The 126,712-nt window shown below is 41.0% G+C and overlaps 2 protein-coding genes across 3 annotated transcripts; both read left to right on the forward strand.

Moving 5' to 3' along the window:
- The first annotated feature begins 19,632 nt into the window (after nucleotides 1-19,632).
- Nucleotides 19,633-104,836, forward strand: fat2 (FAT atypical cadherin 2). Of its 2 annotated transcripts, none has more exons than XM_060928019.1 (24): nucleotides 19,633-19,877; nucleotides 25,399-28,692; nucleotides 31,085-31,396; nucleotides 33,151-33,209; nucleotides 36,789-37,100; nucleotides 37,288-37,498; nucleotides 42,744-42,883; nucleotides 46,434-46,709; nucleotides 48,442-48,652; nucleotides 49,491-53,534; nucleotides 56,580-56,776; nucleotides 56,948-57,101; nucleotides 57,580-57,813; nucleotides 58,707-59,096; nucleotides 73,912-74,123; nucleotides 74,575-74,712; nucleotides 76,062-76,205; nucleotides 80,845-81,042; nucleotides 81,208-81,997; nucleotides 89,271-89,425; nucleotides 98,121-98,538; nucleotides 99,917-100,067; nucleotides 100,482-100,999; nucleotides 101,159-104,836. In XM_060928019.1, exons 2-24 carry the CDS (start codon nucleotides 25,428-25,430, stop codon nucleotides 101,632-101,634), a joined length of 13,005 nt encoding a protein of 4,334 aa, XP_060784002.1. In that variant the 5' UTR covers nucleotides 19,633-19,877; nucleotides 25,399-25,427; the 3' UTR covers nucleotides 101,635-104,836. The 2 variants fall into 2 exon arrangements, with proteins under 2 accessions (XP_060784002.1, XP_060784003.1); XM_060928020.1 differs by having other exon boundaries at nucleotides 19,633-19,873.
- An 8,518-nt stretch (nucleotides 104,837-113,354) lies between these two features.
- On the forward strand, nucleotides 113,355-119,257 carry mtnr1al (melatonin receptor type 1A like). The gene is made up of 2 exons (XM_060926987.1): nucleotides 113,355-113,541; nucleotides 118,488-119,257. The coding sequence occupies exons 1-2, from the start codon at nucleotides 113,355-113,357 to the stop codon at nucleotides 119,255-119,257; spliced, it is 957 nt and encodes a 318-aa protein (XP_060782970.1).
- Nucleotides 119,258-126,712: the final 7,455 nt, after the last annotated feature.

A 126,712-nucleotide genomic window follows, 5' to 3' on the forward strand; every position in this document is an offset into this window, starting at 1 on the left:
AATTCCTGATGTTAATTAATGAAACAACCATCAGAACAATTTTTCCAGACATAGGAAATAAGTCATTTCACAGCAGGTACTTATGCAACCAGCTGTGATGCAATTTCAAACAGCATTGTCTTGCTACACATTTCTTAGTATTCAGCACTATCCTTTATGCCACTCCAAAACATTTCTCATCATCTGTTATGTCAAAATTACTTACAGTAGTTGCATTGAGTCATGGACATTTTTGAGTAACTCTTAAGGGTGGTGTTCATGAGGCCACATATGAACACATAAGCTCATAAGCTGACTTAAACTGATATACACTTAAAAACTAAAGCCTTTTCAGTAATATTCTCCATCAAATCTATATTCATAAATCATAATATTTGTGCTTATAATTCTTTAGTAAGTTCCTTGTAAACATCTTTATAAACACTAATTACGCAGTATAAAGCTTTAATAATGCTTGATGTATGTAATTCCTTTATAACATACACTCACCAGACACTTTATTAGGAACACCCATCCACCTGCTGTTTTATGCAGCTCTCTAATCAGCCAATCCCTCGACAGCAGCACAGTGCATCAAATCATGCCGATACAAATTAAGAGCTTCAGTTAATGTTCACGTCAAACATCAGAACGGGAAAAAATTGTGATCTCAAAGTGTGACTTTCACTGTGGCATGGGTGTTGGTTTGAGCCAGATGAACTGGTTTGAATATTTCACAAACTGCTGATCTCCTGGGGTTTTCACACACAACAGTCTCTAAAGTTGACACAGAATGGTGTGAAAAACAAAAAAACATTGAGTGAGCGACAGTTCTGTGGGTGGAAACGAACGCCTTGTTGATAAGAGAGGTCAGAGGAAAATGGCCAGATTGCTCAGCATGCAACAGCAGAAGACCACATTGGGTTCCAGTCCTGCAGCCAAGAACAGGAGCCTTAGAATCAAGAACAAGTTCCTATTAAAGTGGCCGATGAGTGTAAATGTCACTATTAGGTACAACAGCACATGATGCAATGTATGTTTTTTAACTGTATCCGGAATTAAGTATTTATTTATTATATTAGACAAATAAATACGTCATAAATAAATAGTGTCTTATAACTTGCTTATAACAAGGAATAATTTAATATATAATTTACTTTAAGCACCCAGTGATGGCATTTAAAATATTTGTCATTGTCAAATGTCATAATTGATAATAAATATTGCAACTGCTTTAAAGTGATTGATAAATCATTATTGATTATAATGTTTTTGCAGTATGTCACACTTTAGAACATGATTACATTGATATCTTGATAAGATATCAAGAAATTACTTTGAGCACATTCTTAGATCTTTATGAGGCATTATTTAAAGTCATGAAAGTGCTTACAAGGAATCATTTCCAATTTACAAAGAATTATAAGCATAATTATAAAGCGCCTTTTCTTTTTTTTCTTCATCAATTTTGAGGTCATGTTGAATAATACCTGACTAAAAAGTGACAAAGGGTTTTTCATGATATAGTGTTGTGTTCAGACCCGTTCCTGGCTGACTTACATTAGAATGACTGTGGCTCTGTGCACTTCTTGTACTGTATATCAGTGTTTCGTAATAGCCATGATTGGAAAAAATGAACAAAAATGAGCACTTTAAAAAGACTTCTTACTCAGTCTAACACAAAAACACACTCACTTTTTCATGATTACAAACTCACTTTATCAGGCTATAATATCACTTAGTCATTATGATGTTATAACACTGTCATAGGTTTTCACAGCAGTCTCGTCCAGGGTAAATTTTGAGTTAGGGTTTCTCTTTATGTAAAATTTCATATGTTCTCCCTGTGTCCCTCAGTTTCCCCTGGCTCCACAGTTTCCTCCCACTATCCAAAAACATGTCGATAGGTCAACTGACCACCCCAAGGTGTGTATGAATGTGTGAGTGTGTTTTCGCACTGGACTGGTGTCCAATTCAGGGCGTGTCTCTGCCTCAAGGCCTTTGTTCCTAGGATAGGCTCCTCCAAGAATCCACTGTGACTCTGACCTGGATAAAGTGGTCATTGAAGAGTAATGAACTAATGAACAACATTTTATACATTTATCCTCTTCTTCTCTCTTCTTCATACTACTATAAGGACCCAAGCAAAGGTACTTAAGTATGTCATTGTAGTATTACAGGATTGTCATATTTATCCATACACAATGCATGGACCATGATTAACTGATGTTAATACTTAATTTATCTAGAAGTTTTCTCTATTTTCTGTTTATTCGATAATGATGCTGCTGGAATTTTAATATCCCTGAGGGAACCCTCCCAAAGGGATCAAGAAAGTTTTATCTAATCTAATCTAATCTAGGGCGGCAAGGTGGTGTAGTGGTTAGCGCTGTTGCCTCACAGCAAGAAGGTCCAGGTTCGAGCCCTGTGGCCGGCGAGGGCCTTTCTGTGTGGAGTTTGCATGTTCTCCCCGTGTCCGCGTGGGTTTCCTCCGGGTGCTCCGGTTTCCCCCACAGTCCAAAGACATGCAGGTTAGGTTAACTGGTGACTCTAAATTGACCGTAGGTGTGAATGTGAGTGTGAATGGTTGTCTGTGTCTATGTGTCAGCCCTGTGATGACCTGGCGACTTGTCCAGGGTGTACCCCGCCTTTCGCCCGTAGTCAGCTGGGATAGGCTCCAGCTTGCCTGCGACCCTGTAGAACAGGATAAAGTGGTTAGAGGAAATGAGATGCGAATCTAATCTAATGCATTCATACATGAAAGTATGAAATACTTTTCAAATGATTTATTTACAGTATGATGAGAGTGAGTGTCAAAACCTTCAGCAGGTTTTCATGCTTTTGTGCCAACTTCACAAAACACTGCAGGGAATCTTCTGGAAAAGCTCACCTTTGTTCATTTTTACAAAAACATCATTCAACCAGGCACATCACATCATCACCATAATGTGTTTCTGACATGCCAGAGGCACGCTGAACTAAAGTCATAACCTTCTAAAAGAGTTCATGTGTTTGAATACAGACTGTGCCTTGTTTTATGGAGAAAACTCGACTTAGGTGTTTGAAGTAAACATTGACAAGTCTTTATGACGTGACATCTGTTGAAATAAAGCTTTTAAAAACCTTTTTATGGGGGAGTTTATCAAATGTAAAGGTTGAATATACACTCACCAGCCACTTTAAAGGAATTTGTTCTTGAGTCTAAGATTCCTGTTCTTGGCTGGCAGGACTTGAACCCAATGTGGTCTTCTGCTGTTGCATGCTGGGATGCTTTTCTGCTCATGACAGTTGTCAAGAGTTGCTATGAGTTGCTATATCCTTCCTGGCAGCTCAAAGCAATCTGGTCATTTTCCTCTGACCTCTCTTATCAACAAGGCGTTTGTTTCCACCCACAGAACTGTCGCTCACTCAATGTTTTTTTTTGTTTTTTGCACCATTCTGTGTAAACTCTAGAGACTGCTGTGTGTGGAAAACCCCAGGAGATCAGCAGTTTGTGAAATACTCAAACCACTCCATCTGGCGCAAACCAACACCCATGCCACAGTGAAAGTCACACTTTGAGATCACAATTTTTCCCGTTCTGATGTTTGAAGTGAATATTAACTGAAGCTCTTTATTTGTATCTGCATGATTTGATGCACTGTGCTGCTGTCAAGGGATCGGCTGGTTAGATAACTGCATCGAACAGCAGGTGGATGGGTGTTCCTAATAAAGTGGCCAGTGAGTGTAGATATCATGTAGTCTTTTGAACACTAACCTGTCTTTTCAACACGTTTACTCTCAAAAGATAAATTTGTATTGACAGTGTACAGTTTTTCCTAAAAAAAAGGATCAAGTTCTTTTAGATAACATTTTTATGAAAGCAAATATTGATCTCAAAGTTGCGTATTCAGTCAGCTTAAAGGGGTACCAAATATAATATATACAGTTGCTGATGTGACAAAGTAACGTATTCTTAAGTATTCTATCAAATTTATATACTAGAAAACAACGAAATATCTTGGTAATTGTAAATATAATAGTCGGTACGCTAAACGGCACAAGAGTCGCCATTTTTAAAAGACCGTGACGTCAGCCCTACCCACTGCACTAGGAGAGAAGCGTGTAATCATGGCGTCGGGCGCATCAAGTGAAAGCGACAGCTCTGTCGAATCATACGAAGAGATTCCGCAAAAGACACGTCTAAAGGATCATTATGCTTTCCATTGGTCCTGTTATTACACCCGAAAGCAACACACTGTGGCATTGTGTAGCCGATCACTTACAATTCATCCTACTTTCCGATTCACACGTGCTAGTCCCAACCTCAATGAGCCAACACAACTGCGCACATACATACGTCATGAGTGTTACACAGAGAAAATGAACGTGCATTCTGATTGGATCAAATTAATATCATGGCAGGCTGTTCAAACTGCGGAAATAGTTTGCTCAAGCTACTTTCAAAACACTATAACTTTCCAACCTTAGAACAAAAAACTTTTGTAAGTCTTGAATAAGGTTCGTTAATGTGTGTTTTATTGTTATATTTACTCTATATATTGCCCTCTGTTCCCCTTTAAAGTATACAGGTACCCTGGAAATAAAGCTTCTTTAACAGATAGAACCACAGCTCTATTATCTCATTCTCATCTCATTATCTGTAGCCGCTTTATCCTGTTCTACAGGGTCGCAGGCAAGCTGGAGCCTATCCCAGCTGACTACGGGTGAAAGGCGGGGTACACCCTGGACAAGTCGCCAGGTCATCACAGGGCTGACACATAGACACAGACAACCATTCACACACACATTCACACCTACGGTCAATTTAGAGTCACCAGTTAACCTAACCTGCATGTCTTTGGACTGTGGGGGAAACCGGAGCACCCGGAGGAAACCCACACGGACACGGGGAGAACATGCAAACTCCGCACAGAAAGGCCCTCATCGGCCACGGGGCTCGAACCCGGACCTTCTTGCTATGAGGCGACAGCGCTAACCACTACACCACCGTGCCACCCATAACTATTGATGTGTTTTAAAAATGTATTATTTGTTCGGTGGGTGTGTTAATTCTTTTCTAGGCACTGAGAAGTATTTTACATCAACTGAGGAAAACTGTATTCACTGATGACCCTATGCTTCCTTGGCATTCTCCTTGTTTCACTGCAACTTAATATCATGGCAGGCTGTTCAAACTGCGGAAATAGTTTGCTCGAGCTACTTTCAAAACACTATAACTTTCCAACCTTAGAACAAAAAACTTTTGTAAGTCTTGAATAAGGTTCGTTAATGTGTATTTTATTGTTATATTTACTCTATATATTGCCCTCTGTTCCCCTTTAAAGTATACAGGTACCCTGGAAATAAAGCTTCTTTAACTGATAGAACCACAGCTCTATTATCTCATTCTCATCTCATTATCTGTAGCCGCTTTATCCTGTTCTACAGGGTCGCAGGCAAGCTGGAGCCTATCCCAGCTGACTACGGGTGAAAGGTGGGGTACACCCTGGACAAGTCGCCAGGTCATCACAGGGCTGACACATAGACACAGACAACCATTCACACACACATTCACACCTACGGTCAATTTAGAGTCACCAGTTAACCTAACCTGCATGTCTTTGGACTGTGGGGGAAACCGGAGCACCCGGAGGAAACCCACATGGACACGGGGAGAACATGCAAACTCCGCACAGAAAGGCCCTCATCGGCCACGGGGCTCGAACCCGGACCTTCTTGCTATGAGGCAACAGCGCTAACCACTACACCACCGTGCCACCCATAACTATTGATGTGTTTTAAAAATGTATTATTTGTTCGGTGGGTGTGTTAATTCTTTTCTAGGCACTGAGAAGTATTTTACATCAACTGAGGAAAACTGTATTCACTGATGACCCTATGCTTCCTTGGCATTCTCCTTGTTTCACTGCAACTTCCATCACTCAGTTATACTTCAGTCTTTCAGGCTTATTTTTGTGAGGTGTAAACACCATCTCTAATGTGTAATTTATCTGTGTATCATTAGGGAGAACATGCCTGCCCACAGAAAAATACATTAAAAAAAGAAGTACCCTGCAAGAAAACGGTTGTTTCTATTCTGTTGATTCTGCCATGGTTGTTTCTGCCATGTTGACACCCACAGTCTACCTAGCTAGCTTATTTACATATTGCACTGGGGGGAAGGGAACTGACACAATGACAAGGATAGACACAGCAGTGGGTAGATAATTCCTTTTTAGTTGTTGGTTTTTTATTTTCAGATTCATTGAGAGATCCGTCCATTATTAACATTTTTTAAGAGAAGAATGGAAAATCTTTATGACGTTACAGTGATAGCTTTTCAGCACTGTCAAGTATTAGGACATCCATCCATTATCTGTAGCTGCTTATCCTGTACAGGGTTATAGGCAAGCTGGAGCCTATCCCAGCTATGGGCGAGAGGCGGGGTACACCCTGGACAAGTTGCCAGCTCATTGTAGGGCTGACACAAAGAGACAAACAACCATTCACACCTACGGTCAATTTAGAGCCACCAACTAACCTAACCTGCATGTCTTTGGACTGTGAGGAAAACCGGAGCACCCGGAGGAAACCCATGCAGACATGGGGAAACTGTTGATCTCCTGGGGTTTTCCACACACAACAGTCTCTAAAGTTGACACAGAATGGTGTGAAAAACAAAAAAACATTGAGCGAGCGACAGTTCTGTGGGTGGAAACATCTTGTTGATAAGAGAGGTCAGAGGAAAATGGCCAGATTGGTTCAAGCTGCCAGGAAGGATATAGTAACTCATAGCAACTCTTTGCAACTGTGGTGAGCAGAAAAGCATCTCAGCATGCAACAGCAGAAGACTACATTGGGTTCAACTCCTGCCAGCCAAGAACAGGAATCTTAGAACCAAGAACAAATTCCTTTAAAGTGATCAGTGAGTGTATATCTAGTACCCTGTGCACACTAGGGATTTTGTACCGATACGAAACTACTTTCGTACCGCAACACCTGTCCACACTAGCAACTATACCGGTACTGTAGCGGTATAACTGTATCAGTACGAAACCCACAAATGTATGGGTTTCGTACCGGTACAGTATCGGTACTGTAGCACTTCGCTGTAGTGTGGACAGATGAAGCGGCTCTGTATCGATACAAATATAATGCGCATGCCCAAAGTCACACACCTCAATCGATGTCTTCGCTGAATAAAATAGTGAAGAACGGAGATTCATTTGTTTCTTTCTCAACTGCCTCGCGCGTTTTATACGATTCGATTGAATAAATGACCACCAGAAATACAGACTGTACATTGACAACAAAAAGCACACACATGTTGTTTCATCCGTATGGAAGCAGAGAGAGGCCCTTCATATAATCCTTTTTTTATTCACCTTGTTATCCCGAGATAACGAGATAATTAATTCAGGATCTCGAGAAAACAACGCAACTATTTCGAGATCTCGAGAAAACAAAACAATTATTTCATGATCTCGAGTAAACAAAATTATTTCATGATCTCGAGTAAACAGCTGAGAAATGGTTCATTCAGGTGCGCCAAGAGACTTGTGCTATGCTGACTTTGGGGCTATTTCTCATTCTGTATAGACGCAACTTTGGTCATTAGAATGTCTGGAATAATCGATCACCTAATAAGGCAATATTTTGATGAGGGGTTGACACAGGGAGAGATTGCATTAAGTCTTTTAATAAGGGATAATTTCAAAATTAGTCCGCGGCACCTCCGCAGAAGACTGGCCCGGCTTCGTCTCTACCGACGGAGATACAGTGATCCAGCTGAGATCATGAAATAATTGTTTTGTTTTCTCGAGATCACGGAATAATTGTTTTGTTTTCTCGAGATCTCAAAATAACGGATGCCATATATTCTCGGAAGGAAGTTACTCGGTAACCACGGAAACATTTCGCGCACGCGCATTTCAACTACCGTGAAAGAAAAGCGCAAACATTTCTCGCTAGTGTGGACAGATGCACTAAACTGTACCGGTATACTTTGTATCGATACAGTTATACCACTTTCGTACCACTGGTATAAGTGTGAACACAGCATAGTCGTGCACTACTGTATCAATTAAAAAAAAAAAGGAGTGTACTGCTGGGCAGCTAATATTCCTGTTTTCCTTCTACCCAATACCCATTCCCAGAGGCGCCGCCAGAAATTTTGGGCCCCATGAAAGATTAGAATTTTGGGCCCCCCAACTTTGCCCACCCTCGTCACAATTGCACTATTGTCGTTATTTGACTTTTGATAGCCCATGGACCTTGAGTTTGTGACTTTATTACATTTTATGTATTGACCTACCAGGGACTAGATGAAAACTGGTCAGTGACTAATTCTAAAACTTAAATCTAATTTAAAATTTAAAAACTTCAATCCTAAAGCATGTATGGGTTGTATTGCTACTTACCTCCTTCTCCAAAGGGGGGTTCAGTGGTTTGGTAGGGCGGAGGTCCCCCGAGACTGAATCTGTGCATATTTAGGGCACCCCATTAGTTATGAAACTGGTTATTAGCACTAGTTATTAGCACCAGTATAACGTAATATTTCATCTTGTTTATCACACAAGTCAGTTCAGTTATTAAAATGGAAAAAATGTCACTGTACAAACTGTAAAAGTGTTCTCTTGACAGGCTAATCCAACCACGTTCATACTGTTCATTTACGGTACCATTCACTAATATTTTGAACACACGTGAGCGATAGCTACCTTTCTTTGGGAAAAACCGAGTGACCAGTTGCCTGCCTCTCCGGTCCCTCTCAGCTTTCAGCTGCCTTTCTTTATGTTTTTGACAGCCACTCTTCATATTTAGCGATCATAGACTGTACGCACTCCATTGCTGCCTGGCTGGCTGCTGCACTGCGACACAGCAGCAAGTAGCGTTGCACTGATCAGCACACAGATTTAACGCATCGCACTTCTACCAGAACTGGACCGTGCCATTTCGCAAAAGAGGGAGGGTTAAATGACAATATGTTGAAGAACTCAAGAAATAGACAACCTTGTTAAATTAGCTCATTTTACCAGATGGAATATTGCATTGTCGTTATTTCAAAAGTCTTATTAAAATCATTAAAAGCATATTATCAGCCCCTTAAAGGGCCCCATGGCAGTGCTGGGCCCCTAGAATTGTTCTAACCTTTCCCCCCCTGGCGGCGCCCATGTCCATTCCCCATTCTCTCTTTATACTGTCTCTCCAGTAGCTATCTCTGCCTTCAAATTTCAGTTCTTTTAAGTGTTTAAATTATTATTATTATTATTATTATTATTATTATTATTATTATTATTATTGCTTCTTTGTTTTGCATTACTCTGCATTCAATATGATTTTCTGATTTTATTTTGTCCAGAATGAACTAATACTTTGACAACATTGATATATGTAAAAAATGGATTTTACCAATCTGTCATCAAAGTACGTTCTTCCCTTGTTCCACCTACTCCCTTATTTTCAAGTCATCCTATGTTCACACGAGCAAGTGGCAAGGTGTTCCACTCTCTTTCAGATTGACTGATTTATTTATTTACTTATACCAGACAAGCACCAGATTTGTTTAGCACAGGTCAGCTAAGAAAACCAAAATGTTCTAGGAAGTAACATACATGTACAGGCTAGTCTAGCTGTTGAGATTGGCAGAACAAAGCTCAAGACAAATGCTCATTTTCATTTTTTGGAGCATTGGCACACTGTCACCAAAACAACCACCATATCCTGCATTGATGACATACTTTCCTGTTACATCCTTGTCAGGGACGCATCAGGACATGTTAGTGTTTATGCTACAAAAGATACGTGGTCAAATGCATCCCAGACCACCTTGGCAAGTGGTGTGAGTGATCAGATCACAATGCATCTTGGTGGTCGTTTACACTTGTATTTAGTGCTCTTCACTAGCTGGTCACCTTTTCACATTTTAAAACCAAGTGTAAACAGGGTTTCATAGTTTATCTCTTGTGTGTGTGTGTGTGTGTGTGTGTGTGTGTGTGTGTGTGTGTGTGTAACTAGACCGCTAATACTGTCACTAGTGGATGTGCACTACTCAGTATTTTTTTTTTTAAAAAAATGCATATAAGAAACAGTAGCAGCTAAACATATCTTATAAAGCTAACTAGATAAATATAAATTAAATAATACAATACTGTTTGTGGAAACCAGTTGTTTGATTTACATTTTATGTGCTAGGTTTCAACTAGTTTTTTGGCAGAGCAAAACAAGCTAACTGTACTAGTTATGTACACTCACCAGAGTCACCACCACCACCAACAAAAAATCTTGGACCAAAGTAAAGAAAACTATCAAATTGTTCAAGCTAGTCTTTAATAATCTTCAACACTGGTGTCTCTGGTGAATAGAAAAAGCTAGTTTAGTTAACTTGTTTTGCTAATCTGTTAACAAAGCTAAGAAAACAAAACAAAGCTGGAAAAAGTTGATGATCCAAGGTATAATTTTTTCTTCGATACTTCATGTCTCAGTATGCCAAGCCAAGCCAAGCCAAGAAACCTTTATTTGTCACATGTACACTCAAGCACAGACTTAAGCACACAGTGAAATTTAACCTCTGCATTTAACCCATCTGAAGCAGTGAACACACACATGCACACACAAGTGAGCAATAAGCACACACACATACCCAGAGCAGTATGTACAACCTCAATTCCAAAAAAGTTGGGACACTATGTAAAACATAAATAAAAACAGAATATGAAGACTTGCAAATCACAGAAACCCTATATTTCATTGAAAATAGTACAAAGACAACATATTAAATGTTGAAACTGAGAAATTTTATTGTTTGTTTGCTTGTTTGTTTTAAAAAAATATATGATCATTTTTGATGTCAGCAACACGTTGCAGAAGAGTTGGGACAGGGGCAACAAAAGACTGAAAAAGTTGTGTAATACTAAAAAAAACTAATTTGGTTAATTGGCAACAGGTCAGTAACATGATTGGGTATAAAAAGAGCATCCCAGAGAGGTGGAGTCTCTCAGAAGTAAAGATGAGGAGGGGTTCACCACTCTGTGAAAGACTGCGTGGGCAAACAGTGCAATAATTTAAGAATAAAGTTCCTCAATGTAAAATTGCAAAGAATTTGGGGATCACATCATCTATGGTACATAATATCATTAAATGATTCAGAGAATCTGGAGAAATCTCTGTATGCAAGAGACAAGACTGAAAACTGACACTGTATGCCTGTGATCTTCAGGCCCTCAGGCAACACTGCATTAAAAGCAGACACGTGTCTGTAGTGGAAATCACTGTATGGGCTCAGGAACACTTCAGAAAATCATCATCTATGAAAACAGTTCATTACTGCATCCACAAATGCAAGTTAAAACCAGATATAAACAATATCCAGAAACACCGCCACCTTCTCTGGGCCCGAGCTCTTTTACAATGGACTGAGGCGAAGTGGAAAATTGTCCTGAGGTCTGACTAATCAAAAGTAGAAATTCTTTTTAGAAATCATGGACACCATGTCCTCCAGGCTAAAGAGCATAGGGACCATCCGGCTTGTTATCAGTTCACAGTTCAAAAGCACAGCATCTGTGATGGTATGAGGGTGCATTAGTGCACATGACATGGGTAGCTTGTACATGTGGGAAGGCATCATTAATGCTGAATGATATATATATACACGTTTCAGAGCAATACGCTGCCATCCAGATAAAATTATATTCAGGGAAGGTTTTCCTTCTTTTAGCAAGACAATGCCAAACCGCTTTCTGCACATATTAAAACTGCATGGCTCCATAGTAAAAGAGTCCGGGTGCTAAACTGTCCTGCCTGCAGTGAAGACCTGTTTCCCATTTAAAGCATTTGGCGCATTATGAAGCGCAAAATACAACAAAGGAGACCCCGAATTGTTGAGCAACTGAAACTGTATATCAGGCAAGAATGGGACAACATTTCACTTTCAAAACTACAGAAATTGGTCTCTTCAGTTCCCAAATGTTTAGAGTGTTGTTAAAAGTAGAGGTGATGCAACACAGTCCTAAACATGCCCCGTCCCAACTTTTTTGAAATGTGTGGCTGACATTAAATTCAAAATGAGCAAATATTTAAAAAAAAAAACAATAAAATTTTTCAGTTTCAACAAGTGATATGTTGTCTTTGTACTATTTTCAATGAAATATAGGGTTTCCATGATTCGCAAATTATCGCATTCTGTTTTTATTTACAGTTTACACCATGTCCCAACTTTTTTGGAATTGGGGTTGTATTTAATGAGATTTATTCTTCCATTTTTGGATGTTAAACAGCAATTTGAAATAATTACAGGTAAGAACTGAATTTGTGATCACATGTGCCATAGGATTGGTCTGAAGAATCATTCAAGCCAGTCATTTGGTTTTGTTGATTGACCGCTTCATAATTGATTTGCAGAGAATTGAATGAGAAAATCTTCATGCTAAATGTCGTTTTTGTGATATCACTTACTTTCATCACTGAAATGGCAGCTCTGTGTCATGCATGTATGTAAAGTACTGTACTTGCCAGTCGCTTTGTTGCTTGATATTGTAAATGTAGGATCTGGTGTCGGGCGGCACAGTGGTGTAGTGGTTAGCGCTGTCGCCTCACAGCAAGAAGGTCCGGGTTCGAGCCCCGTGGCCGGCGAGGGCCTTTCTGTGCGGAGTTTGCATGTTCTCCCCGTGTCCGCGTGGGTTTCCTCCGGGTGCTCCGGTTTCCCCCACAGTCCAAAGACATGCAGGTTAGGTTAACTGGTGACTCTAAATTGACTGTAGGTGTGAATGTGAGTGTGAATGGTTATCTGTGTCTATGTGTCAGCCCTGTGATGACCTGGCGACTTGTCCAGGGTGTACCCCACCTTTCACCCGTAGTCAGCTGGGATAGGCTCCAGCTTGCCTGCGACCCTGTAGAACAGGATAAAGCAGCTAGAGATAATGAGATGAGATGAGATGAGATGAGGATCTGGTGTTATGTCTCTTGTAGGTTCCTGACTTTCTCCTCTCAACTTGTTTTGTCCAGATGCTCATAGAGAAATTCAGTTTCATAGTGTCCATCTATTCGAACTTCTAATGTGTTCCTAATGTACCAGCTGTATTTTTGGTAATTATTTGTGGTAGGTTGAATATATGTAAGATAGCCACGGGTGAGAGCAGAATTCCATTAAATGATAGTCACAAGTCAAGTGAAGATGGAAGGTATGCAGGTATGATCTTCATCTATTTAGTGAAATAAACAGAATAAATGTCTTGGCAGGTGTAACGCTGCAATTCCTTCAGCCCTTAGAGAAAATAAATTAGTTGTACAGCGTACACTCTGAATAGATATTTTCAGTCTTCTTTTCTTTGATTTTCTCCTTCTTTTCATTTTTTTTGTCATCCTCTTTCATAGTAATACATACATTCCTGTCATGGCAACACAATGCTGTTCACTGCTAGACATTTTAAATGCTGATTGCAGTTTTGGAGAAGACAAACAAGCAGCTAAGAGAGCACTGAATTCTATTTGAGATTGTCTTTGCGCTGAGTGCAACCTGGGATAAATACATTTATCAGGGATAAAATTAGCTCATATGTTTAATGTCTTTAATATTCTGTAAGCTGCTTTGCAATAATGTCTGTTGTTAAAAGCGCTATACAAATAAACTTGACTTGATTGTCTTGACACTTCTAACACATTGATAATACTGTAGTAAGTATCCAACTGTCAAGAGGGCAGTGACTTGCCTATAGTAGCCATGTGGTCAGTGATTGCTGGACACTGTTTATTTGGTGCAGACAGCTATGACCATTGAGAGTTCTCTGCTGTTACATCACTGTCTGGTTTGGGAACTGCAGTGTTGCTGAACAAAAGTCCCTGCAGTAGATAGTGAGGACAGCGGAGAGGATCACTGGGGTCCCTCTCCCACCCATCTCCCAACTTTATAAGAAGCACATCATCCACTGTGCCAACAGCATAGTGCAGAACAAGTCCCACCCATCACATGTACTGTTCTTCCTCCCGCCATCTGGCAGAAGGTACCGAAGCATCTGAACCATCACTGCCAGACACTGCAACAGCTTCTTCCCCCAGGCAGTCAGAGTCCTCAACTCACTGTTACCCCTGAAGAACTGACAGTTCAAACTGACACTACAGTTTTCTCATCCATTTATGATCCATTTGTACTACCTTTTCTATTTGCACACCCACGCACAATGTTCACTTTGCACTTGTCTTGTCTTGTTGTAATATCCTGTTAAAATGTGAACTCTTCAAACTGAACTGCATTCGCTTGTATTTTTGCACCAAAATGAACATTTGCACACACATGCACAATTGGCACGTTGTACCTGTCTTTGTCTTGTCACTTATGTCGTTTATTGTACTTAGATAGCTAGATGTTTAGATAGTTATTTATATACCTTTTTTGTAATCTTCTGTTTTCTCTATAAACACACCATAGGGAGCCTGAGCAAAACAGTATTCCAATGCACTGTATACTTATACAGGGATTTATTGACAGGAAAGCTCTCTTGAATCTTGACCATCAATTATCTGATAGACAGACATCTGAAATCCTGGTACACATCTAACTAAAACTCATAGAACTATAAGGGAAAGAGACTATTATATTATGTGTTATCTTGCATTCGCATGCACTGATCAAGGTGTGGGTGGCACGGTGGTGTAGTGGTTAGCACTGTTGCCTCAAGGAAAGAAGGTTCTGGGTTTGAGCACAATGGCTGACGGGGGCCTTTCTGTGTGGAGTTTGCATGTTCTCCCCGTGTCTGCGTGGGTTTCCTCTGGGTGCTCCGGTTTCCCCCACAGTCTAAAGACATGCAGGTTAGGTTAATTGGTGGCTCTAAATTGACCGTGAGTGTGAATGGTTGTTTGTCCCTGTGTATCACCCCTGCGATGACTTGGCGACTTGTCCAGGGTGTACCCTGCCTTTCGCCCATAGTCAGCTGTGATAGGCTCCAGCTTGCCTGCGACCCTGCACAGGATAAGCAGTTACAGATGGATGGATGATCAAGGTGTTTTCATTCTTCGGTCTTCTAAAGCTTTCTAGCTTCTAAGTGTTTCTCAAAATGAGGCTCACAAAGCATAGCCAAGGGGGTCTGTGATGTTTTCTCATCTCATTATCTGTAGCCGCTTTATCCTGTTCTACAGGGTCGCAGACAAGCTGGAGCCTATCCCAGCTGACTACGGGCGAAAGGTGGGGTACACCCTGGACAAGTCGCCAGGTCATCACAGGGCTGACACACAGACAACCATTCACACTCACGGTCAATTTAGAGTCACCAGTTAACCTAACCTGCATGTCTTTGGACTGTGGGGGAAACCGGAGCATCCGGAGGAAACCCACGCGGACACAGGGAGAACATACAAACTCCGCACAGAAAGGCCCTCGCCGGCCACGGGGCTCGAACCCGGACCTTCTTGCTGTGAGGCGACAGCGCTAACCACTACACCACCCGCCCATCTGTGATGTTTTTTTTTTAAATTTGTTAAAGTGGTGGAAATCGCAGCCCACGATTTTTAAAGCTATTATATTTATTATTACATTCCTGTAGTTATTTGTCATGGCTATGTAGGATGATGTTCTCCTAGTCATTGGCAGCTCAGTCTCGGTGGGTTCTCAGCTGGCTGAGGAGCCCAATCCTTGATTTACAGGATTTTTACAGATGCTGAAGATGGTGGTGGTGGGAAGGTGCAGGCGGTTCAGATTTTGCGCATGCTTTTTCCTTTGCCTACTCTTCTCCTCGATGTGGTTTGTCCTCTGGTTTTCAAAATTCTCAACTCTTTCTCTGATGGTTGCTCTCCAGGAACTACAGTTTCTGGCCTGGTCTTCCTAGTTGTTCCAGTCGATGCTGCAGCTTTTCAGGTTTTGTTTTCAGCAGGTCCTTGTATCATTTCTTTTGTGCTCCTCTGGACCGCTTTCCTTCTCTAAGTTGGGAGTAGAAGACCTGTTTCAGGAGTCGGCTGTCATCCATCCCACTGCAGCTGGCTTTGGATGATGATGGACACGAAGCTTGGGAGTTTAACTTCAGCTAAGACACTGACATTAGTACGGTAGCTCTCCCAGCTGAAGCGAAGGATGCTCCTCAAGCAGTGTAGGAGGAAACGCTCAAGGCCTATAGTTATTCAGCCTGGTTTGAATGGTTACTTGAATTCAATTGGTTTAATCCAAACCTTAGTAACTCAAACACAAATAGGACTATAAATAATGTAGATTTGAATGTATTCTGTGGGTGAAATGTTTCGGGAAAAAAAAAATCTATGGCTTCAGTGAACAGCCAGAAATATATATTCTACAGATTATACAGCTGGGTTGTGCTCATCAAATAAAATTGGTACTGAGTCGGTCTGGAATTTATTTTTTCTTTTTACAGTTAAAAGAGATCCTGAATACAAAAAGTTTGATAACCCATTGTTCTAAACCAAACTGGAGCTTATTTTTTATACCACTGTGTCATTTTTTATTTGCTTATTAATCATAATAATCTAGGAGAAGATCCTTCATGAGCAAGAAGAACAAATACAGTATTATATTCAGTGATGATAAATTAATAGTATTAACCTACTGGTGTGACAAATCTGATTTAAGACATAGATCATACAACCTCTAAGAACAGAAAGACTATTATTCGTGGGAAGACATGTCAGGGCATCTGACACTGAATGAGAGTGGGAGTCATTCAAACATTCAAACATTCAAGCTCCTTTTAAATCCAGAGAATGACTTCTTTTGATCACTAACAATAAGCCTCTCAGTTATACGGTGTATTAAAAATGCCGTCTTGTCAAAATAGCGTGTTTAGTGATGCATGGCCCATTTGTTAATCAACATTTGAGACTTCAAAAAAAGTAAGCTGATGCTTTAGGAGATTTAAATCAGCAAGAGGCAGCAGAGAATAAGTGAGGATACTGTTGTACTGGTATATACTTCAAATGCGATCATGAAAACAGGCGTTGATCCACTCCAAATATTTTCTTCGTTGAAAGGTATTGCTTGAACTGTGTTGCAAGTTTCTCTCTCTCTAAATTGTCGTATCATGCCCTAAGGGATGCACATTTTTCACTTTGTCTTCAAAGTGCACTTCTGCTAGGTCCACCTGCTGCCAGTGGCCCAATGCCCACCTTCTGTTGAGTCTTATTTGTGGGCCATGGATGCTTGCTTGCTGGGTCCATGTGCTCATCCATTTCTACTTCCAGTCCAAGGTAGGGTGGAATACAATGACACTATCTGTATCTATTTTGTGCTTCAGATATCCATATCTGTATCCATATTTGGATCTAAACCCCAAGTGGGTGTGGCCTAGCCCACTTGGTGTTTAAACCCAAATGCATGGCCTAATAAGGATTATTATTATTATTATTTAGGATTAAATTTGAACCCTAGCACTAAATCCCTGGAAATGCTAGAAAACCCTGGGGAAAAATATAGAGGTAGAAATATTAGCACTGTCCTATCACTGACTCAACCTCAGCTACATCACTTTTTATAGTTCTGTTTTTAAATCCTGCTTGTGCAGGTATTGTTTTTGTTTATACTGGCTTACAGTATTTTCTAATGAATACAGTTTTTTTTTCTCAAAATACCGTATAAACAAACTAGTAGTCTTATTTAAATCACCATGACCCTGACCAGGCAGTTATTACGGATGAATGTTAATGAATGTGGTCTTGGTGTGCACCACAAGTTTCAAGCTTGAAAGTAAAAGCCTCTTGTTCACAACTTGTTGGTTGGGTGGCACGGTGGTGTAGTGGTCAGCACTGTCACCTCACAATAAGAAGGTTCTGGGTTCAAGCCCAGTGGCTGATGGATGCCTTTCTGTGTGGAGTTTGCATGTTCTCCCTGTGTCTACGTGAGTTTCCTCTGGGTGCTATGGTTTACTCCACAGTCCAAAGACATGTGGTCAGGTTAACATGGGGCAGCCATGGCCAGAAGGTTGGGCTGAAGCAAGACACCTAACCCCCAACTGCTCCCTGGGCACTGTAGCATGGCTGCCCACTGCTCTGGGTATGTGTGTGCTCACTGCTCACGTGTCTGTGTGTTCACTGCTTTGTATAGGTTAAATGCTTGTGAACCTTTTGGGAAAGCTTTCTAGAAAAAATACAAACAATATATAAGTGTGTCTCCCATTCATATCTGTATATTTAACAGTTATTCTACGAAATTGAGTCATGCAGGAGCTGATAGCCGACAAGGTGTGTAGTGCTGAGTTGGCTATAAGCCATGTACGATGAGATTGAGTGGAATAACTGTTTTATTCTATTCACATTCACTGGATTTTGAGAAACAAAGCCTTTTTATTTTTTGCAAATCCGATAAATGATAGTAGCAATTTGTGAAAAATGCTATCATAATAATTCTTGAAAAATAAAAAAGATACATTCTTACCATGAAATACTTTCATTCCATGTTTTGTTGCTCTTTTTGTATTTTGGGCGGTTTTGTTTTCGAGTAGAGTTTTTATTTCAACTTTGTTTGGTTCAGCAACACGCTCCACCATTTTCTTCTACTTTAGGAGTTTTTTTGGTGGTTGGCAAACCAAGGTGCATTACCACCACTGACTGGGCTGGAGTGTGGAACAGGAGATGGGGGGGGGGGGGGCTATATTCTTTTAGCTGTTTCTGTTTCTTTTAAATACTTGATAACAAAGTGATATATGTGACTGGATGCGCGCTGCCATTTTGTCTTTCTCGACTCACAATATATGAGCTGATAGCCTAGCAGTAGAGTAGCCAACCAGAGCCTGTGATTGCTCATATCCAGTGAATGTGGATAGAATAAAACACTTTATCTGTTCATTTCAAATAATGCTTTAGTGTTTGGTTACATTCCTGCTGAATTTGGCATCATATCTGGTCTGTGATTACATAATCTCAACTTGGATAAATAAGTGGCTAAAAACTGAGACCACACAAAGGTCTGAACATCAAGTCAACACCACCCCTCACAAAGGTCTGTTGTTGACTTGATGTTCCAACTTAAAATGTCTGGAGATAAAGCTGCTAAAGGTAAAGCAGATCCTATCAGCACACTATTCTGCCTGGAGCATTCTGACTTGAGGTACAATAAACCTGAAAGTTTGCGTTATCTCTTCAGAACCTGCCCAAGTCCCACAAACCTCACTAGGCAACTAATCTAACCAGGAGTGGTAGGCTTTGTTTACACAGCATTAAAATGAAGATATTCAGCTTTAGGGTGTAAGTGGTAGCAATGGACCCAATAAAAGCTCACGTTCTAGTACCAGTTCTATTTTGTAAAATGTATTACTAGACTTACAGACTAATTCTGAAGTCATATCCATTGAAATTTTAACCAGTCATTGAAAGTCCTGAAAGCTTCTATTGGATTTCCCAAAGCAGTCTCTTGCTTTTAAGGAAATGTAAGCCCTCTGATTGTAATCTTGAGGAGCAAGGAGTAAACTTTTTAAATATGTGCATTCATTCAAGTAAAATACATAAATAAATAAAAAGCAGACCAAGAGCTTAGTCCCTGTTATCTGGATGTTACTCTATTAAAAAATGTTTTGTGTCACACGTGGCCCAAAGCTCAAATGCAGGAAGGTGCAGAGAGATAGAAAGAGAGAGAGAGAGAGAGGCAGACATGTGCCTGGGTGTCTGCTTGGGTGTTGAAGAGTGGAGGAGGGTGTGGGGTAGAGGGAGGGACAGATTGGGGAGGGATGGACGTCCTGAGGAAGAAGGTGTCTCAGTAGAACAACGCTCTTCACCACTTTTCACTTGTGTGGAAACGGATCAGCCGGTGCGAGGAACCCAACTGTTGGATTTGGTGGGATTCTTTCCACTTTATTTTAAAACTACATTATGGACAAAAGACTTGTAACACCACACTGGAATCTGAAATCAACAAAGCTTTAAGGAGTTGCAGGAAAGATTCCATGAGGAGTTTCCACTCAGGACCTCGGGTACATCTAATGTCACAGTAGGTGTGTCGTAGTGCCTTTACTTGGTTTTAACAGATTTTGTGACTGGTTGGTTCCTTTCTATGGTTAAACAAAAGACAATACTGGGATAATTGATCTGGTTTATGGTTTTGTGAAGAGAAATTCAGTGAGCAATTCATTTCAATTTGTGTGAAGTATACAGCGTGCGTGATTTCAGAATTTTGGGAGTTTTAAAAGTAAGTTTAGACACTAAAGCAATCTGAAAATAGGAAATACAAATTATATGTTACTGTTATGTAAACTTGCAGCGGTTGTAATTTTTGTAACATATGCATATGAGTTACATAATGTATGCAAAAAGAATTTACTCTGGATTAAAAGGATTTACCACATTAGTGACCGCTCAATTACTGCAAACCGATCTGTATGCAGGGTCAAGCTGACTTGAAATGCACACTGCACATAGCAGCACTGCAAATCATTTAAACATCCCACTTGTCCCTGCTTCTCTTCCAGACACATAGTTTATTTAAGCTAATATGGACCTCAGAAAAGATAAAAAGAGTTCCTGGGTTAACCAAATACTTGAAAACATATAATAATGTGGACATCTCGAGTTGTATGTAAGTCTACAATGGTTAGGGCTAGAGTAGCAGTGAAGTTAGCAGTTGTACCTTTTCTTAATACTTAATACCTCATTCATAAGAAATGGAACAAACTCCAACAACATTGCTCCAGTTTATTCAAATTTCTACACATTTCTCAGAAAAATGACAGGATGGTGTAATTAGTAAATAAAATCTTTGACTTTTTTTTTTAAATCAAATTGCTCGTCCTACGGGTAAGTGTCCTTTCTGTTTTCTGTTCCTGGTGATATTGTGACATTGTGGGGTGTGGAGAAAGGTAGTAAACCTGTGCTAGTTGCATTAAGTGGAAACAACACAATTAAGTTACTAATGAAATTGCTCTACACCCAATATGTGATGTTAAAGCTTAATCTTATGTGTTTTTTTTGGGAGTTTCTTTCTATAATTTATGATCACAGTCAGTCAGGCTGAAAATACCATTTCTAATAAGGTGTATCATGAAAATCAGGAAGAAGAACCTAGAAATAGGTCTCTGTTCTAACCACATGGCCTTCTGGTTCTCCTGCAGAACTAGCATAATATAGCATGTGGGACCTATAACATTTATTATGCATATAACATACAGTCCAAAGCTCAATCTTGAAAATATAACATATTATTATACATACAGGACACCTTTTTGATGGAATAAAAACATATATTCTATTCCCTTCTAGAGGGTTTCATTCATTTGGTTTGATAGCATGCAATATTGTTAGCATATCGCTTATCCTATGTCTATTATGTCACTCTATGGAGAATGAGCATTGAATATGGTTTACGATATTGCATGGTTGTCAAGACAACATGATGTCACACGACGGAGATGTAAAACTTCCACACTAGTGAGCGACTGTGACAATTTGTAAACAAACATGGCCACCAGGTTTGCTTCGTAAAATATGGAAGATTTTGAGAGAATTTTGAAAGAGAAAGATGCATTGAACACCCAAAAGGAATGTGTATATATAATAATAAATAATATTGGCTGGCTTTTTTCATGGTAAATCAGGTATCTTCCATTCAGCTAGCATGATATTGAACTCATCTTCAACTTGTTCAATATCATGCTAGCTAAAATGGAATATATCTGATATACCACTCAACACCAGCCAATATTATTTAATTAATATGAAGGCACAGCTTTATCTGAGAAAATAATTCCAGTACCAATCAAAAGTTTGGACACACCTTCTAATTCAATGGTTTTTCTTTATTTTTATTAATTAATAAATATAATATGTTCTTGACATAATATGGATTACTACAGTTGTGGAATAGAGCCATTTATTGTATTTATATTATCTCATCTCATTATCTCTAGCCGCTTAATCCTTCTACAGGGTCGCAGGCAAGCTGGAGCCTATCCCAGCTGACTACGGGCGAAAGGCGGGGTACACCCTGGACAAGTCGCCAGATCATCACAGGGCTGACACATAGACACAGACAACCATTCACACTCACACCTACGGTCAATTTAGAGCCACCAGTTAACCTAACCTGCATGTCTTTGGACTGTGGGGGAAACCGGAGCACCCGGAGGAAACCCACGCGGACACGGGGAGAACATGCAAACTCCACACAGAAAGGCCCTCGCCGGCCCCGGGGCTCGAACCCAGGACCTTCTTGCTGTGAGGCGACAGCGCTAACCACTACACCACCGTGCCGCCCCGTATTTATATTATTTACTATTTAATCTCAAGCACATTAACAAGCTCCCCATTGGATTGCAACCTTGTCATGGTCAAGGAGCCTGGGTGTCTCAGTGACCCCTAGAGCTATGCCAGCAGGAGATTTATCTCCTGGTAGGGCCCCCTATGTTGGACAGGTCGAAGGGTAGAGGAGAGACAAAAAGCAATCTACTGGTCCTCCAGGTTGGGGGTTGGGCACAGGGCTAACAACCCTGTCCCGCAAAACAAATATGTTACAGAAACAGCAACAGAAGGAATTGACACTACCAGGCATTGCCAGGAGTGGAGATCCTTTTTTGCTGTCCTAAATGCCAGGAGGCATAATGGGCAATAAGTAAGTAAGTACATTAACAAGGCAAGAAATTGCACTAATTAACTTTTGATGAAGCACATCTGTTATTTGAAAATCATTCCAGGTGACTACCTCAAGAAGCTGGTTAAGATAATGCCAATAGTATGTAAAGCATCATCAAGGTAAATGGTGGCTACTTTGAAGAATCCAAAATATGATGTTTCCCACATAATTCTATATGTTACTACATAGTTTTGATATCTTCTGTCTTTTGCCATCCTCATAGCTGAGGGTCAGCGATCCAGGAAGCCATCAACTAGTTTCCATGAATTGGATGATTATAGCACACCAGAGGGACACAAACCCTCATCTGGTGGTGGGCACACACACACACCTATGGGCAATTTAGAGTAGCCAATCATCCTAATCCGCATGTCTTTGGACTGTGGGTGGAAACCGGAGCACCCGGAGGAAACCCACAGAGACATGGGGAGAACATGCAAACTCTACATAGAAACACTGGGCTCCACACTGGGCTTGATCCCAGAACCTTCTTGCTATGAGGCAACAGTGCTAACCACTGCACCACCATGCCACCTGATGTCTTCAGTATTGTTCTACAATGTAGAAAATAGTCAATATGCAGAAAAAACTATGAATGAGTCGGGATGTCCAAACTTTTGACTAGTACTGTATATGCTAATGGATTTTATTTGAAACTACCATCCCACAGTTTGAAAGAAGCCATTAGTGCTAGTACCAAATGTCATTTTTGCTTTTCATCTTCTCTTATAAGTTCTTAGCCAATCTGTATATACATAGTGTAAATGGAGAAAAAGGCCTGTTAAGAATTTTAGATTGTTCTACGGTACATGTATAACCTGAAGACATGGATATATCAAAAGTAATGCTAATTTGACTTACTGGATTTGTAAATACCATCCTGGAGTTTGATAGATACTGCTAATAACATTTTTTTTTTAATCGTCACTTAAGAATTATTTTTCAATACAGTATAAGCATAGAAAAAAATCCTGCTAACAATCTGAGATTTTCTTTAGTGAATAATATGAAAACATGGCTATATCAAAAATAACTATATTTTATGCAGGAATCTATACCTACTGATATTTAACAATTATTTACTGAAGGTGAAGTGAATATCGGTGAGTAATAACCGAGATGAAGTCGAGGTTATTATTTACCGATATTCACTGAGCCTGAGGCGGATAATTGTTTTAGTATAAATATACAGGTGATTATTTTTAAAAAATTGCATAAAAATAATTTCTTTCAAACTTCAAAAGCGGCATGCAAATGTAATAACGGCATGGCACAGACTTGCGTCACTTATCGACGCTGACTCACATAAAACACTTTGTTTTGAATTAGATAAAATAAATCACAATTCCACCTTACCTTTGAATAGTTTTAGACCAAACTTTGTAGCATCTTTAGTGCTTTTAGGAACAGCATTTTCTTTCATAATTTGTAATTCTTCCTCACTTATGATGACAAAGTGCTTGGCCACCATTTTGCCGAGTTGCTCGGGGCGATTATTGAGAAATAGTCTGAATTTCTTGGCCAATCAGCGTGTACTTTTTTCTATAATCACCTTTATATTTATATTATAGATTAATCCTTAGTTTGGCCTACTCTATTTAAAACTTAAATGATGTGAGGGTCAGCCTTTTCCCCCCTCACCTACAAATGATTACCAATATGAAGGAACAAAACCAAGATCAGCACTGTGAAAATTTTTTTATTCATATCTACCACCACAGTAAAACTCGATTTATGGGTTAAAAACTGGTCTGAACATGTGGCTACAGGTAGCTGATACTGTAGACTGTGACTTGGAGTACGGACACGTGACACATCCTGTTACTAAAAGATATGCTCACTTACTTACTCACTTGCTCTCCCACTTTTATAACCTGAACTTACCCTTGGGGGGTGGTGTGTGTGTGTGTGTGTGTGTGTGTGTGTGTGTGTGTGTGTGTGTGTGTGTGACAGTTTCGCAAATACAGCCCACAGTTTATATTCCAATTATATAGGCAAAAGCAACAAAGAAACACTCAAGTGTTATCAAGCGCATGCTCAGTTTAAAACGTATTGTGAATCAGATCTCCAAAAGTAAAGCGTTTAAGATGGTATAGGATATAACTCACATGAAATGCATTGTTCACCTCATATTTTCTACAAAGTGAAAAAGAAAACTGAGAGAAAAAAATAAATGGAGGAAGAGCATTCATTATATTCTTGTAGGAGGGGATGACGGGGGGGTACCCCAAAAAACAATATGCCTATATACTTTTTTAGGACACAGTGAAATGATCAGAACTAAAGAGAGCAGACCTGTCGAGCACATGGTGTTTCATAAGTTCACACAATGAAATGTTGCTTTTGTCAAGGCATGTTAGAACAGGAGTGTGAATACCTGTCTGTGGGCTTTCACTTGGTGTGCATGCATGCATGTGTGTGTGTGTGTGTGTGTGTGTTTATATATATTACTGAGATCCAAATGTCCTTACAAGGATAGTAAAATCGAACACTTTCGACCTTGTAGGGACATTTGGATGGTCCCCACAAGGAAATTGTTAGTTTGTTTGTTTTTTAACAAAAATAAAAGAGCCTTTACGTTACTGACGTTAAGATTAGAGTTAGGTTTAGGTGCAGGCACAGCATTAATTAACTGATTTAATAATTATGTCAATGGAATGTTCTTACAAGGATAGTGAAACAAAAGTGTATGTGTGTGTGCGCTGTGAGCTGAGTATAAAATATTTCATATAAACTGAATCATTATGGTATGAGTGCATTTATACTCTAAAAACTAATCTCTAGTTTTGCGCGCACACACACACACACACACACACACACACACACACACACACACACACACACACACACACACACACACACACACGATTCACTTTTCTTGTCTTTTTCAGGTCTGAGGGTCCATGTGGAGCCACTGAGAATGGCCTTGAAATATAGGGCTAAACTGCTCAGCCTTCTCGCAGTCCTACTGCACATATCCAGGTGTCAGGGGAACCTTGAAAAAGACAGCTCTCCTCTGAGGTTCACCCATCACTTATATAATGCCACCATTAATGAGAACTCTGCCCCTCGGACCTACGTGGAGAGCCCAGTACGAATGGGCATTGTAGTTTCTGATCCTTTATGGAGCATCAAGTATAACATTGTTGCTGGCAACGAAGATGGTCTTTTCAAAGCAGAGCAGTTAACCGTTGGGGATTTCAGCTTTCTGAGGATAGCAACTGGCAGTAGCAGCTCTCTCTCTCCTGTACTGCTCAACCGAGAAGTACGAGATACCTACACGCTGACTGTTGAAGCTAAAGAGAGCACCAATACATACCAGTCCGTAACAAAAGTACTGATCCAAGTGCTTGACAGAAATGACCTGAAGCCCCTTTTCTACCCCGCTTCTTACAATGTGATAATCCGAGAGGATGCGCCGATGAAGTCAAGCGTGGTGAGAGTAAGCGCAACAGATGCTGATATTGGTAGTAATGCTGAGTTTTATTACTCCTTCACAACTACATCACATCCATTTGCCGTGGATCCTTTCACAGGCACTGTCACACTTGTTAAAAGGCTTAACTCCAATCTGAGAGACAGGTATGAGCTCACAATTTTGGCTGAAGACAGGACGAAGAAAATCTCTGGGGTCCAGAAGTTTGGAAATGTTGCGACGGTAGTTGTAAACATCGAAAAAGTCATTGACAATTTTACTCTTATCTCACCTCTCACTTCAGGGGCTCCTCAATTTGATGCTGAAAGTATAAGTGTGAATGTCAAGTTAGAGCCCCATGTGAAGGCACGAGTTGCCTCTCTGAATATAGTTGCAGGGGACTCAGAGAACGAGTTTGAGATTATTCCATCTGCCTTCCAGGGTAATGACTTTCAAGTGGTCTCAATAAAACGGATTAACTGGACAGAAAATGCACATGGAATAAATTTGTCTCTTCAAGCAAAAGACAGAAGTAATCCCCCTTTGCTGACACCAATTAAGGAAATTCATATTCCGTCCCCCCAGTTTACCTCACTGACATTTGAGCAAAGAATATATCAAGTAACCCTTAGTGAATTTGCCCCACCAAAAACCCATGTACTTAAAGTGTCTGTCCATCCGCATTTAGCAAATCTCACGTACCATATCAAAAACAACCCAGATAGCCACAAATTCAAAATTAATCCCAAAACTGGCATCATTGTCACATCTGAGCATCTTGACTTTGAAAAGAAATCTCATTATGAGTTTGATGTCACAGTCAATCCTGGTGAAACTGAAGCTCACGTCATAGTAGACATAACTGATGAGAACGACAATGCTCCTACATTTACCTCATCCTCATACCAGGCCACTGTGCAAGAAAATGTTCCGATAGGAACGAGCATCTTAAGCGTCTCTGCTATCGATGTGGACAGGGACAACAATGGTTTTGTCACCTATGCAATTGCAAACACAGCTCCATTACCTTTTGTCATAGATCCTTTAACAGGAGTGATTTCTACCTCTGAAGAGCTCGACTATGAACTAATGAAAAGGTGGTACCATCTCAGGATCTGGGCTTCTGACAGTGGAAGTCCCTTTAGCCATGTCAGTGAGTGTGCTGTGACCATCACTATGGTCAATATCAATGACAATGCTCCACTTTTTGAAAGAGAGGCATGCAATGTCTCCATACCACAAGATTTAAAAGTCGGAAAGAGCATCATTGAGATTTTTGCAGTTGATTATGATGAGCTAGAGCAAATTCATTACAGAATCCAGTCAGGAAATGAGAATAAATTATTTGAAATTGATGCTGTTACTGGCAACATCATTCTAGCTCAACCAATCCCCAATGAGGTTCTAATGACTAAACATCCTTCATTTAGCCTACAAATAAAAGCAACCGATGGAACATATACCACTGAATCCACTACCATCACTATACATATAACAGATAAAGGACACGAAGTTAGGGGACACTGTCAGGAAACTGGAGTGTCCAAGCAGCTGACTGAGAAGCTCATTGAATCAATCAAGCCTGTCCTCTCTGCCCAAGAGGAAGAGACCTTCTCTGATGTCCATATAATCAATCATCACTCACCAAAATTTGCTCTTGCTATTCCAAGCTCCGTTGATGTCAGGGAAGACTTTACTCTCAATGTGTCTATATTACACTTTACAGCCACTGATAACGACAGTGGCTTTAATGGCAGGCTTGTCTATGCAATTTCAAGTGGGAATGAAAATGGATGTTTCACAATTGATATGAACACAGGAGAACTGAAACTCATCTGTCCGTTAGACAGAGAAACCAAACCATTCTATATTCTCAACATAACTGTGTATGACTTAGGTACTCCACAAATATCTGCTTGGAAATTGCTTGCTGTCAATGTCCTGGATGTAAATGACAATCCACCATTATTTTCTCAACCAAGATATGTTCTGAGCATCCCTGAAAACACAGAGATCGACAAAACCATCTTTAAAGTGCAGGCAATGGATTCTGACCAAGATGACAATGGAGTGATCAAATATTCTTTGTTAACATTTACTAACTTGTTCAAAGTTGATGAAATCTCTGGGGACGTCAGTGTGAAAGGGAATTTGGACCGAGAGACCTTCCCCAGATATGACTTAAAGATTGAAGCCAGGGATGAAGCGAAAGAAGACCCCCAACTTATCTCAATAGCAGATTTAGTGGTTGTCCTCGAAGATATCAATGATAATCCTCCTGTGTTTGCACCTAAGGTCTACAGGATTAAAGTTCCTGAAGATGCCCCTCCAGGCACAGTGCTGTTATGGGTTGAAAGCTATGACTTAGATTTAGGGAGTGGAGGCAATGTAAGCTATAATCTGAAGAACACTGAAAGAGGCACCTTTTTATTGGACACATTCACAGGATTGCTCACGCTTGAAAAGGAATTGGACTTTGAGAGAAAACAGTTTTATAATCTAACAGTTCGTGCAGTAGACCATGGAAAACCCAGGTCCTTGTCTTCCTCATGTTTTATAGAAGTTGAAGTGCTGGATGTCAATGAAAATCTGAATAAACCATTTTTCCGCTCATTCGTACACAATGCTACAATCATGGAAGATGCCAAAATAGGCACTTCAGTCCTGACTGTAACAGCTGTGGATAAAGATCTGGGCAAAGATGGAGTCGTGAGATACCACATTCATGATGGGACAGGACTTGGAATCTTTATCATTGATGAAGAAACAGGTACACTAGATTAATACATAATGCCATATTCATAATGATCTACTGCACTTAGCTGATATATTTCACTCTATTCCTCTTATATCACAGCGATTTACCAATGATTACAATTGTTTACATTTATTAATCAACAACACATCGCATATTTTAACCATGTATAGTTACATTTATGTTATGTCACGCACACAAGACAAGTTTGTTCCTGCTGGTTGTGTTACTGAGAAATTGCAAAATGAAAGGTCGTCTGTCCTGAAGACTGACTGCATCTGAAAAATGAAAACAACAGCCTTACCACTGATTGTTATAAAGTGCTGACTCTGGACACTCCTTTCATATTACTGTTAAATATTATACAAACATCTCAAGCTTCACCATATCAATGATTATGTTTTCCAGTTATCAATGTCAGTTAGCTGTTACTATGGACACAATAACGTATGAGAAGAAGTGCATTAATATAAACTTGGGATTTGAATGACAGCCAGCACTATTGTCAGAGCTGCTGCTAATGAAAATTAATCAACAACTTCTAACCAATCAGATTCAAGAATTTAAAAGTGCTGTGGTATAAGACAGAGACTGTGATGCTGTGTGTGTGTGTGTGCATATATATATATAACAGTTATTCCATGAAATCAAGTCGTGCATGGGTTGATAGCCGACAAGACACATAGCACTGAGTTGGCTATAAGCCATGTATGAGGAGATTGAGTGGAATAACTGCTTAATTCTATCCACATTCATTGGATTTTGAGGAACAGAGCATTTTTATTTTTATTTTTTGCAAATAAATAAAAGTTGTACAAAAAATTGTGAAAAATGGTATAATAATAATTCTTAAATTATTAAGGACTACAGTTGACTTGCTAACTTTAGGACTGCAGTTGTCATGAACAGTTTTGCACTCAAGTTTCCATCAATGAAGAGTTATAACATCAACGAAACTGACTTCATGTTAAAACTGTTAATGTTATAGTCATGTTGTCTGTTGTTGTCCAAATGAGGATGGGTTCCCTTTTGAGTCTGGTTCCTCTTGAGGTTTCTTCCTCATGTCATCTGAGGGAGTTTTTCTTTGCCACCATCGCCACAGGCGTGCTCATTGGGGATAGATTAGGGATAAAATTAGCTCATGTTTTAATTCATTCAAATTCTGTAAAACTGTTTTGCGACAATGTCTATTGTTAAAAGTGTTATACAAATAGACTTGACTTAAACATTTTAAAAAGATACATTCTTACCATCAAATACTTTTATTCCATATTTTTTTTTTTGCTTTTTTTGTATTTTTTAGGCCCCCGTCACACTTATTCGGAATTAGCAGGAATCAAGCAGAACCAGCCGTAATGAAAAATATTTCAAAATTTGTGCCACATTCGGGTGGGAATTTCAAACTGACCAACATTCTTACAGCTTTATAAGAATGCCGTTCGAATACTTAGAATGCGCTTCAAACCTGCCTCGAATGATTCTTGCACATTCCGGGTGTATTAGCTTTCAAATGCAGTTCACACTTAGTTGGAACACAGTAGGAATACCTAGAATGCTGTTAGAATGCAGTAAGAATATTAAGAATGCACTTCGAATGCCGTATGAGTGCGGTTCGATTGCTGCCCAAATACCACCCCAAGTCTGGTCGGAAGGGGCCTCGAATGCTGTACGAATTCACCTCAAATGCAGTCAGAACGCTCCCGGAATAGCTGCCGAATATGTTTCGAACGTCTAAGAATTCAAAGAGAATGCAGCTCGAATACTTAGAATGTACTTCGAATATCCTGGAATATACAAAGAATTTTCATTCCGGCGGCATTCCGGCTCATTCGACACACATTCAGGACATTCTGGCAGGATTTGAAGTGGCTTGCCATTTCGATTTTTCCCTCGAATGCGATGAGAATGTTTCGAATGCTGTTGGAATGCCGTAAGAATATTTAGAATGCAGTCAGAATGCAGTTAGAATACACTTTGAATACCGTTCGATATTTCTCCTCTTCGAATGCACCTCAAATGTTTTGAGCATGAGCAAAACGTTCGGACTGGCCACAAGAATGGGCCTGAATGTTTGGAATGCACTCAGAATGCAGTCAGAATTTTTAGTATGCACTTCGAATATCCCGGAATATACGAAGAATTTTAATTCCGACGGCATTCCGGCTCATTCCGCCTCTAGTGTGACTACCCTATTAGGGTTTTATTTTCAAGTAGAGTTTTTATTTTGTCTTCAGTTTGTTCAGCAACACAATCCACCATTTTGTTTTTCTCTACTCATGGTATCTGAGCTGATATCTGAGTAGTAGAGTAGCCAATCAGAGCACATGATTGCTCATATCCAGTGAATGTGGATAGAATATATATATATATATATAAACTGAATATTGTGTGACTCTCTCTGTTGCAGGAGTGATTAAGTTGGCAGACACGGTAGACAGGGAGACTGTAACACACTACTGGCTGACTGTGTATGCCACTGATCTGGGTACTGTTCCCATGGTGGCCTGGACTGAAGTCTACATTGAAGTTTTGGATATCAATGACAATCCTCCTGAGCTGTCCCAACCTATCTACTTCGCTTCCATTCTCGAAAATTTGTCCAAAGACAAATTTGTTTTGAAAGTGACCGCCACAGATGTGGACAAGTCATCAGAGGGGAAGATAACGTTCCAAATCCCAGATTCTCAGCGAACGTATTTTGACATCAGGACAAAAACAGGTACTGGTTGACTTGAGCCATTTATTGACTTGAGCAAATTTATTGTAATATAATTGTGGAGAAGTTATGTTTTCTATTTTGAGATAGTATGTTTTATCAGATGTGCTAAAAAGTAGTTGAGTAGAAACATAATCTGAACCATTTGACAGTTCAAACAAGTTCAGGCACAAGCTAGGTGTAACCAAGGTGTGCTGAAAGAAGAACACAGTTAATAATAAATAATTACTGTGTGTAAAACACTATTATTCTACGGAAAACTTTAATGCAAGCCCCTGGAGCATGCAAAAAGCTTTGAAAATACTGTACCTTATCTCTGACCTTTTTATTACAACTGAGTCAGGGTCTTTCAAGTGTCTTGAAAGTTAGAACAACATTAACCAACATCACAAGTTTGTACTTGTCTGTTCATGGCTTCTCATTTCTTTGTTGCTTCATAAGCTCCACCCCAGGCTAAACAAGATGATACACAACTCACTCACTCCATCTTGTCAAGAGAACATTCTAAATGTCACATTGATGGGAAGCGCCAAATCACAGACCAGTGATCTTGTTAAGACAGCCTTTTTTGTAGGCTGATAATTTTAGAGCAATCTGTATCACTGTACTTTGAAGCATTGTATTGTCTAGCAGTCAGTACTCTCATTGTCAAGTTGTGAAGTTTAAATGACTAAAGAAAAATTCAGACAAGTGGTAAACACTGTGGGCAAGACCAAACGATCAAGAATTATAAAGACTGTATCTAATGTAACGATTTGATGTCTGAATCCAAACTGGTACAAAACTGCAAGACATTTATCATTCTTCTCTTAATTCAGGCCGATGGGTCTGGATCTGTCAATAGCTCTATGTTAGAACAAGGCCCAGATGACTCATATCAACAGAGATCAGCGTGATGAAGCTAACCGCCTTAACGGCTTAGTGTAGCAAAACCTTCACATTTAGGAAAAGAACACTGTAATAAGTGGAACTGCCAAAAACAAAACAAATCCGGGGTGGATTGGGATTAGAACCTCATCTTGCAACTAACTCAAAGTAACATGTTGTATCCTAGTGTAAACAGTGTAATTGAGATACCTGATGTGTATTAATTGTGTATCTGAATTGAGGCAACAATTTTGTTTGCATATATATTTTACAACCTTTCCAAAATTCTGGATACAGTGAAGTTGAAGTCATTTTCCAGGTGGCTAGTAATGCTAAAACCAGGCTTTCTAAAATGACACCTGCCTAAATACAGAGTAAAAACCCAGCAGGGTTTGTTTTGAGTGTTGTAAAGGCAGAAGCTCCCTGCTGGTATCTGCTCCTCTGTCCCGTAGAAATCACAGCTTGAGATGTTTACATATTGCTAATGATGTTGATCAGCAAGTAGTGACTGTGCATTGTATTTTCTTTGCCAAAGAGTCCCGCCTTTGACTTACCTACAGTATATCCTCATTAAATATTTTTTTTTACATGAAAAACATGCCAATTTAGCCTGTGGCACTTGCTGGGACACCTCTGGGTTTTTTTTTTGTTGTTTTTTTTTGCTGCCGTAGATCCCTGATACCGTAGTAATATTTTCTTTATTGCTACTGGAAAGACTGCTTTATCTTTTGACAACTGCAATAACTTTGGACAACCGAGCTAAATCAACAATGAAAGCAAAACTGTAGGAAGTAAGAGTGAAGCCCTCATTCTGAGCTCTACAAACAGGTGTGCCTTCCATCTGAGTGCCATGTCACTGATTAGCCTATCTGCATTTTGTGTTTGCTTAGGTGCAATCAGCACTGTCTCAGCCCTAGATCGTGAACAACGAGCAGAGCACATTATTGAGGTGAGCTTGCCTGCTTATTCCAGTGGTGCTTGAAAGTTTGTGAACCCTTTCGAATTTTCTATATTTCTGCATAAATATACCCTAAAACATCAGATTTTCACACAAGTCCTAAAAGTAGATAAAGAGAACCCAGTTAAACAAATGAGACAAAAATATTATACTTGGTCATTTATTTATTGAGGAAAATAATCCAATATTACATATCTGTGAGTGGCAAAAGTATGTGAACCTTTGCTTTCAGTATCTGGTGTGACCCCCTTGTGCAGCAATAACTGCAACTAAACGTTTCCGGTAACTGTTGATCAGTCCTGCACACCGGCTTGGAGGAATTTTAGCCCGTTCCTCCGTACAGAACAGCTTCAACTCTGGGATGTTGGTGGGTTTCCTCATATGAACTGCTCGCTTCAGGTCCTTCCACAACATTTCGATTGGATTAAGGTCAGGACTTTGACTTGGCCATTCCAAAACATTAACTTTATTCTTCTTTAACCATTCTTTGGTAGAATGACTTGTGTGCTTATGGTCATTGGCTTGCTGCATGACCCACCTTCTCTTGAGATTCAGTTCATGGACAGATGTCCTGACATTTTCCTTTAGAATTCACTGGTATAATTCAGAATTCATTGCTCCATCAATGATGGCAAGCCGTCCTGGCCCAGATGCAGCAAAACAGGCCCAAACCATGATACGACCACCATCATGTTTCACAGATGGGATAAGGTTCTTATGCTGGAATGAAGTGTTTTCCTTTCTCCAAACATAACGCTTCTCATTTAAACCAAAAAGTTCTATTTTGGTCTCATCCATCCACAAAACATTTTTCCAATAGCCTTCTGACTTGTTCACGTGATCTTTAGCAAACTGCAGACAAGCAGCAATGTTCTTTTTGGAGAGCAGTGGCTTTCTCCTTGCAACCTTGCCATGTACACCATTGTTGTTCAGTGTTCTCCTGATGGTGGATTCATGAACATTAGCCAATGTGAGAAAGGCTTTCAGTTGCTTAGAAGTTACCCTGGGGTCCTTTGTGCCCTCGCCGACTATTACACGCCTTGCTCTTGGAGTGATCTTTGTTGGTTGACCATTCCTGGGGAGGGTAACAACGGTCTTGAATTTCCTCCATTTGTACACAATCTGTCTGACTGTCGATTGGTGGAGTCCAAACTCTTTACAGATGGTTTTGTAACCTTTTCCAGCCTGATGAGCATCAACAACGCTTTTTCCGAGGTCCTCAGAAATCTCCTTTGTTCGTGCCATGATACACTTCCACAAACATGTGTTGTGAAGATCAGACTTTGATAGATCCCTGTTCTTTAAATAAAACAGGGTGCCCACTCACACCTGATTGTCATCCCATTGATTGAAAACACCTGACTCTAATTTCACCTTCAAATTAACTGCTCATCCTAGAAGTTCACATATTTTTGCCACTCACAGATATGTAATATTGGATCATTTTCCTCAATAAATAAATGACCAAGTATAATATTTTTGTCTCATTTGTTTAACTGGGTTCTCTTTATCTACTTTTAGGACTTGTGTGAAAATCTGATGATGTTTTAGGTCATATTTATGCAGAAATATAGAAAATTCTAAAGGGTTCACAAACTTTCAAGCACCACTTTATCTTTATTATTTATTTATTAATTTATTATTAACTGGGTCACACATCTGATCATTTCTTTTGTCGTTCTCATTGTGAAGCTTCATACAGTATATGCTTTTACCGATTTAAGGCCTTATTCAGATTTGGCAACTTTAGTCCAAATAGTTTTATTCATATTTATGCTGGGAAAGTTGTACATTATTCAGACTTTACTCAAGTAAATTGTCAATTTAGTGCTGCCTGAATAATCATAGCTGTAATTGTCACATTAATTATTGCAAATTTGATTTAATTGAACAATGTGGCTTCCGCCCTCATTTTTCAGCATCATATAAAATCCGGCACATTTTAGTAGTTTACATTTCTCATCTCATCTCATCTCATCTCATTATCTCTAGCCGCTTTATCCTTCTACAGGGTCGCAGGCAAACTGGAGCCTATCCCAGCTGACTACGGGCAAAAGGCGGGGTACACCCTGGACAAGTCGCCAGGTCATCACAGGGCTGACACATAGACACAGACAACCATTCACACTCACATTCACACCTACGCTCAATTTAGAGTCACCAGTTAACCTAACCTGCATGTCTTTGGACTGTGGGGGAAACCGGAGCACCCGGAGGAAACCCACGCAGACACGGGGAGAACATGCAAACTCCGCACAGAAAGGCCCTCGCCGGCCACGGGGCTCGAACCCGGACCTTTTTGTTGTGAGGCGACAGTGCTAACCACTACACCACCGTGCCGCCTAGTTTACATTTTATGTTGTTAAATTAGACAGTATGTAGAGAGATAATTAACTTGAGCCACAAAACAAATGAGCAAACTGAGGTCAAGAAATCATAATGTACATGTGGTATGTAGGCTATTTTATCACCCATTTTGTATTTGGAGTTCTCAAATTAATAACACAATGCCAATGTTTTTGTTAATTCACTGCACTCTCCTGTAAAGAAAACATGCCAACAGTTTGAAGGATAAGCTGACCAAGCAATCATCTGTCCTCAAGCTAGCAACTTCTCAAATGTAGTTGCTGTTTGTCTATGGGACGGCACGGTGGTGTAGTGGTTAGCACTGTCGCCTCGCAGCAAGAAGGTTCTGGCTTCGAGCCCAGCGGCCAATAAGGGCCTTTCTGTGTGGAGTTTGCATGTTCTCCCTGTGTCTGTGTGGGTTTCCTCTGGGTGCTCCGGTTTCCCCCACAGTCCAAAGACATGCAGGTTAGGCTAATTAGTGGTTCTAAATTGACCGTAGGTGTGAATGGTGGTTTGTCTCTATGTGTCAGCCCTGCAATGATGTGGTGACTTGTCCAGGGTGTACCCCGCCTCTTGCCCATAGTCAGCTGGGATAGGCTCCAGCTTGCCTGCAACCCTGTACAGGATAAGCGGCTACAGATAAGGGATGGATGGATGGATGTTTGTCTATGGCTGTGATCAATTACATAAATTTAAGTCATTAATAGTCTCACTTAATTTAATATTGGCCTCAACATTCCATAGTTATTTGATTCTATAGCCTAAAATGTTATTTGATTCTATATCTGTTTCTATAGCCCAAAACATAAATCTCAGCATGTCATATTGTGGTTAATTCAAGCTGACAGACAATGGTGCTGGAATTAATAATGCTCCTTGCTCTAGCCAACAACACTCCAAGGACACTCCTCACCATGTGCACAAATCCTTCACAAGTATCTGAATAACACATAAACCCACAGTTCCATCTGAGATCCGAATACCCATGTGTGCAATTTCAGTATTAACTCTTATGCACACACTTAACTCAACTCAAAGTACATGCCTCAGTGCTCTCAAATTTGACTCAAATACTGAAAGTACTTTGGTCTAATTAAAATGTACCTTAATAAGCCGAGAATGACCTTGTAAGCTAACGGGACCTAAGTGGATCATAGAATTCAGCTACATGCTACAGCTTACTCCTCTGAAACATCATCACTGGTGTTATTCCTGTTTGTGTAGGTGATTGCGTCAGATAATGGAGATCCTCCACTGCGCTCCACAGCTACAGTGGTTATTCAGGTGTTGGATGAGAATGATAACAGCCCTCAGTTCAGTCATAAGCTCTTCCAGGTCAAACTGCCTGAATGCAAGAATAAAGCATCGTCCCAGGAAGTCTACAGGATGATCGCACATGATAAGGATGAGGGGCCCAATGGTCAGATCACCTACAGCCTGGAAGATAGCATAGAGGGGCGATATGAAATCCACCCCACCACAGGGGTGGTGGCCGCCAAGGGAGAGTTTGCACGAGGCAATTACAACATCCTAACGGTACAAAACTACAAATATTACTGTTGTTAAGACTTCCTTCTGCATATTATTTCAAACTCACAGTATGTTTTTATACATTTAGTTAGCATAAATAATAATGTGATGTATGCAGCAATTCCTTTTTTTTTTTAAAGAAAATGGGACTCTAATTCAACTTGCCCTTTTTTGAATCTCTCTTGTGTCTCAGATAAAAGCCACAGATCATGGTGATCCTGCAAAAACGTCCACATCACGTCTGCATGTTGAATGGCTGCCACAACCAGAACCCAGTTCAGAGTCTCCGGCTTTCGATGAGGCCCACTTCACCTTTGCTGTCATGGAATCAGACCCTGTCACTCAAATGGTGGGAATCATCAGCACCGAGATCACAATGAGCCTCCTCTGGTTCGACATTGTAGGTAAATACACTGATATTATCTTGTGTCCCATTCCAGCATGACTCAGGAACCACAAAAAAAAAAAAAACCAAAAAAACCCTGGCAAGAACATAGTGCACTGTTTGTGTCAACATAATCCTGTGTCTGTGACAGCTGCCAGAGCTGGCAAAACTGCTACAAATGACAATGACAAACTGTATAATCATTTTGTTCTTTAATAAGAAGAGAGTAATACTTGATAAGGATTATTTTAATCCATATGGGTGCAATCAGTGGTTTATTAGTACTTTTATGGTGCTTTGCATTGCACAATTTAGCAATGCTAATCAGTGAAAATAATCATGTACAGTATTTACAATGGGCTTTAATAATCAATGGAAAATTATTACATTTTATGGATTTTATGAAATTTGTTCTCCCCATGTCTGTGTGGGTTCTCTGGGTTCCCATAACTCAAAAACATGCCAATATATGAATTGGCTACTCTATTCCACACTAGGTATGAAAGTGTGTATGCATGGTTGCCTGTGATGGGCTGGTGTCATATCCAAGGAATATTCCCACCTAGCGCACAGTGTTCCCCAGCTGGGCCCCAAATATATTGCAACCCTGATCTGGATAAATGGATTTCTAAAGATGAATGAATGAATGAATGAATGAATGACATTTTATGTTATTTTTAAGCATTTTGTTCTGTATAGATTGAGAAAAGAACTGAAAAGCAAGTATTTCTGGATTTACATCAGGATTACACAATAATAACTCAGTCATCATCCTTTTTTGAAAGGAAAAGTGAAATACGATGGCAACGTATTGCTGTCACACAGAAAAAGAAAAATGGGCTACTTAACAATTATTCGCAGAAGGAGAATTGAATATTGGTGAATAATTATTCACAGTGACAATAAAGTTGAATCTAATGTAATCTAATCTAAAAAGCACTATCTATCTATCTATCTATCTATCTATCTATCTATCTATCTATCTATCTATCTATCTATCTATCTATCTATCTATCTATCTATCTGTGTGTGTGTGTGTGTGTGTGTTCTATACACATTCACTGGATATGAGCAATTGTGTGCTCTGGTTGGCTACTCTACTACTAGGATATCAACTCATATACTGTGAGTAGAGAAAAACAAAATGATTGAGCGTGTTGCTGAACCGACCAAGGATGAAATAAAAATTCTTCTAGAAAACAAAACCCCCCAAAATACAAAAAAAGCAACAAAATATGGAATAACAGTATTTGATGGTAACATATCTTTTTTTAAAAAAAGTTTTCAAGAATTATTATTATTATAGCATTTTTCACAAATTGCTACTGTCATTTCTCTGGTTTGTTTACATTCTAAGCGGAAATTATTTTGTCAGACGTTTTGTATAAAATTTTTATTTATTGAATTTGAAAAAAAAAATCCAGTTAATGTGGATAGAATAAAAGTTATTCAACTCAGTCTCATCATACATGGCTTATGGCCAACTCAGCGTATATAGATAGATAGATAGATTGCCAAGGGTTACTGGCTATGTGCTGCTGAGTGCTTAGCTGAAGGTATCAAACCCAGAAGGCAGATCTAAACCATGCCATATTTTCTTAGATGGCAGGCCAAAGTCCCCAGTCTCTCAGCGACAGGGTGACCAAAGCCATCCAAATACCAGTGATCACCATATGATCAGCTTCCAACCACCTGCAACTCCTAGAGACGAGAGTCAGAAACATAGTCAGCAGCCAAACAAGGAACTGCCAGGGACAATACTTACCTTTATACTGTATGTAATGGTTCTAAGATAAAAGGTTGCTACTACAGAAGAAAGTAACACAACTTCATTCACTGAACAAAAAAAAAGACAATTTAAAACCTGAAATCATTTTTAATATATGTAGGATGTAACGTATTGAGCTCATGCAGAGTCATTCATTGTGCTACCGTACATAGCACACATAATATTTTGCTGAAAGTTATTCAAGTTTTCTGAAGTTATTTGTCCTTTGAAATATGCTGAAGGCCAATGGTTTAACCTCATCAAACCCTTCTGAGTCTGTTTCAAAGAAAATGAAATTACAACAAAAGTCATTAACATCATAGAGGTGGTCAGTAACACCAAGTTCCTGGGGGTGCACATCACAAACAACTTCACCTGGTCTGTGAACACCGCGTCACTGGTCAAGAAGGCAAAGCAACATCTGCACTTCCTGCATAGGATGAGAAGACCCCACCTGCCTCCGCCCATCCTCACTACATTCTACAGAAGCACCATAGAGAATGTTCTAACCAGCTGCATCTCTGTGTGGTCTGGAGGCTGCAGTGCCTCTGACTGGAAGAATGTGAGGAGAGTGATGAGGACAGCAGAGAAAATCATTGGGACTTCTCTTCCCTCCATTCAGGACATTGCACCAAGGCGTTGCACGTCTCAAGCCAGAAACATCATCAGTGACCTCTCACACCCTCATTATGGACTGTTCTCCCCTATGGCCTCTGGAAAGAGGTTCCGCAGCATTAGGTGCAGGACCACCAGGTTCTGTAACAGCTTTATCCCCCAGGTCACCAGACTGCTGAACTCCAAACCCAAACTCTAAACTTCTATTTATAACTTGAACATTCCAAATTCCACAGGTCACTTTATACTATTGCACTTTATAATATTTCTGCTGCTGCATAAATTAATTTAATACACTTCATATTTATTTCTGTGCTGAGCCAATTTGCAACGAAATTTCGTTTGGTGTACACTTGTTGCATACTGAATGACAATAAAAGTTGTCTAAGTCTGTTTTAACCGATTTTCCAACAGCAGTCTGATGGAACCGCTGTACTCCGCTCTATTTTCTATAAAGTGTGTGCCTTTACTATTGCACTGTGACACACTGGTCTCTGTCTGGACAAGACCTATTTATTCATTAGGAGCAGAAACAATTTGAAACACATTCTTTCCTCCGAAATGCTGCAACAGCCACCAGCAAAATGAGTCAACTCAGCATAAAACATATTTTTTTACAGAAACTGAATTCACTATATTGTGAAATAAATTAAAAGCCCATGCAGAACCTTCAGCCTCTCTAAAATAAGGCCTATGATCCTTCATAAAGTGGATTTCTTAATAAACACCATCTGCCAAAGCAGGCATGAGTTTACCCCTACTGATTAAAACGGCTGGTCTGAATGTTTGCATGCCAGATATTTTGCTGGAATCAATTGCTTTTTTTTTTTTTTGCATACAACCCCGATTCCAAAAAAGTTGGGACAAAGTACAAATTGTAAATAAAAACAGAATGCAATAATTTACAAATCTCAAAAACTGATATTGTATTCACAATAGAACATAGACAACATATCAAATGTCGAAAGTGAGACATTTTGAAATTTCATGCTAAATATTGGCTCATTTGAAATTTCATGACAGCAACACATCTCAAAAAAGTTGGGACGGGGCAATAAGAGGCTGGAAAAGTTAAAGGTACAAAAAAGGAACAGCTGGAGGACCAAATTGCAACTTATTAGGTCAATTGGCAATAGGTCATTAACATGACTGGGTATAAAAAGAGCATCTTGGAGTGGCAGCAGCTCTCAGAAGTAAAGATGGGAAGAGGATCACCAATCCCCCTAATTCTGCGCTGACAAATAGTGGAGCAATATCAGAAAGGAGTTTGACAGTGTAAAATTGCAAAGAGTTTGAACATATCATCATCTACAGTGCATAATATCATCAAAAGATTCAGAGAATCTGGAAGAATCTGTGCGTAAGGGTCAAGGCCAGAAAACCATACTGGGTGCCTGTGATCTTCGGGCCCTTAGACGGCACTGCATCACATACAGGCATGCTTCTGTATTGGAAATCACAAAATGGGCTCAGGAATATTTCCAGAGAACATTATCTGTGAACACAATTCACCGTGTCATCCGCCGTTGCCAGCTAAAACTCTATAGTTCAAAGAAGAAGCCGTATCTAAACATGATCCAGAAGCGCAGATGTCTTCTCTGGGCCAAGGCTCGTTTAAAATGGACTGTGGCAAAGTGGAAAACTGTTCTGTGGTCAGACGAATCAAAATTTGAAGTTCTTTATGGAAATCAGGGACGCCGTGTCATTCGGACTAAAGAGGAGAAGGACGACCCGAGTTGTTATGAGCGCTCAGTTCAGAAGCCTGCATCTCTGATGGTATGGGGTTGCATTAGTGCGTGTGGCATGGGCAGCTTACACATCTGGAAAGACACCATCAATGCTGAAAGGTATATCCAGGTTCTAGAGCAACATATGCTCCCATCCAGACGACATCTCTTTCAGGGAAGACCTTGCATTTTCCAACATGACAATGCCAAACCATGTACTGCATCAATTACAGCATCATGGCTGCGTAGAAGAAGGGTCCGGGTACTGAACTGGCCAGCCTGCAGTCCAGATCTTTCACCCATAGAAAACATTTGGTGCATCATAAAACGGAAGATACGACAAAAAAGACCTAAGACGGTTGAGCAACTAGAATCCTACATTAGACAAGAATGGGTTAACATTCCTATCCCTAAACTTGAGCAACTTGTCTCCTCAGTCCCCAGACGTTTACAGACTGTTGTAAAGAGAAAAGGGGATGTCTCACAGTGGGAAACATGGCCTTGTCCCAACTTTTTTGAGATGTGTTGTTGTCATGAAATTTAAAATCACCTAATTTTTATCTTTAAATGATACATTTTCTCAGTTTAAACATTTGATATGTCATCTATGTTCTATTCTGAATAAAATATGGAAATTTGAAACTTCCACATCATTGCATTCCGTTTTTATTTACAATTTGTACTTTGTCCCAACTTTTTTGGAATCGGGGTTGTACTTTGTAGAGCATTTTATATGGCTTATTTTACTCATAATGTTGATGACAGAAGTGATAGTGGTGAAAGTCACTTCATAAAAGTTGATAAGTTGATACGCTCATGCACATACACTGGAATCCCTAGTTCATGCAAGTAGCTGGAATGTGCTTTTCAATGAGATTTGTTGAGGTCTATTACGCTAGAGTGGATGTCATTTAAAGGTGGACAAAGAACACGCTTATCATTCTGAATTTAAACTGATTTTGTTTAGTTCAGCCGGGACTACAAACCATCTTTTGCCTTCTCATCATAATATTTTGCACTATTCAGTCAGCCATTCATTAAATTACGTGAGCCAATGCAGAACTCTGCTGAGAGATAATGACAATTGCCCTTCATATGCCCTGTGATCCCTTTGATGGGTCCAGTGCTAACACAAATCTGATGTCATCTCTTAGGTGGCGATGAAGATCAAGACTTTTACATTGAGAAGAACACTGGGAGTATTATGATAGCTAGGCAGCTGGATGCTGGCAAAAGGTCTAATTACAACCTCACCGTCAGTGTTACGGATGGTTCTCAGAGTGTAACAACTCAGGTAAGATCATTCATTCATTCATTCATTCATTCATAGGTCTTTATTGCCTAAGATAAAATCACATATTCTCATCTCATCTCATTATCTCTAGCCGCTTTATCTTCTACAGGGTCGCAGGCAAGCTGGAGCCTATCCCAGCTGACTACGGGCGAAAGGCGGGGTACACCCTGGACAAGTCGCCAGGTCATCACAGGGCTGACACATAGACACAGACAACCATTCACATTCACACCTACGGTCAATTTAGAGTCACCAGTTAACCTAACCTGCATGTCTTTGGACTGTGGGGGAAACCGGAGCACCCAGAGGAAACCCATGCGGACACGGGGAGAACATGCAAACTCCACACAGAAAGGCCCTCGCCGGCCACGGGGCTTGAACCCGGACCTTCTTGCTGTGAGGCGACAAAGCTAACCACTACACCACCGTGCTGCCATCACATGTTCTATGTTACAATATATAAAAAATAAAAGCAAAAAGATTGCAGAAGAAAAGAATAATATAAAGCTAAAGATTTATAATATAATATGTAATACTAAAATGTAAAAATGGTACATAAGAAATAGATAATAATAATAATAATAATAATAATAATAATGTTACAGACAACTTTAATTAATTAAACTAAATTGTATTTAAAAATTAGGTGGTTTACAAAAGAACTCATAAAACGCTGCGTATTTATTTTAGGTTTTATGATTGACACTCTTCTGAGCCAGTAACTGGTGTTTTTTTTTTACCTTAGACATTATATAATATAACGGATGACTCTCTAAACTCACCCATTTAGAGATCATGTGTACATTTGGTATGAAGACATTATGATAACTCACTATGCATATCGTCCTCACAAAACAGGGATTCTTTTTTGCCTCTGACATAAATTTGATCTGCACACACACAAAAAAAAAGTAGTGAAAAAAATGGGCATGATATATCTACATTTAAATACAGGAGAGCTGGCATAATTGTAATGTGATATTTCTCATATAATTTTCTCCTAAAACAGAATCTCCTTTTGGTTTCAGTGAAACTGTACTGATAATATGGGTATCCTTCAACTTGATGGAAAAAGGAAACATACGCTTGGTGTTATTTGGGAAGTATGAAGTCTGTAATTTAAAACATAGTTGAGTAATTTAACACAAACATAATAATAATAATAATAATAATAATAATAATAATGGAAGGGAGGCACGGTGGTGTAGTGGTTAGCACTGTTGCCTCACAGCAAGAAGGTCCGGGTTCGAGCCCCGTGGCTGGCGAGGGCCTTTCTGTGTGGAGTTTGTATGTTCTCCCTGTGTCCGCGTGGGTTTCCTCCGGGTGCTCCGGTTTCCCCCACAGTCCAAAGACATGCAGGTTAGGTTAACTGGTGACTCTAAATTGACCGTAGGTGTGAATGTGAGTGTGAATGGTTGTCTGTGTCTATGTGTCAGCCCTGTGATGACCTGGCGACTTGTCCAGGGTGTACCCCGCCTTTCGCCCGTAGTCAGCTGGGATAGGCTCCAGCTTGCCTGCGACCCTGTAGAAGGATAAAGTGGCTAGAGATGATGAGATGAGATTATATAATATAATGGATGACTCTCTAAACTCACCCATTTAGAGATCATGTGTACATTTGGTATGAAGACATTATGATAACTCACTATGCATATCGCCCTCACAAAACAGGGATTCTTTTTTGCCTCTGGCATAAATTTGATCTGCACACACTGTTGGTAGTGGTAAAAAAAAAAAGTAGTGAAAAAAATAGGCATGATATATCTACATTTAAATACGGGAGAGCTGGCATAATTGTAATGTGATATTTCTCATATAATTTTCTCCCAAGACAGAATCTCCTTTTGGTTTCAGTGAAACTGTACTGATAATATGGGTATCCTTCAACTTGATGGAAAAAGGAAACATACGCTTGGTGTTATATGGGAAGTATGAAGTCTGTAATTTAAAACATAGTTGAGTAATTTAACACAAACATAATAATAATAATAATGGAAGGGTGGCACGGTGGTGTAGTGGTTAGCGCTGTCGCCTCACAGCAAGAAGGTCCGGGTTCGAGCCCCGTGGCCGGCGAGGGCCTTTCTGTGTGGAGTTTGCATGTTCTCCCCGTGTCCGCGTGGGTTTCCTCCGGGTGCTCCGGTTTCCCCCACAGTCCAAAGACATGCAGGTTAGGCTAACTGGTGACTCTAAATTGACCGTAGGTGTGAATGTGAGTGTGAATGGTTGTCTGTGTCTATGTGTCAGCCCTGTGATGACCTGGCGACTTGTCTAGGGTGTACCCCGCCTTTCGCCCGTAGTCAGCTGGGATAGGCTCCAGCTTGCCTGCGACCCTGTAGAAGGATAAAGCGGCTAGAGATGATGAGATGAGATGAGATGAATAATAATGGACAATTGTACCAGCAATTTCCTACTTATTTTTAGCAACAGGAAAAAGTTAGCTTTCATTAATTAACAAAGTTTTAATTTCCTAAATATCTAGCTTTGGATATGTCCAAAGACCCATTTCAGAAGAAGAAATTGAAAAATGAATATTTTCATGATGAATCATGAAGAAGTTTCTCCCCACAGAAAAAAAAAAAAACACACACATGAACCAGCTAGTCAACATAAGAGAGTCAAGAGGTGCAGCAGCTTTACAATTTCTGAAGGTTCTTCATAATTTTATTACACAATGAAGTCCAATAAAGGGGGTAAAATAGAAAAGGGAGATAGCATTACACACACACACACACACACACACACTGGCCACTTTAATAGGAATTAGTTCTTGATTCTCAGATTCCTGTTCTTGGCTGGCAGGAATGGAACCCAATGTGATCTTCTGCTGTTGCATGCTGAGATACTTTTCTGCTCACCGCAGTTGTAAAGAGTGATTATATGAGATACTATATCCTTCCTGGCAGCTCGAAACAATCTGTGGTGGGTTTCCCAAAAGCCTCTTAACACGTAGAGCATCTTAACTAGGAGAGAGAGTGTTCATTTTGCTGCTCGCTCTACCATTTAACAATAATCTTTGTGCTACAATGCTTTTGGGAAACTTGGCACTGGCCATTTTCCTCTGACCTCTCTTATCAACGACATATCCACCCACAGAACTGTCGCACACACAATGTTTTTTGTTTTTTGCACAATTCTGTGTAAATGCTAGAGACTGTTGTGTGTGAAAACCCCAGGAGATCAGCAGTTTGTGAAATACTCAAACCAGTCCATCTGGCTCAAACCAACACACATGCCACAGTGAAAGTCACACTTTGAGATCACTTCCCCCCCATTCTGATGTTTGAAGTGAACATTAACTGAAGCTCTTGATTTGTATCTGCATGATTTTATGCATTGTGCTGCTGTCAAGGGATTGGCTGATTAGAGAACTGCATAAAACAGCAGGTGTACGAGTGTACTTAATAAAGTGGCCGGTGTGTGTGTGTGTGTGTGTGTGTGTGTTCAGTAAATCAAGTCTTGTGAAATCCTCCCATAACATTAATGGAAAATGTTAAAAACTATTTGAACAAACTTACAAGCATTGCATTTTTTAACCTCTTACCAAACACAGGCATACATCCGAGTGCTTGACATGAATGAACATCGACCCATGTTCCTGAAGAGTATGTATGAGGTGAGCATTCCAGAGGACACAGCTCCATGGAAGGAGATCATGCAGATCAGTGCCCAGGATGCAGACATCAAAAGCAGGATCATTTACTCCATCCACAGCAGTCTCAACCCAGACAGCCTCAAGCATTTCCACCTGGATCCAAAGAGTGGAGTTCTTGTCCTAACCAAGGAACTAGACTATGAGGCCATCTCCACACACAGTCTTCTCGTGATGGTAAAATAGTTTTCAGTTTGAAACATGTTAAAATTAACCTAACAGAACTAATTATTCCAAAAGCTATTAGATGATTATTTGAGCAGTTATAATGTACAAATTAGGGCAGTGTCAACTGCTGAGTCTTGGCCCAGGCAAAGGAATGTGGTTTGTGTGTGGTGTGTGCATACAAGCAAGTTTTAGATCCAACTCTATCCAGCACAGAAATCACAGTATACAGGACTTCAATTGTCATCACTGTTTATAAGGGATTTTATCTCTTTAATGATTTGCAGTCGACACACCATTCAAAATCTTGTCTGTTCCTGCTGCATTTGAACATCTTCTCAGTTTCAATGCATGACCATCTGTAATGGTGGCATCAATGGTAAATGAAATTGGACTATCTGCTTTCCATATGGAAATTTGTGCCGCTCTCACAGGTTCCTCGCTGTGCAGAATTGCACACATGCAATTGCGATTCTTTTTTTTAATACCCCCTCTGTATACTGCTTTACCTTCGTTCGTCTGTCCATATCTCCGTATTTCTGTCTGTCTGAAACACCCTTTTTCTCAGCAACCACAAATCATAGCCACTTGGTACTTGGTACCAAACTTCAGCTTGGGGTTCTATACCGTGTGTACCATTTTCAGGTCTGTCATACAACAACTTCCTGTTTACCAACTGAATGTATTTACAAAACATATAGGGTGGATTTACAAAATTTTTGTAACACTTTTCTCAGCAACTACAAATAACAACTGCTTGATATTTAGTACCGAGCTTCAACTTGGGGTTCTATACCGTGTATACTGTTTTCAGGTCTGTCACACATCGACTTCCAGTTTACAGACTTAATGTATTTACAAAACATATAGGGTGGATTTTGATGCTATTTCAAGAAGCAAAATGCTGTTTCAAAATGACAGTTTACCATGATGCTATTTGAAATCCCTGGGGAGAACACTGCTTTTTACTTACTTGTTTCAGGGTTAATTGTTTGTTGAAGTCAACATTCATAATAAATGTCCTATTCCTTCGATTGCTTGCATTCTGATATAAGTGAGAGCAGGGGGTATATGTAAGTGAGCAGTAGCTCACAGTTGATCTTGTTTTTTTTTTTTTTTTGAATATGGTGAATATGGGCATAAAGGTGAATGTGTGTATACATGACTAAGATTTCCACTAACATTTCAATTTAATTAATTAGACAATTTCTAAATAAATAAAAAGTAATTTCATAAATAGGATTAGAACATATACTAGTATGAATATTTAATATATACAAAAGTAATTACAATTAAATTAGTGAACATACAGCAGGTGGTTATTGATTTTTTTGGGTTTTTTTCTATCAACAAGTAGTAGTCTTTGATAATAGAATAATTTCTTGAATGTGCTCTGACATATTAAAAATTGTTTAATTATAATTATCACTTTTTGCCACTGGCAAAATTATTAAGATATCTACAACTATGTAAAACAATTAAGAGACCACTTTAAATGGTGCCTCCCTTGCCATTCATCATAGCTGCTTCCCACCTGAAGCAAAAATACCACATTCTATGTTGTGTTATTTGTCATGTGGCAAAGTGCCCTCTGAGTAATACTGATTTATCTACAATCACTAAAAATAATATCATTTTATAGCATTTTAGCTGATGCATAGATAGTCTTGGGCCTCCCAAAGGACCCTGGGTGACAATTCCTTTCAAGACTGATCAAGATTCAACTCTACACTTTTATTTTCAGGTTCGTGATCAAGAGATCCCTGTCAAGAGGAACTTTGTGAAAGCAGTCGTGCATGTGGAGGACTGTAATGACTACACACCCACATTCATGAGCACCCATTATGAGGGAAGCATCAGTAACTTGGCTCCAACTGGGACAGAGGTGCTTCGAGTTAAAGCTTTGGATAAAGACAAAGGCAGTAATGCTGAGATTGTCTACTCTATTCACTCAGGTAAGTGCATAGGAGATACAATTATATGTCTGTGGTCTATATTATGGCTGTAATCAGCTATGGTATATCAAGCCATATCTACAAATATAGTGCCTTTATTGACAGCAAATAAATATGATGATTGAATGCTATGTAGTAGCATTGTATGCACCGGAATTAAATAAATACTATGGTGCTTTTTGACCTAAACTCTTAACATACGTGTAATAGAAAATTAAAGCCAGTTGGGGAAATACATTTACATTGCATTTACATTTACGGCATTTGGCAGACACCCTTATCCAGAATGATATACAGAAACACTTTAAATTCTCTATCAATAATTATAAATACAGGACACTTTTTCAATGGAATAAAAATGTGTTATATTCCCTTCTAGCAGGTTTCATTCATTTGGTTTGATAGCAGGCAATATTGTTAGCATATCGCTTATCCTATGTGTATTATGTCACTCTACTCAATGAGCGTTTAATATGGTTTACAATATTGCATGGTTGTCAAGACAACATGACGTCACACATGGGAGACGTAAAACTTCCAAAGCAGCAAACAGCCTCAATGCATGCCATGTCCAGTCATCAAAATAAAAGAATCCAATAATTAAATTTCAGAACATAATTCACAAATACCTCCAAATGAATAATTCACTGAAATGTTTTACATAAACATTTATTAACTACCTCAGTGACTGCTCATAGGCTACTCTAAATGTGTGCTGAGTAAACATTTTCTCAATAAAGGGAAAAATGTCCTTATTATTTGCACAGAAGCTATAGATGGAGAATACAGAAATCATGCTGTGAAACTCACAATGTATAAAACCAATTCTTTCCTCCAGGAGGCAATGCAGAAGGAGCTTTCGACATTGATCAGGAGACAGGAAGCATTCGCGTGGCTAAGTCATTGGACAGGCTCTCCCAGGACCAATACCAGCTTGTGGTGAAGGCCACTGACCAGGGCTTTCCCCAACTCAGTGACCTCTGCCCTGTCAACATCCGTCTTATGCTATCTGAGCACACAGCACCCAAGTTTACTCAGGATGAGTACTTCACTGAAATAAGTGAAAACAGTGCTTTGGACTTTCCAATCCTGTCTGTCTCAGCTAGCTGTCCTTCTGCTGTGAACTACAGGATCAAAGACGGTGACCCTAATGGAACGTTCCACATCAATTTAAACTCTGGACTGCTATCTGTCCAAAAAGCCCTCAATTTTGAAGTGTGCACCTCTTACCGACTCCAAATAAGAGCCACAAATACAGCAGGGGTCTCATCAGATGCTGTTGTTTATGTGTACGTTGTAGATGAAAATGACAATGCCCCTGTTTTTCTTCAGAGCAGTTACTATGGGCAGATCAGCGAGTCGGCACATGTAAACAGCATGGTAATGGGAGAGAACAACACCCCAATGGTCATTAAAGCCTCAGATGCTGACAAGGACTCTAATGCTTTGTTGATCTTCCATATCCAAGAACCAGAGGCAAAGAAAATGTTTAAAATAGACCCAAGCATGGGCACAATTTCTCTCATGTCTGCACTTGATTTTGAAACTACACCTGAATTTAGCTTTACGGTTCAAGTACAGGACTCAGGAGAGCCCTCTCTAAGTGCTGTCAAACCATGCAAAGTAACCATTCATGTCCTGGATTTTAATGACTGTCCTCCTAAGTTCACGCTACCCGTCTATACAGCTTCCATCATGTCCCCTGTTTTTAATGGCATGGAAGTCATCCAAGTAATGGCCCATGATGCAGATTCATTGGTCCTGTACAGTATTAGTAATCACAGTGATGTGTTTAAAATACATGAATTGACTGGAGAAATCTCAGTGAACAATGGGTCTGACTTTCAGTCCTATTACGAGCTCAAAGTTATTGCCTCAGATGGTGTATACAAAGACACCGCTTTAGTAAATGTTAATGTCACTCAAATGAAAAAGACTAGCCTAAAGTTTGAGGACAGGATCCATGTTAGCACTGTACCAGAAAACAGTACATCTATAAAAACTTTAACTGTTCTCAGAGCCATGGGCAGCTACCTCAATGAACCATTGATCTACTCAGTTCTCTACCCAGCCGATAAGTTTTCAGTGGTGCAGTCCTCAGGTGTACTCAAGACGACTGGCATTGCCTTTGACCGGGAGGAACAGAATGTGTATGATGTGGCTGTGGAGGTCCGAGACATGAGAAATCCACAACGTAGAGATGTGACTTATGTCAAAATCTATGTAGATGATATCAATGACAACACACCAATAATATCAAACCTTCCCCATACTCTTATGATATCTGATGAGGCAGAACCAGGCGATGTTCTCTTCCAAGTGCTGGCGACTGATAAAGACACAGGAGAAAATGGATCTATAACTTTTACACTAGAGGAGGATTTCAGTCTCTTCAGGATTGATCCCTACCTTGGAGACGTGTCTCTTCTACGATCCTTAGACTATGAGACGTTGAACAACTATGCGCTTACTGTAAGCGCTTCAGATGAAGGAGAGCCTAGTCTGTCAACAGTAGCAGAGTTATATGTCCAAGTGCAAAACCGTTCCCATCCGATATTTCAAAGTCTGTTTTATCCTTTACGACTGCCTGAAAACATTCCTCCTTTCACAAACATCTTGCATGTCCAAGCAAAAAACCCGGAGGGATATCGTCTTATCTACAATCTTGAAGAAGAAAATGCTACACAATATTTTCACATTGACTTTAAAACAGGCATGTTAAGTGTCACTGACTTTTTAGACTATGAGTCTCAGACAAATCACCTGTTGACTGTTCGGGCCACAGACTCTATAACTGGCTCTTTTAGTGAGTCCAAAGTACAGATAGATGTTGAGGACATCAATGATAATGCTCCTGTTTTTGAGAAGCTTACTTACCAAGCAGAATTGTTAGAAGGTCTTCCAGTCAGCTCATCTGTAATACAAGTCTCAGCTTTTGACAGAGACTCAGGTAGAAACAAAGACTTAACCTATGAAATAGTTGACATGGGAAAAAATGAAACAGAATTTTTCAAAATTGATCCACTCAGTGGTCTTTTGCTAACATCACAGGTTCTGGATTATGAGATCACACAAGAATTCCTCCTGAAAGTCATAGTCAGAGACAATGGTACACCACCTCTCAGCAGTGAAGCTCAAATTATTGTAAATGTTATAGACGTTAATGACAACCCTCCAAACTTCAGTGAGCCTCAGTATCGAGCCTCATTGGATGAAATGGCCACATGTGGACATGTTGTGATCAAAATACAGGCCTCAGATCCTGACAGCAAGGACAATCTCCAGTATAAAATTCTCTCAGGTAATGAAGGAAGGTACTTTGCTATGAATGAATCATCAGGTCTGATCTCATTTTCCAATGTTTGCAAGAGAAATTTGCACCCTTTTTATAACCTCACTGTTGCTGTTTCGGATGGTGTGTTCCAAACTACTGCTCCGGTAAACATTGACATGACCAACAGCAACAGACATAGCCCATACTTCAGCCAGGATGTTTATGAAGCAGAACTGGCTGAGAATGCAGAGGCAGGAACACGGGTAATTCGCCTCGCTGCTATTGATCCTGACGATGGTCCATATGGCAGTGTAGATTACACCATTATCAACAAGCTAGCAGATGAAAAATTCAGTATTGATGGTGAAGGACAAATTGTGAATTCTCAGCCTTTGGACAGAGAGAATCCCTCACAAAGAGTGATTGCCATCAAGGTCATGGCGAAAGATGGTGGAGGACGAGTAGCTTTTTGCACTGTGAAGATCATTCTCACGGATGAGAATGACAATGCACCTCAGTTCAAAGCCTCTCAGTACCAGGTGTCTATTAAGTCCACAATAAATAAAGGTTCTCCTGTTATTCAAGTCATGGCTTATGATGCTGATGAAGGCAAGAATGCAGATGTGACTTATGCAGTGGATGAAGCTGAGGAAGTTACTGAGGAGGTGATTGAGATAAATCCCTTTACTGGTGTGGTTAGTGTCAAAGAGAGCCTGGTTGGCATGGAAAACAAGATCTTTAATTTCAAAGTCCAGGCTCGAGATGGAGGAATACCATTTTACAACTCCACTGTGCCAGTCCAGGTGAAAGTAATCCCTCCAGAGGTCCCTCTGCCAAGGTTTACAGAACCACTATACACATTCTCAGTGTCTGAGGATTTCCCCATTGGCTATGAGATAGGTACAGTCAAGGCTGATGCAGATACACCACTCATCTATAGTTTAGTAGATGGCAACACTGTGGAAAGCAACAGAGACCAAGTATTTGCTCTTGATGAAGACAGTGGAGCCCTTGTGGTGCAGAAAAATATTGACTATGAGAAGACCAAGTGGTATCAGATTGATGTTATTGCTCAAGGTAATCACAATGGCACAGAAGTAGCTTCTCTAGTATCTGTTAACATCCAGGTTCAGGATGTGAATGACAACCAGCCCAACTTTGATGCTGACCTGTACAAAGCCATACTGGCTGAAAATATGCCTGCTGCCACTACAGTGATCCAGGTGACAGCGAATGATCCAGATAAAGATGCTAATGGAGAGGTGACATACACTCTGGAGCCAGACATAGATGATATCAGTGAGATCTTCAGTATTGACTCACAAACCGGTTGGATAACCACCATGAAGGAGACAGACTGTGAATCCAAACAATCATACAGGTTCTACGTGGTGGCTACTGATCATGGAGGCAGTGTGAGGCTTTCCTCATCAGCTCTTGTGGAAGTGACAATCACTGATGAAAATGATAACCCACCTCAGTTTACAGAGGAAGTCTATCATGGGTCCATCATTGAGAACAGCAGGCCTGGGGAGCTGATAGTCGGTCTGACAACTACAGATAATGATGTGTCACCTGACAACAGACAAGTCACATGCTATATAACAGGTGAGTACTATCATGGTCCTCACAATCAAGCATAAAAGTGGATGTTAATTACACCTGCATATTCATCCAATCATCCAATCAGTCAATCAAGTGACAGCAGCACAATGCTTAAAAAATCATTAAATCAAGTCATGAGCTTTAGTGGGGGTGGCACGGTGGTGTAGTGGTTAGCGCTGTCGCCTCACAGCAAGAAGGTCCTGGGTTTGAGCCCCGGGGCCGGCGAGGGCCTTTCTGTGTGGAGTTTGCATGTTCTCCCCGTGTCCGCGTGGGTTTCCTCCGGGTGCTCCGGTTTCCCCCACAGTCCAAAGACATGCAGGTTAGGTTAACTGGTGACTCCAAATTGACCGTAGGTGTGAATGTGAGTGTGAATGGTTGTCTGTGTCTATGTGTCAGCCCTGTGATGACCTGGCGACTTGTCCAGGATGTACCCCGCCTTTCGCCCGTAGTCAGCTGGGATAGGCTCCAGCTTGCCTGCAACCCTGTAGAAGGATAAAGCGGCTAGAGATGATGAGATGAATGAGCTTTAGTGAATCAAACATCAAACGAAACCGTCAGTAACAGCGTAGCTCACTCCGGCTCCATCTAGCCCAGAAGGAATGATCTAAAGTGGGCCACTTTGCACAATAAATGTTGCAAACTATATACACTATATATAAGCTATATATAGAAGCTGTATACACCCTAGGAATACCAACTTATTTGCCAGAAAGAATCCAAAACGGCAAGGAATTGACCGAGAAGAAGCGATTTTTGTTGAACTGCTTATTAAGGCTTAATTAGTCCATAACTTCAATGATAATTGTAATTAAGAAAATCTGGGTAGAAGTTATATGCACCCTAGGTACCCCTACCTTCATGCCAGAAAGAATCAAAATTGGTGAAGAATTGAGGGAGCAGAAGCAATTTGTATGGAAACTGCTCATTAGGGATTATTACTCCATATTTTCATTATTAATTTGCAATTATGCAAATTTGGGTAGAAGCTATATGCAGGGCCGCTGACAGCTTTGGCTGGGCCCGGGACAAAATGCTCTGAATGCCCCCCCCCCGAACGCCATTAAATGTATTCCGTTACGCCCCAAGCCTGCATGCGACAGCCCCCGCAATGCCTTCCTAAACTCGTGGATAGTCTACTATAATCACGCGATTGGGGTGCTCTTGAAGGAGCAGCGATGGACGGGGGATTTCGGGCAGGGCTGGGGGCGAACATAGTATACTGTGAGTGTGTACTGTCCAGTGTGAAAAGCAGAGAAGAAGACACCGCTCAAGAAACGACGGGATATGATTGCGGGCTAATGTGAATATTCTTAGCTTCGATCAGATATATGAAACACAATGTTATTAAGCCGTTGTGGTTATGAAATGATTCAATGCCCTGTGCGTTTGATATGGTGTTCAGTGTGACTTGCTCTCCCCTCGTTTGTAACATGAATTGCGTGCCTTGGTTGGGGTTACTTTACGGGGCTGGAAAAAGTTGGCTGTCTTATCTGGCTCAGCGGCCCCACTGCCTTTGCTAGTACCTGCTGCATCATCCGAATCTTTTTAAAAATATTTATGCAGTGAGCCCCTGAGTCTCTTGGTTTCTTCCTCTCTTTTTCTCTTTTCTTTCCTTTTCTGTGCTCCTGACTTGTGCATGTTGGCAAATGGCACGCACGCTGATTGTCGAAGCGCTATGATCGAACGATGTTGTTTTTTTCCCCTTAATCAAAGAGTCAGACCAAACCATTTTTGCATTAGGGGTGGTAGGGGGTTCTTGACACCTTTTTCAAAGACAATAAAGGCAAAAGATCTAGAAATCATTTATTGAATGCAAATATAGCACATTTCTCCCCCAAATCAACACATTTTGAATTTGAAATGAAATAAAATAATCGCAACTTCATGAGAGCCCAGTTCTGGGCCCTCCCCATTCCTGGGCCCGGGACAACATACCCGTTTGTCCCCCCCTGTCGGCGGGCCTGGCTATATGCACCCCAGGCAGACCTACCTTCCTGCCAAAACGAATAAAAATTGGTGAAGAATTGAGAGAGAGGAAATGATTTTCGTGAAACATGGACGACACCGGATGGATGATGGACAACACATAATGGCATAAGCTCATCGCCTGTTGGCCGGATGAGCTAATAACAGAATGTGCAAAAAATGAGATCTCAGTGATAACTGATGGCATGGATGTTGGTGGCAGAGGGGCTAGTTTGAATATTTCAAAAATGGCAGATCTATAGTTAATGGCAGAGGTCAGAGGAGACTGGCCAGACTGGTTTGAGCTGAAATGGAAGCTATGCAAATAACCACTTTTTAGAACCATGGTGTGCAGAAGAACGTCTTGGATTGCACAATATAATGAACCTTGAGGTGAATGGGTTACAACAGCAGAAGGCCACACTGGGTTCCACTAAATCAGCCAGAAACAGAAATCTGTGACTAGACTGGGTATAAGCTCACTGAAACTGGGCAAGTGAAGACTGGAAAATCATTGCCTAGTCTGACCCAGTCTGGGGGTGGGTTTTCCAAAAGCATTGTAGCACAAAGATCATTGTTAAATGGTAGCGTGAGCATCACAATGAACACTCTCTCTCTCTCCTAGTTAAGATACTCTTAGAATTAAGAGGCTTTTGGGAAACCCACCCCTGGGCATTTTCCTCTGACTTCTTTCATTAATAAGGCATATCTGCCCATAGAACTGCTGCTCACAGGATTTTATTTTGTTTATTTATTTACTTCTGAATTTCTAGAGACTTTTTCTTGTAATTTCTTGCGTATGAAAATTCCAGGAGAAATATTCAAACTAGCCTGTCTGGCACCAGCAACCATGCCATGGTCAAAGTCACTGAGATCAGCGCTTTCCTCATTAACTGAAGCTCTTGACCTGTATCTGCATGATTTCTTGCATTGTGCTGATTGTCATGACTGTGCAAGTGTACAGGTGATCCTGAAAAAGTGGTTGCTGTGGTAAACTTGCAGTGCTCAATTATTCAGTCAAATATTTTCAGGACACAGTTAGTATTCTAAATGTTCTTACTTTATTCATATTTTTCCTTAAAGATGGAGACCCACTGGGACAGTTCTCAGTCACTGCTGTGGGAGAAGAGTGTCGACTTACTTTGAAAGGATCACTGGATAGGGAAATAAAAGACAAACACACCCTAAAAGTAATAGCCACAGATGGAAAGTTTCAAAGTGCTGCTGCAGTAGAAGTTCATGTTCTTGACAGCAATGACAACAGTCCATTGTGTGAACAAGTAAGTCATGCATTATTATTCAAGAAGTACACAAAATTAATCTGTGTTTAAACTAATCTTTTTGCTTATTAATTATTTAACTGAAATATCGAATGGAAACCGGTGTGCTGTTGTGAGCTGAATGTAATGAAAGCAGTTTAATGTAAATTATCTGGTTGGTAATTCTTCCAGTTGCTTTACACTGAAGCAGTCATGGAGAATTCCCCATCAGGACTTTTCATCCTGAAGATCTCTGCATCTGATCCAGACATTGGCACGAATGGACAGGTCTCTTTTACTCTTCATGGGCCAAATGCAGACAAGTTTCATCTTCACCCCATAACTGGTAAAATGATTAGTACAGTACATATTGTCTGATTTCTTGAAATTCTCTTGATTTTGTACGCTAGATTTAAAGGCTGGGTATTTTAAAGACCCTCACCTTTTAAAATATAGCTTTTTCATCTGTTATGGTAGAGTCTATTTTCATGTGACCTGACCGGATCCAGTACTTCCTGTTTAAGCCCATTATCTCCCCAGAATGGCATATCAGGTTCCCAAGATCAAATTAAAATAGTTTGGAATTATGTTAAAGGTCATCGTGGGCATGACTGACTATTCATTAGATGTAGATATAGCAGTATGTTGTGTACATAGGCTGCTGAAAGAACCTAAAATACCCATGTAGAAGAACTTTCTGGAACAAAATAGACTAATGTTGAAATTTCCTTGCTGAAAACTTCTTTAAAAAATGTGCCGTTTTTATATTCTTTATTACCACCTAATTTTTCACAGCGACACAATTATGTCTTTATCGTAAACAGGCGAGCTGTTCACTCTCGCCCTCTTGGACCGGGAAAGGGAAACAGAGTATGATCTGGTCGTCAAGGCGACGGATGGAGGAGGACGTTCATGCCAAGCAGACATTATACTTAAGGTGCAGGATATAAATGACAACCCGCCACGGTTCTCCAGCAACCACTATGAGATAATGGTGTTCGACAACACCACTGTTAGAACACCTATTACAGTCATGTTTGCCAAAGACCCAGACACAGGTAAGGACACAACTACTGTACATGTGTTTATGAAAAATGGCTGTAAAGCACAACGATCAAATGTAATCTAATTAACTTGTTGTCTCATCAAGAATATCCAAGATAGTTTTCAGTGTCATCAACAAAACAGAACAAGTCCATATAAAGTTAGATTTTGATAAATGCTTTTATTGGATGGCTTCATGATGGAGCAAGATGAAGCAGAGTGAAAGCATGCAGTGTTTGATCTGGGATTAAGAGCTGTAGAGAGAAACACTAAGGGAGTGTCAGGACACACCTTGTGATGTGTAGGAACACGCATATGATACAGGATCTACTATGGCTCCTTGCTCTGGTCTCCTATTTGTTTGTGAAGCACCTTGTCTTTATTCCATCAACCTTATAATCTTAGGTCAGGGCACTTTAGGGTAGTTGAAGTGGTGGCTAGAACCCAATGCTTTAATGATCTCATTACCATCCGCCACCAAAAGTGCTTACTGGATAGATCATAAGTTGATACTAAGATATAATGTAGATTAATATTAATAATAAATAATTATTGATTGATTATTAGTTTGTATTATTGTACGTATGATTGTGTCTTGCAGACATTCCTTGTAATTCAGTCTTTACTGCTAAAAGGAATAATAATAATAATAATAATAATAATAACAATTATTATTATTATTATTATTATTATTGTATAAAGCCATTTTAACACTTTTTTAAACATAATGAATTACTTTCAGATTTTTAACACATCCATAGTTTGAAACACGAATTTCAGATGCATTAATACACGCCATCTTACAGTTCTGATTTAATTCATATCTTCTCTATTTCTATTCTGGAAAGAGAAATGGAGAAGAAGTTTGATCCTTTATCTAAGGTGTCCTCTTCTCATACTTTGCCAGGTATAAACTCAGAGGTGAGGTACTCCCTGCAAGGAGCAGACAGTGGTTTCTTTTCTCTTGATGAGATTTCTGGTATTTTACGCCTGGAGCATTCTCTGACTGATGTGGCTCAATCCAAATTTGAGCTGAGAGTCAAAGCCACAGACAGAGGTCTTCCTAATCACCTTGACTCCACAGCCAGTGTTACTGTAAATGTAGTTGATCTGAATGACTACCAGCCTGTGTTCCTGAGCACTGAATACATGGCTGAAATCCCAGAATCCATGCCTGTGGGGACAGAGGTAATTAGTGTTTCTGCCCAAACAAAAGATGGGACTGGCAACGAACCTGTCCGATACTCCATCATCTCTGGCAATGAGGACAGAAGGTTCCAGATTAACTCTGAGACAGGTGAGGCTATTTCATATTTCATATATGCCTGATATTAATCTGCATAGGCTAGACAGCATAATGAACATAATATGAGAAATAGTCCCCCTGAGTGACTGTATTGGATATGAGCAATCGCACACTCTGATTGGCTACTCTACTACTACGATATCAGCTCATATACCGTGAGTAGAGTAAAACAAAATGGCGGCTTTGTTATCAAGAAATAGCAGAAATAGCTAAAAGAATATAGATTGTCTGCCCCCCAAAGACCCCAAAAGATACAAAAAAAAGCAACAAAATATGGAAGAAAAATATTTAATGGGAAGAATCTTTTTTATTTTTCAAGAATTATTATTACCGCATTTTTCACAAATTGCTACTGTCGTTTTGCCGATTTGTTTACATTCTAAGTGGAAATGATTTGTCAGACGTTTTGTATAAAGTTTTTATTTGTCGAATTTGCAAAAAATTAAAATAAAAATGCTCTGTTTCTCAAAATCTAGTGAATGCAGATAGAATAAAACAGTTATTCCACTCAATTTCATCGTACATGGTTTATAGCCGTTGGCCATCAGCTCATGTACGACTCAATCTCGTGGAATAACTGTTTTAACTCTCTCTCTCTCTCTCTCTCTCTCTGTATATATATATATATATATATATATATATATATATATATATATATATATATATATATATATATATTGATGCATTTCTAATGTTAGAACTTTGGTTTTTATATATATATATATATATATATATATATATATATATATATACAGTGGGGCAAAAAAGTATTTAGTCAGCCACCAATTGTGCAAGTTCTCCCACTTAAAAAGATGAGAGAGGTCTGTAATTTTCATCATAGGTACACTTCAACTATGAGACACAGAATGGGGGAAAGAATCCAGGAAATCACACTGTAGGATTTTTAATGAATTAATTGGTAAATTCCTCGGTAAAATAAGTATTTGGTCACATACAAACAAGCAAGATTTCTGGCTCTCACAGACCTGTAACTTCTTCTTTAAGAGGCTCCTCTGTCCTCCACTCATTACCTGTATTAATGGCACCTGTTTGAACTTGTTATCAGTATAAAAGACACCTGTCCACAACCTCAAACAGTCACACTCCGAACTCCACTATGGCCAAGACCAAAGAGCTGTCAAAGGACACCAGAAACAAAATTGTAGACCTGCACCAGGCTGGGAAGACTGAATCTGCAATAGGTAAGCAGCTTGGTGTGAAGAAATCAACTGTGGGAGCAATTATTAGAAAATGGAAGACATACAAGACCACTGATAATCTCCCTCGATCTGGGGCTCCACGCAAGATCTCACCCCATGGGGTCAAAATGATCACAAGAACGGTGAGCAAAAATCCCAGAACCACACGGGGGGACCTAGTGAATGACCTGTAGAGAGCTGGGACCAAAATAACAAAGGCTACCATCAGTAACACACTACGCTGCCAGGGACTCAAATCCTGCAGTGCCAGATGTGTCCCCCTGCTTAAGCCAGTACATGTCCAGGCCCATCTGAAGTTTGCTAGAGAGCATTTGGATGATCCAGAAGAGAATTGGGAGAATGTCATATGGTCAGATGAAACCAAAATAGAACTTTTTGGTAAAAACTCAACTTGTCATGTTTGGAGGAGAAAGAATGCTGAGTTGTATCAAAAGAACACCACACCTACTGTGAAGCATGGGGGTGGAAACATCATGCTTTGGGGCTGTTTTTCTGCAAAGGGACCAGGACGACTGATCCATATAAAGGAAAGAATGAATGGGGCCATGTATCGTGAGATTTTGAGTGAAAACCTCCTTCCATCAGCAAGGACATTGAAGATGAAACATGGCTGGGTCTTTCAGCATGACAATGATCCCAAACACACCGCCTGGGCAACGAAGGAGTGGCTTCGTAAGAAGCATTTCAAGGTCCTGGAGTGGCCTAGCCAGTCTCCAGATCTCAACCCCATAGAAAATCTTTGGAGGGAGTTGAAAGTCCGTGTTGCCCAGCGACAGCCCCAAAACATCACTGCTCTAGAGGAGATCTGCATGGAGGAATGGGCCAAAATACCAGCAACAGTGTGTGAAAACCTTGTGAAGACTTACAGAAAACATTTGACCTCTGTCATTGCCAACAAAGGGTATATAACAAAGTATTGAGATGAACTTTTGTTATTGACCAAATATTTATTTTCACCATAATTTGCAAATAAATTCTTAAAAAATCAGACAATGTGATTTTCTGGATTTTTTTTCTCATTTTGTCTCTCATAGTTGAGGTATACCTATGATGAAAATTACAGGCCTCTCTCATCTTTTTAAGTGGGAGAACTTGCACAATTGGTGACTGACTAAATACTTTTTTGCCCCACTGTATATATATATATATATATATATATATATATATATATATATATATATATATATATATATATAAACCAAAGTTCTAACATTAGAAATGCATCAAAATTATGAATTTGCTTCTTATTTAATGACAACTCAAGCAATACTCGAACCAGTATCTAACCAGTATACTCTAAACAGTATGTTACATGTTTTCTTACAGGTATTTTCCAAGTTACTTAATTTAATTTACTTAATTTAGCCTATGACAATTAGATTTTTAGATTAAATTACAAAGAACACAAAGATAATGCAAAATTAGTAATAATTTCATTATGTTTCATTCACCTTTCCTGTGTATATGATGTATATGTAATCATCACAGAGTTAACATATTCTAATTTATGTTGAATTTCCTGCAAATATGTTGTTTTTATATTTGTGTATCATGTATTTATAACCAGAAACAAAAGTACTGTATTTCATGCATGAATAATAATCCACAATTCAACTGCAGAATATAACATAATTGCATTTAAACATGACCTTGGTGTAAGCAGTATTTTGCAATCCATTAAAAAAATAGGATTGCAAAACACATAAGAGATAGGGAGCATAGACTCTTTTGTCTACTTTTGCCCTCACAGTTACGCTGCACCTACAGAGCCTGCCAAGCTTCTCAGGATTAGTAAGGGCAGAGCTGGAGAGCCTGTACTAACATGCATTTGAATTGTTTGTCTTCTCTTTCATTTTATCTCTCTTCTCTGTTAGCGCTTAAAGCTCCCCATCCTCCAGATCTGCTTTTCCTTGTCTCTCATTTTCAGATTTTTTTTCTGACTAATTCAGAATTGTAAAATTATCTATGATTTTTCTTTCATATGTCTTATTATATAGAAGACCAATTTTTTTGGCAATTAATTACAGCACAATACATTTGCTGTTGTTTTAGTTGCACTCATGTTTCTTTTTGAGAAACAGATTTTTTTTTTATGTCAACTGATTTACAAATAGATTTTAGAAGTTAACCCATAAGTTTATTGGTTTAGTTGTCCTCTTTTTTCTTTTATAATATGTACTAGTCTACATAATTTACACCTTAATATAATCATCCACAAATAAAATAATCATGTTTTCTGGTAGGTTGCGGACAAATGTGGTCTAATATTCATATATAAAATAAATCAAAAATAAAACCAGTTAATGAGCTTGGGCTTTAGCCAGTAGATGGCACAGTTCTGCATTTTATCTTTGCTACATTTGAGTCCATGTAAAGTACACAGATTACACTCGATGTGATTTCGACGAAAGCATAAACCTTAAAGTGAGCATAAGAACAGACCGAAGCCTTATTTCATTGCGTTACTTTAATGATTTACCTATTAGACTTATGGCTGTCATTTCTCATGAGTCATTTGTTCTTGTAACGTATTCTCAAACGATAACAGATTTCCCCTGCTGACAGGGCATTCACTAAGATTATTTTGCTAACCCCCTCTAAATGTTGTTCAGATACCTAAACTAAATGTACATTATTCATTTGAATAATCTATAGTTTCTCATATTCAGTCTTCCTTATTCAACCTTTCAAAGGCAAGACCTGCTGCTGCTTTAATTCAGTGTATCCCTGGCTGTGCTACTCACTGTGCACAGCGAGAGTAAAGACAGTAAACTCAATTGCAGCTGCTGAAGTTGTGACAGAATGCTGGCTAAAAACCTGCTAAGTTAAACAATAGACATTTTATGAAATACATAATATAAAGAGTTTAATAGTAAATAAGAATAGAGTGAAGATACCTAACTATAGTATGGATTTGTGGCAAATTACAGTCAATATAGTTAGCTATCAAGTTTTTACCCTGATCCTGTTTGTTACCTAGCTTTAGGTTTATATGGTATTGTTGCAATTGTTTAAGGTGGGTGGAGCACAGAAGTACGGCAGGCCAGAACTGAGTTCTCAAACTCTTTATTTTTGCTTTTCAGCTGTTATCTACTACTCTCCCAGTCACACACACACAAGCCTTCTGGTTGGGGAGAGTTTTTTCCTCTGCTCTCTCTCTCCTTTTTATAGGGCGTGGTCACTGGGGAAGACACACAAACACAGGTTAATTAACATCAGGTGTAGTGATTCTGCCACTTACCTTCCCTGACTCCGCCCTCCATTCACAGACCAACGCTTGACCATGCCCCCGCTGCCACATACCCCCACCGCCCGACTCAGGCCGGGGAGCCGTCCGGCCTGCAGCCAACTCCCCCCCCTTGATGGGAGAGGAAATCCGCTACGACCATCTACGCCCCTGGCCTGTGGATCACCTTGAACTTAAACGGCTGGAGTGCCAGATACCAACGGGTGATCCGCGCATTAGCATCCTTCATGCGGTGGAGCCACTGGAGGGGTGCGTGGTCCGAGCAGAGGGTGAAAGGGCGTCCCAGTAGGTAGTAGCAGAGGGCGAGGACTGCCCACTTGATGGCAAGGCACTCCTCTATAGTGCTGTAGCGGCCCTCATGCACCGACAGCTTCCTGCTGATGTACAGCACTGGGTGGTCCTCCCCCTCCTGGGACAGAATGGCCCCCAGCCCCCTGTCCGACGGGTCTGTCTGCAAAACAAAGGGGAGAGTGAAGTCAGGGGAGTGTAACAGTGGCCCCCCACACAGTGCAGCCTTTACCTCAGAGAAAGCCCGCTGGCATTGCTCCGTCCATTTGACCGGATCTGGTGCCCCCTTTTTAGTGAGATCAGTCAGCAGGCTGGCGACGTCCGAATAATTAGGTATAAACCTACGATAGTAGCCAGCCAGCCCCAGAAACTGTCTCACCCCCTTTTTGGTCTTGGGCCTCAGGCAGGCCACAATCGCTGCTGTCTTATTAATTTGGGGACGCACCTGCCCATTGCCCAAGTGGAAGCCCAGATACTGTACTTCCACCCGCCCAATCGCACACTTCTTCGGGTTGGCTGTGAGACCCGCTCGCCTCAGCGACTTAAGGACGGCCCTCAGGTGTTGTAATGCCGCAGCCAGTCATTACTATAGATAATAATGTCGTCAAGGTATGCGGCCGCATAGGTGGCATGGGGGCGGAGGACCCTATCCATAAGCCGCTGGAACGTAGCGGGTGCCCCAAACAGACCAAAAGGAAGTGTGACAAACTGGTGTAAGCCAAACGGTGTGGAAAAGGCCGTTTTCTCTTGGGATAATGGAGTCAAGGGGATCTGCCAATATCCCTTTGTCAAATCCAGTGTCGAATAAAAACGAGCCATGCCTAGTCGATCAAGCAACTCGTCAATACAAGGCATTGGGTATGCATCGAATTTAGACACTGTGTTGACTTTTTTATAGTCCACACAGAACCGGACCGACCCGTCGGCCTTGGGAACCAAGACCACCGGGCTGCTCCAGTCACTGTGGGACTCCTCGACGATACCCATGTCAAGCATGGCCTCGAGTTCTTCCCAAACCACCTTTTTTTTGTGTTCGGGCAGTCTGTAAGGGTGGCTGCGCACTACCACCCCCGGGGGCGTCTCAATGTGGTGTTCTATGAGGTGGGTGTGGTCAGGCAGGGGCGAGAATACATCAGAAAATTCTGTCTGCAACTGGGCGACCTCCGTGAGTTGGGTTGGAGAGAGGTGGTCTCCACAGGGGACCGGAGCGGTGGGCGATGTCAATTTTACTTTTTGAACTGCCGGCCCCAGCTCCACCTTCTCTGGAACCACCATCACCACAGGGACCTCCTCATTCCAAAGTTTTAACAGATTGAGGTGGTAAATCTGTAATGCCCCACCCCTGTCCCTTCACCACACCTCATAGTCGACGTCCCCAACTCACCGTGTGACCTCAAAGGGTCCTTGCCACTTGGCGATCAATTTGGAGCTCGACATGGGCAACAGCACGAGCACTTTATCTCCTGGTGCGAATTCCCTAAGGTGTATGCCCCTGTTGTACAGGCGGATTTGCCATTCTTGAGCCTGCCGCAAATTCTCCTGGGTTAGGTGTGTGAGTGTGTGGAGTTTTGCGCACAGGTCAATAACATATTGAATTTCGTTTTTGCTCGGTGAAGGTCCCTCCTCCAAATTTTCCCACAGCACATCTAGGATGCCATGCGGCTTACGCCCATATAATAATTCAAACGGGGAGAACCCCATGGAGGCTTGTGGGACCTCTCGCACTGCGAAAAGCAGGGGCTCGAGCCATTTATCCCAGTCACGTGCGTCCTCACAAATTTTTTAATGATGTTTTTGAGGGTGCGATTAAACCGTTTGATTAAGCCGTCCATTTGTGGGTGATAAATGCTGGTACGGATCAGCTTGATTCCCAGTAACCCATACAGTTCGCGCAGTGTGCGTGACATAAACGTAGTGCCTTGATCAGTCAGAATCTCTTTGGGGATTCCGACTCGGGAGATGACGTGGAAGAGTGCTTCCGCAATATTGCGTGCTGAGATATTGCGAAGAGGCACTGCTTCCGGGTATCGCGTTGCATAGTCCAGCAGGACTAAAATAAAGCGATACCCTCGTGTTGACCAATCTAACGGCCTGACAAGATCCATCCCAATTCTTTTGAACGGGGTCTTGATTAATGGTAGAGGGCGCAAAGGCGCTTTTGGAATGACCACTGGATTTACTAACTGGCATTCGCGGCATGCCGCACACCACCTACAGACATCGCCGCAAAGAACCAGGCCATTATTCGGGCTAGTGTCTTATCCTGCCCTAAGTGTCCAGCCATGGGATTGGTATTCCTACCTGGAATACCAATTCCCGGCGGCTCTTTGGGATCAAAAGTTGTGTTATCGGCTCCTTAATCTGAGTGTCCTGCGTCACTCGGTATAATCTATCCCTCATAATGGAGAAATAGGGAAAGGACAGGGTGGCGTTTGGCTGGAGCATTTGACCATCGATTACTCTCACTTGGTCAAACGCATGCCGCAGAGTCTCGTCTCACGACTGCTCTAACGGAAAATCTGCAAGGGATTCCCCGAGAGAGGGAGGAGGAGCCAGCGGCTCCTCACTCTGACGCGGTGATGACGTAGACGGCTCTGTTACAGCTGCTCCCACCAATGCCACACCGGGACCTCCCCCCACTAAACTACGGCAGGACCCACTCTTCACTAAATGAGTCATTAGCTCCCGAAATCCCGGCCAATCAGTCCACAAAATTATTGAGTGGGTAAGGTGAGGATTAACCGCCGCCTTTACTCTAAATTTCTCCTCTCAAAATAGAATGTGGACCGACACTCAAGGGTAGTTGTGAACATCCTCGTGCACACACAACACCTTCACCAATTGTGCTCTCCCCAATGCCTCGTCTTGCACCAGGCTTTGGTGGATTGAGGTCTGATTACAGCCGGAGTCCACCAAAGCCTGATACGTATCCCCTTGGATACTCACCGGTATGCGATACACTCCGGCCTGATCAAGGGTGGTCCCTGGAGCATCGGGGATCCAGACCACCGCGCCCACCTCCATCGCCGAGCATTGATGCTGGAGGTGCCCTGGCTCCCTGCAGCGCCAGCAAACCAGCCCAGGCTCTCTCTCTGCACCGGTGTTTCGGAGCTCACTCACCTGAGGGGGGGGAAGACACAGACATGGAAGTAGGAAACGGTAGGGCACCACAGGTGCGGTGGGCCGGCTGGGGTGGAACCAGGCCCCGCCTCCGCGGTGGGGGAATGGGGTGAGGACGAGAAACAGAAGGGGGGAGAGAGAGAGAGAAGAGAGGCGAGAAGAGGAGACACACTGTCCTGCCATCAGAACAGCCGCCATATGGTCCTCCGCCAGCTCGATGGCCTGATCCAGCGACACCGGGCGATGGCACTGGACCCACTCTGCTGCTCCTTCTGGAAGTCGGGCGATGAACTGTTCCAGTGCCACTAGGTCGATGATTCCCTCAGCGTCGAGGTTGTCGGCCCTCAGCCGACAGGTGTCCCGGAGTTGCTGGCCAAATGCGAACGGCTGGCCGACCTCCTCCAGGCACAGCGCGCGGAAGCGCTGCCATTGCTGCTCCGGGGTGTGCCCCACACGTTGGAGGACGGCCCTGCGTAGGTCGGTGTAGGCCAGCCGGCTGTCGGCAGGGAGCTGTAGAGCGGCCAGCTGCGCCTTGCCCGTTAGCAGGGGGAGGAGGCGCGCCGTTCCACCGGCTAACCCCACGCCTCTGCTGCCTGCTCAAACAGAGCAAGGAAGGCTTCGGGGTCATCGTGCGGACCCATCTTTGTTAGGGTGAGGTGGGGAGGGTCTGCGGCGGTGGTGATGGTGGACCCCGCCAACCTGAGCAGGTGACGGAACGCCTGGCGGTCTTCCTGCTGCCCCAGCACCAGGGCTTCAAACCGTTCTTCCTGCTCCTTCTGGAGGGTGACCAGCGCCTGGTGCTGGCTCTGTGGGGCCGTGGCGAGGGCATGGATCAGGTCCTTGAAGGGGGAGGACTCCATGAGGCTGTTCTCTTCTTTACTCCAGATTCCCGGGTTTCGGCACCACTGTTGCAATTGTTTAAGGTGGGTGGAGCACAGAAGCACGGCAGACCAGAACTGAGTTCTCAAACTCTTTATTTTTGCTTTTCAGCTGTTATCTACTACTCTCCCAGTCACACACACACAAGCCTTCTGGTTGGGGAGAGATTTTTCCTCTGCTCTCTCTCTCCTTTTTATAGGGTGTGGTCACTGGGGAAGACACAAACACAGGTTAACTAACATCAGGTGTAGTGATTCTGCCACTTACCTTCCCTGACTCCGCCCTCCATTCACAGACCGATGCTTGACCACGCCCCCACTGCCACAGGTATAAAGGAAAGGCAATAAACTGTTGAACACAACCTCAACAACTTGAACACAACCTTGAATACAACCCCAAGTTAGAAAAAAGTTGGGACGGTATGTTGAAGTTAAAATTAAAACTGAAAAATAGTTATTTGTAAATAATCTTTGACCTGTATTGCACGCAAAACAATACAAGAGCACATTATTTGATGTTTTACCTCATGAATTTTATTGCCGCGGCACGGTGGTGTAGTGGTTAGCGCTGTCGCCTCACAGCAAGAAGGTCTGGGTTCGAGCCTCGTGGCTGGCGAGGGCCTTTCTTTGCGGAGTTTGCATGTTGTCTGCATGGGTTTCCTCCAGGTGCTCTGTTTTCCCCCACAGTCCAAAGACATGCAGGTTAGGTTAACTGGTGACTCTAAAGTGAATGTGAATGGTTGTGTGTCTATGTGTCAGCCCTGTGATGACCTGGCGACTTGTCCAGGGTGTACCCTGCTTTTCGCCCGTAGTCAGCTGGGATAGGCTCCAGCTTGCCTGCGACCCTGTAGAACAGGATAAAGCAGCTAGAGGAGATGAGAGAATTTTATTGCTTTTTCAAAACAAGCAATTTCAGTTTTGGTTCTTTCAACACATTTCAAAAAAGTCGGGAAAGTAAAACATTTACCACTTTGTAATGTTGCCATTCCTTCTCACAACACTTCAGGTGTTCAGGGACTGAAGACACCAAGTGATGACGCATTTTAGATGTTATCCCATTCTTCCTGCAAACAGGTCTTAAAGTGGCATTCCACCATTGGATGTATTCTTTGGCATAAAATACGACAACATATATAAATGGTATCACTAGATAGAGAAATCTTTTAGCTTCAAAATGATATATAAAACATAATTTTTTGACAACGACAAGTATATTAATTTTGCGACCAAAGTCACCTACCCTTTTAATTTCCGCACGGTAGTGAAACGTGATGTCATCGGCAGGTTCCCCTTCTTGTGTACCACGTGTCGGTGTTCTGTAAAGTTATCCCACCTCTTGGATTTGTCCTACCAAGCCTACTGCGCATGCGCGAAGCCTACTGCGCATGCGCAGAACACATGACGCCATTACAATTAGCAAGTTCTCATGCAGACAGTTTTATTATTCACAACAAGTCATTACAAATTATTTGACTCGGCCAAAGACTCGACCAATACGCACAAAACATAAAAATCGGCAAATGCGTGAAATACTCACCGATTTTCTATCAGCCCAGCTGATTGGTAGGACAAAACTACTGTTGAATTTTCCTACCCTCCTGGATTTCGCGCATGCGCAGTAGGCAATTTCGCGCATGCGCAGTAGGCTTGGTAGGTCAAATCCAAGAGGTAGGATACGTCACGTGGTACACAAGAAGGGGAACCTGCCGATGACATCACGTTTCACTACCGCGCGGAAATTAAAAGGGTAGGTGACTTTGGTCGCAAAATTAATATACTTGTCGTTGTCAAAAAATTATGCTTGATATATCATTTTGAAGCTAAAAGATTTCTCTATCTAGTGATACCATTTATATATGTTGTCGTATTTTATGCCAAAGAATACATCCAATGGTGGAATGCCACTTTAAGGTGTGCAACAGTACAGGGTCGTCGTTGTCATTTTTCATTTCAAACTTCATCACATGTTCTCTATCAGGGACAGAAGGCACTGCCACCCTCTTCTTCCACAGCCATGCCTTTGTAATGTGTGCAGAATGGGGTTTTGCATCGTCTCCTTGAAATATCCCTGGAAAAAAATGTCGTCTTGAAGGCAGCATGACTTGCTCCAAAATCTCAATGTACTTTTCTGCATTAATGCTGCCATCACAAAAGTATAAGTTATCTTTGCCAAGGGCACTGACACAACCCCATACCATGACAGACCCTGGCTTTTGGATTTGTTGCTGGTAACAGACTGGATGGCCCTTTTTGTCTTTGGTCCGGAGTACACAGTGTCTTCCAAAAAAGGCCTGGAATACTGATTCATCTGAATACAATACATATTTCCACTGTGTGATGGTCCATCCCAGATGGTTCCAAGCCCAGAGAAGTCAACGGTGTTTCTGGACACAGTTAACATAAGGCTTCCTTTTTGCACAGTAAAGTTTGGTCCGGAGTACACAGTGTCTTCCAAAAAAGGCCTGGAATACCGATTCATCTGAATACAATACATATTTCCACTGTGTGATGGTCCATCCCAGATGGTTCCAAGCCCAGAGAAGCCAACGGTGTTTCTGGACACAGTTAACATAAGGCTTCCTTTTTGCACAGTAAAGTTTTAACTGGCATTTGTGGATGTGACTCTGTATTGTAGTGCTTGACAAAGGTTTGCCAAATATAATCCCAAGTCCATGTGGTTATATCAGCTATAGATGAATAACGGTTCTTGATGCAGTGCTGCCTGAGGGATCGGTGACCACAGGTGTTCAGCTTAGGCTTGTGTCCTTGCCCTTTACACACTGAAATTCCTCCAGATTCCTTGAATTGTTTAATGATATTATGCACCATGGAGGGTGAAATATCCAAACCCCTTCCTGTTTTTCTTTGAGGAACATTGTTTTTAAGCATTTCAATAATTTCCTCACAAATTTGTTGACAAACTGGAGATCCTCGACCCATCTTTGCTCCTCAAAGACTAAGCCTTTCCTGGATACTGATTTTGTACCAAATCATGATTACAATCACCTGTGGGCATTACCTATTTCAAATCATATCATTATTTAATTGTTTTACATCATTACTAGCCCTAAATTGCCCTGTCCCAACTTTTTTTGGAATGTGCATTTTAAGTCAGAAAATTTAGCATTTGTGCATTCAAAGTTCTAGATCATTAAATATGAAAAGTGCTAATATTTGAAAAACACATTTAGGACTTGCAAGAAGGTAAATATAACCCAAACCCTTGCTTGACTTCAGTGCATTTGTCTGACCTGTATTTGTAACACAAATACTGCAATTTATATATGCCCCAATGCTTTGGGACACTGCGCTTATTGTTCAGTTGTTGCAAATATAACCAGCCCACCTTGTTCTGTCATATTGACAAAGCTGTTTTCACAACAACTCACACTTTAACCCCTTTTATACAGCCTGTTCAAGGCAGGAACCTTATGCCTTTATTCCACTTTGCATTTTGTATAAAACTTCTGAATGCTGAACAGGGGGTCTGTGTTTTTCTGTCTCTGAGCCAGAACGATTGGTAGTAACAGAGCCAGAATCGATGTCTGTGTAAAAGGGACAGCTGGCACAGTGGGACGGGATGTGACGTTTTTTGTCTTTGAGAATCTAATTTCCGAGACCAGCATGAATTCAAACATCTCTGTCTATGGCACCTAAGGTCCATGTGTTTTTCTGCCTCTAATCGCTTCCTACTTCTTTTCACTTTCTCCTCCAACATATTTCTGTTCACACAAACATATTGCTTGTCAGAGTCTCTCCACTCCTCTCTTCTTCGTTACCTTTCACCCTGATTCATTCTCTCTCTCTTTCCATTTTCAAGTGCAGTTTTCTGTGACACTTTTTTAACCGGCTCAGCTAAAGGACACAATCGTTGTATATATTGAAGCTATTACTTCCCCTAAATGTGAATTATTTAATGAAATTTATTAGATGTTGCATATAAAACTTTGAAGAGCAGTATAAATCTGCACAGCTAACAAAAGCACCTCAACACTCAGTTCACCCGTCGTTGTTTTGAAAGCAACAACGGTATGAATGGGGTATTCATATTCATATTTCCGACATGTAGATACATTACCCTAGACGCTGACACTCCATTGGGACAGGTCACACCTCTGGGTACAGAACACCGGCTCAAAATGTAAAAACACACATTGGGCTTCCAATAGCTTGTTGCTGGATTTATTTGGTTCAGTGTAAATCACTGAAGCCGGAATATTGAGATGCCTTCTTTACGCCAGTATTATGGAATATTTGTGTATAAAGGGCTTTTCATTGCGTATTCAAAATGAGTAAAATCTGGCCATAGCATTTCAATACTAACCAGGGTGCAAAATGCACGCAATACAGAAATAGAGATGTATGTATAACTTAGAAAAACTGGCAAAGTTGACTTAAGATTTATGTATTGTCTCTTCTATGTACTACATTATTAAAGACAGTTTTCCGAAATAACTTGTAAATGTGCAATTATCTCTTTACAAGCTTAAAGATATAATATTATTATAGAAATGAATAAAATATTGTTTATTTCTGTTGATATTCAATTCAGTCATTGAACTGACAGTTCAACGGTTATAAATGAAAAATGGTTTATGTAAATTGTGGTTCCAGCTGTACTCAGTTTATTTAAATTTCACCAATACTTTTAGTTTTATAAATACTTTAGTTTAGTTTCATGCCTTCTTTTGAAGTTGCTTGATTCAGTGAGTCTTAAGAAGAAGAAGAAGAAGAAGAAGAAGAGACTTAATTTTTCACATATACAATACCAGTCAAAAGTTTGTACACCCCTACTCATTCATAGGTTTTTCTGTATTGTGACTATTTTCTACACTGTAGAACAATACCGAAGACATCAAAACTATAAAATAACATCTGGAACATATATGGAATTATGTGGTAAACAAAAAGTGTTTAAAAAAACAAAATGTTTCATAGTTTAGATTTTTTAAAGTAGCCACCTTGATGACGCTTTGTACACTATTGGCATTATCTTAACCAACTTCATGAGGTAGTCACCTGGAATGCTTTTCAGTTAATGGGTATATCTCGTTAAAAGTTAATTAGTGCAATTTCTTGCCCTCTTAATGTGTTTGAGATCAAACAGTAAATAGTAAATACTAATACAGTAAATAGCCCTATTCCACAACTGTAGTAATCCATATTATGTCAAGAATCGCTCAACTAAGTAAAGAGAAACGACATCCATCATTACTTTAAGACATGAAGAAGTGTCTTTTAATTAATAAAAATAAAGAAAAAACATTGAATTAGAAGGTGTGCCCAAACTTATGACTGGTACTGCTCATTACAGCACAGCAAATTCATTTTCTTCACATATCCCAGCTTGTTAGGAATTTGGGGTCAGAGTGCAGGGTTAGCCATGATCCAGCTCCCTTGGAACAGAGAGGGTTAAGGGCTTTACTCATTAACCCAGAGCCTTAACCATTGAGCTGTCACTGTCACCACTCCTTTTTGATTCCATGCACATTTTCATTAAAAATTGTTAGCATTTAATCCAGCGATCGCCAACTCTAGTCTTGGAAAGTTGGACTACAGCAGTATTTCCTTCCTCAAAGACACCTGATTAAACACACTACATAATGACCAGGTTTAGTACAATGACTATGGTTTAATAGTTGTCTTTGTGCAAGGAAATCCCCAATGATCCTGTCCTTGTAGAACGGATTTAATCAGTAAACAGTTGTGCTGACTTGCCCATAAAGACATTTCAGTCTGTACATATCTGAAATCTAAATTGTGCATATTTTCATGCTTGCTTGAAAGCCAGAAGTTTCTCCCAGAAGTTTCTCAAGCTTAGAGCATTCCAACCCTTAACTAACTGTCATTGCAAGTGAAATGATAAGTGTAATTTTTCATGGTGGTGCTTATTTGCTTGGAGTCAGCCTGCTACTCTGTTTTGCTTACCCTGTTGCACAATAGTTTTGCATGCACAAGCTATACTGTACACGCTATAGTTGTTATCCAACAGATGGAGCAAAGGGATCTCTTTACTCCAATGGCTATAGTAATTTTGCTATTTTATACTGCAGGTGTGCTGTGGGTGAATGCTCCTCTGGACTTCGAACTCCGTCGTGAGTATTACCTGTCAGTGGAGGGGGCACGAGGCAAAGCATCACTGTCTGACATCGCTATGGTTGTTGTCAACATCACCGACATCAATGACAACCCACCAATCTTCAGCCGTGGAGACTACAGTGCAGAAATTGCTGAAGATCTCCTGCCTGGAGACACAGTGATGCAGGTATCATAGCACAGCTCCCTCACCTGCCACTGCTGCCTAATGATAATGTTATCGACTGAAGCCAGGGTCACTTCCTGCTCCAACCTGCCTTTCCTCTCACACCACTAGATTTAGTGACACTTAACATTCACTTAAACATGCTCAACCAGTCAGCCAATCCTTCTGACTTCTATTGTAGCAGTTATTCCTCCCTTTTCTAGAAATAAGATCTGACATTATTTTAACAGTGCTAACATATTTGCATGCTAGAGTAATTGATTAAATCCCAACAATATGCTGATCTCATACGTAAAAAGAAGGAATGATCAGGAAGCGCAGGAATTCTCAATGAACTAATATTGTGATAATGTAGCAGATTTAGCCGCCCATAATAAGGTTTCCATAGCCATGTCCACTGATAGCAGATCTCTCTCCCTCCCTGACATTCTGTCTCCTTGTCTTTGCCTCTCAGGTGACAGCTGTTGACCTTGATGGGCCACAGAACAACCTTATCCGCTACTCCATTGTGAGTGGCGACCCATGGCAGCAGTTCAGCATTGATCCTCAGACAGGACACATCAAAGTGCGCTCCATGCTGGACAGGGAAGAGGTGAGCTCATTCATGATACAAATAAAAGAAGATGGAAGTAATGAGGGACTTTTGACTTGTTGCATCTGTCTGCTCCTGACAAGCACAAACATTACATTACATCACATGACATTTAGCAGATGCTCTTATCCAGAGTGACGTACAACAAGTGCAAAAGTCAGGTACACGAAGTGCTGAATTTCTAGACAAGTAAGTTCTAGTGCCAACTGAACAAGTGACAACAATACCTAGTGAAATATTCTGTTGAAGTATCAATACTCAAACAGCCAAGGAAACAAACCAACCATGCAAAGTACAACTGACTAGAGAACTCAAATAGCTAACCCCAGGCTAGAAAGTACATAGCCTGGGTTGGTCAAGACTGAAACACAGTTACACAGTGGGCAGGGAAGAAGGGGAGAGCTGCAGCCTGAAGAGGTGAGTCTTCAATCTGCACTTGAAGGTGGTCAGGCAGGGAAGTTGGCAGTTCTGACCTCAATGGGATGGTCATTCCACCAACGGGGAACCAGGACAGACAGCAGTTGTGTGTCCACAGTCCTGTGTCCACATGTTTCCTTTGGTTTTATTTGCCATATTTTGCACCTTAAAAGTAGACAGCCTTTCGATTTCATAAAACTGGTGAAATTTAGCTCCCTCTGAAATTTAGTCATTGAGATATATGTTTATTTTTGTAATATCTCAAGCAGGCCATTCTTTGGCTGGGAAGTTATTTAATTTGAGGGGATTCCCTAGCAAATAATGTGCATGAAATCGCTTGCTTGACACAGTAAAGCAGACAAAGGAAGTCCGTGTGCGCATGTGCACGCTTACCTGAGTCGTCGTCTTCTTCATCTTTCGGGTTTTTACGGCAGCTGGCATCCAGTGTTGCATTACTGCCATCTACAGGTTTACCTTGACCATGCACTGACAGTTACATCATTCTGTCGCTAAACGAACAGCTGATCACATCGAGTTGCTCGCTGACCGCCGATATTTATTAGTTTGGTCCTGCGTTTCCTTCGCAACATAATGTCTTTTCTTCTCGCTTTGCGTTACTTGACATAGTATCTTGAATGAGGTCACGGTGAAGCAAGAAAAAAATGCCGGAGAATTTAGGGCCACGGGGCTCTAAATTCATTAATTGTTCTTTGAGGAAAAAAAGTAATAAAATCATAAGTCTGATTAGAATTCAGTAGCTTTCTGTCCACTAAAAAAATGATTGGGTGTCAGGGAAAATTCTTTTTATGACCTAAACATGAAAAATCTGAACGGCAGTCTACCTTTAAGCTGGCTCACTGTACACATCAGAGCATGTGCGATTGCAGTGTCACAAACAGGCTGTGTTAATCCCCTTGACATGTGTCTTTCAGATCACACACTACTCCTTGACTGTGCAGGCTGCTGATGAGGGGCAGCCTCCTCTCTCCTCGGCTGTCCAGGTGACAGTCACAGTCTCTGATGTCAATGACAACCCACCCATCTTCTCTCAGACCAGCCACAGCCTTGTGCTACAGGTATGGGGGAAACTCATCTTTGTCTTGAGATAATACAGGATTAAAGATTTGGACACAGAGAGCAGCCTGAGGAGACAAGTGGCCATGCCTAATAAATCAACAGACCTCCTCTTGTGCCATTTTGTCTGAAGTGATATTTGCTCTGGTTGTTTACTCCTTTGGATGCGGCCACATTCAAGTCATCTAACCACAGTGCCAACTTTGGTGATTTGGAAACCGGAGAGTGTCTGCTGTGAATCCAGACTATTTGGCACATTGATGGTAGTTAGTTATAATGAGGCTTATCTCTTCCAGCTGAGCAATTTCAATAAGGTGCTCCAGCTGTTTCAGCTTGAGTGGAAAAGTTAGAGGCAAGGTATGCATATTCATGCTAAATTACAGCATGTGGTCTGACCAGGGCATTCATACACTTGGATATATATGTATGTCCCTCTTTATCATCTTTGATTTATTTTTTCATTTGGTATATTTTTGTTTTTAAAGTATGTAGCTTTAGAGAGGATCCCAGTGGCATGTTATTGAACAGGCATTACTGAAAACAGACAACATCAGTGCTGGGCACATTACTTTGAAAAAGTAATTAGTTACAAGTACTAGTTACTTCTCCAAAAAAGTAATTGCGTTAGTAACTGCGTTACTTCACTAGAAAAGTAACTAGTTACCAGGAAAAGTATTTATTGCGTAACTTTTTTTTTTTTTTGCTTACAGATAAACGAGGATAACTGTTCTTTTCTAGTGAAGTAACGCAGTTACTAACGCAATTACTTTTTTGGAGTACAGAGTCAGTGAGCAATTAAGTCCTCACAGTTTACAGCATTATGATAACCTGGTTTATTACAGTTAGCTTAGCTTTCACCATTTACAATAGGTCAGGAAGATCTTTGATAGTGTTTTTAAGGAAGCATCCTAAACAAAAATCACAGGCAAAATAACATAACAGATCAAGGATGAATACCCTGTTTATCTGTTATGTTATTTTGCCTGTGATTTTTGAAATTATGCCGGTGTTTCCAGTTCGAAAATGCGACTTTGCGGCTTGGTGCTGCCATTGTCTCTTCCCCATCTCTGTGTGCGCGTGTGTGTGCGTAGCGGGAAAACACAATCGACTCCACCCACCTAGAACATCTTAGCAAATCACGATTTGTTCTCTTGCATTCAAAGGGTGAATGGGAGAATGTAAAAGCCATATTGGTACATAATTATTATTATATATTGCGGTACCGTGTTGCCAATGCTCATGTTGTCAAGGCGCCCATATCAAATTGTAACGCATCACGTTACTTCCCGAGTAACGGTAACGGCGATACAAATATGGATTAAGTAACTAAGTAATTATTCCGTTACCCAAAATGTGGCTCCGTTAGTAACGCCGTTATACTCTAACGCCGTTATTCCCAGCACTGTTGATCACTGCTCACTTTTTTCTATAACTCTAGCTGTTTACTACTGTTGATTATGATACAAGCTGTAGGTGTCAAACTCAAAACCCGCAGGCCAAATATGGCACTTTGATTAATTCAATCCAGGCGAGTTTGCAAAAAAATAACATTGAAACTGGGTGTTGCAGGTACTGCTTTACCTTTTCTAGAATTTACAGCAGACTTAGTGTAATAATTGGTCATGGGTCACTTTAAAGCATGGATGGGCTCACATCTCACAGGATTGAAAAGTCTCAGGGCTGAGACCTGTCTCGAACAAAAGATTTGTAACACATGTTGGATGTTTTGCCCGTAGTCAACTGGGATAGGCTCCAGCTTGCCTGCGACCCTGTAGAACAGGATAAAGTGGCTAGAGATAATGAGATGAGATGAGATGAGATGTTGGATGTTGGCCTTTAGTGTGATTCAGCGTTTGACTCCAAATTCTAAAACATATTCCTCAGTGTAGAGACCTACAAATATGTTGAAAAAAGAAACATTCATGGTGCACAAAGGCAAGAAATATTTGTGAATATTGAGTTCTTCTTAAATGCATTTATCAATATAATATTTTCAATATTTGGAAAATAGCTCTATATTAGAAAAAACTAATAAAACAATTAGTTTATTATGTTATCACCTAGTCCTAATAGTGCATAAGTTTTAACTGATTCTGTTAGCCCTTCTATTCTGTTAGCCTATACTGTTGGCGTTAAACAACAGAAAATCTAATATGTTAAAAATGAATAGCCTTAAAGGTGATGATACATGGGGCAACTTTTAGGGCAATGTTGCCAGCAATGGGCATCCAGGTGAGATACAGGGCAACTAATGAGGGCAACAGACAACTGGCAACAACCAATTGGATAAAAGCAAATCTATTGCCAAGGAGACAGACACCACAGTGATGGGCCCTGAAACATTTGCAGCTGTCACTTTTGTCTTGGCTTCATCCTTTATTTCGCTTAAGTATCACTTCTGGAACAAAACTGAATACATACACTACCGTTCAAAAGTTTGGGGTCACCCAGACAATTTTGTGTTTTCCATGAAAAGTCACACTTTTATTTACCACCATAAGTTGTAAAATGAATAGAAAATATAGTCAAGACATTTTTCTGGCCATTTTGAGCATTTAATCGACCCCACAAATGTGATGCTCCAGAAACTCAATCTGCTCAAAGGAAGGTCAGTTTTATAGCTTCTCTAAAGAGCTCAACTGTTTTCAGCTGTGCTAACATGATTGTACAAGGGTTTTCTAATCATCCATTAGCCTTCTGAGGCAATGAGCAAACACATTGTACCATTAGAACACTGGAGTGAGAGTTGCTGGAAATGGGCCTCTATACACCTATGGAGATATTGCACCAAAAACCAGACATTTGCAGCTAGAATAGTCATTTACCACATTAGCAATGTATAGAGTGTATTTCTGATTAGTTTAAAGTGATCTTCATTGAAAAGAACAGTGCTTTTCTTTCAAAAATAAGAAAATTTCAAAGTGACCCCAAACTTTTGAATGGTAGTGTAGCTAGCGATAACATTCAGCTAACTATATTAGCAAAAACCACCGCTGGTTAGCTAAATCCCATTCAGTTTCTTTGGAGCGGTGGTTAGCTACCGGTAGTTTGCACTTAGCTGAAAAAAATCGATGTCTTAATTACAACCTGAGCACATAAAAATAGATGTCTGTTGTTTTCTAAGCATTTGATGAGGTACATTCACCACTTTGGGTTTACATAGAACAACTTATCAGTGTAAAAAGATACAAGTTTTCTTTGCTCCACTGCTATTGAGATGGTGCCATCTTTGTTGAAAATTTCAGAAGCTCTCAGGTGGTCATGTAATTTGCTGCTAGCACTCTGATTGGATGGTCTTAAAAAATTGCCCAAAATGATCAAAATCACTCAGATAGAAATTATGTTGCCCAATTTCAATGGGAAAGTGTCGAAGCACAATTGCCCAGTAACATTGCCCAAAAAGTTGCCCCATGTATCATCGCCTTAAGGCCAATTTATGCTACTGCACTGAATCTACATCGTAGGGTACAGCGTAGCTGTGTCCCCAATGTCGTATCCTATGCTGTAGCCTGATATGCACTTCTTCAGAAATGTAACTACATGTCGCAGTGATGCAAACCACAACTACTGTGATTGGTACTCGTGGCAGCATCACATTTCCTCTGATGAATTCCCAGCTGCTCTTTCTTCTCAATGAAAATCAGAAATCTACCATCATGCTACTGTGTTAACATAAATTTATAAAGTATGACACTGTAATTATACAGTGGCTGTAGATCATTATAATGGCCAGTTTAATCTGGCATCTAATCCTCTGGATTTAAACGCTATGGTGTTATTTTTGTGCCTCATTCCTGAGCGCCAGTGGGATTTTCTCTTCAAGCTGCTCATACTGCTGAATACAGATGAATTAAAACACTTTTGTTTTTGCTGAGGTCCCCCCCCCAAGTAAATTTGCTTCAAACAACATTTTGTTATTTTTGTTATTTCATTACATCATGTTATTTTCTGTTCATTATTCCTAAAGTAAACTTGCACATAATTTACATTCGCCTCTTCTTCTATGTGCAAAAGCAGTAAATTCTGGTGTGTTTCATGCGACAGCGCCTCCTAAAGTAGATGTGCATTTTACATGCAAGTATAAATACTTCACCCTGTGTGAGCATCGATGCCAGACCTACGGGTAGATTTGACCCAGAAGTATAAATCTGCCGTTAGGCAGCATGAGCAGGGTGGTGTAGTGGTTAGCACTTTCATCTCACAAAGCAGGTTCTGGGTGCAAACCTGCTGGTTGGGTCTTTCTGTGTGGAGTTTGCATGTTTTCCTTGTGCCTGTGTGGGTTTGCTCGGAGTGCTCCAGTTTCCTCCTACAGTCCAAAGGCATGTGGATTAGGTCAACTGGTTACTGTGGCCTGTCCAGGATGTCTAGCGTGCCTCTTGTCTGACCAACAATGGATAAGCAATATAGAAAATGGATGAATAGCCTTTCATTATGGTCCTTTAGGAACTCAAAACAACACTGATTTGTTCCAGGTTGAAATTCATATAAGCCACAATGCCCCTGTCTTTGGATGATGATGATGATGATGATATTAGATAATAAGAGGAACACTGCATGGAGTGCTAACAATGGAAAACGGAGCCACAATTATGTTAATTTTAGACATAATTATGTTTTTAATGATGTTTAATTGTGTGGCAGGAAGAGGAGACTGTGGGCAAGAGCATTCTGCAATTGTTCTTCAGCGACAAGGACACACCTCAGAATGGACCGCCGTTTGCTTTCCATATTGTCTCTGGAAATGAAGGCAGACACTTCCATGTCGACCAGGGGGGACTCCTTTCTCTATCCTCCTCACTTAGGAAGAAAGGCAAATCTCAGATTGTACTCAAAATTCAGGTATTATGATGCTGAGTTAAATTTGCTTTGTATGTATGCCAATTTAAAAATTCTCACAATTTACACTTCATTAGTTTTCGTGAGAAAAAAGTCAAAGCACCTGTTGCAAAGCTACTAATTCAGTGGTGTCTCTTATAATAGCTAATGGCTTGAATATCTTTGTAGATCACTGACAGTGGCCACCCGCCTCTCTCCTCCATATGTGTCGTTAAAATCAATGTGACAGAAGAGAGCAAGTTCCCTCCTGCTGTGGCCCCACTGGATGTGTTCATTACTACAACTGAACAAACTTTCTCCAGACGGGTAATTGGTAAGCTACATGCCTCTGACCAGGACCCCCAGGATGTTCTGAGTTACAAGCTAGAAACAACGCACAATGGTCACTTCTCTTTGGACTCTGTGGATGGAAAGATTGTAGTGGAGAAGGCTCTTTGGCCAGGCGTTTATTTTCTCAACGTGAGTGTGACAGATGGCAAATTCACTGTCCGTTCTGGAGTGCGAGTACATGTATGGGCTGCATCTCAGCAGGACCTTGATCAGGGCTTCACCCTGCACTTGGCTGGCCTAAGTGCTGAGGAATTTGTATCCGAGTACTGGAGAATGCTCCAGCGCAATCTGGACATACCCAAACTGGAGCTGCACATTGCCAGCCTGCAGCAGGAACAGCTGTCTCACAGCCCAGAGGTACAGGTCCTGCTGGTGTACAAGGCTCAGAACAACTCGGCTTGGCCTGTGGATGCCCAACATCTAATGGCTGCACTGGAACGCATTAATGGCTCGCTGGGACTAAGCATACGGGGCATAAGGGGCAGTGGCTATGTGGGGGATGGCTGCCCTCAACCAGGATGCAGAAGTACTGTACTGATGAATGAGGACAGGGCAAGGCACTACAGCACTGCCCGGGCCAGCTTCGTCACTCCACATCACAGCTGGGAGAGCGTGTGCAGCTGTAATGGTAGGCAAAAAAACATGAAACAACAACAGTTACATTATGATGGTGATTAACAGAGCAACTAGAATCATCATGGGCAATATTGATGATGATGATGATGATGAGTTTATTTAGTAAAATAATGTACAAAATACAAGTATAGTGTACATTACAATACATGGATAGCACAATAAAGTGTAAAAACTTATTTCACTTATTCCTTCAGAGTCAGCAATTTAAGTTCAAAGGGTACAACAATGTTTACAGAGGAAACATTATATATTCCTTGCAAAACAATATATCAACAAAGACAATAAAATACAATTTTGACTCATATAATAGTATACCAGAAGGGAACCATCAGGGCTTTCTAGGCCTTCAGAGAAGGCCCAAACATATCAGTATTTCAAATGTTATATTTAATTAATTTCATTATAATTATTCTCTTCTAATTCTCATTTGTGTTCTCCCCGTGTCCGCGTGGGTTTCCTCCGGGTGCTCTGGTTTCCCCCACAGTCCAAAGACATGCAGGTTAGGTTAACTGGTGACTCTAAATTGACCGTAGGTGTGAATGTGAGTGTGAATGGTTGTCTGTGTCTATGTGTCAGCCCTGTGATGACCTGGTGACTTGTCCAGGGTGTACCCCGCCTTTCGCCCGTAGTCAGCTGGGATAGGCTCCAGCTTGCCTGCGACCCTGTAGAAGGATAAAGCGGCTAGAGATAATGAGATGAGAATTCTCATTTGGCCTCATTTTCTATCAAGTTTGCTTCAGAAATGAAAGGGTTACTGTCCTGAAAACATTAAAATCGAGTTATCCAATGACTTTTTTTGTTTGTTTGTTTGTTGTCTCTAGGCTGAGAAGAGTTTAGAGCTGGCTCACTTATTGGTTAGGACTTCATTGCCGGGACAGAAGACCATGGCAGTGTATGTTTATGTAGGAAGTGACAGATGAATTAACCAATCAGATTTTGATTTATAGTGTGAGGGATCAAAAATGTATCGCCCTCGGCCTTCTTGAAGACCAACACAAACTTAACCGCGAGATGGCGCCGTCAGCGCAGCAGTGAAGTCACCTTCCAGCCGGTGTAGTGTTCAGTAGTGTTAACGAATGCTAATTAAGCCGTCAAGGCAGTACTATCGAAAGCAAGCAGCACAGGCTAATGACCGAGAAACTAAGATTTCTGTCTCCAGACTCTTCTTCCCCGCACGCTCACCACAGTATTTTTCACTCAGATTTAAAGGTCTCATTGCATCGTTTTTTCATTAATTGTGCGGTGGTCTCTAGTATGAATGAATGCCCTGTGAGCCGGTTTTGGTGAAAAAAATGCTGTGGTTCTCCTGTTTTAGGCTGTTCTAGTTTGGTGGAGGAGTGGGTGGCGGGAGAACGACAGGATTTCAGCTCTTACTCATTAATATTCATGACATGTAAACATGTTACCTCTGATTGGCTAACAGCAATCAGTAAACGTGTTACCTCTGATTGGCTAACAGCACTGTGACGCTACCTCCAGTGGGTCAGAACAAGCAGATGTGGGTGTCTTTGTAAAAACTGTTTTGATTGGCTATTATGGTCTCGACATCGATGTTTTGACCAATAACAATGTAGATAACATGAATTTTACATCACATTCAATGAGATTTAAATGAGACTAAAGATGGCGACTTACAAATAATGTGTAAACATCGTTGGAGTTAATAAAGTTTGAACAGCATGGAGGAACATACCCCAACCCCCCGAAATTCTCAACGGATTTGGCATAATACAAAAAGGTCGTTTTTTACTCAGAAAAAGCGGAAATCCGCCGAAAAGCGGAAAACCCTCATCCCTGCCTAGCTTGTGACCATGTCATGCATGCTAACGTAGAGAATATGAACATGCTATTTTGTAACAAAAACCTTCGAACAAAAAGTCCATGTTTTACTTACAGCTTGTCAGCTGGTGGTCGATCGTCTTGACGGTACAGATCCAAATATTAAAAACAACCTCGAAGCAAAACCACTACTGAAGTAGGGATCGACCGATATGTTTTTTTCAGGGCCGATACTAGGGTTGCCACCTGTGTCTGACAAAAATCCTGGACATTTCGACCATCCAATCGACCTTTTTGCTTGTAAGCAACGGCGCCCTTCACACATCTAACCCAAGACAAAAATCGCCCTTCTACGCTGAAACTGTATTGCTCTAATTAGTAAAAATGACGCTTTTGCTAGTTATTTGTTTAGTTAATTGCTTTACATAATATAGCAGGTCTTCAGTAGCCTGGCAAGCCAGACTAAATGTGAATATTTAGTCTGGCCTCGATCCGTAGACATTTCCGAAGCGGGTAGGAGGAACAACCCGCTGTCTTTCAAACTGTCTCTGTGCGTATAGGCCAATGCTCTGACCAATCAGCGCAACAGTGACTGTGACGTAGTCAGAGCGACAGAAAGCAGTGGGGGAGGCCTTGAAATAAATAATTTTTCAAAATGCGTATTAATTAATAAACATGTTCTAGATATTAAGAAGTTTGGAGATAATGACCACAAGTTTGGAGTCTGTACCACATACATAACATACACTCATTTTTTTTTCCCCAAGTGTTTTTCAAGGGTTTGCTTAAACTGTTTTTGAGAGTTTTTATTTAGTGGTGTTTGGTGAAATAATTTCCCTTAAATTTAAAATAATGGGAAAATAAGAAACAAATCAAAAAGTAATGTTTCAAAGCTGTTTATTAATTCTTCGTACTGCACAAACTAGCCCCATCCTTTTGGCTACGAGCGGAGCCAGCTGGTAGATCAGACTTTTGCCATAGCCGGTCGGCAAAACAGCGAAAACGTCCTTCTTGAAAAGGAATGAGCGGAGAGCCTCTTCCTGCTCATGTTTCAACGAAAACCCCAAGTCTAATTCTTCTAAAACTGATTCCAAAGCGGAGTCAAACGCGCGCTGTTCACTAGCCGTAGCCATCTTTCCTGCTGCGCTTTCTCCAGCGTCGCGCAGCTTTGTCGTCACTCCTGCAAAAGGCCGCCCAAAGAATCCAAACAAAAACCTTGCGTTGTGATTGGCGGGCACGATTTGATGCCCGGAGTGTTTTTGTTTACATGGTGCGAGGCTAGACCCATTCGCTAGGCAAAAATATTTTTGGCCGCTAGGCGGGTGGGTCTAGTTTACTAGGCTAGGTCTTCAGTATTTTGGTTTATTTCCAACAGTTTTTGGTTGTGGACACCTGGGGGCAGTAGTGGGCACAGGTAAAAGGGAAATACATAATTAAGTTCTGTTTGTTTGCTTATGTGGAATAAAAATAAATAATCTAATTTTTCATTGTATCTAAGAATACCTGAATGTAACAATGTAAGGCGTAGTGTCAAACAGCTTACCTGATTGCTTAGAGTGTGGTGTGTGCTTTGCTTGTGCTTGCCTGTGCCTCTGCTGCTCTTGGCTAAACAAATACATAGGAGGACATGTAACTGATATAACTTGGCACATACAGTACATACAGGAGTATGTTACTACACTACACTATTTCATTTAATTCACCAAAACCTTACCTAATCTTCCATTTATATTTGGTGTTTTTCTTTGCTGCTGCTGCTATGAGTCCTGGCTGATTTTCAATGAATGTCTTGAACTCAGTACAGGACAACTGAAAGTTTAGCCTGACTTGAAGCTCAGCCTTCACCATTGCAACAGAGAGTCTGTTTCTTTTATCAGTCCAATCCGGTTCCAGGCTAGCACCAACTCTCTGCTGGGCCAGAGGAAAGAACCGCTTACGTCAGCGGGGGGGCGGAGTTGTTAAGACCAACAACAATAACAAGACCATGAAAGATCGCCATTTTTAAGCGCCGAGAAGCAGCAGCTGTACAAACGCGAAGTCATCCATTATTATTGTTGTTGTTGTTACTGCTGCTTCTTCCGTGTTTTTGCTTTGATATTCGCGCCAAGGTTTATGTAAACGTAGCGCCGTAACTGACGTATACAGCGACGTAAGTGACGTATACAGCGACGTAATGACGTATTCAGCGACGTGATGACGTGGCTCCGCTTAGTGGCGCTTAGGACGGGCGAGCTATGGAAAAGCAAACTGGTTCTCAGCTGGCTCGCAAGTTGAAATACACATTTTGCCCATCATGTACAAAAAACCGGGACATTCAGTGTCCCGGATTTTTATTTTTTTTTTCCGGGACAGACCATGAAAATCCGGGACAATCAGGAAAAACCGGGACAGGTGGCAACACTAGCCGATACTGATACCGATTATTATGGAATTGGGATGCCGATAACCGATATGTGCAACCGATAAATGTAAACATTATAATTCACATGAAATTAAACATAGCACGCACTGACACAGACCTTCATATCCATGAAATGTATGATTAATTGTAAAATTGAACATGAAATTTTGTGCAGGGAGATGCCAGCAGCATTTGTACAATAAAGTCAAACATTAGTTAGAATAAAATGAGAAATAAAATAATAATAAAATAAATATTCACCAATAAAAAAATAAATCACTCCCTATTATATTACAGCTCACCATTTTCAGTGGAAAATAAATGAAAATACACTCTGGATTCTTTTACACTAAGAACTAAGTAAGACTTACCAACTTCAAGTAGTTTTTAAATAACAAATCAAGTGTAGGGAGCTGCGTGCAGCATTTTTTAAAAAGTAAAATCAAACATAAAGTATGCTATCACTCCCTATTATGTAACAACTTAACAAGTAACCATCTACATTCTAATGCTTTTAATGCCCAAGCCTAATAAAATTTAGGTGGATTATATTGTAGTGAAGGAAGCATTACATGTAGTTTCAGCGAGACTAGTTGGTTGTAGGCTAATTCAAGTGCTTCCTTCCATAAGCTAAGTTTGCCTGGCTACACAGATGCAAATGGACAATTTTAACGAGTAGTAGATGAAGAATGTAAACATATAATGATGTTGTGCTTTTGCAACTTGTGTGTTTGTGACTTATTGCGGCAAAAGCAGCGTGTCCTTACCTTGAAGTGGGATCTGCTTCTGCCCGAGTGCCCATACGGCCGCCTTGAAACAGTTCACAGCGTTTAGCTACGCGTGTTGATTGTCTGTATCCCTTGTGCCGCTTCTGCCCGAGTGCCCGTATGACCGCCTTGAAACAGTTCACAGCGTTTAGCTACACGTGTCGATTGGCTATATCTCTTGTGCCAAACAAATCAGATGTTGTGGTGGGCGGGACCGTGTTCTTGAACTCAGAGAGGTGAGTGCAGGAAAGGACGTGCAGTGACAGTCGCGTTAGGAACGAAATGGCTGCAAAAAGGCATGTTATCGGCATATCGGTAGAAATTATGGCCAATACCGATAACCCTAAAAATGCAGAATATCGGCCCGATATATCGGCCAGGCTGATTATTGGTCGACCCCTATACTGAAGGCACCGAAGTTTGAAAAGTCACTGTGGTTGAAATGATCAGAACACAGTACTAACATTGCATTATACTTCACTGGTGGTGTTCCAAAGATAAATTCCAACCATTTCTTCTTCAGCTCTTCTATCTTGCAACGTTGCTCCGCTTAGGTTTCATTTCTGTCGGCGGCTCCAGCCTGACTTTGGACGCTCGTAACTTGGGCAGGGGAGGTCCCAGCCTCCCCAAACTTGGCAGCCAGCGACCTCTGCCCTCTCCCCAACGAACCAGCATTGCCAGGGTGGGCTAGCCCCACACCTCAGGATGTAATTCGCCCCGAGGCGAGCCGCGGTGCTCCGCTTAGGTTTCGTTTCTATCGGCGGCTCCAGCCCGACTTTGGACACTCGTAACTCGGGCACGGGAGGTCCCAGCCTCCCCAAACTTGTCAGCCAGCGACCTCTGCCCTCTCCCCAACAAACCAGCACTGCCAGGGCGGGCTAGCCCTGAGGCGAGCCGCGGCACTCCACTTAGGTTTCGTTTCTGTCGGCGACTCCAGTCCGACTTTGAACACTCATAACTCGCACAGGGGAGGTCCCAGCCTCCCCAAACATTGCAACGTTGATGTGTTACTGCCACAAATAACACAGGCACGAACTTGTTCAGACATGTTTTCAACTTGCTGTTAGGTCCTCTTCGTTAGCTACTGACGAGATGGGCTCTGCTATCTCTCCTCGTGCTTAAATCCGAACTTTCTTCCCATGGGCGGTCGCAAGCCAAGGTGGGTGAGGCCATGAATACTAATTTTCGAAGTGACATAAGTTCGTAGGGCTTTTTCAGATTCGCTCGTTTTTCCAATTATTTTCTTTCATAAGCTAATAGAGGGAATGGGAGCAGAATTACATTTTCACATGCAGCATGCATATGCAACTCAGAGTGAACTATGGTATTTCAAAAAGAGCCAGTATTAAACGTTTTTGGTGGAAGGGCACCTTTAAGTATTCATTTCCATGTGTAATTTACTTAGTTACTTTTAAAATCAACATCAACAACTACACAGAACAGAGTGACTTGGCACTAATCCCTTGCAAAATCCTTTGTCCTGTTGCTTTTTTGGTGTGGCTAAGTTTTGACTGAGCTGAAGTCTCATCTCATCATCTCTAGCCGCTTTATCCTGTTCTACAGGGTCGCAGGCAAGCTGGAGCCTATCCCAGCTGACTACGGGCGAAAGGCGGGGTACACCCTGGACAAGTCGCCAGGTCATCACAGGGCTGACACATAGACACAGACAACCATTCACACTCACATCTACGGTCAATTTAGAGTCACCAGTTAACCTAACCTGCATGTCTTTGGACTGTGGGGGAAACCGGAGCAAACCCACGCGGACACAGGGAGAACATGCAAACTCCGCACAGAAAGGCCCTCGCTGGCCACGGGGCTCGAACCCGGACCTTCTTGCTGTGAGGCGACAGCGCTAACCACTACACCACCGTGCCGCCTGAGCTGAAGTCCCAGCTCTAATAGTAATGGTTCACCGCTACAATATACAAATGAGAAGAATTCAAATAAACACCTAGTAGTACCCATTGTCTCCAAAGCAACGTGTTATAAGTTTCTGTTTGACCATGAAACAAAAAAGAAAAAAAATTGTGTGGTAAAGGACAGCAAATATTAAACCTTTTTGTGCTTGTGACATGTAATAGTCATATATAACTTTTGTCTTTTGTTGTATTTAGTCAACATTATAGCCAGAAATTGTTTTTGCAATGACATCACATCATAATCATGGCATGCATTTTGTCATCCCCCCCACACAATTTAATCTAATTTATCATTAGCAGTATTTTCTGCTTAGGCCAATGGTTCATTTGTAAGGCTCTCAGCTAAGTGATACCGTTTTTGGATTGCACTAATAATTTCCACTCTATGTATTTCAGACTCAGCCATGAGATTTGATGGACATGGTTATGTAAAATACCTTTTTGAGACTGATGAGGAAAAACACAACTTTCATCTGTCTTTTCGTATCAAAACATCTGATGCTGAAGGCACACTGATGACAACTAATGCCTCCGACTGGGGAACATTACAGGTATTACAGCTCACCATCAACATTCATCACAATAGTCAAAGACATCTTGGATGTGGGAACTCAATACATATGGCAACCAAGACAAGATAACAACAGCTTGTTTGTAAGAGACACAGAGTATAGTCTTCAAACTTCTTGTCCCTCCTCCTCTGCATGCTGTTAATGGTTGTGTTTAAGGTGGTTATGTAAATCTTGAGAAGAAACTTAAGATAGAGTTTAGCCTGCCATTGATGTGGGCTTCATATCAGTCAATTCAATCTCCTGAAATATTAGTCAGTCGATGTCGCTTTCCCAGAATCCATGTTATGGCTAAATTGTAATGAGTTTTGCTGTCCTTTTGTTCTTTTAGAGGCTTGATGTTGGTCCACTTCCTCTCCCTAAAATATTTATCTAGTGGGTCTGACAGTGTTTGGGGCTTGATTTACATGTAGGATAAAAAAAAAGATGAACAATACCCAGAAGATTACCTGTTAAACCTATAACCTTCATATTAAAGTAATGTAACGCCATCCATAGGGCCCCTCATTTACAAATCATACTAAAATATTTTATTCAAGTCCTGGCAGAGGTCTCTGCATTTCCAATGTGTGCTTCATGGTTTTGCAAATAACTAGCAATTTACAAACAGTATTGGATGGCAGAACTATTTGTCAGTGAATATTTAACAATTATTCCACGAAATCAAGTCGTACGTGACACGAGGGCCTTGTCGTGAGAGCCAACGAGGCATATAGCACTGACTTGGCTATAAGCCATGTATGACAAGATTGAGTGGAATAACTATTTTATTCTATCCACATTAACTGGATTTTGAGAAACAGAGCATTTTTATTTTTTGCAAATTAGATAAATAAAAACTTTATACAAAATGTCCGACAAAATTGTTTCCGCTTAGAATGTAAACAAACCAGCGAAATGACAGTAGCAATTTGTGAAAAATGCTATAATAATAATAATTCTTGAAAAATAAAAAAGAAATGTTCTTACCATCAAATACTTTTATTCCATTTTTTTTTTGTATTTTTTGGGTCTTCTTCTTCTTTAGGTTTTTTTTTTTGACAATTGGCAAACCAACTTAAAGGTGCATTACCGCCATCGACTGGGCTGGAGTGTGGAACAGGAGATATGGGGGGGGGGGGGGATTATATTCTTTTAGCTATTTCTGTTTCTTTGAAATACTCTAACAATTTTTGGGGTTTTGTTTTCGAGTAGAGTTTTTATTTCGTCCTCAGTTGGTTCAGCAACACGCTCCGCCATTTTGTTTTTCTCTACTCACGGTACATGAGCTGATAGCCTAGTAGTAGAGTAGCCAATCAGAGCGCACGATTCCTCATATCCAGTGAATGTGGATAGAATAAAAATTATTACACCTATCCATGACAGAAGGAAGAAAAGGTTACATCAGTTCTATAGCTGTAACATCTGTAGAAACTGACAGCTAATACCATCAAAGCAAACATACTTCTGATGTCTTACAAAAAAACTGAACTGATGCATTTAAATGATTCAGTCAGCAAAAAAGAAGAAGAAGAGTTGAATGCACTTGAATACATTGAATCATGTTTCTCTTTTGAATTGAGCTTCTGCAGATGAGGCATATACAGTGGGGAAAATAATTATTTGATCCCCTGCTGATTTTGTACGTTTGCCCAGTTACAAAGAAATGAGCGGTCTATAATTTTTATGGCACTTTTATTTTAACAAATAGACAGAATATCAACAAAAAGGTCCAGGAAAAAAACACATATAAAGGTTATAAATTTGTATTTGATCAGGTGAAATAAGTATTTGGTCCCTAAGCAAAACATGACTTAGTACTTGGTGGAGAAACCCTTGTTGGCAAGCACAGAAGTCGGACGTTTCTTGTAGTTGGTCACCAGGTTTGCACACATCTCAGGAGGGATTTTGGTCCACTCCTCTTTACAGATCCTCTCCAAATTCTGAAGTTTTGAGGCTGTCTATTGGCAACACAAAATTTCAGCTCCCTCCACAAATTTTCTATAGGGTTAAGGTCTGCGGACTGGTTAGGCCACTCCATGACTTTAATGTGCTTCTTCTTGAGCCACTCCTTTGTTGCCTTGGTCATATGTTTTGGGTTGTTGTCATGCTGGAAGCCCCATCCACGACCCATCTTCAGTGCTCTGACTGAGGGAAGGAGGTTCTCTTCCAAGATCTTACGCTACATGGCCCCATCCATCGGCCTCTTAATGCAGTGAAGTTGTCCTGTACCCTTAGCAGAGAAACAGCCCCAAAGCATAATGTTTCCACCTCCGTGCTTGATGGTGGGGATAGTGTTCTTGGGATTGTATTCAGCATTTCTCTCCCTCCAAACATGGCGAGTTGAGTTGATGCCAAAGAGTTAAATTTTGGTCTCATCTGACCACATCACCTTCTCCCAAGCCTTCTCTGAATCATTTAGGTGCTCACTGGCAAAATTCAGACGGGCCTATACATGTGCCTTCTTGAGCAGAGGGACCTTGCAGGCACTGCAGGATTTCAATCCATTATGGCGTAGTATGTTACCAATGGTTTTCTTGGTGAATATGGTCCCAGCTGCCTTGAGATCATTAACAAGCTCCTCCCGTGTAGTTCTGGGCTGATCCCTCACCCTTCTCATGATCATCCTTACCCCACAAGGCGAGATCTTGCATGGAGCTCCAGGTCGAGGGCGATCTATGGTCATTTTGTATTTCTTCCATTTTTTAATAATTGCACTAACAGTTGTCTCCTTCTCACCAAGGTTCTTGCTGATGGTCTTGTAGGCCATTCCAGCCTTGTACAGGTCTACAATCTTGTCCCTGGTGTCCTTTGAAAGTTCTTTGGTCTTGCCCATGGTGGTGGAGAGGTTGGAAGAGATTGATTCTGTTGACAGGTGTCTTTTATAACCATAATGAGTAGAAATTAGGAGTACTTTCTTAAAGTGACAGACTAATCTGTGTGCCTCATGGGCACATACAGTAACCAGTCAGTGGGAGCCAGAATTCTTGCTGGTTTGTAGGGGATCAAATACTTATTTAATTTGATCAAATGCAAATTAATTTATAACCTTTATATAATGTGTTTTTTCTGGACTTTTTTCATTGATATTCTGTCTCTATCTGCTAAAATAAAAGTATCATAAAAATTATAGACTGCTCATTTCCTTGTAACCAGGCAAACATACAAAATCAGCAGGGGATCAAATAATTATTTTCCCCACTGTATTATGCTCGTGTTCCTGTGAATAAAAAAGAAGAAACTCAGGTGATTTTCAAAGCTGAAATTCTAGTTAATGATCTCCTTTGACTTCATCAATAAGATATCATCAGCTTCTTGTCCTTCTCTCTCTTGCCTGTTGATTAATAAGTTAGCTGCTATACATCTTAAGTGGATTTAGAGTCATTTGCATTCATCCACACATAACCAACAGCAGCAGATTTCTCTGTTGTAACTTTTAAAGCTTTAACTCTAGGCTATTTTGTAGGCAGACAACAACTAATCTGAGGTCCAGCGTATTTTTTTTTAATGCAGACCCTGGAAAGAGAGCAAACTTCTTACCTGTCAAATTCAGTAGCACCCACAAAGAATTTAAACTCTGATCAAACATGCCCCTCTTCCATGAGGCTTCTGGGACAAATGTAGCTCATCCAACTTTGGCTGACATAGCACAACAGACCTGAAAGAGTGTGACCAGCCCAATGAAAGGGAACAAAGGATAAATCCCATGAGGCTGAGTGCTGATACATCAAAGCACATCGCACTCTTAGGTGGGGTTTACATTAGACCGTATCAGCGGATCATCAGATTAACGTTTTTAAAAACGATTAGCGTGCACACAGCAACGCCAATACACGATTCGCGTGCACACAGCAGCGCCAATACACGGATACGCTAATCACATGACTAATTCGGCATGTAAGTTGAGAAATGTGTCAGTGCGGCTCATCGCTTCCTCCTCAGCGGCTGCGCTTCAAATCACTCCGCCCTGAACAGCGAGTGCCCTCTGGAGGGTGCGCACTCTGGCCCTGCGCAGCTCACAGAGCGCGCGAGTGAAGTGCACGAGCAGTGATTCGGGACTGAGCCGCTGTGCGCAAGTCACTTACCACTTGCAAGTGGAAGGATGGCAAGCCTAAAGACAATCATAACTACACAATGGGCAGTATTTGCATCAGTATTTGCAGTATTTTCATACTTTTATACTCTTTAATGAAAGGTGATACAAGGCGGAAGTCCGCGCCGTTTTTCAGCAGTCGCATCACATGACCAACGCCAGCGAATCAGGAAGGTGGATGTCACAGTGACGTTGTCCAATGACGACGCCAGCTAGAGCTCAGCACAGCGTATCCGTGTATTCTCAATGTTTACACAGCACCGGACCAGACACGATCTGGATTGAATACGTGGACGCTGGCGGATTCCCGTTTCCCGGCGTTTCCAGGCGTTTTAATGTAAACGGACAGTGCATCCGCGAAGAAAACGAGACAGATACGGTCTAATGTAAACTTGGCCTTAGTGAGGATTCTGCTGCAGTAAATGCAAATGTCTGGCACCAAAATGATCGCCATTAATAATACATTGGCTGGCTTCGAAGTCAGTGTTATGTGTACAAATTTCATGCATATTCACCAGGTTTTGCATTTTTAATTAAAAGCAAAGAAGCTGATACGTGATATAAAATGTATGCGTGTGTAAGCCTGAGTAACTTCATTATTTATCAGTGCAATGGTTAAGGAGGCAAAAAAACTGCTCAACATGCATTGTAATAATTATCCTGGGTTCAGCATGATGTTGGTGTAGCTCAGGGGTGGGCAATTATTTTTTCCGTGGGGTCACATGAGAAACAGAAAATTTTGTGGCGGGCCGGACCAAAAGGCTGAACTAAATTCTGCATAATATTAATTGCATTTCTTTATATAAAGCAATAAATAACATTGTTTTTACAAGCTGCTAAGACTGGTAAGAGTATGGAAAAAACGAGGTTGCCTTACAAAAAATATCATTTATTCAATCAAATTTCCCAAAACAATGGTTAACAAAATGTGAACGTTTGTACCATTTTTTTTCAGTCACATTCACCCCAAAACACAATAAAGACATCACAATATTGTCTTTCTACTCCAAATATCAAGCAAGATACATCATATTATAATAAGGATGCCCACATTTGTAGTCTAATCACCTCATTTGGTGTTTTTCAGTTTTTTATTTGTTCAGTGAGAGAAATCTCGTCTCTGTTGGTCTTTAACGAGTGCATCAAAGTCAGGTTGAATGTCTGAGGTGGAGATGCGAAGCACAGCTGACAGATGATCATCAGTCCATTCGGTGTAGGAATCAGATCTACAGATCGGCTCGGGCTCCAGTGCCTGCTGGTGACGTCACACTATGTGATTGGCTGGACCGTTTGAAGATGACGTACAAGTTTGCGGTTGGTCTGGACAAATTACGGAAGTAGTTATCGCGGGATTAGGTTTCGTGGGATTTCATGTCATGTTCATGTCGTGCGCATTGCGTTTTTGTTGAACACAACTTCAAAATAAAAGCAATGCACATTCAGTCCATGCATGAGGTAAAATTAGAAAATACGTTTATTTTGTAATTTCTAATTAACCTTATGCGGGCCGGTCAGAATGAACCAAAGGGCTGGATGCGGCCCGCGGGCCGTAAAATGCCCAGGTCTGGTGTAGCTGAAGTGGATGGTTTCCTCACAGCTGCACGACTTTTCCTTGGCACCTGAATGGCACAAAAGTGTTTGGATGGCTGAAATTCAGAAATTCCTTTGTGTAATAATTTAACCAAAATGTGCTAACTTCACACCTACTTCATCAAAACATACAAAGCCATTTACTCACACATGTTAACTGTTGGATTATAAACCCCTGCACAAACTTTGGGCGGTGGATATAGAAATGGGTTCCTTCCATCCATCTGGTCACATTTTCGTTTCCGGGCCATATCTTTAAAACTACTGAAGATATCTTTATGAAACTTTGTATACATATCAAGCAACATGTGAACTGGTGCCTTTTGCTATTTTGGATTTTTGGAGGAAAAAAAAGTATTTTTCAAATTGTTACATAAAAAATAGATTTTGACTTAGTTTCTAAGAGCAGTGTTTGTTTCCGGAGCATATATCCAAAACTATTCATGATACGGATTTGAAACTTGGTATACTTGTTAACAAGGTGATGTAGATGTGCCTTTTCATACTAAGAAATTTGAGAAATTTAAATTGTTCATGTTTCCATGGAAACAATTTCAGACTTAGTCTCTCAGGTTAGTCTTAGGGGTAGGTTTTGTTTCTGGAGCAGAACTTGAAAACTATGAGTAGTATGGTCTTGAAAGTTGGTATATGTGTTTATTAAGTAATGTATATGTGCCTTTTGATACTAAGAAATGTGAGAAATTTTAATTTTTAGCTCCCCTGGACCAAAGGTCCGGTGGGTTTATGCCATGGGCTGCTGAGGTCAGTGTAAAGAGGTAGAGTTGATTTCCTGCAGCAGAACTTGAAAAAAGTGACAAATAATATCTTGAAACTTGGTATATAGTTGGTATATAGGGCGGGGGATATAGATGACTCTGTATTCTTGTTTTAATACAACTACTCGGCAGTTAATTTAACTAGGAAACTGCCTACTAACTTGTAAATTCGAGGAATACAATATATTGGGTGTTTTATACCCTCTTTAGCAGCTGTTGGCCTGAAAACCACTTGGATCGTTGCATCACTTTACAGGGGTTTCCCCAGAAAAAAATATCAGAGTGGTGTTACTGATGCGGAGCCCGGCCTGTAAAGGCTGGCTGCTAGGGCGGTCCGGGGGCATGCTCCTCCGTAAAATTTTGAAATCGGAGGCTTCAAATAATGCATTCTGATGGCATCTATGGCTGATTTAGGCACAATTCAACATTATTAGATTTGCTGTTTTTTTTTTACCTTGTCAAATATGCAAGGGACAAAATTTAAAGGGAAAAATTTGATTTGAAATGAAAACACTGGAAACAGTCAATTCAGATAAACATTTAATTTTATTGCACAACAAAAATTGCATAATATTGAACAGTATAGGGAATCGAGGTCAAATCAGGCAACAGCACCATTTAGCGACCAGCGCCTAGAATGTGGGTTTATGTATGGATGCAAACAGCAGTCAGTGCACGCAGGAAAACCCTTTGTTTTCACTTCTGGGTTGAGTACCAGGATAATCTAGACCTACTACAATATCTTCCTATTTCTATAGTTATTACTCATTTTCAGAGGGGAATAGGAGATATTTAGGTGCAGAAAGTACTCTGCATTGTACAATTTATGGCATTGATTTTTTTTTTTTTTTTTGGTGTGCAAGTGACAGCATGGTGCTGACATCGCACAGTGCGGTGGAGCGCCGCGTATCCATGCTTTGAGGAAAGCCCTGCTTTAGCATCCTAGAAGCACAGGACAGTTCAAAGTGAGCTGCTGTTGCTGGCCCCATTTCCTCTAAGCTCTATCTAGATAAGCTGTCATTATCACTGAACATTCAAATCATACACTGCTACGATAGCGTCCTATGTAGCTTGGTAGTATGTGATATTGAATGAACCCACTTTACTGCACTCACACTTTATATATGTTCATGTCTTAGTGGTTCTCATTAAGTGTACGTGTCTTAATGATCATCATAGTTTTAGATGGAGACATAGCTAAAAATCCAGACAAAACCCCCCAACTTTAAAGTGAGCTAGTATGTTTGCAACAAATTCACATATTTGAAAGAGATTTATTTAGTTTGTACATTCATGCTATGCAAATTCATGAATCTGGATTTCATAAATCTCTATGTGTGTCAAGGCCATCTATATTACTAAAGGAAGGCTGTCTATCTCTCTGTCTCTCTGTCTGTTCACCTATGCAAATCGACACGGCTGGGCGCACATACTCCATATTTTGCACATGGATTGGTGACACCCCAGAGGGGCCCAAGACAACATTTTTGATTTTCCAAAACATGGGATTAGTGCTAATCCAACACACTATTCATTTCCCATAAGCTACATGCTCACGCTAACACACTGCGCACAGCATTGACAGGGAATCCCTAATATGTAGATTGCTGCATGGTATTAAGATACATCATCCAGTCAAAAGCAGTCTATTATGTTTCCTTTTTAATTGCTTCTAAACATGCTAATATGGCAGCAGAAAGTTGGTGATAGATCCATCATATAAACTCGCCTCCCTGTACATAAAGCTTCAGTTACTATCAGGTAACCTGTCTCTATGAATCTATTGTTTCTATTCTGATATGCAAACATAACAGTCATGCCCAATTCCATGCAGCTGTATGATCAAACCCTAGGATCAATACAGCCCATGTGTAGAGCACCATTCAGAGGAAATCAGGTTCACGGGCAATAACTATGAGTATTATCTGGAGGAAATCTAGATGGTTATTAGTCTTAAAGGTCAGGACCCAGTGTAGTGTATAATTTTAGGATGGTATGTGGTATTGTGGGATGCCCAACATGTCTGGGTGTTGTATTTTTCATAGACTAGGATGCAGATCTTTTGTTTAATACCCATTATTTTTTAGTGCATGGATAGATCGATGGATGGAACATTGAACAATTATTCTTGTTCTGGGAAATCAATGGGAGCTCAATGTTCCAAATTATTGAGCAGTATGAAAATAAATGGTGTTGAGAAAAATACAGTATTTGTAAAAACATCTTAACCTCTGTGCAGCTGGTGGAGAAGAAGCTCCAATTCCGGTACAGTTGTGGAAATCTGCATCCTGGTGTCCTGCATTTGGGGACTCATTTGGTGGCTGATGGCCAATGGCATGACGTCTCCCTGGAGGTCAAAGGAACTAACCTGAGGCTCTCCATGGACGACATACACTCCATCTCCAGAGACCTGCAGCAGCCTTGCAGCCTAAGTCAAGCTCGTGGGGTCCTGCTGCTTGCTAACACCAACCCTAATGCCAACTCGTCAGGCTTTAAGGGCTGTCTAGATCGACTGTACTTTAACGGGCAAACTGTGAGGACAGATGAGGGCTCGCAGAGAAACCGACTCTTCGGAAAGTACCAGTGTTGCAAAGAGGAAATCTGTGCCAGCAACCCTTGTAAGAATGGAGCTACTTGTCAGGAAACATTTAATGGAGGTGAGGATTAAACTCAATACATGAATGCAGTTTTTGTGTAATACAACATTTTTAACTCCCAAGATTCATCATTTGTAGTTTGACATCATTTGATTACATGTGACGAATGTTCATTCTTGAACAAACCCATTATTTTTTTATTTTGTTGTAGTGGTCAGCCATCTTATACTTGTTTCCTGTCAATTGGTGAAAAGGTTTCTAGCATTTGATTCAGAATATCGGCTCTGCAGTATTCTGTCTCACTTGTATGTCACTTTGGATAAAACTGTCTGCCAAACAATTATATTAATGGTATTTAGCAGATGCTCTTATCCATACCTGGAACAGTTGGGGGTTAAATGCCTTGCTTAAGGGTACTTCAGCCATTCCTGCTGGTCACAGGAATCAAACTGACATCCTTTTGGTCCTAAAGCTGCTTCTCTAACCATTAGGCCATGGCTTCCCCTTCAGTAAGCCCTTCAGTAAGGGGAGAAAAATGCTAATTAAATATAAATCATATGTCGGTCTGTATGCAAATTAAACTCCATCCATTATCTGTAACCACATATCCTGTGCAGGGTCACGGGCAAGCTGGAGCCTATCCCAGCTGACTATGGGTAAGAGGCAGGGTACACCCTGGACAAGTCGCCAGATCATTACAGGGCTGATACATAACCATTCACACCTACGGTCAATTTAGAGCCACCAATTAACCTAACCTGCATGTCTTTGGACTGTGGGGGAAACCCATGCAGACACGGAGAAAACATGCAAACTCCACACAGAAAGGCCTCCATCAGCCACTGGGCTTGAACCTCGAACCTTCTTGCTATGAGGCAACAGTGCCAACCACCGTGCCACCCTTTTTTGCAAATTTGATAAATAAAAACTTTATACAATACGTCCGACAAAATAATTTCCACTTAACTAACCGGCGAAATGAGAGTAACAATTTGTGAAAAATGCTAGAATAATAATTCTTGAAAAATAATTTAAAAAATATGTTCTTACCATTAAATACTTTCATTCCATATTTTGTTGCTTTTTTTGTATTTTGGGGGGTTTTGTTTTTGAGTAGTGTTTTTATTTCGCCCTCAGTTGGTTCAGCAACACGCTCCGTCATTTTGTTTTTCTCTACTCATGGTATATAAGCTGATATCCTGGTAGTAGAGTAGCCAATCAGAGTGTGCAATTGTTCATATCCAGTGAATGAGGATAGAATAATCAATGATATTTACGTCACCTGTCAGTGGTTTTAATGTTATGACTGAATAGTGTAATAAGTCATAATATATTAGGAAGTACATCAGTCTCAGTAATTTCTGTCTGCCACCTTTGATTTCCAGTGAAATAACTCCATGTTGAACTGTGTGAATGACTGTGATATTTTTGTCTGCAGAGTTCAGCTGTAGCTGTCCACTGCAGTTTATGGGCACACGATGTGAGCTGAATAACCCCTGTGCATCTCAGCCTTGTGGCCCTGGCAGCATGTGTGTGCCAAAGGTTGAAGGTTACATGTGTAACTGCTCTGAACAAATTCCTGGAAGCAGGTATGATGTGAATTTCGCAGAGCTCTGTACTCTGTTTACACACTTATTTCAGTCATGCACTATATAGCGTCAATGTGATCTATCTATCTATCTATCTATCTATCTATCTATCTATCTATCTATCTATCTATCTATCTATCTATCTATCTATCTATCTATCTATATTCCACAATATCAGAGACAACACAAATTATGTAGAAAAATTCCAATGAGTAAGAGTGATTTTTTTTTACAGTGCCCTCCACAATTATTGGTACATAGTAAAAAGGGTTAGAATTTACATATGAACAAAGTCATAAGAAAAATTTGCTCCATCATTCATACTCCACTTAATTGTTCATAACTTTTTAAATGAGTTTAAATTGTGAGACTATATGGCTCATGGATATATTCCTTCTCTCTGTTAATGTACAGATGTGAATTACCAAAAGAGGAATGCTCTCCAGACTCCTGTCTCAGTGGATTTAGCTGTATAATGGATGATGGCTCCATCCGTTGTAAGACTCTGCCACAGGTATCAGGAGGAATTGGATACGTAGAGATAGTTGGGATCTGTGCGGGCGTGTTTGGCCTCATCTTTTTTGTTGCTGCTTTTGTATTCATTCGAAAACGCTACGTTAGTTACAAGAAGCACAAGCCGGTTTGCGTGCAAGACTCAAATGGTTACTTCCCTACGGGCCTGACCAAAACCATGCTGCGTGACGGAGGAGACACACCTCCTATGGAAATGAACACGTTGATTGGTAGGAACGACCTGGACCACAGCCCTTTCCGTTCTCTGAAGCCGCAAGAGCAGAGGGATGTGAGCTCCCGGGGCCACAAGGCTCAGGGTCCTGTAGTGTGCAGTGTAGCCCCTAATCTTCCTAATCCCCCATCATCCAACTCCGATAATGAGTCCATCAGAAAAAACAACTGGGATCCAGGGTATGAAGGTGAGTATGGAAATGTTTACCCAGTGTCTGGTAATTAAGAGGGAGGGCAAGTTGGCAAAAGTATTTTTTTCTTTACAACTAAAATGTTGACTTAAATAAATATATGTACTGGAGCTTTAAAGCAAGTTCAGTTCATCTTACTCTCCTCCCTGTTCTTAGTGTACCCTGCTGATCCGGACTACTTTGGGCGACCCACTGTGCAGGAGTTCCCACAGTTTGACATTGTTGAGGGCACATACCCCACCATGCCCTCAACAGACTCTCGGAGGAACTCTCGTTTTGGGGGTTTCCCATTCCCGCTGGAGCGCAATGAGCGTCGTGCCCCGTTGCCGCCCTGCTACAGCCACCAAAACCTGGATGACTTCCTGGGACCGGACGGCCTGCCGCTGCCCAGCTCTCAGTGTCCTAACGAGTACACGGCCATCAGTTATTACCCTACACATCACGCACGTAGCATGGACAACGTCTCAGCTGGGTATAAACGGCTGAGTGTACGGCTGAGTGTAGCCCAGCCCTCCTACGCAGACTGTGGCTCTTCCACACGCTCTGCTATAGCCGCTCACTCTTCTCGAGGCCGTACTGGCTCAGACATGGTGGAAAGTGACTATGGTAGCTGTGAAGAGGTCATGTTCTAGCAAGTACATGCATTCGAAAGACTCCCATCCGGACTGAGATTTCAGAGTAAATGATGAATTGTGAATTTCAGGGAGATTCATAGGAGAGAAAAATAAATGCGTTATTTCCTGTCTAAAGCAGTCATATGTGAACGTAATTAATAATTTTGTCAATTACAAATGCATGGTACATTTTGTCAGTTTGCAATTTGACTCTAATGTTATGGTTTACAGATATCAACATGAATTCATCGTTGTTAGCTATAGCTGGATTGTACACATGATCCTTGGAGTCACAATCATAGTCAAAGATTTTTCAAACTGATTTATGATCCGTAAAAGTAATCAATTAACAATCACATTGAGGGATTTACTTATGATTAGTTTTTAACAGGAAATAACAACAAAAAAATACTACCAAGGCACTAGATCTCCCTGTACTGAACAGTATTATTATTATTATTATTATTTTTAAGGTAAACTGAACAACTATTGCTTGTAAATGGTTGACCAAGAACAGAAAATCTTGTTCTTCTGTATTTGAAAGATGGCAGCTGTTCGGAGCTGCAGAGTATCCATCCCTTCAAATACATCATCGTGGTTGGTGTTTACAGCTTCATTCATGTACTGATATGTAGTATGTGTTGCATGACTTTATAAAGAAGTCAAAAAAGAGGGTGTAAGGGGATTTCAGTGTTTGAGCTGATAAATAATGCTCCTGTGTGTGGCGTTTATTTTAGTCCTCTATTTAGCACCAGTTGAGAGAGCAGTTGCAAATTATGCTCAAATTTGAAAACATAGCACCAAAATGTTGTTCCTCGTCTTGTTATAAATTGCACGTTTTATTTAACGAGACAAATCCGAGAGCATGTTTGGCTTCATATGTGCTTGTGCTAACCAGCAGACTAAATCTTTTAGTTCACAAAGAGCCAGCTTAATGGTTAGAGAAGTAGTGTTGAGACTAAAAGGTTGCTGGTTCAAGTCCCTGGACTAACGTGAATGGCTGAAGCAGCTTGAGTAAGGCACCTAACCTCCAACTGCTTCCCCAGGCTACTCTGGGTATGTTGTATGTTTGCTGAATGGCATTAATATAACAAAGAAAGTGGCAAGTTATTAAGACTATTGAAAGAAATACAGATGATGTGCGCTTCAAGCTCCTTGCTATTGGGAGTTATCTGAGCTATTCCCCATGCTGTGTGTACCTAAGGATTCAGTTAGGATGATCATCCTCTGTTCTTAAAGCCATAACTAGTGCTTGATCGCATTATTAACATTTTTCTCGGCGCATGCTGAAGCACTTGTGATATGATGTTCCTGTGTAATTGGTGAATTGAAATGGTGCAGTGTTCGACTTTATGTGTGTCAGTACTTTCAGGCATTTGCAAGCCTTTACCTGTGATGAAAAGGGCCACTTGTTAAATTGAGTACAAATTGTAATGAGCTTTTTTTTTTTTTTTGTGGTACAAGATAGATATATTCAGACTGAAGCTGAGGCTGGTCCTTGGATATTTACATATAGTGTAGAAATGTGGTATAATAGATAGATTCCAAATGATTGGGTTATAATTGACATATATACATTCTTGTGTTTGTGTTATCAGTTAGTATTTTTAAATGTGAAAACGTGCACTGTTTTTCCCCCTAATGTTGCAAATGTGAAGAGGTTGATGATCAAAAGGGAATTAAATTAAAATTAGTCTATAAACCAATTAATATGCGACCTAGTCGTGCAACTACCACACATTCCTGTCGGCTGAGCTCTGCTTAGGCATTGGTGAAGTGAGAAAGTATATAATATCAACCCTGTGTAACTGCTATTTCATAATTATTTTATTTTTGTCAAGCTTGTCACTGCTGCATATGCCATTTATTGTCTTGTATTTGACAACTTGTGTACATGTGAACCCTAATCAGTAGGGATTTGCAGTCCAGTACAAAATTACTGGGTTTAGACTCCATGATGTGGACGTGGGATTTATACTTAAGCTGTGCACACACACACACACACACACACAGCTACATGCTCACTGCATGTCCTCTTCTCTCCTACTGATCACTATGTCATTGTGATACATCATGCTTAGTGGTTGGACCGAAATAAAATGTTCTAGTCCCGTTCTTTATGGCAGCTCTGTCAGTTCAGTTGGCTACAAAGCCATTGTTGTATATATAGTGAGTGCAGTGATCCAGTGAGTTCAAGAAAGAATGTATACTTTTGTATTTTCACAATTTAATGTGGGACGAATCCCATGTTTTAAATCTGTTCCTCTGTGAGAGAATAATTTCCTTTTAGTTTTCATCATCACTCGAAATTAAATAGTGCTATATGAATAAATGTCCATGTTTAATTAATGTGTTGTCAATTAGTGTCATTGATTCCTCTTTTCCTAGTTAAGCCTGTTGATTCCAAGTACTATGAGTCATGTACGGTAGCCAGAAATGCACAACACATTAACAAATCAAAAACATATCCGCAAAAGAAAAGCATGACAGCAACAAGAAAAACACAATAGCAAATTAGAAACATACACACTATGGCCAAAAGTAGATTAAAGTATTTATTATATCTAGGAGAGAGAGTGTTCATTGTGCTGCTCACGCTACCATTTAATGATGATCTTTGTGTTACGATGCTTTTGGGAAACTCGGCACTGGACTGTTGACACAGTGCAGGTTTGGTTCATGGATTCATGCTGTTCGTGTCAAATTCTGACCCTACTATCTGTGTGCCTGAGCAGAAATTGAGATTCATCAGACCAAACTACATTTTTCCAGTCTTCAACTGTTCAGTTTCAGTGAGTCTGTGACAACTGCAGCCTCAGCTTTGTGTTCTTGGCTGACAGAAGTGAAACCTGATGTGGTCTTCTGCTGTCGTAGCCCATCCACCTCAAGGTTCGACATACGGTGAATTCTGAGATGCTTTTCTGCTCACTATAGTTGTACTGAGTGCTTATCTGAGTTACTGTAGCCTTTTTGTCAGCTTGAACCAACTCTGTTGTGAAAATCCCAGGAGATCAGCAATTACAGGAATATTCAAACCAGCCTGTCTGTCACCAACAATCATGCCATGGTCCAAATCACTGAGATAATATGTTCCCTCATTCTGATGGTTGATATGAACAATACCCGAAGCTGCTGGCCTGTATCTGCATGATTTTATGCATTGTACTGCTGCCACACGAGTGTTTGATTCGATGATTGCCTGAATAAAGTGCTCATAGAATGTTTTTTTCTCCATTTTCTTCTCAAAACATTTTCTTTTCACCTCACTTAATTTACATCCAATTCATCTTTTCTATGCTGTTAAATAATTAAATTTTCATTGGCATATACGGTGTCTTGCAAAAGTATTCATCTCCCTTGGCGTTTGTCCTGTTTTGTCACATTACAAGCTGGAATTAAAATGGATTTTTTAAATTTTATTTATTTATTTATTTATTTTTGGGGTGGGTGGGGGTTTAGCACCATTTGATTTACACAGCATGCCTACCACTTTAAAGGTAAAAATTAAGCAATGACTTTTTTTCTGGCCACTCTTCCATAAAGCCCTGCTCTTAAAAAATGTTGGGGTGTGTGTTTGTGTGTGTGTGACACAAACAATAATTAAGATGAAAAAACAGAAATCTGGAGTCTGCATAAGTATTCACCCCCTTTCATATGAAACCCCTAAATAAGAGCTGGTCCAACCAGTTCACTTCATAAGTCACATAATTAGTTGATTAAGATCCACCTGTGTGTAATCAAAGTGTCACATGATCTGTCACATGATGTCTGTATAAATCAACCTGTTCTGGAAGGACCCTGGCTCTGCAACACTACTAAGCAAACAACATGAAAACCAAAGCACACTCCAAACAGGTCAAAGACAAAGTTGTAGAGAAGTAAAGATCAGGGTTGGGTTATAAAACAATATCCCAAACTTTGAATATCCCAGGGAGCACAATTAAATCCATTATAGCAAAATGGAAAGAATATGGCACCACTACAAACCTGACAAGAGAAGGCCACCCACCAAAACTCACAGACCGAGCAAGAAGGGCATTAATCAGAGATGCAACAAAGACACCAAAGATAACACTGAAGGAACTGCAAAGAGCCACATCAGAGATGGGAGTATCTGTCCATAGAACCACTTTAAGCCATACATTCCACAGAGCGGGGCTTTATGGAAGAGTGGCCAGAAAAAAGTTGTTGCTTAAGAAAATACATTTGGAGTTTGCCCAACAGCATGTGGCAGACTTCCCAAACACACGGAAGAAGATTCTCTGGTCAAATGAGACTAAAATTGAACTTTTTGGCCATCATGGGAAACGCCCTGTGTGGCACAAACCCAAGACCCTGAGAACACCATTCCTACATTGAAGCATGGTGGTGGCAGCATCATGCTGTGGGGATGTTTTTCATCTGCAGGGACAGGAAAGCTGGTCAAGATTGAAGGAAAGATGGATGGCACTAAATACAGGGCAATTCTGGAGGAAAACCTGTTTGAGTCAGCCAGAGGTTTGAGATTGGAATGAAGGTTCACATTCCAGGAGGACAATGACCCTAAATATACTGCTAAAGCTACACTGGAGTGATTTAAAGATTAACATTTAAATGTCTTGGAATGGCCTAATCAAAGCCCAGACCTTAATCCAATTAAGAATCTGTGACATAACTTGAAGATTGCTGTACACCAACACAACTCATCTAACTTGAAGGAGTTGGAGCAGTTTTGCCTTGAGGAACGGGCAAAAATCCCAGGGGCTAGATGTGCTAAGCTAATAGAGACACACCCCAAGAGACTTGCAGCTGTAATTGCAGCAAAAGGTGGCTCTACAAAGTATTGATTTTGGGGGGTGAATACCTATGCATACTCCAGATTTCTGTAATTTTTTTGAATATATCTTAATTATTGTTTGTTTCACAATAAAACAACAATTTGCACCTTTAAAGTGGTAGGCATGTTGCGTAAATCAAATGGTGCTAACCCTCCAAAAATCAATTTTAATTCCAGCTTGTAATGTGACAAAACATGACAAACACCAAGGGGGATGAATACTTTTGCAAGACCCTGTACTTGGAGGAAAGCACTAACTGCCCGCTTCCACATCCATGAGCTCACAGATTAGTAAATGTTGCTCTGATTGACAAGGAAGAGATAAATACCATCTCTTCCACTAAAACAACACAGCCAGTTTTGCTCCCTTGGACTCATGGCCATGTCGGGAGATTGCAAGCTTGCATCCTGCCAGAAGCTTTTCACTCAGGAGTCTCATTAACTCCATTTTTAACATTAATAAATAAAATAATCCCAAATTACATTTCAACTCTATTCCAGTTCATAGCCAGAATCAGGTTTGACAAACATTATTCTAATTGAATTTATTTAATTCATTCTGTCAGTCCAGTCATGCAGCAGTTGTTGTAGTAAACTGCATGAGCCACAGCTCAGCAAATAGACTCCGTGACCCATGGCATAACCATGACTCACTACAAGATCATTATCCACATTAAAGCATAACATCTCTCTCCAGCACCTGACCTGTCACTGAGAGCTTTATAATAAATTCGGTTGATGAAATGTTTACAGCCGAGCACAATAAACAGAACTGCAGTGCGTTGCTTCTGAGGGTGAAAAACCCTGTGGCCTTTACACACAACATTCTAAAGCCATCACAAGGTGACACTGACAAACTATACTGTAAGAGTAACATAGAAATATAAAAATAACATATAAATCAAACATGAATGCAAATGTAAATTTTAAATAATTTCTTATTTTAATCATATATGGTGATATAGTATGTTGTTTCCAGGAGTTTATAACATATCAATTTCTTCTGGTAAATGGGGGAAGCATCTTCATCTGCATTTCTCTAAAGATTCTCTCTCTCTCTCTCTCTCTCTCTCTCTCTCTCTCTCTGCACCTGTGATGCACTCTCTCTCAATCTCAATACAAAATGTGATGGTGTTCATCCACATCTGGACTCTCAGTGCAAGCTGCATAGCTTTCCATTCATTAGCATTCTGTTTAAATATGTGGTCATGGCTATTAATGCAACCCTGACCCCAGATCATGAGCGTGATGCACAAGCTTGTGTACTCATTTATATTGTTTACTGGATTATAATGCAGAAGATAAATGTTTATATTTATATAAACATAAAAGGATGGTGCACACTCTTTACATGTAGTCTACAGTGCAGCATGGGAGTACACTATGTTATTATGTCGGTGCATGAAGTTCATGTGCCCTGTTAAAATCCAACAGGACTCACCCAGCATCTGTGTCATGAGCTAAAAAACCTAAACTCGGACCCACTATTAAATATAAATTTATACCATAAACTCTTCAGCTCAATCCCACAGAATGATTTATTTTGTTAATTTGTTAAACCATATGAAATAAATTTAAAAACGGTGGGCATATCTCGGTATCTGCGACTAAAATTTTTTTTTTTTTTTTGGACGGGGGGCGCTGAGTGCAGTTAGGTTAACTGGCTACTCTAAATTGTCCATAGGTTTGTTTGTTTGTTTGTTTGTTTGTTTGTTTGTTTGTTTGTTTGTTTGTTTGTGAATGGTTGTTTCCCAAGCCCAGAAATGGAAGGATTGTGGCAGGAAGGGCATCCGGTGTAAAACTACAGTGGGGCAAAAAAGTATTTAGTCACCAATTGTGCAAGTTCTCCCACTTAAAAAGATGAGAGAGGCCTGTAATTTTCATCATAGGTATACCTCAACTATGAGAGACAAAATGAGAAAAAAAATCCAGAAAATCACATTGTCTGATTTTTAAAGAATTTATTTGCAAATTATGGTGGAAAATAAGTATTTGGTCAATAACAAAAGTTCATCTCAATACTTTGTTATATACCCTTTGTTGGCAATGACAGAGGTCAAACATTTTCTGTAAGCCTTCACAAGGTTTTCACACACTGTTGCTGGGTTTTTGGCCCATTCCTCCATGCAGATCTCCTCTAGAGCAGTGATGTTTTGGGGCTGTCGCTGGGCAACACGGACTTTCAACTCCCTCCAAAGATTTTCTATGGGGTTGAGATCTGGAGACTGGCTAGGCCACTCCAGGACCTTGAAATGCTTCTTACAAAGCCACTCCTTCGTTGCCCGGGCGGTGTGTTTGGGATCATTGTCATGCTGAAAGACCCAGCCACGTTTCATCTTCAATGCCCTTGCTGATGGAAGGAGGTTTTCACTCAAAATCTCATGATACATGGCCCCATTCATTCTTTCCTTTACACGGATCAGTCGTCCTGGTCCCTTTGCAGAAAAACAGCCCCAAAGCATAATGTTTCCACCCCCATGCTTCACAGTAGGTATGGTGTTCTTTGGATGCAACTCAGCATTCTTTCTCCTCCAAACACAAGTTGAGTTTTTACCAAAAAGTTCTATTTTGGTTTCATCTGACCATATGACATTCTCCCAATCCTCTTCTGGATCATCCAAATGCTCTCTAGCAAACTTCAGACCGGCCTGGACATGTACTGGCTTAAGCAGGGGGACACGTCTAGCACTGCAGGATTTGAGTCCCTGGCGGCGTAGTGTGTTACTGATGGTAGCCTTTGTTACTTTGGTCCCAGCTCTCTGCAGGTCATTCACTAGGTCCCCCCGTGTGGTTCTGTGATTTTTGCTCACCATTCTTGTGATCATTTTGACCCCATGGGGTGAGATCTTGCATGGATCCCCAGATCGAGGGTGATTATCAGTGGTATTGTATGTCTTCCATTTTCTAATAATTGCTCCCACAGTTGATTTCTTCACACCAAGCTGCTTACCTATTGCAGATTCAGTCTTCCCAGCCTGGTGCAGGTCTACAATTTTGTTTCTGGTGTCCTTTGACAGCTCTTTGGTCTTGGCCATAGTGGAGTTTGGAGTGTGGCTGTTTGAGGTTGTGGACAGGTGTCTTTTATACTGATAATGAGTTCAAACAGGTGCCATTAATACAGGTAACGAGTGGAGGACAGAGGAGCCTCTTAAAGAAGAAGTTACAGGTCTGTGAGAGCCAGAAATCTTGCTTGTTTGTAGGTGACCAAATCCTTATTTTACCGAGGAATTTACCAATTAATTCATTAAAAATCCTACAATGTGATTTCCTGGATTCTTTCCCCCCATTCTGTCTCTCATAGTTGAAGTGTACCTATGATGAAAATTACAGGCCTCATCTTTTTAAGTGGGAGAACTTGCACAACTGGTGGCTGACTAAATACTTTTTTGCCCCACTGTATGCTTTAATTAAAATGATGTGAATCAATAGGGTTCACATGGACCCCGATCTGGCAACAGTGCTGGACAAGGGTGGAGAAGAAGATGATGATGATGATGATGATGATGATGATGAGTTTCTCACACATAGACTCATGCCTATGCACAATACATGTACTATCAAGATAATGCTCATGTGCTTTTGTGTGCCTGTGGCCCATTCTATAATTGTGGGTACATTTCAAGTGTTGACTCTGTTAGTCATTGTCAACTCTGTTACCGTTAAACTGGGCATTAACAGAATTGATGATAACAAAGTTGACATTTCCCACCATTTTGTCTTAACTCCACATGCTCACCTCAAACTAGTTACCACATGGCATGTATAAAAACAGAATTTTATGGATTTTTAATTATATTATTGTTTGTTTGTTTGTTTGTTTGTTCTTTAATGAGTGAGAGATTCACTCCAATATCACAATAACAGATTTGACGAATAATTAATTGACTGTTGGGGTATCCTCAACATTTTGTTCAAATTACTGACAGAAGAAACATAACATACCTCACTGCCTTTCTGAAGTTTCCCACCAGAGGAAGTGACATCACTCAGTGCAGGTGTCATGCGTATTATTAAAAGTCTTTGTGGATTTTATGCAGGATTATAACAGAGTTAACAGAGTTGACAAGAACATCAGGATGGCGAGGGCCTTTCTGTGTGGAGTTTGCATGCTCTCCCTGTGTCCGTGTGGGTTTTCCCCACAGTCCAAAGACATGCAGGTTAGGCTAATTGGTAGCTCTAAATTAACTGTAGGTGTGAATGGTTGTCTGTGTCTATGTGTCAGCCCTGCGATGACCTGACGACTTGTCCAGGGTGTACCCCGCCTCTTGCCCATAGTCAGCCGGGATAGGTTCCAGCGTGCCTGCGACCCTGTAGGACAGGATAAGCGGCTACAGATAATGGATGGATGGATTATATATTAATACTGAGAGTTCACATCATACAGAAAAAAACTTTCTATGCAGTTGATTTCATAACAGTTAATAGAATAAGCCCACCAAAAACAGATTGTTAGACTGAATCATCTCATCTCATTATCTGTAGCCGCTTTATCCTGTTCTACAGGGTCGCAGGCAAGCTGGAGCCTATCCCAGCTGACTACGGGCGAAAGGCGGGGTACACCCTGGACAAGTCGCCAGGTCATCACAGGGCTGACACATAGACACAGACAACCATTCACACTCACATTCACACCTACGGTCAATTTAGAGTCACCAGTTAACCTAACCTGCATGTCTTTGGACTGTGAGGGAAACCGGAGCACCCGGAGGAAACCCACGCGGACACGGGGAGAACATGCAAACTCCGCACAGAAAGGCCCTCGCCGGCCACGGGGCTCAAACCCAGGACCTTCTTGCTGTGAGGCAACAGCGCTAACCACTACACCACCATGCTGGCCTAGACTGAATCACTTAGTGTTTATTTAAGTTGAATGTATGAATCAGGAGTCGAAGACAGCCAGTAATGTGGGAGGAGGGGGAGAGTCATTTAGTTAATGTTTTATGGATAAATTGGGTCTACAATGTACATCAAACATTGCTATTGGTGAAAGTTTATCATAATTTGCATTATTATTCAAAACTGATTCAATAAAGATTTATTTTGTGGAAAATAACAAAGGTTTATCTCGGAGACCTGAAATGTACCCTGAATTCTAGAATGGCTCCTATAGCTGTACATATTGTATATGTAATCGATAACTAAAATAAAGATTGAATTGCTGTAAAATTGCATAGTGGAATAAAGTCTGAATAAATGACACTGAAGTAGGCTGATTGACCTTTCTGGGAGGTCTCTGAAACGTTTATTTTCAAGGGTGACATTGCAGGAACTAGATGTTTTCACTGGGATACCAATCTCATCTCATCTCATTATCTCTAGCCGCTTTATCCTTCTACATGGTCGCAGGCAAGCTGGAGCCTATCCCAGCTGACTACAGGTGAAAGGCGGGGTACACCCTGGACAAGTCGCCAGGTCATCACAGGGCTGACACATAGACACAGACAACCATTCACACTCACACCTATGGTCAATTTAGAGTCACCAGTTAACCTAACCTAGATGTCTTTGGACTGTGGGGGAAACCGGAGCACACGGAGGAAACCCACGCGGACACGGGGAGAACATGCAAACTCTACACAGAAAGGCCCTCGCCGGCCCCGAGGCTCGAACCCAGGACCTTCTTGCTGTGAGGCGACAGCGCTAACCACTACACCACCATGCCACCCTGGGATACCAATGTAAGATTTAATCAATTTATGCATTACAGCAGCTGTCATTTGCACACTAACTACTAGGTGCATATCCAGTAGTGCATATCTGAAGCAGATGCAAATGTTAAACGGTAGGCATCTCATCTCATTATCTCTAGCCGCTTTATCCTGTTCTCCAGGGTCGCAGGCAAGCTGGAGCCTATCCCAGCTGACTATGGGCGAAAGGCGGGGTACACCCTGGACAAGTCGCCAGGTCATCACAGGGCTGACACATAGACACAGACAACCATTCACACTCACATTCACACCTACGGTCAATTTAGAGTCACCAGTTAACCTAACCTGCATGTCTTTGGACTGTGGGGGAAACCGGAGCACCCGGAGGAAACCCACGCGGACACGGGGAGAACATGCAAACTCCGCACAGAAAGGCCCTCGCCGGCCACGGGGCTCGAACCCGGACCTTCTTGCTGTGAGGTGACAGCGCTAACCACTACACCACCGTGCCGCCCAACGGTAGGCATTATTATTATTATTATTATTATTCGTGCACGAACTGCTTTAGGCTGCGTTGCGAGCATGTGCATGACTGGAAGAATGTGTAACTTGCATTACAGGGAGGCTGAGCGGTGCGCGCTCGAGAACACCACTCAGTGCGCAACATCTGCAGCAGCGCGGCAGCACGTGCCAGCACACGATGAGGACATGCACGCACGAGAAACCATGACATCTGTTGCCTTTTATCATTTTTTTTTTTTCCTGATTCGGATGTGGAATGCAAAACTCCAGCGGATTTGTTTTGTTTGTTTGTTTGTTTGTTTGTTTGTTGTAACATGCATGGAAAGCGTGCAGAAACCCTGAATGAACAGCAGCACTTCTACCAGATTCGCAAAGTAAATGGAGTATATGAATAGCCAGCTGTAATGGTCTTAAATAAGCTGTAAAGACGATGCATGGCATCTTGAAGCAGCACAAGCTTTTGGAAATGTTGGAGTTGTTGCAGCTGCAACCTGAATGAAACAGATAGGCTAATCAGTGCCGCTCTGACCCCAGACCTGTCTGAATGAGTTTTTCCTGCAGTGACATGACTCACGTGGCTTCACGGCTTCAGTGTTACTGGCTCTGCGCCGTTCCAGCTGTGCGCCGAGTGCGCTTTGTGGAGCGCAGTGACGCGCGCGCGCTGTCCCAAGGCGGTCCCGAGCGGAGCCGTGAACTCACCCTGTGCGTGCCAGAGGCGCGGGGGGCTGTGGCGAGTGCTGCATGAAGTGAGGATGGTGGAGAAGACGGCCGTCCCTCCCAGAAACGCTTCATCCTCCCGCGGAAACAGCGAAAGTCTTTCCTTCCTCTGGACACCCACTCTGTTGGCCAGCGTGCTCATCACCACTATACTAGGAGACGTCCTGGGCAACCTGTTGGTCATCGTGTCAGTCTTCAGAAACAGGAAACTCAGGAAAGCAGGTACGGTAGGTGAAAAGCCTGGTACACTGCATAAAAAGCGGGAGTTAGGTTTATAAATGACTGTACTGTAAACTGTCATGGAAGTGCAGGTTAAAGACTGTTCAGGGGAATTTGGAGGCAGGACTGAAATCTACCAGGAACTGCTAGGAATTGATGTGGAGATGCTTGGCAGGTGACCCCCACCATCACCACTAGGTCTAAGGGTGGCACGGTGGTGTAGTGGTTAGCGCGGTTGCCTCACAGGTTCTGGGTTTGAACCCCATGGCCGATGGGGGCATTTCTGTGTGGAGTTAGTATGTTCTCCCCGTGTCTGCATGGGTTTCTTCCAGGTGCTCTGGCTTCCCCTTATGGTTCACAAGCCACTTCATGCTGGTCCTAAGATTGGAGAGGGTTGCATCTGGTGGAAAAATACATGCTAAAGGGTTTGAAAATCAATTGAGGCTTTGTCCTGTATTCTTCCCCTGTCACAAACTACATGATCTACAGTGTCTTGCAAAAGTATTCATCCTGCTTGGTGTTTGTCGCATTACAAAATGGAATTAAAATGGATTTTTGGAGGGTTAACACCATTTGATTTACACAACATGCCTACCACTATAAAGGTGCAAATTGTTGTTTGACACAAACAATAATTAAGATGAAAAAACAGAAATCTGGAGTGTGCATAGGTATTCACCCCCTTTCATATGAAAGCCCTAAATAAGAGCTGGTCCAACCAATTCACTTCATACAGTGGTGCTTGAAAGTTTGTGAACCCTTTAGAATTTTCTATATTTCTGCATAAATGACCTAAAACATCATCAGATTTTCACACAAGTCCTAAAAGTAGATAAAGAGGACCCAGTTAAACAAATGAGACAAAAATATTATACTTGGTCATTTATTTATTGAGGAAAATGATCCACTATTACATATCTGTGAGTGGCAAAAGTATGTGAACCTCTAGGATTAGCAGTTCATTTGAAGGTGAAATTAGAGTCAGGTGTTTTCAATCAATGGGATAACAATCAGGTGTGAGTGGGCACCCTGTTTTATTTAAAGAACAGGGATCTATCAAAGTCTGATCTTCACAACACATGTTTGTGGAAGTGTATAAGAGTATGAACAAAGGAGATTTCTGAGGACCTCAGAAAAAGCGTTGTTGATGCTCATCAGGCTGGAAAAGGTTACAAAACCATCTCTAAAGAGTTTGGACTCCACCAATCCACAGTCAGACAGATTGTGTGCAAATGGAGGAAATTCAAAACCATTGTTACCCTCCGCAGGAGTGGTCAACCAACAAAGATCACTCCAAGAGCAAGGCGTGTAATAGTTGGCGAGGTCACAAAGGACCCCAGGGTAACTTCTAAGCAACTGAAGGCTTCTCTCACATTGGTTAATATTAATGTTCATGAGTCCACCATCAGGAGAACACTGAACAACAATGGTGTGCATGGCAGGGTTGCAAGGAGAAAGCCACTGCTCTCCAAAAAAAGATTGCTGCTCATCTGCAGTTTGCTAAAGATCACGTGGACAAGCCAGAAGGCTATTGGAAAAATGTTTTGTGAAGGATGAGACCAAAATAGAATATTTTGGTTGAAATGAGAAGCCTCATGTTTGGAGAAAGGAAAACACTGCATTCCAGCATAAGAACCTTATCCCATCTGTGAAACATGGTGGTGGTAGTATCATGGTTTGGGCCTGTTTTGCTGCATCCGGGCCAGGACAGCTTGCCATCATTGATGGAACCATGAATTCTGAATTATACCAGCAAATTCTAAAGGAAAATGTCAGGACATCTGTCCATGAACTGAGTCTCAAGAGAAGGTGGGTCATGCAACAAGACAATGACCCTAAGCACACAAGTCATTCTACCAAAGAATGGTTAAAGAAGAATACAGTTAATGTTTTGGAATGGCCAAGTCAAAGTCCTGAACTTAATCCAATCGAAATGTTGTGGAAGGACCTGAAGCGAGCAGTTCATGTGAGGAAACCCACCAACATCCCAGATTTGAAGCTGTTCTGTACGGAAGAATGGGCTAAAATTCCTCCAAGCCAGTGTGCAGGACTGATCAACAGTTACTGGAAACATTTAGTTGCAGTTATTGCTGCACAAGGGGGTCACACCAGATACTGAAAGCAAAGGTTCACATACTTTTGCCACTCACAGATATGTAATATTGGATCATTTTCCTCACTAAATAAATGACCACGTATAATATTTTTGTCTCATTTGTTTAACTGGGTTCTCTTTATCTACTTTTAGGACTTGTGTGAAAATCTGATGATGTTTAGGTCATATTTATGCAGAAATATAGAAAATTCTAAAGGGTTCACAAACTTTCAAGCACCACTGTAAGTCACATAATTAGTTGATTAAGATCCACCTGTGTGCAAAGTGTCACATAATCTGCCAAATGATGTCTGTATAAATCAACCTGTTCTGGAAGGACCCTGGCTCTGCAACACAATTAAGCAAGCAACATGAAAACCAAGGCACACTCCAAACAGGTCAGAGACAAAGTTGTGGAGAAGTATAGATCAGGGATGGATTATAAAAAATATCCCAAATTTTGAATATCCCAGGGAGCACCATGATAGCAAAATGGAAAGAATACGGCACCACTACAAACCTGACAAGGGAAGGCCGCACACCAAAACTCACAGACTGGGCAAGGAGGGCATTAATCAGAGATGCAACAAAGACACCAAAGATAACACTGAAGGAGCTGCAAAGATCCACAGCGAAGATGGGAATATCTGTCCAGAGGAACACTTTAAGCCATACACTCCACAGAGCAGGGCTTTATGGAACAGTGGCCAGAAAAAAGGCATTGCTTAATTTTCACCTTTAAAGTGGTAGGCATGTTGTGTAAATTAAATGGTGCTAACCCTCCAAAAATCCATTTTGATTCCATTTTGTAATGCGACAAAACAGGAAAAACACCAAGGGGGATGAATACTTTTGCAAGACACTATGTGACTAATTAAATTAAGGGAGGATAGCAGGGGAGTTTTCACTCACCATTGGTAAATATTGAGTGGGTGTCATCTTAGGCATTAGTTGAGGGTCAGCTGTATGTCATTTTCAGTTAGTCTGGGTGGATTTTAGAGCAGAGGTAATGCTAATGGAAATAAAATAGTCCTCTAAACCCCTATTTTTTGTTATTGCAAGCACTGACTTTTGAATAATAATAATAATAATAATAATAATAATAATTATTATTATTATTATTTATTTATTTTTATGTGATAGCTAACTAATGCAATTGGCACAGGCTAGCCTTTGCCATATATAATATGCCATAATAGCTGTCTTGGTCTAATCAGCAAGCCTTGTTTAGATATATTGATTTTACAAAATATTTTTTATTGTGTTAGTGGGCAATTGGAACTAGAACCTGTACACTTAAAAGAAACCTCCATCTGGACATTAAATACTGTGATTACATTCACCGGCCACTTTAATAGGAACTTGTTCTTGATTAGAAGATTCCTGTTCTTGGCTGCAGGAGCGGAACCCAACGTGGTCTTCTGCTGTTGCATGCTGAGATGCTTTTCTGCTCACCATGGTTGTAAAGAGTTGTTATGAGTTATTATATCCTTCCTGGCAGCTCAAACCAATCTGGCCGTTTTCCTCTGACCTCTCTTATCAACAAGGGATTTCCACCCACAGAACTGTCGTTCACTCAATGGTTTTTTTTTTGCATCATTCTGTGTAAACTCTAGAGACTGCTGTGTGTGAAAACCCCAGGAGACCAGCAGTTTCTGAAATACTCAAACCAGTTCATCTGGCTCAAACCAACACCCATGCCACAGTGAAAGTCACACTCTCATCTCATTATCTGTAGCCGCTTTATCCTGTTCTACAGGGTTGCAGGCAAGCTGGAGCCTATCCCAGCTGACTACGGGCGAAAGGCGGGGTACACCCTGGACAAGTCGCCAGGTCATCACAGGGCTGACACAGACAACCATTCACACTCACATTCACACCTACGGTCAATTTAGAGTCACCAGTTAACCTAACCTGCATGTCTTTGGACTGTGGGGGAAACCGGAGCACCCGGAGGAAACCCACGCGGACACGGGGAGAACATGCAAACTCCGCACAGAAAGGCCCTCGCCGGCCACGGGGCTCGAACCCAGACCTTCTTGCTGTGAGGCAACAGCGCTAACCACTACACCACCATGCTGCCAGTCACATTCTGAGATCACAATTTTTCCCATTCTGATGTTTGACGTGAACATGAACTGAAGCTCTTGATTTTGCATCTGCATGATTTAATGCATTGTGCTGCTGTCAAGGGACTGGCTGATTAGAGAACTTCATAAAACAGCAGGTGTATGGGTATTCCTAATAAAGTGGCCGGTGAGTGTATTGAAATATTAGTGTTGTGCTAAGAGATTTTGATGCTGATTTGTCAGTTGGCTCTGTATTTTCACTTTAACTGTGAGAAGCTGGCACTGGCATCACAGGCAGATATTGCTAGCGCCGTTACAATGGCATTTAATTGTATAAAAAAATTCAATAATCTCAAAAAAAAAAAGGGATAATGGTCAGGTTTCACTGTTAGCTCCAGTTTTGTCTCCAATACTCCAGTGTTGGTAATCTACAAAATGAGAAACACAATGGTATTGATAGTGGTATTAGCGTAAAAAGTGAAGCTTTGGAACCTGATCTGTTGGAGCAGAGTGTACAAGTGAGTCGTTGACAGAGCTGAACAGACTAAAGGATTAAAGCTCTGCTGCATTTCTGCATCAGTCTCAGAAAGGGCTAAATTGTAGTGATGTCAGTCTCAGCTAGTAATCAAGCAGCATCGTGGGTAAGGCAGGTAACCTTGGTGCCATTGAAGAGCACATGTTGATTTTAAATCTTAATATGCAAATTGATCAAAGTGGATTTTTATTTTTATTTTAACAAAGAAGATATGACAGATTTACAACTGTTACCTTTTTCACCTCCCTAGGAAATGCCTTTGTGGTGAGTTTGGCTGTAGCAGATCTTGTCGTTGCAATCTACCCTTACCCAATGGTCTTAACTGCTATCTTCAACAATGGCTGGATCGCAGGATACATTCAGTGCCAAATCAGTGGCTTCCTGATGGGGATCAGTGTCATCGGCTCCATCTTTAACATCACAGTCATTGCCATCAACCGCTACTGTTACATCTGCCACAGCCATAACTATGACAAGATTTTCTCCAAAAAGAACACTGTGTGCTATGTGGTGCTTGTGTGGGTCTTGACCATCCTGGCCATCACACCCAACTGGTTCATGGAGTCTTTGCAGTACGACGCACGCGTCTATTCATGCACATTTGCCCAGTCAGTCAGCTCGCTCTACACCATCATGGTGGTAGTGGTGCACTTTATCCTGCCCATTAGCATCGTCACCTTCTGCTATCTACGCATCTGGATCCTTGTGATCCAGGTACGCAAACGTGCCAAGCCCGACAATCAGCTCAAGATCAAACCACATGTCTTTCGCAACTTTCTCACCATGTTTGTGGTGTTTGTGCTGTTTGCTGTGTGCTGGGCACCACTGAACTTCATTGGCCTGGCAGTGGCCATCCAGCCCACGCTGGGCCAGGCCATTCCTGTGTGGCTCTTCACAGCCAGCTACTTTATGGCTTATTTCAACAGCTGCTTGAACGCCGTTATCTATGGTTTACTCAACAACAATTTTCGAAAGGAGTACAAAAGAATTGTGGTCCACCTTTTTAAGTTCCATTGTTAAGTTGTGGTTTTTTTTTTAAAGAGGATACATGCACTGTGACTTTACGAGTAGGCATATCAGGTGAAAATTCAAATTCAATCCAAATTGCTTGAAACTGGTCTCACTGAATTCAGAATTGAATGCAGAACAACATACTTTTCACAGAATTAAAATATGCTTATCCGTTCTTGAGATATTACAAATCAAAGACTGAAGAAATGGCTTAATTTTTCGAAAACTGACGTAATATTCTGTATTCGGATCACATGTTCCAAAATGAGCCTCATTAACCAATGAGATCAAATGTTTTTTTTTAACTTTTCTATTTTTCAAGATATTTACATGGAAATTGGCAGGCACATAGATGGTTGTATACTGAACAGAAAATTTGAAAAATTAGTAAAAACAAATTATGCAAACTAGTATTTAATTAGTATTAATTATGCTAATTAGGTAAAATGTTAAATAGGTACGCTCAGTAAGAAAGTAATAAAATATTATTTCTAATACCCTCTTTGTGCTCTATAGGGCTTTGTATTTCTCAAAAGTAGGGCCTACTAGTGTTTATATAAAATAATATAAATTATTATTTTGATTAATATTCACAGCTTTCAAGGCTAACCTCAAAAAAACTGTGTGATCCACATCCCATAAACAATTCCAATTAATTGAACTGAAATTGACACTTGCGTTTCTGACTTCTGGTTTTCTAAATATCATTCCGACCACTAAGATCTCAATATTTTTCATCAAAACAACTAGTTATATTCTAAAATAGTTATTTATTTACATGAATCAGTTTTATTTGAGGCGGCACGGTGGTGTAGTGGTTAGTGCTGTCGCCTCACAGCAAGAAGGTCCTGGGTTTGCGCCCCGGGGCCGGCAAGGGCCTTTCTGTGTGGAGTTTGCATGTTGTCCGCGTGGGTTTCCTCCGGGTGCTCCGTTTTCCCCCACAGTCCAAAGACATGCAGGTTAGGTTAACTGGTGACTCTAAATTGACCGTAGGTGTGAGTGTAAATGGTTGTCTATGTGTCAGCCCTGTGATGACCTGGCGACTTGTCCAGGGTGTACCCTGCCTTTTGCCCGTAGTCAGCTGGGATAGGCTCCAGCTTGCCTGTGACCCTGTAGAAGGATAAAGCAGCTAGAAATGATGAGATGAGAGAGTTTTATTTGAAAAAAAAAGTAGGTAAAGCTATGAAAACTCACTTTAGAGTCTCCCATGAATCATAACATCAAAACTAGCTGATGGAAAATTTTGCTGACGACTTCATCAGAAACACTGAGAGCTACAGAACATCCCTACAAAAGTTATCTGATTGATATTCATGAGTAATCCAGTCGGAAAACGATCAGAAGAGAGAGAGCCTGACCACTTTCCTGTGATTCAAAAAGCACCGGCAGTTTCTCGATGTCACATGAGCAGAGTTTTTACTCTGTTGTACCAACTTCAACCTGCCGTTACTCCCAAAGTACTGAACAGATCATAATGACATAAATTTCATTGGAAAGCAGAAATTATAAGCTTTTTAATGATAGTATTCGTGATAGAAAATATTAAAGAGTTAAGCAATGACAGATTTAGAAATTTAGATGAGCTTCTGCATGCACAATTTTCACAGCATGGCCAGCCGAGTGTTTGATATGCCTATTACTAACATATAAATCATCTTCAACCAGACTGAGATGTTTGTTTTGCATAGGCTCATATATGATTCAAATGTTCCTTTACAATATACTGCGATTACTGCACAAAACAACCCATCCTAATGATGAATGATGGTGGCAGTGTGTAACAATACCAAAATTATTCCTTGATGATAAAGATCCAGTTTTTTATTATGGAATCTAAACAATGGTTGTCACAAGTCTTTGCTCTCAAAATTAACAAATAAATAAATCATCTCAGGAATCTTTCAGATAAGCAAAACATGGTGTGTGTGTGTGGGGGGGAGGGGGTTACTTTTTAGGCATTTCATGCATTTTATCCCATATCCACCCTCTCCTGCAGAAAGTGTGGCCAACACAGGAAGGAGTATCTACACACCTGCTTATTTATGCAGTTATCCAACCAGCCAATCATGTGGCAGCTGTACAATACATAAAATCATGCAGATACAAATCAAGAGGTTTAGGTAATGTTCACATCAAACACCAGAATGAAGAAAAAGTGTAAACTCTATGACTTTAACTGAGGCGTGGTTGTTGGTGCCAGATAGGCTCTTTTGAGTATTTCAAAACTACTGATTTCCTGGGGTTTTGACACAAAACAGTTTCTAGAGTTTATTCAGAATGGTGCAATAAAGAAAAAATACCCAGTGAGTAACAGTTCTAAGGACGGATAAGCCTTGTTGATGAGAGAGGTCAACGGCTAAAGGCCAGAGTTGGGTCAAGCTGACAAAAAGGCTACAGTAACTCAGATAACCACTCTGTACAACTATGGTGAGCAGAAAAGCATCTCAGAATTCACAGGATGTCAAACCTTGATTTTCACACACAAATGTCTCTAGAACTTACACAGAATGGTGTAGTGGTTAGCGCTGTTGCCTCACAGCAAGAAGGTCTGGGTTCGAGCCCCGTAGCTGGCGAGGGCCTTTCTGTGTGGAGTTTGCATGTTCTCCCTGTGTCTGCGACCCTGTAGAGCAGGATAAAGTGGCTAGAGATGATGAGATGGTTCAACTTGCCAGTGAGGATATAGTCACTCTTTATGCTGATTTCATGGGAATTTCAGATGCAGCTGTCTCTAGAGTTTATACAGAATGGTGCGAAAAACAAACAAACAAACAAACGAAAATCCTGTGAGCGGAAGGTCTACAGGATTAAAAACCTTGTTGAGGAGAGAGATTAGAGGAGAATGATCAGACTGGTCTGAGCTGACAGGAAATATGTATTTGTACTCAAATAAGCACTCTTTACAGTCATGGTGATGTATATCAGAATGAATTGTCAAGATCAGGATCAGGGAACAAAGCAGAATCACCAATTACTTTCAGGTATATGCGCCATGTAACAATTCATACACAGACGAGAAAAAGGATGATTTCTTTGAACAACTGTCAGAAAACCTTGGCCAAGTACCAGACAAAGAGGATGTTGTTGTGATGGGTGACTTAAACGGCAGGGTAGGAAAAAGAAGAGACTCCTGGACAGCATATTTGGGTCCTTACAGTGACCCCAATGCACAGTGCAACTACAACAGGCACCAACTTCTGAGCCTTTGTGCAGAACATAAGCTCTTCATCACAAACACTTTCTTCCAACACTGTCCCAGCCACAGACAAACATGGTATAAGTGGAACGACCTGACAATATCATCCCAGATAGACTATATCCTAATGAGAACATCAAAGAGGAATACAATATATGATGCTAGAGCAATCCCAAACGTTAGTCTCAACTCAGACCATCGACCTGTTGTGATGTGGACAGCTGGAAAGGTAAAAGGGCTACAGAAAAGGAGAGTGACATTAGATCCACAAATCAACCTACGCAAACTCCAGAGGAGTGAGGAAGCCCAAGCAGATACCCAGAGAACAGTTACAGAAAAACTGGAACAGGTGGACACCAGCCAGATGACAGCAGAGGAAGCATGGTGCACCTTCAGAAACACCCTTCTTGATGCCATTAAGAAAACATGGGACAAAGAAACCCAGTAAGGGAAAGAGAAAGACCACAATATGGTGGAATGACAATGTGAAGGAGGCAGTAAAAGAAAAGAAAAGGCTATACAAGACATGGGTCAAGTCACAGTCAGAGGAGGACTACAGTATGTGAAATATAGACTCGCAAGATGAAACAGCAAGAAAGCAGTGAAGGATGCAAAGAACACCTCCTGGAACACCTACGGTAGGGAGCTAAGTGAGTTGTGCAAAAGGTCACCACAAGAGTTCTTCAGGAGCGTCAAAGCTATGAGACTCCGAGAGGAACCATACAACTCCACCTCTGTAATAAACGCCCATGACGGAAACCCTCTGTATGAGGAGGCCAAAATCAGACAGCGATGGGAGAACTACTTCAGAGTTCTACTTAACCACAATGTAGAAAACAACATCAACTCACACTTCAGCCCCAGATACCCAGACCACACAGAACCAAATATCCTGGAAGAAGAAGTCTGGAAAGCAGTCAGGCAAAGTCCGAAGAACAAGGCTGCAGGAGTTAATGGAATCACTACAGAGGCCATCATTGCCTGTGGAGACATTGCCATCAAGTGGCTCACAAGCATATTCCAGAAGGCATGGGAGGAGAGATGTGCTCCAGATGATTGGCAGAGAGCAATAGTAGTCCCCATATGGAAGAAGAAAGGGAGTAAGAAAGACTGTGATACCTCTAGAGTTATTTCCCTTCTCAGTCACGTGGGAAAGATCTATGCTAAGATCCTGGAACAGTGTACTAGAGCAATAGTGGACCCACTACTGAGTGAAGCCCAGTTTGGCTTTAGAAAAGGTAGAGGCTGCACAGATGCGGTATTCGCCCATGATAGCCTCAGATTCCTGATTAGAGTGGAACCCAGTGTGGTCTTCTACTGTTGTAACCCATCCACTTGAAGGTTCCATGTTTTGTGCAGGTTGAGATGTTTTTCTGCTCACCACCCTTGGCTCGAGAATTGGATCCACATTTGAAAAATGGAACGAGCTTAAACATGTCCTTACAGATCAACGTATACACCTGTCTACTAGAGTAAAGTTCCTCACTGCATGTGTGAGATCCCAACTCTTGTACAGTGTACAGACATGGCAACTGACTACGAAAGAATTCGCAAAGATCAAGGTCGTATGGAATGGATTCCTGAGGAAGATGGTGAAGGATGATAGAACTAAAGAAAATGTGAATGGTGATAAACAGGATTGGAGATTCAAACTCTCAAATGCAGACCTACACCGCATTACTGAGACAAAACCAATCAAGTCCTTCTGCTTATACCAGCGATTAAAATACTTGGCGCATGTCTGCAGGATGGATAATGGAGACATAAGGAAACAGATACTTTTTGACAAACGCTCCCCAAGTTGGATGAGGTTGGAGAGACTGTTGGGGATAGCTGCCCCGCAGATAAGGAGAAAGATGATGGATAGGACAAAATTTCAATGTCTATTGGATACAATAGACGCACCCTAAGGAGTCAAAATCTCCAGAAAAGGGAACACGATGATGACCACGGTTGTAAAGAGTGACTATATGAGTTACTATATCCTCACTGCAGCTCGAACCAATCTGGCCTGAGTTTCCCAAAAGCATTGCAGCACAAACAGCATTGTTAAATGGTAGAATGAGCAGCACAATGAACGCTCTCTCTCCTAGTTAAGATGCTCTTAGTGTTAAGAGGCTTTTGGGAAACCCACCCCTGGCCATTTTTTTCCTGGCATCTCTTCAAAAAAGGTGCTTCTACCCATAGAACTGTCACTCACTTTTTTTTTTTAATCATTCTGTGTAAACTCTAGACACTTTTGTGTGTGAAAATCTCAGAAAATCAGCAGTTTTTGAAATACTCAAGACAGCCCATTTGGCACCAACAACCATGCCCCAGTTAAAGTCTCAGAAATCACACGTCTTCATTCTGATGTCAGCTGTGAACAATAACTGAAGCTCTTGACCCGTATCCGTATGATTTTATGCATTGTGCTGCTGCAACACGATTGGCTGATTACATAATGGCAGAAATGAGTAGGTGTCCAGATGTTCCTCTTAAAGTGAATGGTGAATGTATCTCTTGGCATTTAATCAAGCAGTATTCTACATCCCTAATCAAATTTATTTGCATTGTCAATCTGTTTCATGTGCATGCCAGGCTGGTCTCAGGTCAACCTAAACCTATGAAAATATTGGCATTTTAAAGTCTGAGCTGATTAACAGATCATTCAGACTAAAGACATAAGATTTTTACAGCAACTGTAGGCATAAAGACCACAATTTATCAACATTAAAGTCATTATAGACATGAATGAATCTTAATGAATGATGCATTTATTTATAACAAAGAGGATGGTGAATATTAGAAGAGGGATTTAATATGTTATCACGTGAACACTGGAAATTTGAAGACTTTAGTACCTCAATTTGATATATGATTCCATGCTTTATCTTTAAAAAAAATCTTTTATTTGCATTTAAAAGTGGTCATAAGAAGCTCTTAAAATAGTGTCATGAGTGGATATCAGTCTCGGAGCAAAATTCCAGTCCAAAATTCATCTTCCTAAAAGCCAGTAAGTAGTGAGTTAAGGTTTTTCTCCAAGAGAAAATCTAAATAAATATTCTGGTTTTTTTTGAAAGGCACAAACAATGATTAATTATTCAATATGTGCTTGGTTTTTAATAATTTTTTTCCTACCTAAATGGAGACTGTGTACACTGTGAGTGCATGTGTGTATGAGTAAAAGAGAGAGAGAGAGAAGATCGATACAGTTATAGAAATTTACAAAGCACTATTTCACTTTCCATCCTTTTTAGATTTCTTGATAGTTAAAAGAAAACTCTGGCATTTTTTAATCTGGGCCCTATTTTGTCATCTCTTTGGGTTCAAAGATGTATGTATTAGGGACAAAAATGACTGAAATCGGTCCAGTATTGAGTTAGAACATTATAACTGGCAACAGTGTTCTAACTCAATACTAAACCAATTTCAATCGTTTTTGTCCTTAGCAAATATTTGGGCCCAAAAAGACGGGAAAATAGGGCCCATGTTAAAATAAAAGGCCCAGAGTTTTCCTGTGCTTAAAAAGCATTGAGAATCACATTTGAATATCTGTAATATCTATATGTCCAGGAGTTCACTCAAAGTCTAGCACTGTGCAATGTTATAATATACATATTACCTCAAGCTACTTTTAGACCAGTGAGGAACGGGTTCTTGAACTGGGTCTATTCAGGATTCTTTGAACCTTGGTGCCAGCTAGCGAACCAGTCCAGGTTTTCAAAAGTTTTGAGTGGAACCATTGTAAGCACGGATGCGTCATGAACGGAGGGCGTTGTACAAAGCACAACGGAAGTAAACAGTAGTAGTAAGATGGCGGAGTGTATTGATGACCTGCGAGCTTTTGTTCTGTTATTGCAGATACTTGTTTTCATTCCAGGTGGCATGGTGGTATATTGGTTAGCACTGTCGCCTCACAGCAAGAAGGTTCCGGGTTCAAGCCCAGTGGCCACCGGGGGCCTTTCTGTGTGGAGTTTGCATGTTCTCCCTGTGTGCATGGGTGTGCTCTGGTTTCTCCCAGTCCAAAGACGTGCAGGTTAGGCTAATTGGTGGCTCTAAATTGACCGTAGGTGTGAATGTGAGTGTGAATGGTTGTTTGTCTCTATGTATCAACCGTGTGATGACCTGGCGACTTGTCCAGAGTGTACCCCGCCTCTCGCCCATAGTCAGCTGGGATCGGCTCCAGTTTGCCCGCGACCCTGCACAGGATAAGCAGTTACAGTGGTGCTTGAAAGTTTGTGAACCCTTTAGAATTTTCTATATTTCTGCATAAATATGACCTAAAACAT

The sequence above is a fragment of the Neoarius graeffei genome, chromosome 8 (genome assembly GCF_027579695.1).
Source record: "Neoarius graeffei isolate fNeoGra1 chromosome 8, fNeoGra1.pri, whole genome shotgun sequence".
NCBI classification, from domain to species: domain Eukaryota; kingdom Metazoa; phylum Chordata; class Actinopteri; order Siluriformes; family Ariidae; genus Neoarius; species Neoarius graeffei.

Bases quoted from the DNA above. Each gene is read 5' to 3' on its own strand.
- fat2 (XM_060928019.1), top strand. From the start codon at position 25,428: ATGGCCTTGAAATATAGGGCTAAACTGCTCAGCCTTCTCGCAGTCCTA. The intron at 46,710-48,441 runs GTAAAATAGTTT...TTTTATTTTCAG, and splicing joins CACACAGTCTTCTCGTGATG to GTTCGTGATCAAGAGATCCC. The intron at 74,713-76,061 runs GTGAGCTCATTC...TGTGTCTTTCAG, and splicing joins CCATGCTGGACAGGGAAGAG to ATCACACACTACTCCTTGAC.
- mtnr1al (XM_060926987.1), top strand. From the start codon at position 113,355: ATGGTGGAGAAGACGGCCGTCCCTCCCAGAAACGCTTCATCCTCCCGC. The intron at 113,542-118,487 runs GTACGGTAGGTG...TCACCTCCCTAG, and splicing joins CAGGAAACTCAGGAAAGCAG to GAAATGCCTTTGTGGTGAGT.